General features: G+C 47.4%; 2 protein-coding genes, 37 non-coding genes and 1 pseudogene across 39 annotated transcripts; 39 read left to right on the forward strand and 1 right to left on the reverse strand.

The window, feature by feature from the left end:
* The first annotated feature begins 9,752 nt into the window (after positions 1-9,752).
* Trnal-caa (transfer RNA leucine (anticodon CAA)) lies at positions 9,753-9,872 on the forward strand. Its single transcript has 2 exons — positions 9,753-9,790; positions 9,827-9,872. It is a non-coding gene; the product is annotated as a tRNA-Leu (tRNA).
* Positions 9,873-9,937: 65 nt separating this feature from the next.
* Trnal-caa (transfer RNA leucine (anticodon CAA)) lies at positions 9,938-10,057 on the forward strand. Its single transcript has 2 exons — positions 9,938-9,975; positions 10,012-10,057. It is a non-coding gene; the product is annotated as a tRNA-Leu (tRNA).
* A 252-nt stretch (positions 10,058-10,309) lies between these two features.
* On the forward strand, positions 10,310-10,429 carry Trnal-caa (transfer RNA leucine (anticodon CAA)). The gene is made up of 2 exons: positions 10,310-10,347; positions 10,384-10,429. It is a non-coding gene; the product is annotated as a tRNA-Leu (tRNA).
* A 65-nt stretch (positions 10,430-10,494) lies between these two features.
* Trnal-caa (transfer RNA leucine (anticodon CAA)) lies at positions 10,495-10,614 on the forward strand. The gene is made up of 2 exons: positions 10,495-10,532; positions 10,569-10,614. It is a non-coding gene; the product is annotated as a tRNA-Leu (tRNA).
* A 66-nt stretch (positions 10,615-10,680) lies between these two features.
* On the forward strand, positions 10,681-10,799 carry Trnal-caa (transfer RNA leucine (anticodon CAA)). The gene is made up of 2 exons: positions 10,681-10,718; positions 10,754-10,799. It is a non-coding gene; the product is annotated as a tRNA-Leu (tRNA).
* A 5,468-nt stretch (positions 10,800-16,267) lies between these two features.
* Trnal-caa (transfer RNA leucine (anticodon CAA)) lies at positions 16,268-16,387 on the forward strand. The gene is made up of 2 exons: positions 16,268-16,305; positions 16,342-16,387. It is a non-coding gene; the product is annotated as a tRNA-Leu (tRNA).
* An 11,175-nt stretch (positions 16,388-27,562) lies between these two features.
* On the forward strand, positions 27,563-27,682 carry Trnas-cga (transfer RNA serine (anticodon CGA)). Its single transcript has 2 exons — positions 27,563-27,600; positions 27,637-27,682. It is a non-coding gene; the product is annotated as a tRNA-Ser (tRNA).
* Positions 27,683-27,747: 65 nt separating this feature from the next.
* Trnal-caa (transfer RNA leucine (anticodon CAA)) lies at positions 27,748-27,867 on the forward strand. The gene is made up of 2 exons: positions 27,748-27,785; positions 27,822-27,867. It is a non-coding gene; the product is annotated as a tRNA-Leu (tRNA).
* Positions 27,868-27,932: 65 nt separating this feature from the next.
* On the forward strand, positions 27,933-28,052 carry Trnal-caa (transfer RNA leucine (anticodon CAA)). The gene is made up of 2 exons: positions 27,933-27,970; positions 28,007-28,052. It is a non-coding gene; the product is annotated as a tRNA-Leu (tRNA).
* A 66-nt stretch (positions 28,053-28,118) lies between these two features.
* Positions 28,119-28,238, forward strand: Trnal-caa (transfer RNA leucine (anticodon CAA)). The gene is made up of 2 exons: positions 28,119-28,156; positions 28,193-28,238. It is a non-coding gene; the product is annotated as a tRNA-Leu (tRNA).
* Positions 28,239-28,302: 64 nt separating this feature from the next.
* Trnal-caa (transfer RNA leucine (anticodon CAA)) lies at positions 28,303-28,422 on the forward strand. The gene is made up of 2 exons: positions 28,303-28,340; positions 28,377-28,422. It is a non-coding gene; the product is annotated as a tRNA-Leu (tRNA).
* A 65-nt stretch (positions 28,423-28,487) lies between these two features.
* Positions 28,488-28,607, forward strand: Trnal-caa (transfer RNA leucine (anticodon CAA)). The gene is made up of 2 exons: positions 28,488-28,525; positions 28,562-28,607. It is a non-coding gene; the product is annotated as a tRNA-Leu (tRNA).
* Positions 28,608-36,743: 8,136 nt separating this feature from the next.
* LOC125757234 (uncharacterized) lies at positions 36,744-37,927 on the reverse strand (annotated as a pseudogene).
* Positions 37,928-41,681: 3,754 nt separating this feature from the next.
* Trnal-caa (transfer RNA leucine (anticodon CAA)) lies at positions 41,682-41,801 on the forward strand. The gene is made up of 2 exons: positions 41,682-41,719; positions 41,756-41,801. It is a non-coding gene; the product is annotated as a tRNA-Leu (tRNA).
* Positions 41,802-42,678: 877 nt separating this feature from the next.
* On the forward strand, positions 42,679-43,278 carry LOC119381934 (U1 small nuclear ribonucleoprotein C-like). The gene has a single exon (XM_037649683.1). The coding sequence runs from the start codon at positions 42,679-42,681 to the stop codon at positions 43,276-43,278; it is 600 nt and encodes a 199-aa protein (XP_037505611.1).
* Positions 43,279-46,886: 3,608 nt separating this feature from the next.
* On the forward strand, positions 46,887-47,007 carry Trnal-caa (transfer RNA leucine (anticodon CAA)). Its single transcript has 2 exons — positions 46,887-46,924; positions 46,962-47,007. It is a non-coding gene; the product is annotated as a tRNA-Leu (tRNA).
* A 65-nt stretch (positions 47,008-47,072) lies between these two features.
* On the forward strand, positions 47,073-47,193 carry Trnal-caa (transfer RNA leucine (anticodon CAA)). The gene is made up of 2 exons: positions 47,073-47,110; positions 47,148-47,193. It is a non-coding gene; the product is annotated as a tRNA-Leu (tRNA).
* A 66-nt stretch (positions 47,194-47,259) lies between these two features.
* Positions 47,260-47,380, forward strand: Trnal-caa (transfer RNA leucine (anticodon CAA)). The gene is made up of 2 exons: positions 47,260-47,297; positions 47,335-47,380. It is a non-coding gene; the product is annotated as a tRNA-Leu (tRNA).
* A 64-nt stretch (positions 47,381-47,444) lies between these two features.
* Trnal-caa (transfer RNA leucine (anticodon CAA)) lies at positions 47,445-47,564 on the forward strand. The gene is made up of 2 exons: positions 47,445-47,482; positions 47,519-47,564. It is a non-coding gene; the product is annotated as a tRNA-Leu (tRNA).
* A 5,209-nt stretch (positions 47,565-52,773) lies between these two features.
* Trnal-caa (transfer RNA leucine (anticodon CAA)) lies at positions 52,774-52,893 on the forward strand. Its single transcript has 2 exons — positions 52,774-52,811; positions 52,848-52,893. It is a non-coding gene; the product is annotated as a tRNA-Leu (tRNA).
* Positions 52,894-52,959: 66 nt separating this feature from the next.
* On the forward strand, positions 52,960-53,079 carry Trnal-caa (transfer RNA leucine (anticodon CAA)). Its single transcript has 2 exons — positions 52,960-52,997; positions 53,034-53,079. It is a non-coding gene; the product is annotated as a tRNA-Leu (tRNA).
* Positions 53,080-53,144: 65 nt separating this feature from the next.
* Trnal-caa (transfer RNA leucine (anticodon CAA)) lies at positions 53,145-53,264 on the forward strand. Its single transcript has 2 exons — positions 53,145-53,182; positions 53,219-53,264. It is a non-coding gene; the product is annotated as a tRNA-Leu (tRNA).
* Positions 53,265-53,331: 67 nt separating this feature from the next.
* Trnal-caa (transfer RNA leucine (anticodon CAA)) lies at positions 53,332-53,451 on the forward strand. The gene is made up of 2 exons: positions 53,332-53,369; positions 53,406-53,451. It is a non-coding gene; the product is annotated as a tRNA-Leu (tRNA).
* A 65-nt stretch (positions 53,452-53,516) lies between these two features.
* Positions 53,517-53,636, forward strand: Trnal-caa (transfer RNA leucine (anticodon CAA)). The gene is made up of 2 exons: positions 53,517-53,554; positions 53,591-53,636. It is a non-coding gene; the product is annotated as a tRNA-Leu (tRNA).
* A 66-nt stretch (positions 53,637-53,702) lies between these two features.
* On the forward strand, positions 53,703-53,822 carry Trnal-caa (transfer RNA leucine (anticodon CAA)). The gene is made up of 2 exons: positions 53,703-53,740; positions 53,777-53,822. It is a non-coding gene; the product is annotated as a tRNA-Leu (tRNA).
* Positions 53,823-53,887: 65 nt separating this feature from the next.
* Positions 53,888-54,007, forward strand: Trnal-caa (transfer RNA leucine (anticodon CAA)). The gene is made up of 2 exons: positions 53,888-53,925; positions 53,962-54,007. It is a non-coding gene; the product is annotated as a tRNA-Leu (tRNA).
* Positions 54,008-66,475: 12,468 nt separating this feature from the next.
* Positions 66,476-66,595, forward strand: Trnal-caa (transfer RNA leucine (anticodon CAA)). The gene is made up of 2 exons: positions 66,476-66,513; positions 66,550-66,595. It is a non-coding gene; the product is annotated as a tRNA-Leu (tRNA).
* Positions 66,596-66,658: 63 nt separating this feature from the next.
* On the forward strand, positions 66,659-66,778 carry Trnal-caa (transfer RNA leucine (anticodon CAA)). The gene is made up of 2 exons: positions 66,659-66,696; positions 66,733-66,778. It is a non-coding gene; the product is annotated as a tRNA-Leu (tRNA).
* A 65-nt stretch (positions 66,779-66,843) lies between these two features.
* On the forward strand, positions 66,844-66,963 carry Trnal-caa (transfer RNA leucine (anticodon CAA)). Its single transcript has 2 exons — positions 66,844-66,881; positions 66,918-66,963. It is a non-coding gene; the product is annotated as a tRNA-Leu (tRNA).
* A 2,507-nt stretch (positions 66,964-69,470) lies between these two features.
* On the forward strand, positions 69,471-69,590 carry Trnal-caa (transfer RNA leucine (anticodon CAA)). The gene is made up of 2 exons: positions 69,471-69,508; positions 69,545-69,590. It is a non-coding gene; the product is annotated as a tRNA-Leu (tRNA).
* Positions 69,591-74,653: 5,063 nt separating this feature from the next.
* On the forward strand, positions 74,654-74,773 carry Trnal-caa (transfer RNA leucine (anticodon CAA)). The gene is made up of 2 exons: positions 74,654-74,691; positions 74,728-74,773. It is a non-coding gene; the product is annotated as a tRNA-Leu (tRNA).
* A 58-nt stretch (positions 74,774-74,831) lies between these two features.
* Positions 74,832-74,951, forward strand: Trnal-caa (transfer RNA leucine (anticodon CAA)). Its single transcript has 2 exons — positions 74,832-74,869; positions 74,906-74,951. It is a non-coding gene; the product is annotated as a tRNA-Leu (tRNA).
* A 65-nt stretch (positions 74,952-75,016) lies between these two features.
* On the forward strand, positions 75,017-75,136 carry Trnal-caa (transfer RNA leucine (anticodon CAA)). Its single transcript has 2 exons — positions 75,017-75,054; positions 75,091-75,136. It is a non-coding gene; the product is annotated as a tRNA-Leu (tRNA).
* Positions 75,137-75,235: 99 nt separating this feature from the next.
* On the forward strand, positions 75,236-75,355 carry Trnal-caa (transfer RNA leucine (anticodon CAA)). The gene is made up of 2 exons: positions 75,236-75,273; positions 75,310-75,355. It is a non-coding gene; the product is annotated as a tRNA-Leu (tRNA).
* Positions 75,356-75,421: 66 nt separating this feature from the next.
* Positions 75,422-75,541, forward strand: Trnal-caa (transfer RNA leucine (anticodon CAA)). The gene is made up of 2 exons: positions 75,422-75,459; positions 75,496-75,541. It is a non-coding gene; the product is annotated as a tRNA-Leu (tRNA).
* Positions 75,542-75,606: 65 nt separating this feature from the next.
* Trnal-caa (transfer RNA leucine (anticodon CAA)) lies at positions 75,607-75,726 on the forward strand. Its single transcript has 2 exons — positions 75,607-75,644; positions 75,681-75,726. It is a non-coding gene; the product is annotated as a tRNA-Leu (tRNA).
* A 245-nt stretch (positions 75,727-75,971) lies between these two features.
* Trnal-caa (transfer RNA leucine (anticodon CAA)) lies at positions 75,972-76,091 on the forward strand. The gene is made up of 2 exons: positions 75,972-76,009; positions 76,046-76,091. It is a non-coding gene; the product is annotated as a tRNA-Leu (tRNA).
* Positions 76,092-76,157: 66 nt separating this feature from the next.
* Positions 76,158-76,279, forward strand: Trnal-caa (transfer RNA leucine (anticodon CAA)). Its single transcript has 2 exons — positions 76,158-76,195; positions 76,232-76,279. It is a non-coding gene; the product is annotated as a tRNA-Leu (tRNA).
* Positions 76,280-76,343: 64 nt separating this feature from the next.
* Positions 76,344-76,463, forward strand: Trnal-caa (transfer RNA leucine (anticodon CAA)). Its single transcript has 2 exons — positions 76,344-76,381; positions 76,418-76,463. It is a non-coding gene; the product is annotated as a tRNA-Leu (tRNA).
* Positions 76,464-101,421: 24,958 nt separating this feature from the next.
* LOC119383756 (zinc finger protein OZF-like) lies at positions 101,422-132,887 on the forward strand. The gene is made up of 3 exons (XM_037652056.2): positions 101,422-101,754; positions 110,448-111,002; positions 132,235-132,887. The coding sequence occupies exons 1-3, from the start codon at positions 101,640-101,642 to the stop codon at positions 132,795-132,797; spliced, it is 1,233 nt and encodes a 410-aa protein (XP_037507984.2). The 5' UTR covers positions 101,422-101,639; the 3' UTR covers positions 132,798-132,887.
* Positions 132,888-140,178: the final 7,291 nt, after the last annotated feature.

The raw sequence follows: 140,178 nt of genomic DNA on the forward strand, positions 1-140,178 counted from the left end.
TCAGCGGGCCCTTCGCCACGAAGTTGAAGAAAGTTAAGACCGCTTGGGAAGGCCCCGAAATCCGCACCGCTGGAGGTCATTTAATAACGCCGTCTGCAGTCTGCACAGCAAGAGTCACAATCAATAATCGCACGTATCCTGCGAGTTTCGTGATCTTGCAACACTGCTCCAGGGACGTCATACTTGGCATGTACTTCTTAAACCATCACAGGCACCGTCATCGACTTAAGAACCAAATCGATAACCCTATCGTCGGACAAAACGACACCGCCGGATACGAGTCCATGTCAACATGCCCTGAACGTGCTCGAGGATCAAGTTACCATCCCGCCTCGCTCCCGCGTCATAGTTTCCGTCAGCACCGAAAAAGCTGAAGACATCGAAGGTGTCATCGAGAGCGATCAGCGTTTGCTGCTAGACCGTGACATTTGCGTCGCAAGGGGCATTGCTCGGTTGCATGAAGGAAAAGGAAGCGTGATGCTAACGAACTTCAGCCAGGAATACAGACACCTGAGCAGGGGCACGACGATTGCATAGATCGAAGAAATCTTGGCCGTCAGCGATGCGTTTGCCTTTTCAGATTCTAACGAAGCTACGACGACGATCCATGAGCCACCCTTCGACGTAAACCCAAGTCTTCCCGCTCGCCAACAGCAACAGCTTCGACGCCTTCTGCAGGAATACAGGGACTGTTTCTCGTCGTCATCGCGGGTCCGACAAACGCCCCTTGCTAAGCATCGCATCATAACAGAAGAAAATGCTCGACCACTCCGTCAGAGTCCCTACCGGGTTTCGACGCGGGAACGGGAGGCCGTTAAGAAACAAGTCGATGAAATGCTACGCGACGACATCATCCAGCCGTCCAACAGCCCGTGGGCGTCTCCCGTGGTGTTAGTGAAGAAGAAGGATGGGACCCTACGTTTCTGCGTCGATTATCGTCGCCTGAACAAAATCACAAAGAAGGCCGTATACCCTCTCCCACGGATAGACGATACCCTGGATCGACTCCACAACGCGAATTACTTTTCGTCGATGGACCTCAAGACCGGCTACTGGCAAATTGAAGTCGACGAGAGAGACCGAGAAAAGACCGCCTTTATAACACCGGACGGCCTGTTCGAGTTCAAGGTCATGCCCTTCGGTCTTTGCTCGGTACCTGCGACTTTCCAACGAGTCATGGATACTGTATTAGCTGGTTTGAAGTGGCAGACTTGCCTTGTTTACTTGGACGACGTCGTTGTGTATTCCTCGAACTTCGACGAACACCTCCAGCGACTTCAATCCGTACTTCAAGCAATCAAGAACTCCGGGCTCACCCTGAAGCCAGAAAAGTGCCGCTTCGCGTACGAGGAGCTCTTGTTTCTGGGTCACGTGATCAGCAAGACTGGAGTGCTCCCAGACCTGCAGAAAACAGCTGCCATCGCCGCTTTCCCGCCACCCACCGACAAGAAGGCCGTGCGCCGATTTCTCGGCTTGTGCGCCTATTACAGACGCTTTGTCAAAGACTTTTCACGGATCGCCGAGCCACTAACGCAGCTCACGAAGACCGACGTCGAATTCAGGTGGCAAACAGCGCAAGTCGAAGCATTTCATGAACTGAAACGACGCCTGCAGACACCTCCGATACTTGCGCATTTCGACGAATACGCCGATACGGAGATTCACACCGATGCAAGCAGCATAGGACTCGGCGCCGTCCTTGTGCAGCGGGCGGGCGGACTGGAAAGGGTTATCAGTTATGCTAGCCGGTCGCTGTCTAAAGCAGAGGTCAACTATTCCACAACAGAAAATGAGTGCCTCGCCATCATCTGGGCTACGTCAAAGTTTCGCCCCTACCTCTACGGCAGGCCCTTCAAAGTTGTGAGCGACCATCACGCCTTGTGTTGGCTAGCTAACTTGAAGGACCCTTCAGGTCGCCTTGCACGGTGGAGCCTAAGACTTCAAGAATTTGACATTACTGTCGTGTACAAGTCCGGAAGGAAACACTCCGACGCCGACTGCCTGTCTCGTGCCCCCGTCGACCCACCAACGCCCGACGACCAGGATGATGACAGCTTCTTGGGAGCCATAAGTACCGAAGACTTCGCCGAACGACAGCGAGCCGACCCGGAACTGAAGGGTCTAGTGGAATACCTGGAGGGCAGGACCATCGTTGTCCCAAAAGTATTCAGGCGAGGATTGGCGTCATTTTCTTTGAAAAACAACGTCCTCGTAAAGAAGAACTTCTCTCCGGCCCGAGCCAGCTACCTTATCGTTGTACCTTCGGGACTGCGACTAGAAATTTTGCATGCCCTGCACGACGACACAACGGCTGGACACTTCGGACTTTCCCGAACGCTTGCACGAGTACAGGAAAAGTACTACTGGCCGCGCTTTGCCGCCGACGTCACTCGCTACGTAAGGACGTGCCGAGACTGTCAGCGACGGAAGACACCGCCCACAAGACCAGCAGGCTTCCTTCAGCCGATAGAGCCTCCTCGGCGACCATTCCAGCAGATCGAGATGGACCTCCTGGGGCCGTTCCCAACGTCGACTTGCGGAAATAAATGGATCGTCGACCTCACCCGCTACGTCGAAACAAAAGTCCTGCCCAAAGGCAGTGCCGCTGAGGTAGCCAAGTTCTTCGTTGAGAGCATCGTCCTCCGACACGGCGCCCCAGAGGTTCTCATCACCGACAGAGGTACGGCGTTCACGGCTGACCTAACTCAGGCGATCTTGGAATACAGCCACACAAGCCACCGCCGGACCACCGCGTACCACCCGCAGACCAACGGCCTCACCGAGCGTTTAAATAAGACCATCGCCGACATGCTCGCCATGTACGTCGACGTCGAACACAAGACGTGGGACGCCATCCTTCCGTACGTGACCTTCGCGTACAACACGGCCGTACAGGAAACGACGCAGATGACGCCGTACAAGTTGGTCTACGGACGGAGCCCGGCAACGACGCTTGACGCCATGCTACCAAACGTGACCGACGAGGAAAACATCGACGTGACCACCTACCTACAGCGCGCCGAAGAAGCACGACAGCTCGCCCGCCTACGGATCAAGAACCAGCAGACGACTGACAGCCGCCGCTACAACTTCGACGACGCCACATGGAATACCAACCCGGTGACCGTGTATGGGTATGGAAGCCAATACGCCGACGAGGACTTAGTGAGAAGCTTCTTCGACGATACTTCGGACCGTACAGGGTACTTCGACGCCTCGGCGCACTCGACTATGAGGTTGTGCCTGACGGCATTACGAACTCTCAGCGGCGCCGTGCGCGACCTGAAGTCGTCCATGTCGTGCGCCTTAAGCCGTTTTTTGCGCGTTAGCGAGCCTGGGGACTCTGTTGTTTTTCCTTTGTTTTTTATTTGTGTATGCACTTGTTTTTTTTTTTGTCTCTTCTATGTTCTTTCACAAGCATCGGGACGATGCTTTTTCAGAGGGGGGCAATGCCACGCCCACTTCTTGTCTTGTTTTGATGTATTCAGGTTTGACCGGCAGGGACGGTTATCAACGCTCGACGCTGTCCGCGAAGTAGTGTTCTATAGAAGCGTCGCGATTGTAGTAGATCGGTTTGTTAAGATTGCGCCCCTCACGCGAATGTTCCAGCTTTGTCTAGAGATTACGCCGCCACCAGCGATATTGCTGGAAAGTTCGATAGCGCCTGTATAAAAGCCGACGCGCTTGATCGCTTGTCAGTTGATCGACGGTCGACGTTCTGTCCGCCGCTATCAGTGTATTGCTGTAGTTTGACTATCAGTTTCTCGGCCACAAGTTCGGCCAAATAAACAGTTTCACATCGGACCTGCTGACTGCTGTCTTCGTCGACGTCACGACTACGTGACAATATACACCAAAATTCGAAGGACATGACATGAGTGCGTGACGAACATAAATGACAGGTCATACATTGTATATACCAGAAAATACGTTTGATTATATTCAGGACTGTACAGACAGGCATGACCAAACATCCAAGTTTATAGGTGCTCCATGTTCGCTAATATTATTAATATAATTATTACCATCATCATCGGTGCAAGACAGCAGAATAGAAGAAGAAGAAGAAGAAACGCACGAGCGAAGACACGTATTGATCTGTATTTGTCTCCCGACTTAAAGGCATCCTCGGCGCAGAAGTTGAGAACAATGTGGTCACGCCGACGAAGCGTCGCTGGCCATGCAAACGACGCGCACGGCGGAGCTAACGCCGACGCGCGCCAGGACGCGGTTGCCCGAGCAAATGGGCCGGCAGCCACGCAAGCCGTTGGCTCAGCACCACGGCCGCCCGCGGCAACCATCGTTATCAGGCCTACTGGGACATTTAACAACGCCCGCGAGGTACTCGACTGGCTCGGCGTACATCACCAACTGCCGGAAGCTCAGCGCTACGACTGTTTCGCTGGCGGCCTTTCCGCAGGCATTCCTGCGCGACCGCCGGCACCTGACCACGGTGTACGGCTGCACCAGGGTGCAGACTACCCCCGCCGTCAATCCTACGCAGTCCCGGGTCATCCACCTCGCACTGCCGCCCCGACTGCCGAAGGCCAAGGCGTCCGTCACGACCACAAGCACGTCGGTAGAGCCGCGCCCGTCACTACGGTCACCGGAAAACCAGGTGCGCAAGAGAACGCGGCTCCCGGACCTGCCATCGTGTCGGACGGCAAGGGCACGACTCACGGGGCACCAACAAGCACTGTCGCTCAGAACGTCGTAGCTCTCGTGGCACACGGAGCACCAGCGAGTGCCGGGACGTTGGACGCCCCCCATGGAGAAGCTCACGCCATACAAGAGCCCCACGGAGCGACACACTTGCGTCCTAGCGGCAGCGCGGAGACTTTTCATCCCGACTCTCTGCCCGTTTCAGGCTCCTGCTGGCGGTTTCTTCTCGTGGATACCCAAGATCTTTGCAGCGCCTGACGACCAAGCGCCCGACCAGCATATAGAGGCGCCTCAGCAGACCAAGGCCTCAAGCGCCGCCGGACTTCCCGTCCACGCTGGCGCAGCTGTGCAGACAACCACACAGTCGCCTAGCACCATCATCTACGGGAGTGACGAAGACACCGACTCGACAACCACGTCCGTCGCGGTAGAGGGCCGTCCTTGGGAGGCTCGCTCGTTATGCTGCGTCATTTTTGGGATGCTCCTGATGCCAATCTGCCTCTTTGTTCTGTCGTATTACCTCACGCCGCAGGATGTCGGTGAGCTGCCTCCGTTTACCTCGCCCACTAGTTACACCGGGTCGACATCCTCTATCACAATGGCGACATTGCCATCTATATTTCCGACCCTTGCAACACCATCGACGGCCGATCCATGGGCAGGCGTGTCGCCTCAGTGCTTCAACAGCCGCGCAATTAACGACAATATCAGTGGACTCAACCTGAAGGCCTACAAGGCCTTTGGACGTCAATCCTCGCAGAAAATTTTCTGCCTCTACAACAACTCTCGCTTCCTAAGGGGTCACTTGTACGACTTCGTACCGGAGAACTTACCGCTGGACTACTGCAGCTACATCGTGTACTGGTCCCTGGCAGTGGCGAACGCCAGCGCTTCAAGTCGCGCCCAGCAGTTCGATGCAAAATACGGTCTTTGGAGGCTCCGACAGATGTTGCAAAGGCACAAACTCGCACAGAAAGTAGGCGTTTTGATGGCCCTTGGCGGATACCCCGAGGACAGCGTCCATTTTTCCCGACTGGGTCGGGACCCTCCTGCTATGGGCCGCTTCGTGTCAAGCGTCATTCAAGCTATATACGCGCACAGACTGAGCGGATTAACCATTCATTGGGTCGCTTCGCAAGTCACTTGTCGGAGTGCCGACGATGAAAGGACTATGTCAACTCTCGTCGGCAAATTCCGCGAGGCGTACTGGCTCAACGGCTGGACCAGACCGTCCAAGTTGATCACTGCCATATTACCTGCTGATCGGCAGTTTTTGAGGAGTACGGCAGCTAGGATCGTGCACCACCTCGACTTTGCTTTCTTCGAGACGCATCTTATTCGGCCTCGCGCTGCCACGCTTCGACTTTGCGTCGACGTGGGGTTCGCAGCTCTCAGTTTCCTGCAGGATATCTCACACATCGCCCAAAGCGACGAAAAAATCTGTGCCGGCATAAGCATGACGCCCTGGGTTCTTGACCTTCGAAATGGCTCAAAACTGGCCGACAGTGCTTCGAAATACACCGCTGTTCCTGGCACCGCCTCATTGTTTGAAATTTGCACCGTCACGACACTGTGCCTTGACACTTCCGAGCTATCCTGCAACGTCCTGAGGATACCCCTAACTGTCTCGAGCTTGGCGAGCACTGCTGTTCCCTCGATGGCATCAAGCTCCACGAGCGACATGACCTCCAGTACAACCCCGGACATGAATAACACGGTGGACGTTAACAGTACGATAGACGCGAACACTACCATTGATGTGAACACCACAGTGGAGGATACCACTATGGGCACGAGCAGCACTGTTTCGGTTAGTGCTACGACCGGCGCAAAGAGTTATCAGCCGGGTGCGATAGTGTTCCACAACGAAGCCACCCTCATCGATATGCTTTTTCACGGCCGTTCGGCCAACGGAAACTTCTGCGTACTCCTGTACGATCTAGACATGGACAACTATGATTCAAGGTGTCCGGCCACGGGCACGGAACGCGTGTCTCTGACGCAATTGGACGCTGCCATTAACATTCCGCCGCTTGACTCGCTGCGCGTGGCTTTCCCTCCATGCTGACAAGATAGTCACCTATGACGTTGATGCACCATGCATAACTTTTTTCTGTTATCTCTCGCATGAATATAGTATCTATCCGTACAGCGTCCCTAAGTCACTGTATATAAGATAGAATGAAGGAAGGGCATTTTTTAGGGCTCATTTCTTTTGTTAGACGCGTTTGTTTGACAAACCAGCAGACACTGAAGCCAAGGAAAGTGTAGGGTACGTTAATTGTAATGTTTAGGTGTACTGTAGTAATTGTGACGTAGTTGTGAAAAAAGTTAAATGGGCGAAAAGACAACTTGCCGCCGACAGGCACCGAACCTGCAACCATGGCATTACGCTACCGGTGCTCTCGCCAATTGAGCTACGGCGGCGGTCGTCGCCTCGTCCACTTTTATTGGGTATTTATGTGCATACAAACCTGGGAGTGTTAGTCAGCGCCGCTCGTAGCCATGACGGCGAGTGTGCAACACTCTTTTCTTTGCCGGCTGGCGTCACGTGGCACGTGATCCCTTAACGAGCGGACAGCTGACCAATAGGCCCGCATATACTACCTGAAGGCATCAAGTATGCCGGAACGAGACCCTCGCTAAGAATGAATGAAGGAAGAGAATTTTTAAATGCGAAGCATTTCTTAGCGAACCTCTGGCACTTTGAGCGTTTCTATCTACGTATCTATCTATCTATCTATCTATCTATCTATCTATCTATCTATCTATCTATCTATCTATCTATCTATCTATCTATCTATCTATCTATCTATCTATCTATCTATCTATCTATCTATCTATCTATCTATCTATCTATCTATCTATCTATCTATCTATCTAGCCGCCTACGTCTGGGTGCTTCATGATCGCCTCCTTGACTTGGTGTAGACCAAAATTTGCATGGGAGGGTAAGAGGACTTGACGAATATGATTGCCGGGTCATGACATGAATAACGTTAAAATCCTGTCCCGTACGTCGTCAAACCATTTCCACTAGACACGTGTGGCACATACCCGTTTACCATGGGCCGTGGTGTACGGGTATGCGCCACAGGTGATTGACAGTTTATATCTACCCAGGAACGGCGAGAACAGACATTGGTTACTTAAATGCTAAAGCGTTAAGGAAAACCAACATCGGCAGCGTTGACTTGACGAATGGAAAGAATGAAAATTAGGATCCCAGCAGGAATCGAACATAAGCATTCTGCGTGGCAATCAGGTTTCTGCCACAGAGCCACGCCAGGTCTATAAACTGGTTTGGAAAAACAGCCTACGCAGGCGTAAAATCGGTGCAACGTCAATTGTGGTTGTGGTGCTGGCTATCTAATTTTGCAGGAAAGCAATAAACACTACATAATACTCCTACGATATGTACTTTTACGATACAGGCTTCATACCAGATTAACGTCGGTAGTTCCAGTGTTGGCTCCGCTTTTATAGCAGTCTAATAAACATTACGTTTGTATTCCTATGATTCACCAAGCTATGTTGAAGCATTGCTCGACCCCGGAGGAATACATTAACGAAAGGTGCATATGATATCCACATCACCGCACCGTAAAGTGTACTTTGTCCACCAGAACGGCGCAGTGTCCTCTTCATTTCTTACGAGGCTGGGCGATGGCCTCATGCTGACCGAGGATGATACCAGATTGATTGACAGCCGCTTTGTAGAATAGGCTACGTATGCCACACACGGCCAGGTAGTTTACGAATACGACAAACACCATCCACTGATGTTGGTCTACGTAGCACTATCCAGGCCTGCCAGCCTCGACGGCCTATACCTCACCAACACGACGGATGGATTCAGGTTCCGACATGTCGCCGGCTCTGTCGACAGACAATTTGTTGACGAAATGACCGAGGCGTCCACGAATTCCAACAGCTCTACTATACCACATACTTCACTACACATGGACCCCCTGTCACCAGGGTCACGACCGGATCCTATAACAAGTCATGACCAGCTGCTTGTGCTCACTGATCACGGTGATTATGCCCTTCTTCAAGAACTGTGAAGAACTTCTTGCACACATGTACACGGGTTCGTCAAACGTGCGTGCGTTCTCGGGATGCGTATAAGCACTACATATCAGCTTACCGCTTCTGGTGTTGGTAATACCCACGTTGCATACCCAACCGTAAACAACTGGTTATGTAACACATATGCGGCTCTTCAACACATATATGTGTGCGTATAAAAATTATACAAATCTTTAGCGTCATTTTGTAACGTGTAGCTCAGTAAAAAAAGTTACGCCACAGTCCCCTACCCGCCGCATGCTTCGCATAACATCGACTCCCACGGTACGTGGGATCTGCCGAATTTTTTAGGGTTCATTTTAGGGCACCAAGTAAGTTGGTAAGAGCATCGGGCGCGTAATCTGAAGGTTGCAGGTTCGGTCCGGGCTGCCGGCGGCAAGTTGTCTTTTCGTCCACATTACTTTCTTCACATCTGTATCACAATTACCACAGTAGACTTGATACATTACAGCTAACGTCCCCTATACCCTCCTTGGCTTCATTATCTGCTGGTTTTCATAAAAGTATATATATATATATATATATATATATATGTGTGTGTGTGTGTGTGTGTGTGTGTGTGTGTGTGTGTGTGTGTGTGTGTGTGTGTGTGTGGTGTGTGTGTACATGGTCGACGTCCATAAGTCCATAATTTAAAGTACAGCTTATATAAGAGATGCATAAAATGCACGTGAAGAACAGCCGGAACGGCTCCCTGTACTGAATGAACTTGTAGCACTAAAGCGCTTTTAAACAAAACATGCCAAGCAAAGTGGGATTGGCGGTTTTAATGCATTGTTAAGTACTTCTTGTCAAACTACACCTGCTTTTTTTGTGTGTACACGATGTACCTAGCTATGACTAAAGAAAATAAAAACCTTGCCCAGCGATGCGGGTTGAACGATGCTTCTGGTCCACGTATGTGGGCGTGGGTTCGAATCCCACTTCTGACACACTTTTTTTTCTACTTCACTATATGCAGAAATCAGTGTCCCCTTTTCTTGTGATGGGGTCGCCGTGTCAGAATGGCCGAGTGGTCTAAGGCGCCAGACTCAAGGGAAAACCTTGCCCAGCGATGCGGGTTGAACGAGGCTTCTGGTCCACGTATGTGGGCGTGGGTTCGAATCCCACTTCTGACACACTTTTTTTCTACTTCACTATATGCAGAAATCAGTGTCCCCTGTTCTAGTGATGGGGTCGCCGTGTCAGAATGGCCGAGTGGTCTAAGGCGCCAGACTCAAGGGAAAACCTTGCCCAGCGATGCGGGTTGAACGAGGCTTCTGGTCCACGTATGTGGGCGTGGGTTCGAATCCCACTTCTGACACACTTTTTTTTCTACTTCACTATATGCAGAAATCAGTGTCCCCTTTTCTTGTGATGGGGTCGCCGTGTCAGAATGGCCGAGTGGTCTAAGGCGCCAGACTCAAGGGAAAACCTTGCCCAGCGATGCGGGTTGAACGAGGCTTCTGGTCCACGTATGTGAGCGTGGATTCGAATCCCACTTCTCACACACTTTTTTTTCTACTTCACTATATGCAGAAATCAGTGTCCCCTTTTCTTGTGATGGGGTCGCCGTGTCAGAATGGCCGAGTGGTCTAAGGCGCCAGACTCAAGGGAAAACCTTGCCCAGCGATGCGGGTTGAACGATGCTTCTGGTCCACGTATGTGGGCGTGGGTTCGAATCCCACTTCTGACACACTTTTTTTCTACTTCACTATATGCAGAAATCAGTGTCCCCTGTTCTAGTGATGGGGTCGCCGTGTCAGAATGGCCGAGTGGTCTAAGGCGCCAGACTCAAGGGAAAACCTTGCCCAGCGATGCGGGTTGAACGAGGCTTCTGGTCCACGTATGTGGGCGTGGGTTCGAATCCCACTTCTGACACACTTTTTTTTCTACTTCACTATATGCAGAAATCAGTGTCCCCTTTTCTTGTGATGGGGTCGCCGTGTCAGAATGGCCGAGTGGTCTAAGGCGCCAGACTCAAGGGAAACCTTGCCCAGCGATGCGGGTTGAACGAGGCTTCTGGTCCACGTATGTGGGCGTGGGTTCGAATCCCACTTCTGACACACTTTTTTTCTACTTCACTATATGCAGAAATCAGTGTCCCCTGTTCTTGTGATGGGGTCGCCGTGTCAGAATGGCCGAGCATTCTGCTTCCGGCAGCCGTGCTGAACAGAGCGCAGGGTCATGGGCTCCAGCGGAGCGGCGATAGCGGCCAGTCTTAGCCGCGGAAACAGGAACGGAGATAACGAATACCAGTTTATTTTGCCGCAACTGCCAAAAGGACGACTTGTTATCAACACCGTGTTTTTACACGGTGATGTACAGTGGTCAACTCTCATGTCTATAACACCGGAGCGTCGTGCTCGGAACTGCATGAGCGACATCTGCAGCTTGAAACGGGCCACATCAAAGCATGCGCAGTGTCACTGGTGCGCTCGCCATGTCATTTCCGTCCTTGTTATCGCCGCGGCCGCGACAACTGATTTCTCCGTCAGAAGCGCTGTCAACCGTATAGCGCCTAAAAAAAAGAGAGTGTGCAATCACCAGATCGGCGTGTTTTATACTGCGCACTTATTCTCGGTTCGCAGTATCATATAATACCGACAATGCGCCGGACAATGGATAAACTTATAAGTGGACGCAAATCTGCTGCTGGGACAATGTGACCGCGAACGGCAAATCAACACGCAGCATAGTTTTCATCGCGCGCTGACTATGGTTCACTTCGCTTCGTTTCCTTTTTTTTTCGTTTTTGTTTTTGTGATAAATTGTTGACAGCGCTTCCAACGGCCAAAGCAGTTGTTGCGTTCGCGGTGATAACCAACAATCGAAAATGCAAGGTAGGCGTATCAGTGGGGCTGCGCATGCTCAGAGGTACCCGGTTTTCAACTGTAGATGTCGCTCGTGCTGTTCGGAGCACGACGCTCCGTCGTTACAGATATGAGAGTTGACCACTGTACGAGCGAGGCCATACAAGGTCGAAGATTTCAGGGACGCATTGACGCCAACGGGCCTGCTGCCGGATGTGGTAAGCCTCGGTGCGTACCAGGTTAACCACGTGTGGGCGGTGACATTCAATGACGCCGCTCCCACGAAACGCCTGCTCGCCTTGAAGGAGCTGCAGGTGAAGGGGCGACGCTGCGTCGTCGTCGACCCACAGGACCAGCAGGCGCGGCTGCGAATACACTGGCTGCTTCACGGGGTGAGCGACGAAGAAGTACGGACGGCGCTTTCGGCTTTCGGCAAGGTGGTGGAGGTGAGCCGTGAGCGGTGGCGTGTGCCGGGCATGTCCGACAAGTGTTCGACCTACAAGAACAGCCCTCCTGAAGCTGAAAAGTGGCGTCAAGGTCGAAGACCTTCCGCACCAGATAAGGATCGATGGAGGACTGGCCTTGTTGGTTGTGCCTGGTCGGCCGATGCAATGCTTGTGCGGCCAAGGCACAGGGCACGTCCGCCGAGAGTGCACGGTTCCCCGTTGCTCACGCTGCAAACGCTTCGGACACGTCGAAGCCGACTGCGTTAGAACGTACGCAAGTGCAATGGGGCCAGCGATGAACGAGGCGATGGCTGAGCACGTCATGGACGCGGCCGAGGCAGAGGATGCCGCCAAAGGGGTCGGAAGCCCAGTGGTCCCTGTGACTACTGGAGGGGCGGCGCCGGCAGACACACCCAAGGTTCCGGAGGCTCTCCAGCATTCGACTGTACCGGCCAGCGCCCCGTCAGCGGTCGGGCCTGAGCGGGTCGAGACGGACGTGGTTCCAGTGGGGGCAGCCGACACAACGGATGGTGAGGGAGAGACGGCGCCTGCAAGCGAGGACGAGATGTGCGTGACCAGCGCCACGCTAAAGCGTCCACTCGACGATTCGGGGGAGCTGGACGGGGCGTCGTCCACCAACAGCCAGGAACCGCCTGCAAAGGCGCCGCAAGGGAGGCGGCTTAGTCTCAAACCTAAGCCGAAATTCCCTACCGACAGAAGACTGGCGAACAAGGCGAAAGAAAACAGCGCCGGGAAGCAGGATGGTCCTGGAGGCGGCTAGCCGAGGGCTGGTCGTGAAAGGTAAGCACCATGCTCCGGGCCTACTCCTTTAGCGAATAAGTCACCATGGCATTGACTCCGCCATTCAGCATAGCTACGCTTAACGTCAGAGGGTTGGCGGCTAGGCGTAGGCAAAGTCAGCTCCTGCGGTTGCTCACAGACCAAGACATAGACGTCCTACCCAATGGACAACGATTATCCTGACGACGTCCGCAGAAGAGCCTAACGTCCGCGTCCCAGAACGGCGGTTCACGGGGCGTGCAGCGGCCGTCGCGTTTTGGATGTCCAAAAAAGGTCTTCCGACAGACGTCCAAGAATATATAGCACGTGGACGTTTTCAATAATCCAGGCGTGGATATCAAGAGGACGTCGACAGGAGATGGCCGTGCGGACATTTCAAAGCTGTTTGGATGCAAACCGCTACACGCTAGTTCATCTGACAATGCGTGAAACTGATTTTGCAACATATGGAAACCGCCGCTAATTTTTATCTTTCGGAAAATATGTGATTGAGTGTGTGGTGTGTGTGTATATGGTGTATATAAATAGCTCGCCGTTAGCAGGCTGAGAGACGGTGCTGTCGTGGCCTAACGTCTAACGCGGCGGGCTGCAAAGCGAGAGGTCGCCCGTTCGATTCCGCGCGTCGGAAAGAATTTCTTAATTATTTTTCTTTGTTGCCTTTCTATATATATACATACTTATACATATACGGTGAATGACGGCGACGGGGACGGACATTTTCCAGCCGAGACTGTCCATATAATTGCTATCGCAATAAAAAGCTCTGCGACGCTCACCAGGCTGTCACACTGCTTTCCACGCTCGAACCGTGAGAAATCACGGCCAGATTACAGGGGAGACACGGCGCGCGTCGCGTTTCCCGTCGCGTTTCTAGCCTGGCCATGGTGTGATCTTTCTGTTAACTCTTGAACATTCCGCGGGATGGTGACCTTAGCCCAAGCTCAGTAAAGAAGCTCGGCGATCAATAACCGGCGCTATTCTGGCCTGTCACACCGCTTTATTTGAGTACGCTCTCCCCGTGCGAATGGAATGGCCTGAGGAACACTAGCAACGGCGTGTTGCCGGAGCCAATCTCGGAGACCGCGAGTTATGCATCATGACACTAAGAGCACGGACTGCGAGCGTTTCGGTTGTATCAGCGCGGCGGAAGCTTTCGCTGCAATATTGTGGAAAACTCTACGGTCGGTGAAATGCGGCGCCTACGGTGATTAGATTCTGTGACGACACAGTTACGCGATTCGCCTTTTGGGTCAGCGTATGACGCCTCCTCGCCAGCGGAGGGTCGCTTCCAAATGGACTAACGGTGTTTCTACGCCGCCTACTGCTTCGAGTGCACTGGCACCGACTACTAGGGAGTGCACACCTTACCGTTTCTCTCCTCAAATGACAACGCTTTGAAGAAGTCGAGGTCGATTTAGTGTTTATTATGTGCATGTTGAAGCCATCTTCGCGCGGGATTCATCATATGACATGTGTCCAGGTGTATGTAAATTACTACAGCTACCACAAAGGTTTAATCATGTTCATGGACGTTAGTCGTAGGGATGGAGATGTGCCTCCAGGCGTGAACGTGGGTGCGTCCGCATCAAGTGGTGCTATGTGCCAAACACCAATAGACGTTGTGAAAGCTCTCGTATATCATTGCATAATAGACAATCAACAACTATACTGCGTGGATAAGTTTCACTTTCGAGTTATACCAATTCCTATGGCGGAGGGATCAACCATGTTTTTTTTTAAACCTCCCAAAGAAACTAACTCATTCGTTCAGAAGGTCGCGGCGATCACATTTTGCGAATATCACAGCGCGCGCTACGCAGGCGCCACGTTTTCAAAAACAATTCCCGCGCCCCTCTCCTGCGCCCGACCAGTCCCCTTCTATCGCGAAATTACGTAATCCTGCCCACGGGCAATTTTACGTAAAACTGACCTCGTTGATCGGTCCTCTGCACTACGAAACTTCGCCCTGGCCCATTTGGTGACGCGATTTCGGCGGCGCAGTTCTCGCTCCTGTTGCATTGGTTTAACTCGTCAGTGCCTCGTACCACGCTTCCTGTCCGCGCCGCCTGCGAGCAACTGCAGCGACACGTGCAGGAAGCCTTATTGCTCAGTCGTTGGCTGCGCGCTTATGACGCAATGGCCGACGTCGACTTACGTTGCCGATGTAGGCGTAGTCACGACGACAGGCTATGCCTACCCGTCTGAGCGGCGGAGTTGGGTGGACAGGCTGAGCGATAAACCGAAACCAGCCTAAACAGTTGTCTTATCCCCCGTAACTTCCTTGTTAATGCACTTATTCGAAACATTCTTGCGGCAGCATGTTCACGTCGTACAGCTGCGCAGCCATCTCTTCATCACAAATTTTGGAACGCGGGATTGTTTGCTGGTCCTTTAACGTTGCAAATATAGGCGTGAAGGCTGAGGCACAGGCGTTAGCGAGGCATGGCGAGCAGGAACAGAATACATTTAGTGCAACATTACGAAACGTGACCTCCCACAGCGGAGGCGGGAACGAGAGCGCGTCCCGGCCCTCGCTATTGGGCCTGGCGTTGTGTTGTCGTAACAGCGGTGAAGGTGGCACGATATCGATTAGCTAGGCCGCCATGCTTTGGCACATGCGGGCGCTCACATTACATAATGGTCTCAAAAACGGGTACACGTACATGAAAGGTCATAAGGCGTTGAAATCAAGGTGGAACAATCGTATAGGCACTGAATGTGCAAGGACGGCAGGCAGTCTTGAAGGAGCGACAATAGTAGTGCATTTCTAGAAATAGTGTAGTTCAAAGACAATTTCTACTGCAGTGCTGTTGCCACTACGGTTTCAGCGCTAGCAGTTCCAAAGAAAGAAAGAAAGAAAGAAAGAAAGAAAGAAAGAAAGAAAGAAAGAAAGAAAGAAAGAAAGAAAGAAAGAAAGAAAGAAAGAAAGAAAGAAAGAAAGAAAGAAATGCCAAATCAAGTCTCAGACACGAAAAATTGCTTAATGCTTGATAAGACGTATCGCTCCGAAGAATTCGCTGGAATTACATTATATTGCACGCTTAATCTGTGCGGTTGCATTTATAAAAACTCGGCAGACAATCACTGGAGTGATATTGCAAGAAGACATTCTCGGTGCTATGCCATTACCCAACTTAGGTCTATCTTACGTTTTCTGCATCCGACTTAGGCCTTACCGCTTCATATGATCCTGTCGCTTCCACACGTCGCGTATTCTGATTCATTTTGATGCGAAAGCTACAAGAAGGCCGGGTCTTATGATGACCCTCGGGTCGAGGGTGATGATAAGAATGACGATGAGGATGACGATGCGGATGATGAGGAGGGTGTTGTAGGTTGCCGGCGGATCTAGCCTTGCGAAATTTTTTTCTTCCATCACTACAGGCTCAAATCACTGTTCCATTTTCTCATGCCAAGATATAATAATATCTGCGGTTTAGCATAGTAATATCTGGGGTAATGCCTAGGGCACCTGTCAGAATGGCCGAGTGGTCTAAGGCGCCAGACTCAAGCGAATACCTTGCACAGCGGAACGGGTGCAACGAGTCTTCTGGTCCACATATGTGGGCGTGGGTTCGAATCCCACTTCTGACACGCCCTCTTTCTTTCGCCACTACAGGCTATAGTCACTTCTCTTTTCTCATACCAAGAGCACCTGTCAGAATGGCCGGGTGGTCTGAGGCGAGAGACTCAAGGGAACACCTCGCCCAGCGGAACGGGTGGAACGGGGCTTCTGATCCACGTATGTGGGCGTGGGTTCGAATCCCACTTGTGACACAACTTTTTTTCTTCCGTCACTATAGGCTCAAATCACTGTTCCCTTTTCTCAAGCCAAAAGCACCTGTCAGAATGGCCCAGTGGTCTAGCCAGACTCAAGGCAAAGCCTTGCCCGGGGATACGGGTTGAACGAGGCTTCTGGTACACGCATGTGGGCGTGGGTTCGAATCCCACTTCTGACAAACTTTTCTTTAAGCCACTATACGCACAAAATCACTGGTCACTGTTTATGCGTCCTTCACGCCGTGTCAGAATGTCGAGTGGGATTCCACTTCCGGCCACCACAGTGCACGGACGTGTGCATCATGTGCTCCTTTGGGGTGGATACAGCGGCCCAGATTGGTCGCGGGAACAGGAATTTTGCCGAAGATAAGCAGGATTATGAAGTCGTTTTGCCGCAGTTGCCTACAGGTGCGTGTGTTATGAATACTATTTTTCTACACGGACATATTAAGGCAAGGCCATATGGAGTTGAAGACGTTCGTGACCTTTTGGTTAGTCTGGAAATTTTGCCTGAGGTATTTGCCTTGGGCGCTCTCCAGATGAACCACGTCTGGGCCGTGACTTTCAGTACAGAGCAAGCAACGAAGAATATGCTAGCACTTGGTGACGTAAAGATAAAGAAAGGCGCTGCCTCGTTATCGACCCGAACAAGCAGGATGTCCGGCTAAAGCTTTATTGGCTTCTGCATAATGTACCGGAGGAAGATGTGCGCACCGGACTGGCAATTTATGGACTGAGAGTGACAGGTATCAAAGGAACGTTGGCGCGTCCGAGGTATCAATAAAGGAACCCCGACCCGGACTGTCACCCTGCAATTGAAAGCGGGCTTGACCGTCGAAGACCTACTACACCAGCTCCGATTGGTGGTCAAACAACGCTTTTGGTTGTGCCCGGACGGGCGCCGCTATGTCGACGAACGGGACATGTACGCTGGGACTGTCGCATACCGCAGTGTGGTCGGTGCAGACGATATGGTCACGAAGACAGCGAGTGTGCCCAAACATACGCCAGTGTGGTCGGACCCGTGGCTCGTGGCCATATCTCGGAGCACATAATTGACCATATTAGAGAGTTTGAGAATTGGAGACCCAAGACGCTGGGTCCCCAAGCTGTGTTTGGCAGCCTGCGCTTGCGTTCGGATGATCAGCAGAGTTTGAGAAATGGGCCAACGCAGGCTGCGCGTTGGGTCAAGCGCACGGAGCGCCACACGTGACGAAATTAAAATCATGCGAGACGCGGGCCATACTGCGCCGTGGCCCGCGCTGCGTCTGTGTCTTCTCGCTGGTGACCCAAGAAGCCTTGGGGCCCCACGCTAGTTTTCAATTTTCGCGTCTCGGGTCAACGCGAGCGCAAGAGCCCAAGAGTGGCTTGGGTTCTGCGCATGCGCCCTGGCGGCTCGCAAGCTTCTTGGGTCCCCAAGATCCTTGAGGCCCGAATTCTCAAACTCTCGATTGATGCAGAAGAAGCAGCGGGCAGCAGAAATCGGGGTCCCGTATTCACGCCCCTTTCTAAGGGCCCGAAGAACGAAGGAAGCAAAGCGCCATAGGCTGAACAAACGGGTTGTCTAAGTCAACAGACCAAAAGCGCGAGCTCTGTGCCGCGGGACGAAAGGGACAACGAGGATGAGCAAGGTATTGGGTCGTCGACTGGACAGCCTGAAGACACGGACGTCACAAGTGCGGGGACAAGCGCAAAGCGAACGCTTGAAGATGTCAGCAGCGAGGACGCAGAACCAGAGAGGATAACAGGAGGTGAACCGGCAGTGAAAGCGGCAACGCTCAGGCGACCCAGCTTGAGGTTCAAGCCGAACATCGCTGCGGCCACGCGTCCGCTGCCGAAGCCACCCTCGTAGCCACGGGGGAAGACAGTCAACGAGGGACAATCCGTAGGCGCTCAAGGACATAGCGAATATGGCTTCATTATTAGATGCGAAGTATCTTATAGCGGAGCTCAAACCGGTGGTGGTGGTGGTGTGCGGCGTGACCACCCTTACCGCGCATGCGCAATACCTCTCCTCACACCTCCTCCCCACTCCCCTTTCCAATACCTTCCCCCTGTTCACTTTCGCTCTCCCTCTTTCCCCCTCTAACTCCCCTCTCACCTCGCCCCCTCAGCTCCCCCTCTGAAACGCGGGCTCGACATGCCGAAACGCTGCTTCGCATCGCCTCATGGTCCCCTTTAGCGGGAGAGGGTGCCCCTCTCCTGCGCAACACCGCGATGAGCGCCAGCGCACGCGCGTCCCCTCCACCTCTCTCTCTTCTCCTACGCTCCCCCGCTAGCGCGCCTGACGACCGCGTTCCCCGCTCGCCCTGTGAGAATTAACCGCAAGGCTAGAGGGAAGACACGACGCGCGTAGCGTTCCTCTTCGCGTTCCACGACGCGAGGTCAGTAGCATGCTTAACGAACGCCAACGGAACGCGATCGTGCAAGTTCTCCGGCTTCGCATCGCCTCATGGTCCCCTTTAGCGGGAGATGGTGTGCCCCTCTCCTGCGCAACGCCACGATGAGCGCCAGCGCATGCGCGTTCCCTCCACCTCTCTCTTCTCCTACTGTCCCCCCCTCGCGCGCCTGACGACCGCGTTCCCCGCTCGCCCTGTGAGAATTAACCGCAAAACTAGAGGGAAGACACGACGCGCGTAGCGTTCCTCTTCGCGTTCCATGACGCGAGGTCGGTAGCATGCTTAACGAACGCCAACGGAACGCGATCGTGCAAGTGCTCCGGCTTCGCATCGCCTCATGGTCCCCTTTAGCGGGAGATGGTCTAATTTTATCTGACGCGTGTGGAAGGTGCACGCCTTGTACGTGTCTATCCACAACTTCAACGGTGGAAGCCACGGATGGGTCAATGGGCGAGGTAAGAACCATGCGGTCCGTATCTTGCCCGCTGCCTTCACAGCCCATAACTGCGTTGCGTATCGCTACTTTAAATGTGCGTGGACTACGATCTAAACGAAAGCAATATCAGGTTAGTCGCATTTTCCTAGAGGACGACCTCGATATCATAGCGGTACAGGAAACGAAGGTCGAAAGTCAAGAACAAACGGACCGCATGATCGAACCTTTTCGGTCCCGCTATAATGTTTGCATATGTCATTCTGTTGGCACCTCTGGAGGATGCTCTCTTTCTGGGGAACTCTTTAGGGTTTGTTGAAGAGTAGCGATGACGGCCGTCTCGTTTTGTGCGATTTTGTGGGTTTTGGTAAGAAATGGCGCATCATTTGCGTATATGCACCGAATAGCATAACTGAGCGGTTATCCTTTTTTGCAAGTGTCGAACTGTATTTAAAATGGGAAAGAAACGTGATAATTCTGGGGTATTTTAATTGCGTGTGCTTCAGAGAAGATGGAAGCAAGAGACTATCCGTTCGTGATCAAAGTGCTTTGTTGCTGTCAACGCTTACGCAAGGGCGCTTTGAAGATCTAGGAAACATATTGCAAATTGGAAGTGGCACTAGGTATACGCATTTCCAGCACGCCACAGCACATGCTGGCCCCCCTGGCAACGAGGAGGCTCATTCCCTAGCCCACGGTGTTAGAATAGTTTAGGTGGAGCGACGGCGCATTGGAATGAGGAGAAATCGGGGACCTCTTTCCCTTTCTTGCCGAAAGGAGGCGCGCGCGGGACGGTGGCCACCTGGCTATACCCAGCACAAAACTGACGCTTCTAACGTTCGGTGTTTTAGCGTGTTTAGCAATATCGCAAGGCCCTGTGAGGATTGTGTGGTATTGTAATATCATATACATAAGTTAGATATAAAGACTTAGTAGTATTTTATGCATGACGGTTCGGCATGCGGCGTGAAGCTCAAACACCACCTTCGGCCTCGGCAACACCGTGGCCTAGGCGATCGTGCCCGCATTTGTCTACAGACGTAAATCTGCAGTTGCGTGACGCGTGTTGAATTCACCCTTGATTTGCTCTCGAAAGATTAATTAATGTATTTGCGGTCAGCATCATATAAGGAGCAGGTATCATGTTAAGGGGCATTTCGTATATGAGATCAAGTGAGCCTTCAGAATCCTTTACTACGAACCGCTTATTTGCAAATTCCGTCAACATTTGCGAGAAGACGGATGCTTTGATGTAATGAAATAAAATAACTGTATTTAGGTCTTTCGGGGCGTGCACTAGCAGGTGACGCGCCGCTCCCACGTCGGAAAATACAGGATTGAAAGAGAATGCAATGAAGTGGGCGACAGCTTGTGGCCGATGACTACGAAGCCGCTCTTTGACATATTAAAAATAAATAGACTGCAACATATATACGTTATGGTGCGCCAAGAATTTTATCACAGTATTGGCACGATCTACGAATTTTACATATTTTTGCCTGAAAAAGCTGCTTTAGCTCGAGTATTGTATGGTGCGGCTAAATGATACGAAAGAATGTTTCCTCACAAGAAAGTTTCCTTTGAAATAGCGCTTCCCATGATTTGGTGACAAATCGCGCATCAAAACGTTTTTCACAAACAAAATTTGTTGTTTGCAACTCGCGATTTTTCCGTGGAATAGCAGTGGCCACATTTTCAAGCGGTCACTATCCTTCGGAGCAGCGAAAAAGCAAATTTTCTCCGAGCACGATTTGTAGCCCGAGATGCATCGCGCCAAAGAGCACTTCTTGCCCATCTGGACAATATAAGTTGTGTAAATAAGGACACGATGAACGAGGATAAGCTGTTTCAAATAGGCTAGCATTTAGGCGGCAGGCGTTTCGACTTGCGAACGTATGTGCACGAATGGGGCCTCGTCTGGTTTGGCGTGTTAGTTTTAACGGTTCAGACAGTGACGTCACGGAATATGGTGTCACTCTCAATTCCTGTCATTCCCGAAAGAAGAAACTGGAAAGCAAATGGTTAGGACGCTGAATAGGAAACGGGCACGACCATTTCACGTTTGTGCACCCAGAGCAGGGTACAAAGTTCTACTTCTGCTACTACAACAAACAGCATGTCTGTGACGATTAACGAGAGGCAGAATCAGAATGGCACATGGTGATTCATGATGGATTGGTCGGTAAACGGACGTTAACCTTCACTACCACGCGCCAGCCAGCACGTGTAAACGTTGCAAAGGCGGCTGAACAACTGACACCGTGGGCGGCTGCTTGAATCCATGCGATATGGTGCATGCACAACGACAACCCATGAAAGGAATTTCTAACCTACCATTGTCAAATGTGTTGCTTTCTTCTTACAAGCATCATATAGAGAGACGTCAACCCCCCCTCACCCCCGCTTTCTTTTTCAGGGAATACCTTCTTCTTTTTGACTAACCCAGTTCGAGTCCGCCACGGTGGACCAGTGGCTAAGCTGCTCGGCTGCTGACCCGAAGGTCGCGGGCACGGTGTTCCGTTGTCGCGGGTTCGATTCCGGCCGCGGCGGTCGCATTTCGGTAAAGGCGAAATGGCAGAGACCTGTGCGATGTCAGTGCACGTTAAAGAACACCAGATGGTCGAAATTTCCAGAGCCCTCCACTACGGCGTCTCTCATAATCATGTCGTGGTTTTGTGACGTAAAACACCAGATGTTATTATTAACCCAGTTTGTCGCGGCGGCCTCAACCAATTTACCACGGTGGCCTTATTTGTGCACGAGCTAAAATATTTTTGAAATTCGTGTTCACCTGTAAACGCATTATCGCTGTTCGCAGAAGCTATATTTCCTATGTATCTCCATCTGTTGGCTACCGCCACTGAATTTCTTGATGTTGTGCATTTACTTTCAAATCAGATTGATATGTGCGGTTACCCTGACAAAAAAGGAACGGCCAGCAGTTGACGAGTTGTCGCAAATGCAGCTTTGTAGGCGACGCGGCCCCCGTTGAAGCGACTGACCTGAAGCCTCGATACACCCAGCGCAGCCTGTCGGAAAAAACGCGAAGCGCGTCCCCATGTTCGGCGAGGAGGCTGCGCGGCGGAGGCGGAACGTCGGTACACCTAACCTATTCTAACACCGTGCCCTAGCCCGAGGTCTCACATTCCGGGCAGGAGAAATGGAGCCCCCTCCACAGGCCGAGGAACGCCTGCTCTCCTTTCGAGATATTCCCTCATACTCTCGGGACCAACGAAGAGTATACAGCCCCCAGCCCCATCCCTAACCATAACACAGGCCGCACATTGGCGACGCCTACAAACTCAAACTGCTCCATACCCCATATTACTAAACGCCCGATACCCAGACCAATTCTTCTCTTCATGCAAACTTTGCGGCAAACCAGGAGATTTCCTACACATCCTCCTCACATGCCCCACCTTCCCTCATCCCCCATCACAGGCTGTGGCGGTGTCTTACTGGGAGTCCAGTCATGACCAGCACTTCTGCTTTCGATCAGCGCCGGATCATCTCCTGCGCGATGAAGAGGATTGCGCTTCAGGGGCTTTCCATCGCTTTGTAAGGGTGCCCCCTCACATTGAGGGAGCACCTACGTGCCATGTAGGGGGCTTGGCCCCCACGTTCACACACTGGCAATAAATGTTTCTAACACCACTTCCCGTTTAGACAGAGCATGCGTATCAGATGTGCTCGTGCCGCTATGCAACAGTTACGAGCACAAACCAGTAGCTTGCAGTGATCACAGTGCCGTAATGTTTTCTCTGGGAGTGAAGAAGAAAAGATCAACTTTTTCTTGGAAACTGTGGAAACTGATTCAATAAAACTTGCTACTGGGCGAGTTGGTTCATACTTGGAAGTAAAAAATATTGATGCGCCCGCACGTAAAAAACACGGACTCGGGAGACTCGGACGAGCGCAAACTTTCAACTAACTTTATTTTTGGTCGTGTCAACAATATGTGCCGTCAATCACGTTTCACAACGCTAATCGCATTTTTCACTGTCAGATCACTACAAGCCACGCAAGAATCTCTTTTCACCGTGTAATAAGGAAATAGAAGACTGGCTAACACAGCCAGTCTTCTGTTTCCTTATTGCATGGCGAAAAGATATTCTTGCGTGGCTTGTTGTGATCCGACAGTGAAAAATGCGATTAGCGTCGTGACACGTGATTGATGGCATATATTGTTGATACGACCAAAAATAAAGTTAGTGTAAAGTTTGCGCTCGTCCGAGTCTCCCGAGTCCGTGTTTTTTTTACGTGTGGGCGCATCAATATTTTTTTCTTTCCGAAATGTGGAAACTGAACAATAAATTACTTAGTGATGAAGTCTGCGGACAAGGTAAAAATACGTATTGAAAAAGTGCGCTCGTCTGAGTCGGGGCGAGTGGTCGCTGCATACAGTTCAAGGAAGAAGATAAAATTGCTGCAATTGAAATGTCTTCCATGTTACGCTACAATGAAAAAAGAAAGCGAAAAGAACTACAAGGTCAGCTAGAATTCTTGTTGTCAGTCGAGAGCACGCGACCAGGCACTTTAACTGAAGAGATAAGAGAGGCCAAGAACCAGCTCGAAGTAATGGACACTGAAAGATACAGAGGAGCAGTCATACGCGCACGCGCAGAACACCTTTGGCTGGGGGAAACACCGACGAAACGCTCGCTGAGCGAAGAAAAGCGCTACGCCTCGCGTAAGGAAATAGAACAGATTAAATACGGAGGAGTGACTACCACGGACAAACAGATGATAGAAAGCGCGTTTTTTGGATTATTATAAAGGACTTTTGGGTGCAGCGGTAACAGAGAAGCAGCCTTGGACAGCGAGTTTTTGTCAATAATGCCGACACTAGATAAGGAAACCACCGCACGCCTCGAAGAGCCAATATCAGTTGGGGAAATTGAAAGGGTTATTGATGAATTAAGGGAAGGGAAAACGCCCGGCCCGGATGGACTAGGCACAGCTTTTTACAAGGCATTCAAAGATGAGCTGTCGGAGCTCCTGTTACGCCTCGTAGCGCAGGTAAAGGAAATGCCGCCGTCCTTTCGAAGGTCACATATTGTACTTATACCCAAAAGTGAAGATCCAGTGAAGCTCTTGTCAGTGAGTGCTTATCGTCCTATAAGCCTCACTAACACTGATTATAATTTTTTATGAAAGTACTTGCCAAGAGACTGCAAAATGTAGTACAGTTAATCGTAGGACCGCACCAAACATGCGGAATAAAGAGACTGTCTGCCGCTCGGAAAAAAATTTTCTGGTTGTTGTGAAAATGAGATCGTTCGTCGCATCGGTGGCAACGAGCATGCTTTTGCCCCATACAAAAGGAATTATATTTTTAATTTGATGTTGAAAATCGTGAAAGAATGATCCGCTAGCGTCACCCAACGGCGATGTGGTTCAATGTACTGGTAGGACAAGAACTCCTCGCAAGTAGACTCATTTTGCTGAAAAACAAACATGTATAACTTGAAATTGTATTTTACGCACTTGAGGCGACTTTCGGTTGCGTCAGAGAGTATTTTTTGTTTTGTTTTTCTCACGCGTCCAAAAAAGGCACCCGGTGGCGCTGCTTGCGGCACCGCCTTCGATTTCGTCTGTTTCAACTCATGCGCTATGCCATGCAGCCCTCCGCGCTGGTCGTATCGTGCCGCTGTATGCTGCTGTTAGGACTGTCTCACGTGTGCTGCGTTGTAAAGGCGTGTATTTATGTCTCTTTTTGATGAATCAACTTGGCTTGTATTGCGGCAGCAGTGCTAAAGTAAACGCATAGTCTGCGATTACAGCAAAACAAGTGTTCTGTAATCGTATAACAAGGCTTCATTTAACCGCTAGTACTCTGAAAACGACTGTTACATTCATTACATTAGTGTTCAGCGAAAATTAAGTAATCCTACAGAAATCACGTATGCTTTCGGTTTTAATTTTTACCGGCACTACGATCGTCATCCCGCCCACCAACCAGTGTTGTGGGCATGCGTCACATCAATGGAAGAAGACAAAACACAGATCGAAAAATTCTGTTTTAAAAATTTCTACTCAGTTTCCAGAGAAACCGCTGCAAGTTTGGACACTTCAGACGGAAAGCTTTCTATTGCGGTACAAAACAGAAAAGTGATGGACGGTAGACAGTTCCTTTAAGGGCCGAACAATAGGAACCAATATCCACACTGCGAGGAGCATCCTTGAGTGTTACGATGCATGGGACAGCCAAGTAGCAATGTTGCAAATAGACCTGGAAAAGGCTTTTGACCGTGTTATGCATGATGTACTTTCTTTCAATATTGAAGCATGTAAATGTAGGAGATGTTATTTTAGAAGGGGTTTTGCTAGCATCGCAATTAAAAAGGAAGTCACTGAAAACTCTCAAATTGCAAGGAGTGCCCGACAGGTTTGCCCAATTTCCCCCTTGTTATTTGCTATCTACTTAGAGCCCTTTTGTTTGACCATAATCAATAGCGACAAGATACATGGTTTTAGGTTAATGACGGCTGAGGTCAAAGTACTGTTCTACGCAGATGACATCGCTGTTTTTTGTAAAGACAGAGGGAGCATTAGTGAAGCAGTCAGGTGTAGCAGACAAGTACTGCAAGTGGTCAGGCAGTGCCTTAAACTGGCATAAGAGTGCGCGTTTTTGCCATGGTACCTGGGACGAAAAGCCTGACTTTTTCGAAAAGGTAAAGTGAAGTTCCGTGCCGACCAAGTACCTCGGTGTGTCACTGCAGAGATATGATGATCCCAGTGAATATTAGAACGACGAGACAGAAAAATTAAGGGAGAAAGCGAACAAGTGGGGAGGAAAAAACCTATCAATATTCGCGAGGTCAACAGTTTGCAACTTATTCTTAGCAGCCAAAATTTGGTATGTACTTCAGGTGCTGTGCATGAACCGCTCAAATGTACAGGAGATACACAGAGTTTTTGCCACTTTTGTTTGGGCCTCCAAGTGGGAACGCACGAGCCGTACAAATCTTTTCCGGTCGGGTGGGTTGGAATTAACCCACTTATTTCTAAGACAGATTGTTTCCAGGTTTATGTTTCTGCGAGATCAGAGCCATCCTTTCTTACGTACTATGCTACAAGTTAGATTATGCTGTTATCTACCTGAATTTGTTGTATGCTCTTGTCGTGCTGGGCTTCGCGGCATTCATGGTTATCTCAACGAAGCTGTTTCGGCTTTTAACATACTAAAAGTACGTTTTTCTTTACAGTACCTTGGTGTGGTGACAAAAAGACAATTATATAAAGACCTTATCGATGTAATGCTGCCTGTGCCGATGTATCGCGCGATGTATGAAAAAGGCCAGGGAAAAGACGTTCTTGAAAGGGTTAAAAGAATGGTGGTACGGCCATCAGCGAAGACCTTTTTTTTTCAGCTTCCCGTAAAACGGTACACTTCCCGGTACACTTCCCGGTACACTTCCCGTAAAACGGTACAAACGGTACGGGAAGTGTACCGTAAAACGGTACACTTCCCGTAAAACCATGGCTGCAGGAAAGGGGCTTATTTGTTCCGTGGTCTGTAATTGTCTCCTATGCCGCAAACCAGAGAGTGTCGATCACATTTTTTTGGACTTCCTGGATGCTACGTTTCATTGGGACATCCTTTACAACGAACTTTAAAAAAAGACTTACCTTTGCACCCCATAGAATCCGTTTTCTACCGATTCACAGTGACAGTGGCATCACGTACCACATGTTTATGCTGGTAAGTACGCACACTGTTTGGAAATCGTGCATGGCATTTCGGCATGTTGACGCGAATGCACGTTCTGCCAGAGAATACTTCATTTAAAGTACAGCTTATATAAGAGATGCATAAAATGCACGTGAAGAACAGCCGGAATGGCTCCCTGTACTGAATGAACTTGTAGCACTAAAGCGCTTTTAAACAATTTATGCCAAACTAAGTGTGATTGGCGGTTTTAATGCATTGTTAAGTACTTCTTGTCAAACTACACCTGGTTTTTTTTTGTGTGTTTACACGATGTACCTAGCTATGACTAAAGAAAAAAAAACCTTGCCCAGCGATGCGGGTTGAACGACGCTTCTGGTCCACGTATGTGGGCGTCGGTTCGAATCCCACTTCTGACACACTTTTTTTTCTACTTCACTATATGCAGAAATCAGTGTCCCCTTTTCTTGTGATGGGGTCGCCGTGTCAGAATGGCCGAGTGATCTAAGGCGCCAGACTCGAGGGAAAACCTTGCCCAGCGATGCGGGTTGAACGAGGCTTCTGGTCCACGTATGTGGGCGTGGGTTCGAATCCCACTTCTGACACACTTTTTTTCTACTTCACTATATGCAGAAATCAGTGTCCCCTTTTCTTGTGATGGGGTCGCCGTGTCAGAATGGCCGAGTGGTCTAAGGCGCCAGACTCAAGAGTAAACCTTGCCCAGCGATGTGGGTTGAACGAGGCTTCTGGTCTACGTATGTGGGCGTGGGTTCGAATCCCACTTCTGACACACTTTTTTTCTACTTCACTATATGCAGAAATCAGTGTCCCCTTTTCTTGTGATGGGGTCGCCGTGTCAGAATGGCCGAGTGGTCTAAGGCGCCAGACTCAAGGAAAAACCTTGCCCAGCGATGCGGGTTGAACGAGGCTTCTGGTCCACGTATGTGGGCGTGGGTTCGAATCCCACTTCTGACACACTTTTTTTCTACTTCACTATATGCAGAAATCAGTGTCCCCTTTTCTTGTGATGGGGGTCGCCGTGTCAGAATGGCCGAGTGGTCTAAGGCGCCAGACTCAAGGGAAAACCTTGCCCAGCGATGCGGGTTGAACGAGGCTTCTGGTCCACGTATGTGGGCGTGGGTTCGAATCCCACTTCTGACACACTTTTTTCTACTTCACTATATGCAGAAATCAGTGTCCCCTTTTCTTGTGATGGGGTCGCCGTGTCAGAATGGCCGAGTGGTCTAAGGCGCCAGACTCAAGGGAACACCTTGCTCAGCGATGCGGGTTGAACGAGGCTTCTGGTCCACGTATGTGGGCGTGGGTTCGAATCCCACTTCTGACACACTTTTTTTCTACTTCACCATATGCAGAAATCAGTGTCCTCTTTTCTTGTGATGGGGTCGCCGTGTCAGAATGGCCGAGTGGTCTAAGGCGCCAGACTCAAGGGAAAACCTTGCCCAGCGATGCGGGTTGAACGAGGCTTCTGGTCCACGTATGTGGGCGTGGGTTCGAATCCCACTTCTGACACCTTTTTTTTCTACTTCACTATATGCAGAAATCAGTGTCCCCTTTTCTTGTGATGGGGGTCGCCGTGTCAGAATGGCCGGATTTCTACTTCCGGCCACCGTAGGGTGTGGACGTGTCTGACATGAGCTCCGTAGGAGCGGCTTCAGCGTCCCAGCAGGGCCGCGGTTCAAGGTTTTTTGCCAACGAGGATCCGGATTACCAGGTACTTCTGCCTCAACTACCGACAGGGCGACTCGTTATTAATACGTTATTTTTACACGCCGATGTACGCTGCAAGGCCATACAGGGTGGAACATTTCCGTGATATGCTGTCAAGCATGAAATTGCTGACGGACGTGGTTGCCCTGGGGGCGTATCGAATGAGTCACGTTTGGGCCGTAACGTTCAAAAGCTGTGACGCAATGAAAGGATTGTTACGGGCGAAAGAAGTGAATGTGAAGGACAGCCGGTGCATCGTCATTGACCCCGGCAATCAAGCACTGCACCTGAAGCTACATTGGATGCTGCATACCGTGCTGGATGAAGACATTCGTGAAGCCCTGGCACCTTACGGCCGAGTCACCGACGTGGCGAGGGAAAAGTGGCGTGTGCTCGGCCTTCAGGATAAAGGCTCTTCGACTCGACTGGTCACCCTGGTGCCGAGGAAGGGCCTGGGGGCGGATGACGTACCCTATCTGCTACGCTATAGCAGGATGAGGAAGCCCTAGTAGTTATTCCTGGAAGAGCACCACTCTGCCTTCGGTGCCGCAACACAGGACACATCCGGCGCGACTGCCGCGTCCCGCGCTGCACACGTTGTCGCCGTCACGGCCATGAAGAGTCGCAGTGCGTGAGGACGTACGCAAACGTGGCAGTGCCAACGGCCGCAAACGAAAACGCTGAACTTCTTATGGATGAAGTGGAAGGTGAGGAAGCCTCAGCCGGAAGCGTCAAGGAGGCGAAAGCCTCTGCGACAGAATCGGCGAAACCGCAGGGACAAACGGCCGGAGCAGCGCGTGGGCCAGGAGGACCTTCAAGACATGTGAACAAGGACTCGACCATCGACGCCCCAAAAAAGGACACAGCGACGAAGACAGCGTCGGACATCTCGGAATCAGCTGGCAGCGAACCTATGGACGTAACCAAGGCTGGAGGCTCGATAGGGAAGAGGACGCGAGAAGAGTCAACGAACGACGGCACGAAGACCGACGCAATGAACAGCGAGGAACCACCGCAAAAGGCGGTGGGAATGCGTCGGTTCTCAATACGGCCCTCGCCGAATATCCCGCCGGACAAGAGAACGGCGGAAACGGCACCTAAGTAGACTGAGAGACAATTGTTCCTGCGAAAGCACTCGGGCGCGCCCTCGAGTACTAACCATTACCGAAAGAATGGCGTGGACAGCGGCTCCTCGAGAAAGGTACGCTGTGGACTGCATTTGTTTAGAAAACCAGCTGCTCTGGCCGTAATGAACACTTGTTGACATAACTATGAGTAGAGTTAACGGTGCTACGTGTGATTATGTGCTGTTATGTGTTGTGTTTAATTCTTTCAAGTATTAGCAATGAATTTGGAGAGGGGAATTAGAGTTGCTACTATTAATGTGCGCGGCCTCGCAGCAAGGCGGAGGCAGTACCAGCTGAGCCGTCTATGCGTTGAAAAGGACCTTGATATTATCGCCATACAAGAGACGAAAGTTGAAAGTGAGGAGCAAACAAACAAAATGGTAATGCCCTTTAAAACATATTACAACGTATGCATCTGTCACGCTGTCGGCACGTCTGGTGGCTGCGCTGTCTTGGTTCGAAGAGGCATTGGTATAAGTGAAGAGGCCGTCACTGCGAACGAAAACGGAAGACTGATAGTCCTCGACTTTCATTTTATCGGATCACAATGGAGGCTTATCTGTTTGTATGCGCCAAATGACATAAACGAAAGGGAAGTTTTCTTCACGGATGTCGAACGGTACCTTCAATGCGACAGACAGATCATTTTTCTGGGTGATTTTAACTGTGTGTGTTATGCAGAAGATCGCGCTAAACGTACTACCGCTCGTGACAAGAGTGCAGTGTTCTTAAACACTTTAATAAGCGATTACAACCTAGAAGATGTAGGTCGTCTTATGGCCAGTACATTGCAGCCGCGATTTACGCACTATCAGCGAGATAGCCAGGCAAGACTTGACAGAGCCTATATATCGTTAGATCTAGTGCCTTTTTGCGATAGCTATTTTGTACAGCCGGTGTCTTTTAGCGACCATAGCATAGTATGGTTTACACTGGGTACCAAGCCCAAAAAACTGCGGTTTGGTTGGGCGATGTGGAAGTTTAACGAAAAACACCTGGACGATGAGAAGTTTGTGAATGATGTTACGAGCCATGTTAGAAACTTGTTAAGAAATAAGTTTTTACATTACGCGGAAGCATGGGAAGACTTTAAGGTCCACGTGAAGATGGCTGCGATTGAGATAGGCACCACTAGACGCTATAATGAAAAAATGAGAGAAAACGAGCTCCAGAAGGAACTCAATTTCCTTATTTCAATGGATAGTGCGCAGCCGAGAAAGTATCGCGAAGAAATTAGAAAAATAAAAAGCGAGATGGAAGCCATTGACAGTAGAAAAATATAGAGCAGCGGTTATTAGGGCACGTGCGGAAAGACTATGGGCTGATGGAACGCCGAACAAACGTGCTCTTGCTGATGAAAAGCGGTATGCGAGAAAAAATGAGATAGGACAAATTACTTATCGTGATGGTGTTACTTCTGACAAGAATACGATAGAACAGGCCTTCATAGAACATTACCGCCAATTGTTCGTGGTCCCAATCCATGCGGGAGATGAATATGAAGCACGGTTTTTAAATTTCATGCCACGTGTCGATGACGAGGTCAAAGCTAGTCTGGAGGAACCGATAAGCGTGCGGGAAATAGAACGCGCAATCGAAGAACTTCCTGCAGGCAAGTCGCCAGGTCCCGATGGATTAGGAGCTGCTTTCTACAAGGCATTTGTACCTTGGCTTGCTAAAGTATTGCAGCACGTATACGCGGAGGCATACGAAAAGCAACGGGTGCCGCCGTCTTTCAGGAGTGCGCACATGGTTTTAATACCTAAAACAGATGACCACAAGACGCTCTTATCGGTGGGTGGTTACAGGCCAATCAGCCTTACAAATACCGATTACAAGATATTCATGAAGGTGTTGGCAAAGAGACTTCAAGCAGTCGTAACTGAACTAGTCGGCCCGCACCAAACTTGCGGCATTAAAGGTCGCACGATTGCTACAAACACACACGTAGCACGAAGTGTTCTGGAGTGTTGCGATGCTTTCGCTGGACGCGTTGCTTTGTTGCAGCTTGACCTGGCGAAAGCCTTCGACCGCGTGTCCCACGATGTTCTTTTTCTTATTTTAGAGTACGTGAATGTTGGAAAAATAATTTTAGATGGCGTGAGAATGGCCTATGACCAATGTACTACACAAATTATAATTAACAAGTCTCTCAGCGCAAAGCTTTCAGTGATGTCTTCCCTCAGACAAGGGTGTCCTCTAAGCCCATTGCTTTTCGCGCTATATCTCGAGCCCTTTTGTTTAGCAGTGATGCGCAATGAAAACATCCGAGGTTTCAAATTACAACGTGCTGAAGTTAAAATACTGGCATACGCTGACGACATCGCGGTTTTCTGCGAGGATCGCGACAGCGTTCTTGAAGCTGTAAGCCTCGTAAAGACATACTGTGAGCAATCTGGAGCTCAGATAAATTGGGAGAAGAGCCTCGGGATTTGGCAGGGTCACTGGGACAATACACCGGCTCATTTTGCAAACGTCCAGTGGTCAACAACGCCGGCTAAGTACTTGGGTGTGCCCCTCGAGCACTATAAGGACAGTAAGCAGTATTGGTGTGACGAGGCAGAGAGAATGAGGGAAAAAACAAAAGCTTGGCAGGGGCGCGATTTATCAATGTTTGGACGCGCTACCGTGTGTAATATTTTCCTAATGGCGAAAGTGTGGTACGTCTTGCAAATCCTATCTATGTGTCGCTCAAATGTGCAAAAAATGCACCGTGTTTTTGCCGTATTCATATGGGCTTCAAGTTGGGAGAGGGCAAGCAGAACCAATTTGTTTCGTTCCGTCCGCAGTGGTGGGCTAGGTCTGTCACATTTCTTTATCAGACAAATTGTGTCTCGTTTTCTTTTTTTGCGTGAGCAGACAAACGATTTTCTGCGCACAGTGATTCAAGTTAGATTGGGGAAAGCACTGCCGCAATTTCTTGTAACTTCCACAGATATGGCGGGAGGAAGCGTCACTGGCTATTTGCGTGAAGTGGTTGATTCTTTCCGTTTTTTATACACTCGCTTTTCAATTGAGTATTTGTGTTCTGTGACAAGAAAAACATTGTACAGAGATTTAGTTGATTCAATGTTGCCGATACCTTTGTACAGATCTGTAAACTGGGGAGGCCACGGAGACGATGTATTGAAATGGGTTAAAAAGATGCCAATTAGACCTTCTCAAAAAACGTTTTTCTTCAAGCTACATACAAACACGCTACCCGTAAAAACATGGCTGGATGAAAAAGGCATAGATGTTCCGTGGACTGTAAACTGCTTACTTTGCAACAAACCAGAAACCATCGAACATGCTTTCATCGACTGCTGGGATGCAATCTTCCACTGGGATGTCTTACAGCGGACCCTTAAAAAAGAACTACCGATTACGCCTTTGGGAATTCGTTTTTTACCAACAGATAATGCGGGGGGAGTTCCGTACGATATGTTTATGCTCCTTGGCGTCCACAGTCTGTGGAAAACGAGGATGGCAGTTAGACATGTTGATGTGGATGCCCGTTCGACGAGAGTCAACTTCATCGAAAGTATTGCGTATATTCGGGAAATATATCGTTCGCAGAGTGAACCACCCGTGTGGGTGGAGATTCTTGATGATTTAGTGAAACTTAAGAGATTTTAATAATGTAATGTTAGCCAAAGTGTGGTTGACATGTTTTAGCATGTACATATGTATTCCTTTGTAATGCATGCAGGCAATAAAGAAAAAAAAAGTGTCAGAATGGCCGAGTGGTCTAAGGCGCCAGACTCAAGGGAAAAACCTTGCCCAGCGATGCGGGTTGAACGAGGCTTCTGGTCCACGTATGTGGGCGTTGGTTCGAATTAGAGGTGTGCGCCGCGCCGCCGCCGCATGTTTTTGGTCACGCCGCTCCCGCCGCCGCGCAATAATTGCGGCGCGCCGCCGTTAGTCTTTTCTTTTAATTCGAATGGGGAATCTGGAAAGAAAATACGGCGCTTCGCCGGAGGAGCCCTTCTCGATGTGTCCATGTAATGAACTGTCCATTTCAGCGGCCGTTGAATAGCGGGAGCTTGGCGAGAAGCGCGCCCCCTGTTTCCGGTTCTTGTTCTGCAACGTCATCATGACATCACGAAGCTTTCAAACACTCTTGACACAAATGATAGGGACGGAATGCGCTTCAATGCAACGAACGCAGCCCTCAGAGATCCGATTTTCGGTGCACATGTCTTTTGATCGTGTTAGCCAACGATTTAGGTTTAATGCGGCCGCTCGTCTAACGCAGTTGTAAGGTCGGTACGCATTCCCTGCATCGTTCTCAAACATCTGGGACACATTCATATGCAAATTCAGATTTGAAAAGTTCCTGTTTCTGTGCTTTTCGTCCACTCTCTTCTTGCACTAGGAATGTGCCGGCGGGTTCGGTGCGGCGACGTGGTCGAAGAGCAAGGTGACATCACGGCTCACCGCTTGTTCGAATCACTAAATGCGCTCTTCCGAAAGGGACTGTCGACATCTCCTTTGGAGGAACGCATCGAGAATAGCTCCCCAGAAGTTGTAGTATCTTTTTCTTCTCCAGAAATATCACGAGTATTGCCTGGCCTTAACGCTGCCCCATCCTCCAGCCTTAAAGGGCGACGACCCAGCTCGCTGGATAGCATATTCTTGGAGTATTGGACCTAGTACACTGTGCATAAATAATTAAAATAGATAAGTAATATATATATATATATATATATATATATATATATATATATATATATATATATATATATATCGGTGCGTTAGTAACTTTTTTCCTTTCATTCTTACTCGAGCGAATCGATAAATAAATACAGAAGTAAAGAGAATGGCAAACGAAAAATATAGGTGAGCTAGTTGGTAGGTATTCATGTTAAGAAGACTTGACGTGGAAACACGGACATAATTGAACAGCTATCTCTCACGTAGACCACTACTCGCACTTGATTGATAGGTATGGCCTCTTACGTGGGAATGCGCAGATAAATATTTGTGTCTACCTTCGTTTCCGCCACTGTGTGGTTTTTCAGTTGTTAGCGGCGTTTCTGGTCTCTTGCCTACTTTCCTGTGTCCGTGCTTGCACGCGCTGTTTTTATAAAAGGCCCCTGACAGCCTCTGAAAATACAATAAAAAACAAAAACAATGAGCGCATTATTCTCTCTTGGCATTTCTTTTCTTTTGGTACACTCCGTGATGCCAGAACAGTGATTCACGTGACATCTTAACAGTACGTACTCTCAACTGGTCCATATACCAGGCCCGTAGCCATGGGGGGCCGTAGGCCCGTAGCCCCCCCCACCCGAAAATTTGGTGAAGTAGGTGTTTTGACCAAAAATAAATAATAAAAATAGGTGTTTTTCTCAAATAGTCAATGTTTCCAGCAAGTGTCCCCCCCCCCCCCCCCCCCCCGAAGAAAATTCCTGGCTACGGGCCTGCCACTATACGAGAAATAACAGTTGTGAATTGTCTCCCATACTGCTTTGCTATGCAGCCGCCCACCCGCTCTTGCTTCTCTCGCACGACTATCGTGCGCGATTAACTAATTTCGCTCCATTTTGTGCGTTTGCGACCGCGTATGCAGAGATAACAGGCTGTAGCCGACAAGCGCGAAATAATGATAGGTTCAGCGCTTAGTGCTGACACTGTACGCGTGCTTTATGAAGAAAAAAGTGGCTAGGAGATGTCCCCTGTAAGAAGGGTATTGAAGGGGAGAACGAAACCACTGGAAAAGGCGCCGGGTTATATGATTCTTGCAACCAGACGCACTCTTTACAGCGGAGACGATGCAGCTTTCCAGGGAAAAGACGAGCCCTTCTACCCGCGAGTAAAAGCTCGCGAGCGTTGGCAAGGAACATGACTAAAGCAGAGATGAAACAAGCTGGCCATCTCCGTCACACGGAATAACATCAACCCGCATGCGATGCCTGCCCTCGACTGTTCCTCAAGCAGAAGGAAACGCCCCGCCGGTCTTTTGACGGTCGAAGGAGCAGGAAGGGATGTCTGGGGAGAGGGACTGCGTAACTGTGAACTTTGACTATAGCTGTGAACTTTGACTATAAGGGCGTGGTCGAGAGCGCTGGCACGCGCGGTATTTCGGCAGACATCCCCCAGCGAACGGCTCGTATACCTTCTACGCGCTGTGAGCGCTGTGATCTCACTGCTTCGCGCTCGGGCCACTGATACGACAAACTGACCGAAAACCGCTTCTCTCCCGGGAAGCGGCCGTATTGCCATACACCAGCGTTTTGTGGAGTTAAGTGAGATCGGAGGAAAAAGAGTTAGCTGCTAGCCCTCGTTCATGTAACATTACGGCGTGTACTTATCGCATTCAATGCTTCGCCCCCTCCCCCCCCCCCCCCCCCCCGCGCGCCGCGCCGCCGCCGGTCCGATGAACCCCGCGCCGTTCACGCGCCGCCGCCGGAGGTGGAAACACCGGCGCGCCGCCGCCGGTGATTTTGGGTCCAGCGCACATGTCTAGTTCGAATCCCACTTCTGACACATTTTAACACGAAAGTGTTTTATGCCGGGGTCCACCAAGACTTCCATGATGTATTTCCGTCACGGAAATGCGTCAGCAAAATTAAAGCCATCAAATGGCGAAGAAAAAAAAACTATAAGAAAAAGTTTGATTGGTAAGAGTCGAACCCATGACCTCTCGTTCCGCGATGATGGCTGGTGGGCGTTTAGCCCACTGAGCTACCACCTGAATTTTTCTTCTTTAATGGATGGGAATAATGCCATCGAATCTCGCCAACTATTAGAACATAATTCATCGCTTTAGAATTACTGTCGTGCACATATGCACAAAACACATACTTTCACATAGTCCAAGGAATCTTCAAAAGTCCGGTAAACAGACACAAGCGTCCAGAAGTCCAAGCCACTCCGGAACCGGGTCAACAGTCTCAGCAACACTACGCACGTTAGCTGCTTCTTCCCGAAAGACAGACCTTGTCGAGCGAGGTGGCTCAGCATGTCTGTCAATCATGCGGCTCCTGCATAGCGAATGTAGACCTAACAGCATGATTAAATCATATGGTGCATTATTGTTGATGCTCTTTTTGAACAAGAGGAACCTCACGCCATGCGATATAATTGGAAATTCTTTTCTGAGGGTTCTCTTAAGAATGTCCCAGAAATGAAATGCATCACAGCAATGAATAAAACAATGCTCGATTGTTTCAGGCTCGTTGCATAGCCTGCAATTTAGAGACCAGGGCACGTATATCCCTTTTTCATGAAGCCATGTCTTTACGGGTAAAGTGGATGCGTTCATCATAAAGAAAAACGTTTCCACAGCTGGCGATATACACATTTTACGTACACGACAGAATACATCATGACCAGAATTAGATAAATATTGCTGTCGGTAAACAGATACAGGGAAAAGGGTGTTTACAAGTGCGGCGGTTGGCTTCTTTCTGTCCACGTTGTACAAGTACTCTAACGTGAATCTGGCTTTCAAAAACTGCACAGTGTTGACATCCTCTTTCAAGAAACCCCATAATTGCGATTCTTTCGCCACTCTTGTTGTGACAAAAAGAAAAGGGAGATGGTGAGAAAGACGGTTCCGGATAACAGCCAGAAGAAACGGGTGACAGACATCCTTAAGGTAAAGAAAATCGCAACACCAGTTGTCGCACAAACAAATGCACAAGACTAAGCCCACCCTTCTCAAGCGGAAGAAAAATGTTGTCCCTTCCCATGGCTTCCCATGATGAACTCCAGATAAAGCAGGCAAATATTCTGTGAAATGCCTGAATATGTACTTACATGACAGCAGGGCAATACCTGTAAAATGTAGATAAGCTTTGATGCAAGAAATATGTTGCATGTTTTAGCTTTCGCGAAAACGGAAAGGTCGCGTCCTTGCCAAGTTGACACCTTGCGATGGAAAGTGGTTAACGCGGACGTCCAATGAGGACCACTATTACGGTAGTTATCAAGAGGCACACCTAGATAACGGATCGAAGTGTCATCCCAATGAATATTTGCAAATACCGAGGAAGTTAGAGCCCACATGCCCAGCCAGAATCCTCTGCTTTTATGGAAATTTATACTAGCTCCGGAAATTTCACAAAAACACATAATAGTGTTTACTGCTTCCTGGACACTCGGTTTATTCACGCAAAAGAAGGCAATGTCATATGCGCAAGCTAGAATTTTAATCTCCTCGGCTTCATATCTATATCCTTTAATGTCAGAATTAAACAGCACACGTAAACAAAGTGGTTCCAAATATATTGCAAAAAGCATAGGCGAGAGCGGACACCCCTGACGTACTGATGAATTTGCCTCTGATACCTGAAAGCGTGCGATTCACAATTAATCTCGTGGTGCATCTTTTATAACAAAGTGATACTCCATTGTACAATACATCTCCTAACTGGAGATGTCTTAGCAGTCGGAACAAAAAATCGTGCCGTACCTTATCAAAAGCCTTAGCAAGGCCAATCTGAAGAAGAGGTATACCTGATTCATGCTACCATCAATACACTCAAGGACGGACCGTGCTATATGAATATTCGTTTGTATAGAGCGCCCTCGAATGCCACATGTTTGGTGGGCATCTACACATTTAGTAATTACTGTTTGCAACCTGTTCGTGAGTATTTTCGCAAATATCTTATAATCAACGTTACATAAAGATATCGGCGGCCTATATCCAGTTACTCTATTTAATACTTCACTGTCGGTACTTTTCGGGATGAAAGTTGTATGTCCTTGATAGAAAGAAGGAGGAAGTTCACCACGTTCGTAGGCTTCTTTGAAAAGTGGCTCAAGAAAAGGAATGAGAAGTTCTTGAAATCTCACGTAAAATTCCGCGCTAAGGCCATCTGGACCGCCTGACACATAATGGAGGCTACATGAACGCGTATTTTACCTTTCACACATTCCTCTCAGTGCTCTTGGATGGATGGATAGATGCTATTAGCATCCCCTTTATAATGCATGGAGTGGTGACAAGCGTGCCACCAGGCTCAAAAAAAAAAAAAAAGAAAAGACGCGCCGTGGTCAAATCAGTCAAAGAATTTTATTTCAAAGTACCATTACCTCAGCTTCTTAAAACAATCCTAAAAAATTTTGGCAATCTATCTTACCTTGTGCTACTAATAATATAGTATGTTTTTGTAGTTAATGACGTGCTACGACCTTCCCATTCGGCGCGTTTCCAATAAAGTGTAATTTCGTCAACGCCTTAACACACCGCGATGTGGTTAAGGTGTTGCTTGGGCTTTTAGCCCAAGCCTCGCTCATAGCATCCGTCCATATAGAAAAAATTACTCTCCGACGCTAGCCCTGTGAGAATTAACGGCCAGGCTAGAGGGAAGACACGACACGCCTAGCGTTTCTCTTCGCGTTTCAGGACTCTTTGAAGGAGTGCATATCGAGTATCAGTGTTTACTGTGTGCTTCTTGATGCCATATTTGCGCGGTATCCGCCATATGCGGTGTCCACGTATACGTTAAGAAATTCAGCTACCACAAGGGCTAAATCGTGATCATGGGCGTTAGTCGTCGGTATGGAGATGTGCCACTAGGCGTCAACGTGAGTGCGTCCACATCAAGCGATGCTATATCTGCCAAACAACAGTAGGTATTGTACAAGCTCTCATATACCAAGGCATTATAAACAATCAACTACTTCTGTGACGACACGTTTCACTTTCGTGTTATACCGATTCCTATGACGGAGAGATGAGCCATCTTTTTTTTTAGATGCGAAGCATCTTATGGCGGGGTTCAAACCGGTGGTGTGCGGCGTGACCACCCTTACTGCGCATGCGCGAACTCTCTCCAACCTTCCTCTCCACTCCCCTTCTACCCTCCCCTTTCCACTTCCCTCTTTCTCTCTCTCTCCCTCTCTCCCATCCCCCTTTGAAACGCAGGCTCGACATGCCGAAAGACTGCTTCGCATTGCCTCATGGTTCCGTTTTTAGGGGCGAAGCGCCTTAAAGGGCCCCTCACCGGGTGACCTAGCGAATTTTAGTTAGACATTGCAAGTTGTTGCGAGCCCAATAAAGAGCATTATGCCACAAGAATTTTTCTAATCGGTCGGTTAGAAGCTGAGAAAAACAATAATTTGTAGCGGCGCGAAACCATGATGGGAGGAGGCGAGCTGCAAACCCTTGCCGCTCGCCCCGCGTAGCCTTCGCAAGCCAAATCCCTTCCCTGCCCTCTTCGCCACGCGAGCGGAAGGATCACATAACGCATACGCATGATCACGTCATGCGCACAAAATGTCACGAGCGCATGACGCGCCTGAACCAGCCCGAGCCCCCGAGACGCGAGCGGTGTTGTGGCGGCGTTCTTTGCGCTTCATCTCTGCAAGTTATGCCGAATGCGCCCTCGCCGATCACTTGGCTTTCAACCTATATGCTATTACTGAGCGCGAAAGCTGCAACATTTGTACGGACGCGAGACTAGCGGTGTGCCGCATGAACATCTAGTTAGACGCGGGAGGATAAATGAGCCTAATGAGCGCTGGAACGCGGTAGAAAATTAGTTTCGTTGTAAATGGTGGCGTCTGCACGATGCTCAAAGCGCGAGAACACGAACGCGTGCGAAACGGAGGTAGATTAGTTTCGAATCTCGCTGCGATTCGCAGTAAAAATGTAAAGAGAAAATGCACACATTCCGTTGTGTGTTTTATTATTGCTCTCAAGTTTTATTTCATCCATTCAAGCAGCAAATTACAAAAACTACGCGTCGTGTCAAATAATTATCGCAGTGTCACGTGCTACTGTTGGCGACGTCAGAGCACAGTCGTCTACGTAGAGGAGCGACTTCACAGCACTACTATCTACGCAGGGTCATTCTCTCATGTACGTCATCCACTCATTCTCTGGGCGCGTGGACGCGAGAAGAAGGGCAAGCAGCGTTCAGCTTGAAATTTGACCCATTTACGCGGCGCGTAGCGTTGCAAATTTTGGCAGACGTAATCGTGAACGCCTAGTCCATGCATTGCGCTCGTCGGCACAAAATTGTCAAACCTGGTGAGGGGCCCTTTAAGGCGGCACCCGTTCGTCCCTCGTAGTCGTAGTCGTAGTAGTCGTAGTGCGTAACCAGTCTTACGCTTTGACCTCCACGGTGGTGCCGGTGGGATATTTTTCCTGTGCGTTGTTGAACAATAAAAAATTCGCAGCGTGCGCATTAACTAAAAGCCGAATTCTTCTGTCTCTCATTCCCCATTAGCAGCCATTGGCATGTTCCAGTAGGAAACGTTAGTATAAGTAGAAGTGTAACTGTTAGCTAAAAGCAGACTTCTTCTGTCTCTCATTCCCATTAGCAACCATTGTTTACCTCCAAGGTAGTGCCTGGTGAGATTTCTCCTGTGCGTGATTAAACATAAAATTTTGTTCAAAACGCCGTTGGTTGATGAATAACCAACGAAAGACGCCAGATGTTTTGTAAAAGCAAAACGAAAGAACGCCAGATGTTTCTAAAGCAAAACGAAAAGACGCCAGCTGCTTAACGAAAGACGCCAGATGTTTTCTAAAGCAATGGTTTTCTAAACAATGAAAATTCACAGCGTACATGTAAAACTAAAGTGAGCTGCAAGTCGTCATAACTCATCGAACCTTTAGTATAAACGCGCCCGATCTCACGTCGGTGATGATGTACTGGGCAGAATTCACGGAAGATTCACGGTTTACCGATGAACCTCCGCAGCTTCGCCCACTCATCATCATTCACTCCGTGGATATGCTGTGATTTTTTTCTGCTTCACTATATGCAGAAATCAGTGTCCCCCTTTCTTGCGACGGGGTAGCCATGTCAGAATGGCCGATCGGTCTAAGGCGCCAGACTCAAGGGGAAACCTTGCCCAGCGATGCGGGTTGAACGAGGCTTCTGGCTCACGCATGTGAGCGTGGGTTCGAATCCCACTTCTGACATGTTTTTTTTTTCTGCTTCACTATATGCAGAAATAAGTGTGCCCTTTTCTTGCGACGAGTTAGCCATGTCAGAATGGCCCGATTCTACTTCCGGCCGCGCAAGCGAACGGACGAAGAATGAACGGCTCCGATGGAGCGGCGATAGCGGCCCGTGCCGGCCGCGGTAACAGGATCACCGCCGAAGACGATAAGGACTACGAAATCGTGCTGCCTACTTTGCCTACCGGTCCTATCGTTCAGAACACGTTGTTCTTGCACGGAGACGTGCGTGAGAGGCCTGACCGGGTCGAAGATTTCCGAGAAGCCCTTGCAACTGCTGGTGTTCTACCCGACGTGCTGGCAGTGGGTGCTTACCAGATTAACCATGTCTGGGCGGTCACCCTGAACACCGGCGAAGCCACAAAGAAACTCGCGCCATGAAGGAGCTGAAGGTGAAAGGGCGTCGGTGTGTCATTTTCGACCCCGAAGACCAGCAGGTCAAACTTCGCCTGCATTGGCTGCTGTACGGCGTACTGGACGAAGACATTCGGACAGCTTTCGCGGCGTTCGGGAACGTAACCGAAGTGACGCGCGAGCGTTGGCGTGTCCAAGGCATGCGAGAAAAGGGCTCAACCACGAGGAGCGTGCTACTCAAATTGAAGCCCGGTCTCAAGGTTGACGACCTGCCCCACCAGGTTCGTGTCGCCGGAGTTGGCCCTCGTGGTGGTTCCCGGGCGGCAATGCAGTGCCTGCGCTGCCATGGACGGGGCACGTACGCCGTGACTGCAGGGTGCCTCGGTGTTCAAAGTGCCGGCGCTATGGACACGCGGACGCGGACTGCGTCCGTACGTACGCGTCGGCGACCGGGCTGCCAAAGGCGGATGACCACGAGCATCTGATGGACGTCGCCGAGGCTGAAGAGGCGGCGAGGGGCACGGAGGACGCGAGGAGACAGACGGGGCCACCGGACACGGCGGCGCTTACCGGCGGTGACGCCCCGAAAGGGGTTGTGCCGGGGGGCCTACAAGCTGTAGGTGACTCGTCAGGGTCACCGGGGAACGATCCGCTGACACAGGTCCTGCCTGCAGCTTCGTCAGGAGGAGGCACCGGGGAAGGTGTCGTCCCAGCGCTGCAAAGAGCGGCGGTTGACTCGGCTGCGTCAACCGAGACGCCTGGGACAGCGACGGACAGTGACCCAGCTGCCAAGGTCGGCGACGTTAAGACCTCCAAGGAGCCACCGCCAGAAAAGAGTGGCGTCCCCATGCCTACCAATGCCGTCGCGGCGTCAAAGCGCCCCCACCCCCAGGCCAGCAACGACGGCAGCCAACCGGCTGCCCCTGGCGTCGAGGAGCCCCCTGCCAAGACAGCCCAAGTACGGCGGTCGTCTCTGCGACCGCGCCCGAACGTTTCATCCGACAAGCGCGGCGGCAACGCCGAGCCTGGCGGGCAAGCTCCAGCGATTGCGCCGGATGGCAATGCCGGCGACGGCACCGTCTAGCCCCGTGCTAGACGTGAGAGGTGAGCACAGTGCTGCTGGTCTCCTTTCCGCTCGTTAAAATGGCTCCTGCTTGTTCGTTAAAAGTTGCCAGCATAAACGTGAGAGGACTGGCAGGGAAAAGAAAGCAGGGCCAGCTTTATCGACTTTTAACGGAACGTGACATAGACGTACTATAGCGGTGCAGGAAACTAAAGTGGATGGCGAAAGAGGAGACCGGGGGCAGCATGGTGCAACGTTTCACGTCTCGCTTTTTTGCTTGTAGTCAGCCACGCTGTGGGCACATCGGCCGGCTGCATACATTTTGGTTAAGAAGTTGCCGGGGCTCAGATGAGATGAACGCCCATTTTTTCGAGTGTTGGATCGGCCGATGCGCAAGTATTTGATTTTTTTTCTCTGAACAAACACCGTGTGGCGTGTCGGTGTGTGTGTACGCGCCCAAACAAGGTCGAAGAAAGGGCCGTGTTTTTTCACAGCCTTGACACAACGGCTCAGTGCAGGAAGGCAGTTAATAGTGTTGGGCGACTTTAACTGTGTCCTTAGTGCGCACGACAAAACGAGAACTCGGGGTTTCAGGGATAAGAGCACGGATATATTGACGCGTATTGTCGAAAGCTGGGACCTCGAGGATGTGGCAGAATGTATTCAAGGTACGAGGGCAGTAACTTTACGCGTTTCGAAGGCCCTAGCCACGCAAGACTCGACCGCGTTTACGTATCTGTGGACATCCTTCCGCATTGTACCGGTTACGATGTAGTCCCGGTGTCGTTTTCGCACCACTGCTTATAGTACAGTGCTCCTATCGGAATCACCAAGCGAACCACCTCTTTTCGTGGGAACATGGAAATTAAATAGTAAACTATTGCAGGACGAGGAGTTTAATTTAACTGGTAAATGATCGAATTCTCCAAATTAGACCCTAGTGAAAACCTTGTATTTGGCAGCAGTGGGAACTACGTAAAGAATCTTTAACTTGAAAGCAATTGAAAGGGCTACGTGTATTCGGCACGAAGAGAAAAGGAAAGAGAAGGAATTAAAACTGCTGCTTGATAAGCTACTCGAGCAGGAATGCCGAGCCCTGGAAAATGGATAGAAGACATCAGAAAAGTAAACAACTTAGAGCAACTGGACGAAGAACGGTATCGGGGCGCGCTTGTGAGGGCAAGGGCAGAGGATACGGCTGCGGGTGAAATGCCATCGAAACGCGCCCTATGCTTGGAAAAAGCACGTGCCGAAAGAAACTACATACACGAGATAGAATGGGGCGGGTCGGTAACAACCGATACAGAGGAGATTAAAATGGCTTTCAATGAGCATTATCGGGCATTATTCGCCGCGCACGACGTAGACCTGGAAAAATTCAAAAACGAGTATCTGCCTGTTTTGCCCCGCGTGGACGATGAAAGAAGGAGAGTTGCAAAGGCCAATAACCTCAGCCGAAGTTGAAGTAGCAATAGACAAGTTAAATCCTGGAAAATCACCCGGTCCTGACGGATTCACGCCGCTTTTTATAAACAGTTTAAGCATGAAGTAAGCCCTATCCTCACAGCCATATTTAATGAAGCTTACAAGTTTAATACATTACCACCGTCATACCGGTCTTCCCACACGGTACTTATACCCAAAACCGAAGATCCAGATAAGCTAAAATTTGTTTCAGGGTATAGACCAATAGCCCTTACTAATGTAGAATACAAAATCTATATGAAGGTTCTGGCTAGAAGACTACAGACTGTGATTAAAGACATCGTTGGGCCTCATCAAACGTGCGGTATCAAAGGGCGATCGATTGTGACCAATATTCACATAGCGCGCAGCATACTTGAATGCTGTGATTATTCAGATGAGCGAGCTGCCATCTTACAGATTGATTTTCAAAAGGCGTTCGATTGTGTTGACCATAGAATTTTGTTTGCTCTGTTAAATTATGTTAACCTTGGTTCTGTTATTTGCGAGGGAGTGGCCCTGGCGTACCGAAACTGCACTACGAAGTTGATCGTGAATAAGAGTCTGGGGGCCCCCATTAGTGTGCAGCGTTCGGTTTCGTCAGGGTTGCCCCTCAGCCCTTTGTTATTTTGCATGTATATTGAAACTTTGTGCCCCCAAAAATTGTCAATGAACGTAGAATCAATGGTTTTGAGTTACAGGCAGCACAAGTTAAGCTGCTTGCATATGCGGACGATGTGGCTATTTTTTCAAGGGACAAACGTAGTATCGAACAGGCTGTCGAAACCGTGCGCGATTTCAGCCAAGCTACAGGGAGCGGAGTTAACTGGTCGAAGTCCCTAGGGCTCTGGCACGGATCGTGGCCAACCAAACCTGACCACTTCGCTAACGTGCCTTGGGTGACGACCCCGGGCAGGTATTTGGGCGTCCCGCTCGATGGTTATCGCGACAGCGATCATTATTGGAAAGGTCAGGCGAAAGATATACGGGAGAAAGCCGACAAGTGGAAAGGAGCCGTCTTATCGATCTTTGCCAGAGCCACTGTTTGTAACTTGTTTTTTATCAGCAAGTTGTGGTACGTAATGCAGGTGCTGCATTGCTCCCGGACTAATGTGCAGAAGTTTCACAGAATATTTGCCATATTTGTCTGGGCATCTGAGTGGGAGCGATGCAGCCGTACCAACTTGTTTCGACGGGTCAAAGATGGGGGGCTGGGACTTGGTCACCTCTTTTTGCGGCAGCTTGTTAGCCGTTTTTTTTGGTTTTTAGAGACGTTACTAATCCCTTCCTGCGCACACTGAGTCAAATGCTACTTGGTAGATGTCTCCCTGAGTACGTTGTTACTACCGAAGATTGTGTGGGAGGGATTGGCGGTTTCTATAAAGAAATAGTGTCTAGTGTCAGGTTTCTTTCTGTAAGATTTTCAAGAGAGTACCTTTGGAATGTAAAAAGAAAAGAACTTTATTTTTGCCTTGTGCGACATTGTCTTCCCAGTGCCGTTGTACAGGTCCTTGTACAGTGGAGGCCCAGGTAGCAATGTTTTAAAGAGAGCAAAAAAAATGCAGGTGCCGCCGGGAACAAAGACTTTTTTCTTTAAACTTCATACCGGAACGTTGCCTGTTAAAGCCTTTTTGGAGACAAGGGGTTGCTTTTTGCCATGGGGTAGTCATTGTTTGATTTGCAAATTGCCAGAAACGATAGACCATGTTTTTTTACATTGTTGGGAGGAGGTTTATTTTTGGGACGTACTACAGAGAACAGTCAAAAAAGAATTCCCACTGCACCCGTATGGCATTCGGTTCTTGTGCGTAAAGAATGAAGACGGCGTTCCGTTTGACGCAGTTATGCTCCTGGGCCTCCACTCTTTGTGGAGATCGCGAATGGCTGGGTACCACTTTGACAAAGATGCGCGGCCTGCACGAGCGTACTTTAGAGAGAGCATTCATTGGTTATTAGAATGATATAAAGTGGAACCGGAACCACCCGAGTGGCTCTCAAGACTACAGCCGCTGGTGACATTGCCCGAATTTTAACTAGACGATACCAGCTCCATGCTGGTTGACTACACAGTCACCACGTGTACTTTGTACATCGGGTGGTTTTAATTCTATTGTTGTTTGTTTCATGTGTTTTGTACCAAAGCCAGGTAATAAAGGAAAAAAAAAGTCAGAATGACCGAGTGGTCTAAGGCGCCAGGCTCAAGGGAAAACCTTGTCCATGCGATGCGGGTTGAACGAGGCTTCTGGTCCACGTATGTGGGCGTGGGTTCGAATCCCACTTCTGACACACTTTTTTTCTACTTCACTATATGCAGAAATCAGTGTCCCCTTTTCTTGCAACGGGGTAACCATGTCAGAATGGCCGAGTGGTCTAAGGCGCCAGACTCAAGGGAAAACCTTGCCCATGCGATGCGGGTTGAACGAGGCTTCTGGTCCACGTATGCGGGCGTGGGTTCGAATCCCACTTCTGACACGTTCTTTTTTCTACTTCACTATATGCAGAAATCAGTGTCCCCTTTTCTTGCGACGGGGTAGCCATGTCAGAATGGCCGCGCGGTCTAAGGCGCCAGACTCAAGGGAAAACCTTGTCCATGCGATGCGGGTTGAACGAGGGTTCTGGTCCACGTATGTGAGCGTGGGTTCGAATCCCACTTCTGACACACTTTTTTCTACTTCACTATATGCAGAAATCAGTGTCCCCTTTTCTTGCGATGGGGTCGCCGTGTCAGAATGGCCGAGTGGTCTAAGGCGCCAGACTCAAGGGAAAACCTTGCCCAGCGATGCGGGTTGAACGAGGCTTCTGGTCCACGTATGTGGGCGTGGGTTCGAATCCCACTTCTGACACACTTTTTTCTACTTCACTATATGCAGAAATCAGTGTCCCCTTTTCTTGCAACGGGGTAACCATGTCAGAATGGCCGGGATTCCACTTCCGGCCAATACAGTGAACGGACGTGTAAAGATGAGCTCCCTCGGAGCGGCTACAGCGGCCCAAGGCCGCGGAATCAGGACTGTTGAAAAGCCAGCTGAAGATTATCAGGTTGTTTTGCCGCATCTGCCCACAGGTGAATCAGTTTTGATTGCCGTTTTTTTTGCACGGTTGCCTAAAGGCACGGCCTTATCGTGTAGAACATTTCCGAGACGCCCTTGACAAGATGTCGCTCCTGCCCGAGGTGATTGCCCTAGGGGCGTACCAGATGAATCACCTGTGAGCAGTAACGTTTAAAGACGAGGAAGGGAAAAAGAAGATGCTTGCAACAGAGGCCATTGCTGTCAAGGATGAGCGCTGCATGGTCATTGACCCTTGTGACCGAGGCGTTCGACTGAAGCTTTACTGGTTACTGCATGGTGTGCCCGACGACGACGTGCGAACGGCATTGGCACCCTTCGGAAAGGTGACAGAAATTTCACGAGACAAATGGAAGGTGAAAGGCTGCATGGATAAAGGGTCAACCACACGCTCAGTAACCTTGAAACTGAAAGTGGGCGTTACCGTTGATGATTTGCCTCATCAGCTGCGAGTCGCTGAAGATGTCGCACTCGTTCACGTCCCTAGGCAGAGCCCCGCTCTGCCTCCGATACCGCGGCATCGGTCACATACGTCGCGAGTGCCGTGTTCCACGTTGCGGGCTCTGTCGTCGCTACGGCCACGACGAGACCCAGTGCGTGCGCTCCTATGCAAGCGTAGCAGGCCCGGCCCGGGGAGACGCATTGTCCGAGCACATGATGGATGCAGCTGATTCAGAAGAAGCCACGCGAGGACATAGCGAAGAAAGGAAAATGACGGCACTGGCTAGGTTGGCACACTCCGTGCGAAGACGTTAGTAAATCGGAGCCGCAGAAAGTCACCGAACCCGACGCTACGGCTGAGAAGCCAATAACATCACAGAATGAGGAAAAGCACGTCGAGAACCCCCCAGAAGTCTCATCGCCCGACGGGGAAGAGAACTCGAAAATCACCGATGTGACATGCAGCAGCCAGCGGACCTGGAAAGCGGATTCGAGAAGAGAGCGAGGAAATCTTCGACTATGCGCCCGGGGGCAGTGGGGAACCTCCCACAAAGACTGCAGCCTCCCGACGACAGTCTTTGAAACCTGCGCCCAATCTGAACGTTGCCCGACGGACTACTTCAATACCGCCGGCTACATAGCGGCGGGCTCTTCCCACCTCCCCCCCTTTTTTTTCTTTTGCTTTTCTGTCACTCAGATAAGTGTAGTACATGCGTGGGGTGCACTAGAATCATCATGATCATCAAACGTGTCACTGTGACCATCGATAAGCCTGTGTTGCACTGCTCGACATACAGACGTGAGTAAATTTATTTTCTTTTGTGTTAATCACAACCTAGGATGGCTATGAACATTACAAATCCCCTGCGTATCGCAACACTCAACACAAGAGGTCTTTCTGCGCGAAGGCGGCAGTGTCAACTAAGTCGTATTATGTTAGAAAATGAAATCGATTTGTTAGCGGTCCAGGAGACCAAAATTGAAAGCGAAGAGTTAACTGATCGAATGATTCAAGTATTTCGTGAAAGATATAATGTATGTGTAAGTCACGCAGTTGGAAGGTCTGGAGGCTGTGCTATATTTATCCGCAAAAGCGTTGGCATTGTCGAGTCAGTGTTATCTTGTGAAAGCGGCCGCATTGATTGTTTGTGATATTAATACTTTTGGAAATCCTGTGCGTGTAGTTTGCATTTATGCACCGAATAGAGTGAGTGAGCGAGTTTTTTTAATAGCATTCGCCCTTTACTAGAATGTGGAAGAAATGTGTTTTTACTTGGGGATTTCAATTGTGTCTGTAGACCTGAAGACAGAACGAACACCCACAACCAGAGAGATAAGAGCGCGGATGTGTTACGAGAAATGACAGATAAAAATGAACTCAAAGATATAGGTTCAGTGCTGGCACATGTCCAGAAAGCAAAATACACTCACTTTCAAGGCAACACTCATGCTAGATTGGATAGAATATATGTTCCTTTAAACCTGGTGCATCTCTGCTCCCATTATGCTACACAATATGTTAGTTTCACTGATCATTCAGTAATGGTTACCTTAGGAACTAAGAAAAAGGTGTCGAGGTTTAGCTGGGAGCTGTGGAAATTCAATAGCAAATTACTAGAGGATGAAATTTTTGTTGAAAAGATAAAGAAGTATATCGAGGATATGCTGTCGAATCAAACCAGTAATTTCATTGGACTTTGGGAACAATTTAAATGCGAATTCAAGATCGCCGCCTTGGAAAGAGCGAGCGTGTTAAGGCAAAAAGAAAAGCAGCAAGAAAAGCAACTGCTTAGCACGCTAGAGTACATGCTCGATGCAGAAAGCAGCAAACCTGGCTTGTTCATGAAAGAAATAAAAGAAGTAAAGGCGAAGCTTGAGGCGATAGATACGGAAAGGTACCGCGGAGCGATGATAAGGGCTAGGTGTGAGCGGCTTTGGTTGGGTGAGACGCCCACTAAGCGAGCACTCAGTGAAGAGAAAAGACATGCCTTGTCGAAGGAAATTAGCGAAATTCGTTTTCGGGACAGCAGACCCGAAAGACTGAACACTTACCCGCGAGACTGAACAAATAGAGCTTGCTTTCACCGAATACTACAGAAACCTTTTCAGCCTTAAAACATGTGACACCGAAAGATTTAGGAATGTGTTTTAGGCACTTATGCCTAAACTAGATGATGAAATAAGGCAATCACTTGAAAGGCCGATAACGGTCTCAGAAGTTGAGCAAGCCATAGAAGAACTGAGCTCCGGAAAATCTCCTGGGCCAGATGGTCTTGGAGCCGCGGCGTACAAGTTTTTTAAAAGCGAATTGGCAGAAGCGCTGCATCGAGTTATACTTGAATGCTATGATAAGAAACTTACACCTTCGTCTTTTCGAACATCTCACGTTATACTGATTCCCAAAACTCAAGAACCATCGAAACTGCGTTCAGTAGAAGCATATAGACCGATAAGCTTAACAAACACCGATTACAAGGTCTACATGAAAGTTTTAGCTCGCCGCTTACAAAGTGTGATAAAGTCCCTTGTTGGTCCTCACCAAACCTGTGGAATTAAAGGCAGATCCATTTTTACAAATATTCACATAGCAAGAACAGTTCTCGAATGTTGTGATGCCATGGAAGGCCGAAGTGCAATGATTCAACTAGACTTAAATAAGACTTTTGATAGAGTGATACACGAGATACTGTTTTTAATACTGGAACATGTGAATGTGGGATCAGTAATTCTGGATGGTGTTAGAATGGTATATGACAAATGCACAGCGCGGTTAGTGATAAACAGAAAATTGAGTGAATGTATTGCAATTGAAGCCTCTGTTAAACAGGGATGCTGTCTGTCGTCCCTCCTTTTTGATCTGTATTTAGAACCCTTTTGTTTAAAAGTTCTTGGGAATCCAAGTATTCATGGCTACACTTTTTTCAATAGTGAAGTCAAAGTACTCGCTTATGCGGATGATGTAGCTGTCTTTTGCACTGATGAGCAGAGTGTTCAAGGAATCATTGAAGATGCTAAAGATTTCTGTAATGCAACTGGAAGCATGATTAGCTGGACAAAATGTCTCTGCTTCTGGCACGGAAACTGGGAGCATACTCCAGATATGGTAGGCAGTATACCTTTCAGCACAATCACTGGAAACTATTTAGGAGCGCCTCTCGATCAATACAATGGAAGTAAAGACTACTGGACAGACGAAGCAAAAAGAGTAAAACTGCAAACAGAAAAGTGGGGTGGACATAATTTTTCCATGTTTGCAAGAGCAGCTGTTTGTAACGTCTTTCTGATCGCTAAAGTCTATTATGTGCTACACGTTTTAAGCATGGCTAGAGTATCAGTTCAAAAGCTGCACAGGGTTTTTGCAGTGTTTATCTGGGGATCAGCTTGGGAGCGCACGAGCCGATCCAATCTTTTTCTTCGGGTTAAAAACGGTGGTCTCGCGTTATCTCATTTATTTTTCAAGCAGATTGTAACAAGATTTCTTTTCTTACGGGACCAGAGTCACCCTTTTCTTCGCTCGGTAATCCAAGTGCGATTACGAGATTCATTGCAATACTACGTGATTTCAACGCATTCCTTGGGAACACCGAAATTGTCTGCCTTCTTACGTGAAGTTGTAGCCTCAATGGAGATTCTTAAGGCAAGATTTTCCTTACAGTACTTAGCAGTTGTAGCGCGTAAACGTTTGTATAGAGATCTACTAGATGTTTTTTTGCCGGTTCCAATGTATCGGGGATTATACCACTTGGGCCCTGAACGTGATGTGCTCAAACGGGTAAAACGAATGCCAGTGAAACCGTCAATGAAATCTTTCTTTTTTCAACTGCACACGGGAACCCTCCCTACAAAGCCATGGTTGCAGAGCAAAGGCCTCTTTGTTCCATGGTCGGTTGACTGTCTTATTTGCAGAAAAGCGGAAACCATCGACCACATATTTCTGGACTGTCATGACTCGATTTTCCTTTGGGATGTGCTTGAACGGACTTTAAAAAAAGACTTGCCTTTAAGCCCTTTCGGAATTCGCTACCTGCCATGCGCGGTAGGTGATGAAGCGCCATGCGATATGTTTATGCTTATGTGTATGCATAGTGTCTGGCGTACGAGAATGGACGTCAGACATGCGCATTTGAAAGTGTTTCCGGCAAATCATTACTTTTTGGAAGAAGTAATCTATATGCGCGATGTGTTTAAGGCACTAAGTGATCCCCCAGAGTGGATAACAGTTCTAGATGAACTTGTTAAAGCTAAGTACTTTTCAATATAAACAATCTAGCCGAGTGCTAGAGATCTGACCTTTTGCATTGTTGTACACCTCATTTTTTATGTACTGTTTGAGTCAAGGCAATAAAGAAAAAAAAAAAGTCAGAATGGCCGAGTGGTCTAAGGAGCCAGGCTCAAGGGAAAACCTTGTCCATGCGATGCGGGTTGAACGAGGCTTCTAGTCCACGTATGTGGGCGTGGGTTCGAATCCCACTTCTGACACACTTTTTTCTACTTCACTATATGCAGAAATCAGTGTCCCCTTTTCTTGCGTTGGGGTCGCCGTGTCAGAATGGCCGAGTGGTCTAAGGCGCCAGACTCAAGGGAAAACCTTGCCCAGCGATGCGGGTTGAACGAGGCTTCTGGTCCACGTATGTGGGCGTGGGTTCGAATCCCACTTCTGACACACTTTTTTTTCTACTTCACTATATGCAGAAATCAGTGTCCCCTTTTCTTGTGATGGGGCCGCCGTGTCAGAATGGCCGAGTGGTCTAAGGCGCCAGACTCAAGGGAAAGCCTTGCCCAGCGATGAGGGCTGAACGAGGCTTCTGGTCCACGTATGTGGGCGTGGGTTCGAATCCCACTTCTGACAAACTTTTTTTTTACTTCACTATATGCAGAAATCAGTGTCCCCTTTTCTTGTGATGGGGCCGCCGTGTCAGAATGGTCTAGTGGTCTAAGGCGCCAGACTCAAGGGAAAGCCTTGCCCAGCGATGAGGGCTGAACGAGGCTTCTGGTCCACGTATGTGGGCGTGGGTTCGAATCCCACTTCTGACACACTTTTTTTTCTACTTCACTATATGCAGAAATCAGTGTCCCCTTTTCTTGTGATGGGGGTCGCCGTGTCAGGATGGCCGAGTGGTCTAAGGCGCCAGACTCAAGGGAAAACCTTGCCCAGCGATGAGGGCTGAACGAGGCTTCTGGTCCACGTATGTGGGCGTGGGTTCGAATCCCACTTCTGACAAAGTTTTTTTCTACTTCACTATATGCAGAAATCAGTGTCCCCTTTTCTTGTGATGGGGCCGCCGTGTCAGAATGGTCGAGTGGTCTAAGGCGCCAGACTCAAGGGAAAGCCTTGCCCAGCGATGAGGGCTGAACGAGGCTTCTGGTCCACGTATGTGGGCGTGGGTTCGAATCCCACTTCTGACACACTTTTTTTTCTACTTCACTATATGCAGAAATCAGTGTCCCCTTTTCTTGTGCTGGGGCCGCCGTGTCAGAATGGCCGAGTGGTCTAAGGCGCCAGACTCAAGGGAAAACCTTGCCCAGCGATGCGGGTTGAACGAGGCTTCTGGTCCACGTATGTGGGCGTGGGTCCGAATCCCACTTCTGACAAACTTTTTTTCTACTTCACTATATGCAGAAATCAGTGTCCCCTTTTCTTGTGATGGGGCCGCCGTGTCAGAATGGTCGAGTGGTCTAAGGCGCCAGACTCAAGGGAAAGCCTTGCCCAGCGATGAGGGCTGAACGAGGCTTCTGGTCCACGTATGTGGGCGTGGGTTCGAATCCCACTTCTGACGCACTTTTTTTTCTACTTCACTATATGCAGAAATCAGTGTCCCCTTTTCTTGTGATGGGGTCGCCGTGTCAGAATGGCCGGATTTCTACTTCCGGCCACCGTAGGGTGCGGACGTGTCTGACATGAGCTCCGTAGGAGCGGCTTCAGTGGCCCAGCAGGGCCGCGGTTCAAGGTTTTTTGCCAACGAGGATCCGGATTACCAGGTACTTCTGCCTCAACTACCGACAGGGCGACTCGTTATTAATACGTTATTTTTACACGCCGATGTACGTGCAAGGCCATACAGGGTGGAACATTTCCGTGATATGCTGTCAAGCATGAAATTGCTGACGGACGTGGTTGACCTGGGGGCGTATCGAATGAGTCACGTTTGGGCCGTAACGTTCAAAAGCTGTGACGCAATGAAAGAATTGTTACGGGCGAAAGAAGTGAATGTGAAGGACAGCCGGTGCATCGTCATTAACCCCGGCAATCAAGCACTGCACCTGAGGCTACATTGGATGCTGCATACCATGCCGGAGGAAGACATTCGTGAAGCCCTGGCACCCTACGGCCGAGTCACCGACGTGGCGAGGGAAAAGTGGCGTGTGCTCGGCCTTCAGGATAAAGGCTCTTCGACTCGACTGGTCACCCTGGTGCCGAGGAAGGGCCTGGGGGCGGATGACGTACCCCATCTGCTACGCATAGCAGGTGAGGAAGCCCTAGTAGTTATTCCTGGAAGAGCACCACTCTGCCTTCGGTGCCGCAACACAGGACACATCCGGCGCGACTGCCGCGTCCCGCGCTGCACACGTTGTCGCCGTCACGGCCATGAAGAGTCACAGTGCGTGAGGACGTACGCAAACGTGGCAGTGTCAACGGCCGCAGACGAAAACGCTGAACTTCTTATGGATGAAGTGGAAGCTGAGGAAGCCTCAGCTGGAAGCGTCAAGGAGGCGAAAGCCTCTGCGACGGAATCGGCGAAACCGCAGGGACAAACGGCCGGAGCAGCGCGTGGGCCAGGAGGACCTTCAAGACATGTGAACAAGGACTCGACCATCGACGCCCCAAAAAAGGACACAGCGACGAAGACAGCGTCGGACATCTCGGAATCAGCTGGCAGCGAACCTATCGACGTAACCAAGGCTGGAGGCTCGATAAGGAAGAGGACGCGAGAGGAGTCAACGAACGACGGCACGAAGACCGGCGCAATGAACAGCGAGGAACCACCGCAAAAGGCGGCGGGAATGCGTCGGTTCTCAATACGGCCCTCGCCGAATATCCCGCCGGACAAGAGAACGGCGGAAATGGCACCTAAGTAGATTGAGAGACTTGTTCCTGCGAAAGCACTCGGGCGCGCCCTCGAGTGCTAACCATAACCGAAAGAATGGCGTGGACAGCGGCTCCTCGAGAAAGGTACGCTGTGGACTGCATTTGTTTAAAAAACCAGCTGCTCTGGCCGTAATGAACACTTGTTGACATAACTATGAGTAGAGTTAACGGTGCTACGTGTGATTATGTGCTGTTATGTGTTGTGTTTAATTCTTTCAAGTATTAGCAATGAATTTGGAGAGGGGAATTAGAGTTGCTACTATTAATGTGCGCGGCCTCGCAGCAAGGCGGAGGCAGTACCAGCTGAGCCGTCTATGCGTTGAAAAGGACCTTGATATTATCGCCATACAAGAGACGAAAGTTGAAAGTGAGGAGCAAACAAACAAAATGGTCATGCCCTTTAAAACATATTACAACGCATGCATCTGTCACGCTGTCGGCACGTCTGGTGGCTGCGCTGTCTTGGTTCGAAGAGGCATTGGTATAAGTGAAGAGGCCGTCACTGTGAACGAAAACGGAAGACTGATAGTCCTCGACTTTCATTTTAGCGGATCACAGTGGAAGCTTATCTGTTTGTATGCGCCAAATGACATAAACGAAAGGGAAGTTTTCTTCACGGATGTCGAACGGTACCTTCAATGCGACAGACAGATCATTTTTCTGGGTGATTTTAACTGTGTGTGTGTTATGCAGAAGGTCGCGTTAAACGTACTACCGCTCGTGACAAGAGTGCAGTGTTCTTAAACACTTTAATAAGCGATTACAACCTAGAAGATGTAGGTCGCCTTATGGCCAGTACATTGCAGCCGCGATTTACGCACTATCAGCGAGATAGCCAGGCAAGACTTGACAGAGCCTATATATCGTTAGATCTAGTGCCTTTTTGCGATAGCTATGTTGTACAGCCGGTGTCTTTTAGCGACCATAGCATAGTATGGTTTACACTGGGTACCAAGCCCAAAAAACTGCGGTTTGATTGGGCGATGTGGAAGTTTAACGAAAAACACCTGGACGATGAGAAGTTTGTGAATGATGTTACCAGCCAGGTTAGAAACTTGTTAAGAAATAAGTTTTTACATTACGCGGAAGCATGGGAAGACTTTAAGGTCCACGTGAAGATGGCTGCGATTGAGATAGGCACCACTAGACGCTATAATGAAAAAATGAGAGAAAACGAGCTCCAGAAGGAACTCAATTTCCTTATTTCAATGGATAGTGCGCAGCCGGGAAAGTATCGCGAAGAAATTAGAAAAATAAAAAGCGAGATGGAAGCCATTGACAGAGAAAAATATAGAGCAGCGGTTATTAGGGCACGTGCGGAAAGACTATGGGCTGATGGAACGCCGAACAAACGCGCTCTTGCTGATGAAAAGCGGTATGCGAGAAAAAATGAGATAGGACAAATTACTTATCGTGATGGTGTTACTTCTGACAAGAATATGATAGAACAGGCCTTCATAGAACATTACCGCCAATTGTTCGTGGTCCCAATCTATGCGGGAGATGAATATGAAGCACGGTTTTAGGGGCGAAGCTCCTTAAGGCGGCACCCGTTCGTCCCTCGTAGTCGTCGTCATCGTAGTAGTCCGTAACAAGTCTTACGCTTTGACCTCCAAGGTGGTGCCGGTGGGAGATTTCTCCTGTGCGTTGTTGAACAATAAAAAATTCGCAGCCTGCGCGTTAACTAAAAGCCGAATTCTTCTGTCTCTCATTCCCCATTAGCAGCCATTGGCATGTTCCAGTAGGAAACGTTAGTAGAAGTGTAAGTGTTAGCTAAAAGCCGACTTCTTCTGTCTCTCATTCCCATTAGCAGCCATTGTTTACCTCCAAGGTAGTGCCTGGTGAGATTTCTCCTGTGCGTGATTAAACAATAAAAATTTTGTTCAAAACGCCGTTGATTGATGAAATAAACCAACGAAAGACGCCAGATGTTTTGTAAAAGCAGAACGAAAGAACGCCAGATGTTTTTCTTAAAGTGTAGTAGTAGTAGTTGTATGTAGCCACCTCGCCCGATCGTCAACGGGCGAGGTGGACCGGCAACGGCGCGAGGACCCTGCCGTACGAGAGTTAAATCACACTAAAAGACATACTTTGCGGGCGATACACTCTAGTGAGCTTTCAACTTTTCGTCTTAATGTACATGATAAAGAAATTATTTCTACGAAAAACGCAAGGCACACCTTGAGCAATATATTTGGTTTTGGGACGCTAAATGGAACCATGAGGCGATGCGAAGCCGGAGCACTTGCACGATCGCGTTCCGTTGGCTTTCGTTGGGCATGCTACCGACCTCGCGTCGTGGAACGCGCGTCCTGTCTTCCCTCTAGCCTTGCCTTTAATTCGCACAGGGCGAGCGGGGAATGCGGTCGCTCTTGGCGCTCTTTCGCTCGGGAGCGGACTTCTTCCTTGCATTTCACCGATCACAAGTGATAATGAAGGGACCACGTAAACCAACAGTACAATAAAAGTTTGATGTTTAATATATACACGATGTTTCACACTCTTTATATTATGTACTGGGCGCATTTCACGGAAGAGTTTCACGGTTTACAGATGATTCCCTCCGTAGCTTCGCCCCACTCATCATCATTCACCCCGTGGATATGCTGTGATTTTTTAAATTTCATGCCACGTGTCGATGATGAGGTCAAAGCTAGTCTGGAGGAACCGATAAGCGTGCGGGAAATAGAACGCGCAATCGAAGAACTTCCTGCAGGCAAGTCGCCAGGTCCCGATGGATTAGGAGCTGCTTTCTACAAGGCATTTGCACCTTGGCTTGCTAAATTATTGCAGCACGTATACGCGGAGGCATACGAAAAGCAACGGGTGCCGCCGTCTTTCAGGAGTGCGCACATGGTTTTAATACCTAAAACAGATGACCACAAGACGCTCTTATCGGTGGGTGGTAACAGGCCAATCAGCCTTACAAATACCGATTACAAGATATTCGTGAAGGTGTTGGCAAAGAGACTTCAAGCAGTCGTAACTGAACTAGTCGGCCCGCACCAAACTTGCGGCATTAAAGGTCGCACGATTGCTACAAACACACACGTAGCACGAAGTGTTCTGGAGTGTTGCGATGCTTTCGCTGGACGCGTTGCTTTGTTGCAGCTTGACCTGGCGAAAGCCTTCGACCGCGTGTCCCACGATGTTCTTTTTCTTATTTTAGAGTACGTGAATGTTGGAAAAATAATTTTAGATGGCGTGAGAATGGCCTATGACCAATGTACTACACAGATTATAATTAACAAGTCTCTCAGCGCAAAGCTTTCAGTGATGTCTTCCCTCAGACAAGGGTGTCCTCTAAGCCCATTGCTTTTCGCGCTATATCTCGAGCCCTTTTGTTTAGCAGTGATGCGCAATGAAAACATCCGAGGTTTCAAATTACAACGTAAGCAGTATTGGTGTGACGAGGCAGAGAGAATGAGGGAAAAAACAAAAGCTTGGCAGGGGCGCGATTTATCAATGTTTGGACGCGCTACCGTGTGTAATATTTTCTTAATGGCGAAAGTGTGGTACGTCTTGCAAATCCTATCTATGTGTCGCTCAAATGTGCAAAAAATGCACCGTGTTTTTGCCGTATTCATATGGGCTTCAAGTTGGGAGAGGGCAAGCAGAACCAATTTGTTTCGTTCCGTCCGCAGTGGTGGGCTAGGTCTGTCACATTTCTTTATCAGACAAATTGTGTCTCGTTTTCTTTTTTTGCGTGAGCAGACAAACGATTTTCTGCGCACAGTGATTCAAGTTAGATTGGGGAAAGCACTGCCGCAATTTCTTGTAACTTCCACAGATATGGCGGGAGGAAGCGTCACTGGCTATTTGCGTGAAGTGGTTGATTCTTTCCGTTTTTTATACACTCGCTTTTCATAGCGTTTCATAGCGTTTCATAGGCCGGGCTGTGAAGGAGATCACACACTTTGTCGCTGTACGCCTCCCTATCGAGCACGACCATTGCGTTGCCCTTGTCGGCTGGGAGGATGACAATGTTCTCATCATTCCGGAGTGAACGGATCGCATTATTCTCCTCCCTCGACATGTTGTGCTCACGGCGCTTTCCTATTTTTGATAGTACACCGATGGCCTTGAGACGGACATTTTCTCGAATGCCATTGTCGAGTCGTCTTATGCCTTCCTCCGTAGCCGCAATGATCCTTGGTTGTGACGGATGCGCCGTGTTCACGTTGAAGTTGTGTCCCTTGGCCAGCACGCTATGCTCGGTAGGGGAGAGTTGTCTGGAGGACAGGTTGACGACGAAATTATCGTTGTCATGTCCGCGGTGGGGTTTTTCTCCTTGAAGTGTCGTGAGCTTGCTTTTGTGGGCCGCTTGCTGCTTCCGAGCTGTTGTTGAAGCTACATTTCGAGCGAATTCCTCCAAAGACGGAAAGACGTCGGGCAGTCGATGTTGAAGCTGCCGTCGGAGGAAAAACAGGTCTAATTCCTTCTTCCTGATCACGCTGTGGCATTCATGGATTCGGGCGTTTAGCAGGCGCTGTTCTGCTTTTTTGATGATATTGTGGCCCTCCGCCGTGTGCACCAAGCGTTTAAGCTGAAGGCTTCGTGGCACTACGTTCATCTCCCGGCAGGTCTTCGTGAAGTCGAGATGAGTCTGGTAGGTCGTGATGCCTCTTGCTACGCTCACGTACCGCTTTGCGAGGAGTGCCGCTTCCTGACCGAAGTCAATGCGTAATGACCTAAATGTAAACATTTCGACAGAAATCTGTCTGGCTGGGTGGAACAATTTAGGAGGTTAATATGGCTCCAGCCAAGTTTAAGAGAGCCCGACGTTTCGGGACCGATTCGGCCCCTTCCACAGGGGGTGGCTGGTTTGGTCATGGAAGCTACTCCCCGACTTTTTCCACCGCGGCTCCGGATTTCCCTTTCCTTCCCGTTTCAGAGGCCGTGTACGTAAACCGAGGGCATTGTTCCCAGGGACCGGTTCACATTTGCCGGCGTGTTTTGAATGTGCCACGACTCGAGCAAGAGCCAGGGTTACCAGATTGGGCTATTAATAGCCAAATTGGGCTACTTTTTGTTCGAGTTGGCGTCCAATTTTTCTCCTTGGCTATGTGGCTATTTTTGGGCTACATTGCTATCGACTAGGCAAGAATTCCAAAAAGCTACAAAATGTAGATAATTTTAGTATCGGGGACCCCAAACGGCTTACGCACGCACGCTCTTGCGTTCGTTTGTACCTCCAGCCTTACAAGTGCCGGGGACCCCTTAGCAGCTGCACCCGCGGGGAATACAAAGGAAAGCAGGAGCGTGCGTACGCGAGCGTCTGGGGGTCCCCGGCACTAAAACTATGCTAAAACTCTCTATAGAAGCTCTAATGCACCTATGAGCTGTTGTTAACATGCGTGACCCCCCAAAAATGCAGTACCGAGGCGCGAGGTCAGCTTTTGTACACCCATGCAGAAGCCAAAGAAAGTGGTGATCGTTCGCCAAGGCCGGCTTACATGCGCATGCCGCTAATAGGTCCCGCCATCAAAACATTCCATTGTGTTGAACGATCCCTGTACCTGCAGACGTAGCCCAAGAAAAGGCTTCACTAGAGTTACTGTATATGCTACCTTTAGGTAGCAGAGTTGCGCCTCTGATAGAACTCGCCGCTCGCGCCACCATTCGCCCAGCGCGCTCACGTGCACAAAAAGCATCCGTTTTAGGGAAAGCCAACTTCACGGCCGCGCGGGTGCTGGCGATCGCCGCGCCACCATCGCTGTATCAAGCCAAATCAAGCCGTCCGGCGAAGCGAAGGACGGTCCAGCTGAGTTCGGATTGTTTGTCGTTGTTGTGGTGGTGTCTTCTGCAGTGCGTTTTTGGGAACGTCTGCGCGGCGCAACGCCCTGACTCAGTGTTGCGAAGTTGCGACAATGACAGGATGCTGCGCTCCCCACTGCACGAACTGACAAGAGCACGAAAAGGCCTTCTTCTCGATTCCATGTGGCAAATCTGTCTCCGTCGTCCGTCGCCGTCTCAAGTGGCTGCTGCGCATGAGACGTCAGGAGCCGGCGATAACGAACAGGATATATATCGCTTCTCTCTCACTGGTCAAAGGTTGACTAAAAATCGAGCGGGACAAAACGGTAAAAGTATGCGCGAGTGACTGTGTGAAGGAGGCGACGTGTGTGAATATGAACCTTACAGGTCTATCGAAACAGCATGATTCATTCCGAGCACTGTGCGGCATGAAAGTTTGAAGCATGACCAAGTGTTTATTATATGCCACATCTACCTAGGCGTACGCGAAATTCTCGTTAGCTTGCGCTATTTGTAAACACAGTGATAATTTTAGCACTTGTTTTCTCGAGCTATTCACTTAATCCTTTGAAGCGCTGTATCAAAAACTACGTGAAACGAATAATTAGGCTGAATTTAGTTGGTCCAGAATCGTGACTGTCGCACTTTTTCTAATTGCCATTTAAAACAAATTATTACTTGCGATAGTGTTCCATCTCCACTTAATCCATCTCAAATTATTGTTTCTCCGAGCTTTCCATTCTTTTTTTTTTCTTCGAGTCGAAAGTCATTGCGCCAGCGACACGTTATGAACGAACGAGAAAGTATACGGAGCCGCTGGGCCGAGAGGACAGCAGCAACAACGGCAGCCGCGTCGGCTCTTACATTCCAGAGAGGTGGCTTTCCTGCTTAGCGTGGATGCCACGGCGGGCAAGATGGCGGACCTATGCGCAACTCTGCTACCTAAAGGTAGCATATACAGTAACTCTAGGCTTCACGTGTCGTCAGTTTGAAACCGTGTTGATGGCTCACGTTTTCTCTAGACTTTCTTGACTTCTACTACCGTAAAATGCCGAGCAAGCAACCCCCCCCCCTTCCCCCCACCACACAGTGAAACAAAATAAGAAACACGTGCAGGGGGCCCTCTTGCTCAGCATTAAGAAATAGTATTTCGATTTCGTGCATCGTTCATTCAGTACTTTTGTAAAGCCAAGATGTATTTCAACAATGTAATCTGAGTGTCGCCTTCTCCAAACCAGAGTCGACGATCTGGCAGAGGGTACCCACTCCGTAACCGAATTCTGGGTAAGCGTACAAAATGCAAAAAATGTTGCCGGGAACTCGATGTTTCATCTGATGTCTAAGCTGGCGCTCTCTTTGCTGTCACTACCAGTGTCAAACGCTGCTGTTGAACGAGTGTTCAGCCAGGTCTCACTTACTAAAACCGACATTCGAAACAGGATGTCTAACGAGACCTTAGAAGCGCTGCTCCACGTAAAATTTGGTCTAGCTACGAACGCTGGCTGCTGCAAAGATTTCAAACCGGGAAAAGAATTTTTGTCGCGTTTCAACTCCTCCGTTTTGTATGGGCCGAGCAGTGCCTCGGCGCCTCGGCCTAGATGTTCTCTGCCTCGGCCTCCAAATCAAGTGATCATGTCTAAATTGTTCTTTCGCTTCTCCACTTTCATCTCTTTTGTCGTATTCTCTATTTCATGAGTTTTTGTATATCTCTACTTTTTGTAAATCCTACCTATTTCTACTTTTTGTAAATATGCTTCTATATTTCTTTGTGATTGCATTCATTTGTATGTTATCAAGTGGCAATAATCTTTTTTTCTAGATTCTGCAGCCATCGCTCAATCATTGTGGATTGAATAGCAAAAAAAAAATTACGCGATACAATGGATTCACGCATACATTTGCTGACTATGGCTATTTTTGGGCTACTTCAAATTTTCGCTTTGGGCTATGTTTGGGCTACCTCGGAGTCCAATTTGGCGGTTTGAGGCTCGCACCATCTGGTAACCCTGGCAAGAGCCTCCTTCCCAGATTCCTTTCTGTTTCCAGAACAGAAGCGCCGTCGAAGTCGGTCTCATGGGCTTTTCACAGTGCTCTGCAAGAGCGCTGCGTTGCATTTCCATCTTCCTGACGTCGTTCTTATGTTGGCGCATTCTTTCTGGGAAGCACTTGCTCTGGCCTTTGTAGATAGCTGGGCATTGCGAACAAGGCACCTTGTAAACTACGCCCTGGTGTTGTTCCCTCGGGGGTCTATCCTTCGGCCGCGGTAGCAGCCAGCCAGACAGATTTCTGTCGAAATGTTTACATTTATGGGAATAATGCCATCAAATCTCGCCAACTATTACAAAATAATTCATCGCTTTAGAATTACTATCATGCACATATGCACAAAACACATAATTTCACATAGTCTAGGGAATCTTCAAAAGTCCGTTAAACAGACACAAGCGTCCAGAAGTCCAAGCCACTCCGGAACCGGGTCAAAGGTCTCAGCAACACTACGCTCGTTAGCTGCCTGTTCTCGAAAGACAGACCTTGTCGAGCGAGGTGGCTCAGCATGTCTGTCAATCATGCGGCTCCTGCATAGCGAATGTAGACCTAACAGCATGATTAAATCATATGGTGCATTATTGTTGATGCTCTTTTTGAACGAGAGGAACCTCACACCATGCGATATAATTGGAAATTCTTTTCTGATGGTTCTCTTCAGAATGTCCCAGAAATGAAATGCATCACGGCAATGAATAAAACAATGCTCGATTCTTTCAGGCTCGTTGCATAGCCTGCAATTTACAGACCAGGGCACGTATATCCCTTTTTCACAAAGTCATGTCTTTACGGGTAAAGTGGATGTGTGCATCTTAAAGAAAAACTTTCACAGCTGGCGATATACATATTTTACGTACACGACAGAATACATCATGACCAGAATTAGGTAAATATTGCTGTCGGTAAACAGATACAGGGAAAAGGGTGTTTATAACTGCGGCGGTTGGCTTCTTTCTGTCCACGTTGTAAAAGTACTCTAACGTGAATCTGGCTTTCAAAAACTGCACAGTGTCGACAATCTCTTTCAAGAAACCCCATAATTGCGATTCTTCCGCCACTCTTGTTGTGACAAAATGAAAAGGGAGATGGTGAGAAAGACGGTTCCGGATAACAGCCAGAAGAAACGGGTGACAGAAGACATCCTTAAGGTAAAAAAATAGCAGCACCAGTTGTCGCACAAACAAATGCACAAGACTAAGCCCACCCTTCTCAAGCGGAAGAAAAAGATTGTCCTTTCTCATGGCTTCCCATGATGAACTCCAGATAAAGCAGGCAAATATTCTGTGAAATGCCTGAATATGTACTCGAGAGCAGTGCAATACCTGTAAAATGTAGATAAGCTTTGATGCAAGAAATATGTTGCATGTTTTAGCTTTCGCGAAAACGGAAAGGTCGCGTCCTTGCCAAGTTGACACCTTGCGATGGAAAGTGGTTAACGCGGACGTCCAATGAGGACCACTATTACGGTAGTTATCAAGAGGCACACCTAGATAACGGATCGTTGTGTCATCCCAATGAATATTTGCAAATACCGAGGAAGTTAGAGCCCACATGCCCAGCCAGAATCCTCTGCTTTTATGGAAATTTATACTAGCTCCGGAAATTTCACAAAAACACATAATAGTGTTTACTGCTTCCTGGACACTCGGTTTATTCACGCAAAAGAAGGCAATGTCACATGCGCAAGCTAGAATTTCAATCTCCTCGGCTTCATATCTATATCCTTTAATGTCAGAATTAAACAGCACACGTAAACAAAGCGGTTCCAAATATATTGCAAAAAGCAAAGGCGAGAGCGGACACCCCTGACGTACTGATGAATTTGCCTCTGATACCTGAAAGCGTGCGATTCACAATTAATATCGTGGTGCATCTTTTATAACAAAGTGATACTCCATTGTACAATACATCTCCTAACTGGAGATGTCTTAGCAGTCGGAACAAAAAATCGTGCCGTACCTTATCAAAAGCCTTAGCAAGGCCAATCTGAAGAAGAGGTATACCTGATTCATGCTACCATCAATACACTCAAGGACGGACCGTGCTATATGAATATTCGTTTGTATAGAGCGCCCTCGAATGCCACATGTTTGGTGGGCATCTACACATTTAGTAATTACTGTTTGCAACCTGTTCGTGAGTATTTTCGCAAATATCTTATAATCAACGTTACATAAAGATATCGGCGGCCTATATCCAGTTACTCTATTTAATACTTCACTGTCGGTACTTTTCGGGATGAAAGTTGTATGTCCTTGATAGAAAGAAGGAGGAAGTTCACCACGTTCGTAGGCTTCTTTGAAAAGTGGCTCAAGGAAAGGAATGAGAAGTTCTTGAAATCTCACGTAAAATTCCGCGCTAAGGCCATCTGGACCGCCTGACACATAATGGAGGCTACATGAACGCGTATTTTACCTTTCACACATTCCTCTCAGTGCTCATGGATGGATGGATAGATGCTATGAGCGTCCCCTTTATAATGCATGGAGTGATGACAAGCGTGCCACCAGGCTCGATAAAAAAGAAAAAAAGAAAAGACGCGCCGTTGCTACGACCTTCCCATTCGCCGTGTTTCCAATAAAGTGTAATTTCGTCAACGCCTTAACACACCGCGAGGTGGATGCTATGAGGACGGATGCTCGATATGGACGGATGCTATGAGCGAGGCTTGGGCTTTTAGTCCAAGCCTCGCTGATAGCATCCGTCCGTATCGAAAAATAGCTCTCCGACGCTCGCCCTGTAAGAATCAACGGCCAGGCTAGATGGAAGACACGACACGCGTAGCGTTTCTCTTCGCGTTTCACGACGCTTTGAAGGAGTGCATATCGAGTATCAGTGTTTACTGTGTGCTTGTTGATGCCATATTCGCGCGGTATTCGCCATATGCGGTGTCCACGTATACGCTAAGAAACTGAGCTACCACAAGGGTTAAATCATGTTCATGGGCGTTAGTCGTCGGTATGGAGATGTGCCACTAGGCGTCAACGTGAGTGCGTCCACATCAAGCGATGCTATATCTGCCAAACAACAGTAGATACTGTACAAGCTCTCATATACCAAGGCATTATAAACAATCAACTACTTCTGTGACGACACGTTTCACTTTCGTGTTATACCGATTCCTATGACGGAGGGATCAGCCATCTTTTTTTCAGATGCGAAGCATCTTTTGGCGGGGATAAACCGGCGGTGTGCGGCGTGACCACCCTCTTTCTCTCTCCCTCTCTCCCCTCCCCCTCTGAAACGCGGGCTCGACATGCTGAAACACTGCTTCGCATCGCCTCATGGTTCCTTTTTTTTCTGCTTCACTATATGCAGAAATCAGTGTCCCCTTTTCATGCGACGGGGTAGCCATGTCAGAATGGCCGAGTGGTCTAAGGCGCCAGACTCAAGGGAATACCTTCCCATGCGATGCGGGTTGAACGAGGCTTCTGGTCCACGTATGTGGGCGTGGGTTCGAATACCACTTCTGACACGTTTTTTCTACTTCACTATATACAGAAATCAGTGTCCCCTTTTCTTGCGACGGGGTAGCCATGTCAGAATGGCCGAGCGGTCTAAGGCGCCAGACTCAAAGGAAAACCTTGCCCAGCGATGCGGGTTGAACGAGGCTTCTGGTCCACGTATGTGGGCGTGGGTTCGAATCCCACTTCTGACAGGCTTTTTTTTCTACTTCACTATATGCAGAAATCATTGTCCCCTTTCTTGCGACGGTGTAGCCCTGTCAGAATGGCGGAGTGGTCTAAGGCGCCAGACTCAAGAGAAAGCCTTGCCCATACGATGAGGTTGAACGAGGCTTCTGGTCCACGTATGTGGGCGTGGGTTCGAATCCCACTTCTGACACGTTTTTTTTTCTACTTCACTATATGCAGAAATCAGTGTCCCCTTTTCTTGCGACGGGGTAGCCATGTCAGAATGGCCGATCATTCTGCTTCCGGCAGCCGTGCTGAACGGATCGCAGGGTCATGGGTTCCAGCGGAGCGGTGATAGCGGCCAGTCTTAGCCGCGGAAACAGGAACGGGGATAATGAGTACCCGTTTATTTTGCCGCAACTGCCAAAAGGAAGACTTGTTATCAACACCGTGTTTTTACACGGTGATGTACGTACGAGCGAGCCCATACAAGGTTGAAGATTTCAGGGACGCATTGACGCCAAGGGGCCTCCTGCCGGATGTGGTAAGCCTCGGTGCGTACCAGGTTAGCCACGTGTGGGCGGTGACATTCAACGATGCCGATCCCACGAAACGCCTGCTCGCCTTGAAGGAGCTGCAGGTGAAGGGGCGGCGCTGCGCCGTCGTCGACCTACAGGACCAGCAGGTGCGGCTGCGAATACACTGGCTGCTTCACGGGGTGAGCCACGAAGAAGTACGGACGGCGCTTTCGGCTTTCGACAAGATGGTGGAGGTGAGCCGTGATCGGTGGCGTGTCCCGGGCATGTCCGACAAGTGTTTGACCACATGAACAGCCGTCCTGAAGCTGAAAAGCGGCGTCAAGGTCGAAGACCTCCCGCACCACATCAGGATCGAAGGAGAACTGGCCTTGCTGGTTGTGCCAGGTCGGCCGATGCAATGCTTGCGCTGCATCGCTGCTGGACGTGTCCTGTGCCTTGCACAGGACACGTCCGCCGAGAGTGCAAGGTTGCTCACGCTGCAAACGCTTCGGACACGTCGAAGCCGACTGCGTTAGAACCTACGCCAGTGCAACGGGGCCAGCGATGAACGAGGCGATGGCTGAGCACGTAATGGACGCGGCCGAGGCAGAGGACGCCGCCAAAGGGGTCGGAAGCCCAGTGGTCCCTGTGACTACTGGAGGTGCGGCGCCGGGACACACACCCAAGGACCCGGAGGCTCTCCAGCATCTGACTACACCGCCAGCGCCCCGTCAGCGGTCGGGCCCAAGCGGGTTGAGAGGGACGTGGCCCCAGTGGGGGCAGCCGACACAACAGAGGGTCAGGGAGAGACGGCGGCGGACAGCGAGGACGAGATGTGCGCGACCAGCGCCACGCTAAAGCGTCCACTCGACGACTCGGGGGAGCTGGACGGGGCGTCGTCCACCAACAGCCAGGAGGCGCCTGCGAAGGCGCCGCAAGGGAGGCGGCTTAGTCTCAAACCTAAGCCGAAAGTCCCTACCGACAGGAGACTGGCGGACAAGGCAAAAGAAAACAGCGCCGGGAAGCAGGATGGTCCTGGAGGCGGCTAGCCGAGGGCTGGTCGTGAAAGGTAAGCACCATGCTCCGGGCCTACTCCTTTAGTGAATAAGTCACCATGGCACTGACTCCGCCATTCAGCATAGCTACGCTTAAAGTCAGAGGGTTGGCGGCTAGGCGTAGGCAAAGTCAGCTCTTGCGGTTGCTCACAGACCAAGACATAGACGTCCTAGCCGTCCAGGAAACCAAGGTAGACGGAGAGGAGGAGACCGGGAGCATGGTGCGCCGTTTCACTGACCGATATTACGCGGTTGTAAGCCATGTGATAGGAACGTCCGTGGGTTGTGTTCTTTTTGTGAAAAAACTGCAGAGCCTTCTTGTGCAAAGTGTTTTTTCATGCCAGTCAGGCAGAATTGTTTATTGTGACTTTGTTTATTGTGCCACTGAATTCAGAGCAATATGCGTATACGCACCGAATTGTGTAGAAGAGCGTGCTCAGTTTTTTTCTAACCTGTTTCAGTGGACAAAGTGTAATAAGATGGTGGTTTTGTTAGGGGATTTTAACTGTATTTTAAGTGCTCGCGATAGAGTGAATAGCACTGGCGTTCGTGACAAAACCAGTGACGTGCTAGGCTAATTAATAAACGAAAATGACTTAGATGACGTGTATGAATGTGTCGTAGCAAATCGCGAAGTGATGTACACGCGATTTCAAGGCAATAGCCATGCGCGTTTAGACCGCATATACCTATCTCTAGATATTTTGCCTATGTGTCACGATTTTTCGGTTGAGCCGGTGTCGTTTTCAGATCACTGTTTGGTTGTGTGTCGCATAGGCACGAAGAAACAGCGTAAGGCTTTCAACTGGGATTTATGGAAACTGAACGCATTGTTATTAAAAGATGAACCATTTTTAGAAGCAGTGCACGAGACCATTAATGTGGTCTCGTGCGCGAGACCACATTAATGGTCTCGTGCACCACCCTTACTGCGCATGCGCGAACTCTCTCCAACCTTCCTCTCCACTCCCCCTCTACCCCCCTTTCCACTTCCCTCTTTCTCTCTCTCCCTCTCTCCACTCCCCCTCTGAAACGCGGGCTCGACATGCCGAAACACTGCTTCGCATCGCCTCATGGTTCCGTTTTTTTTCTGCTTAACTATATGCAGAAATCAGTGTCCCCTTTTCTTGCGACGGGGTAGCCATGTCAGAATGGCCGAGCGGTCTAAGGCGCCAGACTCAAGGGGAAACCTTGCCCAGCGATGCGGGTTGAACGAGGCTTCTGGTTCACGTATGTGGGCGTGGGTTCGAATCCCTCTTCTGACACGTTTCTTTTTCTACTTCACTATATGCAGAAATCAGTGTCCCCTTTTCTTGCGACGGTTTAGCCATGTCAGAATGGCCCGATTCTACTTCCGGCCGCGCAAGCGAACGGACGAAGGATGAACGGCTCCGATGGAGCGGCGATAGCGGGCCGTGCCGGCCGCGGTAACAGGATCACCGCCGAAGACGATAAGGACTACGAAATCGTGCTGCCTACTTTGCCTACCAGTCGTATCGTTCAGAACACGTTGTTCTTGCACGGAGACGTGCGTGAGAGGCCTTACCGGGTCGAAGATTTCCGAGGAGCCCTTGCAACTGCTGGTGTTCTACCCGACGTACTGGCAGTGGGTGCTTACCAGATTAACCATGTCTGGGCGGTCACCCTGAACACCGGCGAAGCCACAAAGAAACTCGCTGCCATGAAGGAGCTGAAGATGAAAGGGCGTCGGTGTGTCATTTTCGACCCCGAAGACCAGCAGGTCAAACTTCGCCTGCATTGGCTGCTGTACGGCGTGCTGGACGAAGACATTCGGACAGCTTTCGCGGCGTTCGGGAACGTAACCGAAGTGACGCCCGAGCGTTGGGGTGTCCAAGGCATGCGAGAAAAGGGCTCAACCACGAGGAGCATGCTACTCAAATTGAAGCCCGGTCTCAAGGTTGACGACCTGCCCCACCAGGTTCGTGTCGCCGGTGAGTTGGCCCTCGTGGTGGTGCCCGGGCGGGCAATGCAGTGCCTGCGATGCCACGGCACGGGACACGTACGCCGTGACTGCAGGGTGCCTCGGTGTTCAAAGTGCCGGCGCTATGGACACGCGGACGCGGACTGCGTCCGTACGTACGCGTCGGCGACCGGGCTGCCAAAGGCGGATGACCACGAGCATCTGATGGACGTCGCCGAGGCTGAAGAGGCGGCGAGGGGCACGGAGGACGCGAGGAGGCAGACGGGGCCACCGGACACGTCGGCGCTTACCGGCGGTGACGCCCCGAAAGGGGTTGTGCCGGGGGGCCTACAAGCTGTAGGTGACTCGTCAGGGTCACCGGGGAACGATCCGCTGACACAGGTCCTGCCTGCAGCTTCGTCAGGAGGACGCACCGGGAAAGGTGTCGTCCCAGCGCTGAAAAGAGCGGCGGTTGACTCGGCTGCGTCAACCGAGACGCCTGGGACAGCGACGGACAGTGACCCAGCCGCCAAGGTCGGCGACGTTAAGACCTCCAAGGAGCCACCGCCAGAAAAGAGTGGCGTCCCCATGCCTACCAATGCCGTCGCGGCGTCGAAGCGCCCCCACCCCCAGGCCAGCAACGACGGCAGCCATCCGGCTGCCCCTGGCGTCGAGGAGCCCCCTGCCAAGACAGCCCAAGTACGGCGGTCGTCTCTGCGACCGCGCCCGAACGTTTCATCCGACAAGCGCGGCGGCAACGCCGTGCCTGGCGGGCAAACTCCAGCGGTTGCGCCGGATGGCAATGCCGGCGACGGCACCGTCTAGCCCCGTGCTAGACGTGAGAGGTAAGCACAGTGCTGCTGGTCTCCTTTACGCTCGTTAAAATGGCTCCTGCTTGTTCGTTAAAAGTTGCCAGCATAAACGTGAGAGGACTGGCAGGGAAAAGAAAGCAGGGCCAGCTTTATCGACTTTTAACGGAACGTGACATAGACGTACTAGCGGTGCAGGAAACTAAAGTGGATGGCGAAGAGGAGACCGGCAGCATGGTGCAACGTTTCACGTCTCGCTTTTTTGCTGTAGTCAGCCACGCTGTGGGCACATCGGCCGGCTGCATACTTTTCGTTAAGAAGTTGCCGGGGCTCCAGATGAACGCCCATTTTTCGAGTGTTGATGGCCGATGCGCAGTATTTGATTTTTCCCTGAACAACACCGTGTGGCGTGTCGTGTGTGTGTGTACGCGCCCAACAAGGTCGAAGAAAGGGCCGTGTTTTTTCACAGCCTTGAACAACGGCTCAGTGTAGGAAGGCAATTAATAGTGTTGGGCGACTTTAACTGTGTCCTTATTGCGCACTACAAAACGAGCACTCGGGGTTTCAGGGATAAGAGCACGGATATATTGACGCGTATTGTCGAAAGCTGGGACCTCGAGGCTGTGGCGGAATGTATTGAAGGTACGGGGGCAGTAAAGTTTACGCGTTTCGAAGGCCCTAGCCACGCAAGACTCGACCGCGTTTACGTATCTGTGGACATCCTTCCGCATTGTACCGGTTACGATGTAGTCCCGGTGTCGTTTTCGGACCACTGCTTAGTACAGTGCTCTATCGGAATCACCAAGCGAACCACCTCTTTCTCATGGGAAACATGGAAATTAAATAGTAAACTATTGCAGGACGAGGAGTTTAACTGTAAATGATCGAATCTCCAAATTAGACCCTAGTGAAAACCTTTGTATTTGGCAGCAGTGGGAACTACGTAAAGAATCTTTAAACTTGAAAGCAATTGAAAGGGCTACGTGTATTCGGCACGAAGAGAAAAGGAAAGAGAAGGAATTAAAACTGCTGCTTGATAAGCTACTCGAGCAGGAATGCCGAGCCCTTGGAAAATGGATAGAAGACATCAGAAAAGTAAAACAAGGCTTAGAGCAACTGGACGAAGAACGGTATCGGGGCGCGCTTGTGAGGGCAAGGGCAGAGGATACGGCTGCGGGTGAAATGCCATCGAAACGCGCCCTATGCTTGGAAAAAGCACGTGCCGAAAGAAACTAAATACACGAGATAGAATGGGGCGGGTCGGTAACAACCGATACAGAGGAGATTAAAATGGCTTTCAATGAGCATTATCGGGCATTATTCGCCGCGCACGACATAGACCTGGAAAAATTCAAAAACGAGTATCTGCCTGTTTTGCCCCGCGTGGACGATGAAAGAAAGGAGAGTTTGCAAAGGCCAATAACCTCAGCCGAAGTTGAAGTAGCAATAGACAAGTTAAATCCTGGAAAATCACCCGGTCCTGACGGATTCACCGCCGCTTTTTATAAACAGTTTAAACACGAAGTAAGCCCTATCTTCACAGTCATATATAATTAAGCGTACAAATTAAATACATTGCCACCGTCATACCGGTCTTCCCACATGGTACTTATACCCAAAACCGAGGACCCAGATAAGCTAAAATTTGTTTCAGGGTATACACCAATAGCCCTTACTAACGTAGAATACAAAATCTATATGAAGGTTTTGGCTCGCAGACTGCAGTCTGTGATTGAGGACATCGTTGGGCCTCATCAAACGTGCGGTATCAAAGGGCGATCCATTGTTACCAATATTCATATAGCGCGCAGCATACTTGAATGTTGTGATTATTCAGATGAGCGAGTTGCCATCTTACAGATTGATTTTGAAAAGGCATTTGATTGTGTTGACAATAGAATTTTGTTTGTTCTGTTAAATTATGTTAACCTTGGTTCTGTTATCTGCGAGGGAGTGGCCCTGGCGTACCGAAACTGCACTACGAGGTTGATCGTGAATAAGAGTGTGGGGGCCCCCATTAGTGTGCAACGTTCGGTTCGTCAGGGTTGCCCCCTCACCCCCTGTTATTTTGCATGTACATAGAAACTCTCTGCATGAAAATTGTCAATGAACATAGCATCAATGGTTTTCAGTTACAAGCAGCAGAAGTTAAGCTGCTTGCGTACGCGGACGATGTGGCTATTTTTTCAAGGGACAAACGTAGTATAACCCAGGCTGTCGAAACCGTGCGTGCATTCAGCCAAGCTACAGGGAGCGGAGTCAACTGGTCGAAGTCTCTAGGGCCCTGGCACGGATCGTGGCCAACCAAACCTGACCACTTCGCTAACGTGCCTTGGGTGACCACCCCGGGCAAGTATTTGGGCGTCCCTCTCGGTGGTTATCGCGACAGCGATCATTATTGGAAAGGTCAGGCGAAAGATATACGGGAGAAAGCCGACAAGTGTAAAGGAGCCGTCTTATCGATCTTTGCCAGAGCCACAGTTTGTAACTTGTTTTTTATCAGCAAGTTGTGGTACGTAATGCAGGTGCTGCATTGCTCCCGGACTAATGTGCAGAAGTTTCACAGAATATTTGCCATATTTGTCTGGGCTTCTGAGTGGGAGCGATGCAGCCGTACCAACTTGTTGCGACGGGTCAAAGATGGGGGACTGGGACTTGGTCACCTCTTTTTGCGGCAGCTTGTTAACCGTTTTTTTTGTTTTTTAGAGACGTCACAGACCCTTTCCTGCGCACACTGTGTCAATTGCGACTTGGTAGATGTCTCCCTAAGTATGTCGTTACTACCGAAGATTGTGTGGGAGGGATCGGCGGTTTCTACAAAGAAATAGTGTCTAGTGTCAGGTTTCTTTCTGTAAGATTTTCAAGAGAGTACCTTTGGAGTGTAAAACGAAAAGAACTTTATTTTGCCTTATGCGACATCGTCTTTCCAGTGCCGTTGTACAGGTCCTTGTACAGTGGAGGCCCAGGAAGCAATGTTTTAAAGAGAGTAAAAAAAATGCGTGTGCAGCCGGGAACAAAGACATTTTTCTTTAAACTGCATACCGGAACGTTGCCTGTTAAATCCTTTTTGGAGAAAAGGGGTTGTTTTTTGCCATGGGGTGCCCATTGTTTAATTTGCAAGTTGCCGGAAACCGGCAATTTGCAAATGGGGGTTTACAAGGGGGTTTATTTTTGGGACGTTTTGCAGAGATCAGTCAAGAAAGAGTTCCCGCTGCACCCGTACGGCATTCGGTTTTTGTGCGTAAACGATGAAGATCGGGTTCCTTTCGATGCAATTATGCTCCTGGGCCTCCACTCCTTGTGGAGATCGCGAATGGCAGGCTACCACTTCGACAAAGATGCGCGGCCTGCACGAGCGTACTTCAGGTAGAGTATTCACTGGTTTATAGAATTATATAAAGCGGAACCGGAACCACCCGAGTGGCTCTCAAGATTACAGCCGCTGGTGATATTGCCCGAATTTTAACTTGACGATACCGGCACCATGCTGGTTGACTACACAGTCACAATATGTTCTTGGTACATCGGATGGTTTTAACACCGGTGTTGTTTGTATTATGTGTTGTGTACCAAAGCCAGGTAATAAAGAAAAAAAAATGTCAGAATGGCCGACCGGTCTAAGGCGCCAGACTCAAGGGAAAACCTTGCCCAGCGATGCGGGTTGAACGAGGCTTCTGGTCCACGTATGTGGGCGTGGGTTCGAATCCCACTTCTGACACACTTTTTTTCTACTTCACTATATACAGTGTCCCCTTTTCTTGTGATGGGGTCGCCGTGTCAGAATGGCCGAGTGGTCTAAGGCGCCAGACTCAAGGGAAAACCTTGCCCAGCGATGCGGGTTGAACGAAGCTTCTGGTCCACGTATGTGGGCGTTGGTTCGAATCCCACTTCTGACACACTTTTTTTCTACTTCACTATATGCAGAAATCAGTGTCCCCTTTTCTTGCGATTGGGTAGCCATGTCAGAATGGCCGAGTGGTCTAAGGCGCCAGACTCAAGGGAAAACCTTGCCCAGCGATGAGGGTTGAACGAGGCTTCTGGTCCACGTATGTGGGCGTGGGTTCGAATCCCACTTCTGACACGTTTTTTTTTCTACTTCACTATATGCAGAAATCAGTGTCCACTTTTCTTGCGATTGGGTAGCCATGTCAGAATGGCCGAGCAATAAAGAAAAAAAAAAGTCAGAATGGCCGAGTGGTCTAAGGCGCCAGACTCAAGGGAAAACCTTGCCCAGCGATGCGGGTTGAACGAGGCTTCTGGTCCACGTATGTGGGCGTGGGTTCGAGTCCCACTTCTGACACGTTTTTTTTTCTACTTCACTATATGCAGAAATCAGTGTCCCCTTTTCTTGCGATTGGGTAGCCATGTCAGAATGGCCGAGTGGTCTAAGGCGCCAGACTCAAGGGAAAACCTTGCCCAGCGATGCGGGTTGAACGAGGCTTCTGGTCCACGTATGTGGGCGTGGGTTCGAATCCCACTTCTGACACGTTTTTTTTCTACTTCACTATATGCAGAAATCAGTGTCCACTTTTCTTGCGATTGGGTAGCCATGTCAGAATGGCCGAGTGGTCTAAGGCGCCAGACTCAAGGTAAAACCTTGCCCAGCGATGCGGGTTGAACGAGGCTTCTGGTGCACGTATGTGGGCGTGGGTTCGAATCCCACTTCTGACACGTTTTCTTTTCTACTTCACTATATGCAGAAATCAGAGTCCCCTTTTCTTGCGATTGGGTAGCCATGTCAGAATGGCCGAGTGGTCTAAGGCGCCAGACTCAAGGGAAAACCTTACCCAGCGATGCGGGTTGAACGAGGCTTCATGTGGGCGTGGTTCCGAATCCCACTTCTGACACGTTTTTTTTTTTTCTACTTCACTATATGCAGAAATCAGTGTCCCCTTTTCTTGCGACGGGGTAGCCATGTCAGAATGGCCGAGTGGTCTAAGGCGCCAGACTCAAGGGAAAACCTTTCCCAGCGATGCGGGTTGAACGAGGCTTCTGGTCCACGTATGTGGGCGTGGGTTCGAATCCCACTTCTGACACGTTTTTTTTTCTACTTCACTATATGCAGAAATCAGTGTCCCCTTTTCTTGCGACGGGGTAGCTATGTCAGAATGGCCGAGTGGTCTAAGGCGCCAGACTCAAGGGAAAACCTTGCCCAGCGATGAGGGTTGAACGAGGCTTCTGGTCCACGTATGTGGGCGTGGGTTCGAATCCCACTTCTGAGACGTTTTTTTTTCTACTTCACTATATGCAGAAATCAGTGTCCCCTTTTCTTGCGATTGGGTAGCCATGTCAGAATGGCCGAGTGGTCTAAGGCGCCAGATTCAAGGGAAAACCTTGCCCAGCGATGCGGGTTGAACGAGGCTTCTGGTCCACGTATGTGGGCGTGGGTTCGAATCCCACTTCCGACACGTTTTTTTTCTACTTCACTATATGCAGAAATCACTGTCCCATTTTCTTGCGACTGAGTAGCCATGTCAGAATGGCCGATCATTCTGCTTCCGGCAGCCGTGCTGAACGGATCGCAGGGTCATGGGTTCCAGCGGAGCGGCGATAGCGGCCAGTCTTAGCCGCGGAAACAGGAACGGGGATAACGAGTACCGGTTTATTTTGCCGCAACTGCCAAAAGGACGACTTGTTATCAACACCGTGTTTATACACGGTGATGTACGAGCGAGGCCATACAAGGTTGAAGATTTCAGGGACGCATTGACGCCAACGGGTGCCGGATGTGGTAAGCCTCGGTGCGTACCAGTTTAACCACGTGTGGGCGGTGACATTCAACGATGCCGCTCCCACGAAACGCCTGCTCGCCTTGAAGGAGCTGCAGGTGAAGGGGCGGCGCTGCGTCGGCGTCCACTCAAAGGACCAGCAGGTGCGGCTGCGAATACACTGGCTGCTTCACGGGGTGAGCGACGTAGAAGTACGGACGGCGCTTTCGGCTTTCAGCAAGGTGGTGGAGGTGAGCCGTGAGCGGTGGCATGTCCCGGGCATGTCCGACAAGTGTTCGACCACAAGAACAGCCCTCCTGAAGCTGAAAAACGGCGTCAAGGTCGAAGACCTTCCGCACCAGATCAGGATCGATGGAGAACTGGCCTTGCTGGTTGTGCCTGGTCGGCCGATGCAATGCTTACGCTGCCAAGGCACAGGGCACGTCCGCCGAGAGTGCACGGTCCCCCGTTGCTCACGCTGCAAACGCTTCGGACACGTCGAAGCCGACTGCGTTAGAACCTACGCCAGTGCAACGGGGCCAGCGATGAACGAGGCGATGGCTGAGCACGTAATGGACGCGGCCGAGGCAGAGGACGCCGCCAAAGGGGTCGGAAGCCCAGTGGTCCCTGTGACTACTGGAGGGGCGGCGCCGGCAGACACACCCAAGGTTCCAGAGGCTCTCCAGCATTTGACTACACCGGCCAGTGCCCCGTCAGTGGTCAAGCCTGAGCGGGTTGAGAGGGACGTGGCCCCAGTGGGGGCAGCCGACACAACAGAGGGTCAGGGAGAGACGGCGGCGGACAGCGAGGACGAGATGTGCGCGACCAGCGCCACGCTAAAGCGTCCACTCGACGACTCGGGGGAGCTGGACGGGGCGTCGTCCACCAACAGCCAGGAGGCGCCTGCGAAGGCGCCGCAAGGGAGGCGGCTTAGTCTCAAACCTAAGCCGAAAGTCCCTACCGACAGGAGACTGGCGGACAAGGCAAAAGAAAACAGCGCCGGGAAGCAGGATGGTCCTGGAGGCGGCTAGCCGAGGGCTGGTCGTGAAAGGTAAGCACCATGCTCCGGGCCTACTCCTTTAGCGAATAAGTCACCATGGCACTGACTCCGCCATTCAGCATAGCTACGCTTAACGTGAGAGGGTTGGCGGCTAGGCGTAGGCAAAGTCAGCTCTTGTGGTTGGTCACAGACCAAGACATAGACGTCCTAGCCGTCCAGGAAACCAAGGTAGACGGAGAGGAGGAGACCGGGAGCATGGTGCGCCGTTTCACTGACCGATGTTCGCGGTCGTAAGCCATGCGATAGGAACGTCCGTGGGTTGTGTTCTTTTTGTGCAACGTGTTTTGTCATGCCAGTCAGGCAGAATTGTTTATTGTGACTTTGTTTATTGTGCCACTGAATTCAGAGTAATATGCGCATACGCACCGAATAGTGTAGAAGAGCGTGCTCAGTTTTTTCTAACCTGTTTCAGTGGACAAAGTGTGATAAGAGGGTGGTTTTGTTAGGGGATTTCAACTGTGTTTTAAGTGCTCGTGATAGAGTCAATAGCACTGGCGTTCGTGACAAAAGCAGTGACGTGCTGGGCAAATTAATAAACGAAAATGACTTGGATGACGTGTGTGAATGTGTCGTAGCAAATCGCGAAGTGATGTACACGCGATTTCAAGACAATAGCCATGCGCGTTTAGACCGCATATACCTATTTCTAGATATTTTGCCTATGTGTCACGATTTTACGGTTGAGCCAGCGTCGTTTTAAGATCACTGTTTCGTTGTGTGTCGCTTAGGCATGAAGAAACAGCGTAAGGCTTTCAATTGGGATTTATGGAAACTGAACGCATTGTTATTAAAAGATGAGCCATTTTTAGAAGCAGTGCACGAGACCATTAATGAAGTGCTTATGGAAAAAACGGAAACTGTAGCAGAGAAATGGGAGTGTTTAAAGCAGAGGGTGAAAATGAAAGCGCTAGACAGATCGAGCACGCTAAAATTCGAAGCGCAAATAAAAGAAAGAAGTCTGAAGAAAATACTGCAGCAGCTGATAGCCCTAGAAAGTCGGGAGCCTGGGACTTGTAAAGACGAGGTGCGCAGTGTCAAGGAAAAGTTAGAACAGTATGACAGAGAGCGTTATCAAGGCGCCTGGGTTCGCGCTCGAGCAAATGATCTTGTCGCGGGGGAGACGCCCGCTAAAAGGGCGCTTGGTCTCGAAAAAGCGCAAGGACGCCGAAACCACATCTATAAGGTCTATTTCAACGGCAACAGCCCCTTTTTCACACGAGGATGGTAAAACCAGCAAAAGTGGTTATTGTCCCACAATAGCTTGAGATCTAAGAATTGTAGACAGGTCTCCGTGAGGCCCTCGGTCGCCGAGCTGCGCATCTCAGTGGTAGTTTCGGTATCGCGTACTGCTGCGTGCGCTTGGATCTCGCTATTTTCGCACTGTATATACTCTATACTGCTGCTGCTGGCCAAGCTAAGCTCCGTTACAGTGAACTACACAGTTTCGGAGTGGCCCGTGGCTGCGCCTTGGCAAGGTTCATGGCGGCTGTTGCGCAAGAAACTGTAGAGTCGGCAGCCGGGCAGTAAAGGCGGGCAAAATTGGGCACGGCAACTGCTTCGTCAAAAGGTCCGTTCAGGCGGGTGGTTTGAAGTGCGCTAACGCCGTGCGGACCACTAAAAGGTGATTTTATTTCAAAATAAGCATTTTCTTGGCTCGAAACAAGCACTACGAGGTTTCTGGAACGCTATTTCAACAATCAACGTCGCCTTAATATTTGCCATCACTGTCCTAATAATAATGAATCCGTACCAACTCGCCCAATTGTCAGTCCTGCTTTCGCTCTCTTACTCTCTAAGTCTGCTGGTCCAGAAGTTATTAGACACGGAGACTGCACGGTGAAGGCACGCGGCGAGCTCGAACTTGGCACGTTTTCATGTGCATTACGAGACAAAATTTCTCTCTCTGAGCAGCAATCACTCAGGGTGCTCATGATGACACGTGCGTGCATGCTAAACACTCAGGACGACAAATTTTGATTTCCTCCATGGATATATAACAACTTTATTTCGTCAGAAAGCAGCTGCGATTCCGTGTTAGATGGCCACCAACCCAAGGTTGACGGCTACCTGGGTGGCCCACTCCGCGACCCTTCACTCGCCTTCACTCGGCCCAGCAAAACACCAAAGCTTTCTTAAATAAAAAGCAGCAAATAGCGAAAATTATCGATTTTTGTAGTCTTCCTGGTTGAAAAAGCGTGACTACTATGTAACGCTTCATCATGAGTACACTGTATGATGAGGCTGCGTACTGTAGCATTTCCAGAGCCTTTGAAATATCCCTAGATTCGACGAAAAGACGCCAAATCCCTGAAAGAGGTCGGAAACCCACAGATCCAGGCACGTAGGCAAGGGGGGCCAGCCCCCCCCCCCCCTTTCCGAAATTCGTCCAGCCTTATATATTACCGGGCAACTTTGTTTTTTCTTTTTGCCATGGAGTGTGAATATGTCGTCTAGCAGATCGTGCACAGTCAAGTACCACATGCCGTTTGTCCCTTGCAAAAACAATTTCATTTATTCTGTTACGTTTTCATGCGGTAAGATTTATGTGGGGAAAACGGGGCGCTGCGTCAATTACATTCGCCTGCGGGAGCACCATAGCTCTTTAAAGGGTGCGCCGTTGTCTCATTTGTCTGCCCCCTGTGCGGCCTGTGGTAGCACACCAGAATTCTGCCGCATGACCAGGGCTGGGCAAAGATACTGTGAAATTGTATCGCGATACAATACAAGATACTCTGGCAAGGAGTATTTGAGATACAGATACAAGATACTTCCGGAATAGTTGTATCCCATACGATACTTTCCAATTGTATCTTAAGATACTTCAATACATTTGCAAATTTGCTATTATAGATCTATATAATGAAGCAGCAAAGGTCTGTGTAAAAATGTGTTTACATGAAAATCTCTTAACTGCGACCAACTTTGTTTAATTTTTAATAGAATAGCTGTTTGTATCGCAAGATACAAACTTTCTTGCTCAAGGTATATTAGTTTGATTCCTAAACCACTTATTGAGATTTATTTGGCTGCTTAACATCACAGCTCTTTAACCGCTGCGCTGTTAGTGGCTTTTGCTTGACACTTGTGTAATTTATGGGTGTCGCTGCTCTACTTGGCGACCAGCTAGCTGGTTGCCATCTACTTGCAAGAATGTCATTAAGAAGCATCTGCACGATGGCGCAAATAGCGCTGTGCAGTCTTACCTTGTCCGCAAGCGTTTTATTGTTTTCGTAATACCGCATGCACCGACAGATGTACAGCAGCCACAACACGTTGGTAGCGATATTGTTTGTGACGCATCGTGTCAAGACGATGAACTACATAGTCGGCCCTCACGATAATTGAGGACATAAAACTCCAGTGATTTTTCATATTTTACTTATCTGCTGGAATAGAAAGCGTTCGTTAGGAACACATTCACTAACGTGCAATATTTTACCATTTCTCCTCCGACAGAACCTGATCTGCCAGGAAACGTCCCAGACGTATTCTAGCTGCTCAAAACGCCGCAGGTTGTCACTGCTATTCACACTATTGCCACTTCTAGCTCTGCTTACTTGCAGATTTGCAGCAATAGGAATACTGTAAGTTGACCTAAAAAAAGGAAAACGAATATACTTAAGTCAAATAGCAAGGTGGTTCCGTAATAAACAATCAAAGTGAATAAGTATACAGGGTGTTTCACGTAAGTACAACCAAATATTAAAAAAAAAGTGGTTAACCACCGCTGAATCAAATCAAAGGTATTTGGTTTACCGTCATGCTTAACTAAGCTGGTTAATTAAATAAGGTCAATTATGCGACATTTTTAATATTCACATTAGGACCAACTGCGCTTCGACACATAGTCGAGCGCATTTAAAAACGACCTATCCAATTTTTTTTGACAGCGTACATGCTGCGTGGTGAATATTTTCGAGCTTTTAAAGAAAGCCCGCGAAATATGAAATAAAACCACGTTCGCAGCCAGTTAAAATACAAGAATAAAGCAGAGAACGTATTTTAGCAGCAGTTTACAAAAGACATATTACAATAAAAAACCGGCGAAAAACTATGCGGAGCACTAGGTAATGTATGGGATGCAAACGGAGGACAGCAAGGAAAGTACTTGTGCTAACAATAAACTTATCATTAAAAGAACTTCTAGAATAATTTAGCAGGAAGAACAAAGACGCAGTACGTCAAAATATTTCCTGTTACCTAACTGATTGTTCTATTGCATCTAAAGTCGGCACCGATAGTGGTACGGTTGTTAGAATCTCCTTTGCATGTAATTTCAATTAATCGTACTATGTAAATGAAGCTTACATCCAAATGATCTTTCAAATCGCTGATGTGTGAAAACCGCGAGACGCAAAGCAGCCCCATTCTTGCATTCTTGACTTTGCAACGAAGCTCCACGCAATACAAACTTCGAAAGCGACGGTATTCGCAATGCCCACGAACTATAGGTGGCGCGCCGTGCTTTTCAAGATGGCGCCAGGAGGAGGGTCACCCCGTTTGTTAGCATAGGAACAGATAGGACGTACGTGCGGACGTACGGCCTGTGCCGCTTTCACCGGATGAAGTCATGAGCTGTGCTGAAATTGATATGACTAAAATACTTTCCCAAACCATGGAAAGTGCTAAGTACTCGCCACCTAATTATTTGCTGCGGTGTGAAAGGTTATATTTCAGCTCTGTTACCGTGCATAACGATGCTTTGCGAAATCCTGTGCGTGCTACATAAAACTGCATGAACTAAAATTGACGCATGAGCAGAACGGCAGCAATCCGAGGTAGTACGTACCGAGCCAACGTTTATAGATACGTTGTACCGAGCCTGCCTTACGGATTTGCCGCAGTAGTAGGCCGCCAGCGAGTAGCGCCATCGCTGGTGCACGGGACCGCACGTTTAACGTGGTGATGGTTTGCAAACATAACATGCCGTCATCATTACTTGTGCAGTCGGGAACGCGGAGTTACGTCTTCAACGGAACACAAGCATTTATAACTTCCCATTCAGTAGCGCTTGTGTCACAGCCATGCTGAGACTCTAGCCGTGTGCAATTCACTTCACTCGAATGTTGCAGGCTCGATCAGCACAATCGAAACACGAATGTCGAAAAGAATGCACACGTATCCTTTTCGCAACGTCGACGAAGTTAGCCGAGAGGCGTGGATCGTGACTGTGACTGCACGTTCCAACACTCTAACCATTTCGCTTCTCTGGTCGAGCTCGAGCGTGTTGGCGGCATGCGCCGCTCCATAATATCCACAATAATTGATACATGCAATGCATAAGAGGAACTATGCTTTTATTTTGATCTCGCTCAAGGATATTATACAATAAATACAATCAAAGTGACTTACGAGCGTGAAAGAACGTTAACGCACGAGGGGACGTGAAGTGCAACTCGCTCCTCGTGAGTTTTCGCTGTCACTCTCGGTGCCTTCACAGTCTTCTACGTCCAGTGAAAAATCCTCGTCGTCAAGATGGTTTCTTTCAACATCACTGCTGATAGCAATCTGAAGAATTTCCTCCGCCGAACAACTTCGACCACTCCGCGTCACCACGTTTACAATTACAGAGACGTCTGGGCGCGGAGAACATTTCGCTCTCAGATCGGTCAACGAGCAAATCGCTTGCAGTGTGCTGCCACCTATCAACAAACGTACAAAAACAAGCGGCGCAGCGCTGGCTATGAGACCTATGAAACACTGGCGATCGGACGGCGTGGAAAGCGTTCGCTCCACGAAAGGCGCGGAGCAGACGCGTCCTCGAATGATTGAAACGTCGCTCGCACGATTAGTAACAGCGCTTTGCTGACAAAGGATAGAGGCATATTTTAATGTATCGACAACTTGAGATCGCTCAGTTTTACAAGAGCACATCGCGAGCCGGCGCGACCTCCCGCGTACAGTGTTATGGGATTCATGCACTACAAGAAACACTGACCAATGCTATATACAAGTAAAACAGGATGAGCTTCAACTGAATATGTCAGACGATAACATTTAACTAACCTACGTGGCTACAGAGAGCCTCGCGAAGCTGATAGTATGCGTACGCTGTGGGCTAGCATTGAAAGCGCGAGTCGCCATGCATTTTCACGAAAACTTCGCGCCTCGCAAGAACGAATCAGATTTCTCGTGTCACGGAGGGCCCGGTTTGTTCACCGATGCAGGGAACATGCCAAGTCGTAGTGTTCCTTCCTTGCCAACGCGTTAACACTGAGGTTAGCACAGCCGAACAAGGGAGCGACTGCGTAGTGCTGCCATTTGTCGTCTACTAACCCTCCTCCAGAGGACGCTCCTGAATTCCGCTTGGCGGCGCGACAGTCTATGGGCATTGCGAATATAGCGGCATCAGAATTCGTGCGAAAGACGCCGCACGCATTGGAGTACGCAGCAAAGTGCAGTGGCTATGAACAAGTGTCATGGCATCATCACTACTAAAAGGAAAGAAAAACATTTAGAAAAAAAAAAGCTAGGCTGCGCGCAGACGTCCGCGTGCTTGTTTTTGTCGAGATGGCTCGAGCGCCATCACGTGACTCTGCTCCACCAATAGGGACGACTAAACCTCACCGCCTGTGCTTGCTGGAGCGCTCTGGCGGAAATATACAAGAATTTCACTGTCGTTAGTTTAATTCAGGTGGCTTAGTGGCAGAAATATCAGCTTGAGAACCGGAATTCCGGTTGACGTTTATTGTTTCGCACGGTGGTGTTTCTATCATCATCATCATCATCAGCCTGTCTACGCCCACTGCAGGGCAAAGGCCTCTCCCATGTTCCGCCAATCAACCCGGTCCTGTGCTTTCTGCTGCCACGTAATACAATACCTGCAAACTTCTTAATCTCATCTACCCACCTAATTTTCTGTCTCCCCCTCACGCGTTTGCCATCTCTTGGAAACCAGTCAGTTACCCTTAATGACCACCGGTTATCCTGCCGACGTGCTACGTGCCCGGCCCATATCCATTTCTTCTTCTTGATTTCAACTATGATGTCATTAACCCCCGTTTGTTCCCTGACCCACTCTGCTCTCTTCCTGTCTCTTAAGGTTACACCTATCATTTTCCTTTCCATTGCTCGCTGCGTCGTCCTCAATTTAGGTTGAACCCTCTTTGTAACTCTCCAGGTTTCTGCTCCGTAGGTAAGTACCGGTAAGATGCAGCTGTTATATACCTTCCTCTTGAGGGATAGTGGTAGATTACCATTCATGATTTGATAATGCTTGCCGAATGAGCCCCAACCCATCCTTATTCTTATAGTTATTTCACTCTCATGGTTCGGCTTATATCTTAGCAGTATCTTATATCTTAATTGAGATACACGATACATTATTGAATGTATCGGAAATACAGATACAGATACTCATTTTACGAGACGTACCGCGATACAGATACAAGATACCCAGAGAGTATCTAAGATAGTATCTAAGATACATGTATCTTCGATACTGCCCAGCAATGCGCATGACCACCATTTTTAGACACACGATTCTCGCATATAGAGAGATAGCTGAAGCCTTCGCTATCTGCAAAAACGGTGACACGTGTGTCAGCGCACCGTCGATTGCGTTACTTGATTGCGAGTTGACGTACTTGGAGAAGACATAATGAGGTTACAAGTGTAGTCCTTTGTCATGCACAGCTTGCGTGCGCATTTTTTGTTCTTTCTTGTTCTCTCTTTCTATGTTTCGCTTGAATAAAGCATTCAGTTGTCAGTTCAGCGCTTGTGTTGTCAAGTCATTCTGTGTCCTACGTCTTTTGCGCTGTTTCGATATGAACGCAAACCAACTATAGCACAAATCTCCCTTTGGCTGCCATGGAAAGACTTTCTTTCGAACCCCCTTTCCCCACTCCCGGTGTAGAGTAGCAGGCTAGAGCATACTATCGCTCAGGCCGACCTCTCTGCCTTTCTATAAATAAACCTCTCTCTCTCTTTCGAACAATTAGGCCTTCCCCCCCCCCCCCCCCCCCGAAAAAAAATCCTGGCTACGTGCTTGCTCAGATCTAGGGATAAATCCCTACACTCACAGAAAAGATTGAGCAAAAGGGTGTCCTTTTATCCCACAACAATAATCGTCATTTATTTTGCCTTCCTTTCCTTGCATTATCACCGCGCGCCCGGCACTTTCTGGTCACGAACGGCATGTGCGCTATCAGCGTGACATACCATTCTTGGTAAGAAAGTGGCCAGCGCCGAGTTTTCAAGAAAGTAAACGCAAGCAAGCCACATGACTATTATAGTTGTGGGACAAAAAGACGCCCTTTTTACTCGACCTTTTCTGTGAGTGTATATAGAGTTGGCATCACTGCGCGCAGGACTTGGAGCCAGAGTGTCGGAACGGAACGAAAACCGAGAACGAAAAACGAAAAAAAAGGATATTTTTGAGCGGAACGAAAACATAACCGAAACTTTATGTATTATTTCGTTCCGGAGTCAAACCGAAATTTCTTCAATCGTTTTTCGGTTCACGAGAAAACTTCGCAATCCGGAACAACTGAGCTCATGCAATGTGAGCATATATCTCAGGGTACAGTATTAGAGATGTTCTCTGGTATTAGCGCGTACCTCAGGCAGGAATTCCAAAGCAAAGATATGTTGCTTGCAAAGATAAATTCCAAAGCAAAGATAAATTGTGCGGAAAACGAGAAGAGCGGCAACCATAGCTGTTTATATTAACGCAAGTGGACTTTCGGGCGCCTGTCACGCAGGCCAAAGTGGAGAGGGCATTGTCGGCGCTGAAGTTTGTTACAGCGAAAGCAGTTAAGCGACCACAACAGCTGATTTTGGCGCCATAGTTTTCCGCCGCCGCCGGCGTCCGTGATCGCTATCGCATGAAATGTGAAACAAATTTCTAGGATCCGATGGGATTTCAACCCGCGCCCTCTGCGTTGCAGTCGGATCTTCTACCACAGTGCCACGATGGTGCTTGTAACTCATTCGCCAAAAATACTCTTTACGGGCATCATGTCGGGCAAGGAATCGTGCTAACATATGCGATATAGCTTGGCAGAAGAGTAAAATAACAACCAGTCATCACACAATGCTAATTGTGCAAAGAGTGTGTGGTTTAATTAATGCTTCTCACCAGTGTAGCGGAGTTGCCACTCCAGAATTGGAATGACTCCGGAATCATTCCACATTTTCGCGACTCCGGAATGAAATGGGGACAACGCTTGGAGGAATGGAATGGAAATGGAATTAAGCGCTCGAGATATAAGCTAGTGTACAAACAAATGCATTATCCTAGCACAGTGGTTCTCAAATGGGGGTCCGCGGACCCTAGGGGGTCCGCGAAGCCATTTCTATGATCCGCGAAACCCTCACCCGCTTTTTTTTACATTTTTTGGAGTTTAGTCCGGCCGTGACTCATTTTGAGTTCCGGGACCTGCTCCCGGAACTGCCGCAGCGATCCGCAATCCGCACAAGGTCGTCTCGATCACCTCCTTTCCCTCTTCCCCACACCTTCCCAGGTAGCACAAAATGGATAATTGACGTTTTATAAACGTTTATCCGAGACGATAAAAACGTTTAGAAAACGTCACGGAATAGAAGCTAAAGGTCTAAAAAACGTTTTATATCTCGTCTAATGTCCGGCTAGAATCCGTTTTTAAGACCATCTAGAAAACGTTTTAAAAACGTTTAAAAACGTCGCCAAAATTATAGAACACTTTACCAAAATCCCATTTTTAAAACAGATAAAAATATCCCATTGCGTCGTCTTTGAAAAGACGTTTTCTAAACGTTTTTAAGACGATCTAGAAAACGTTTTAAAAACGTCACAAAATATCCCATTTTTAAAATAAAAATATCCCATTGCATCGTCTTTGAAAAGACGTTTTTTAAACGTTTTTAAGACGCCATGCAGGATCTCTTTTCTTTTAGCTGTTTTGTTTTTGCGCATGCAATTATAATAGTGTACGTTTTTAGGAAGCCCTCTCTGTTATAGTAATTACAGTTACTTTATTCTGTAATTACTATTGCAGAGTGAGAGCTCAGTCGATTCATAGACAAAAGTGGTCATGTCATAATTTATTATGTAAAACAGCAACGATTCCTGTACAGCATAGAAACGTAAAAACCACGAAATAAGATATAGCATGCGACTATATAACATTATTCAGAAGCGACAAAAGAACGCAAAATACCGCGGGAATTAAAGTGCAGCTATATAGTATCCAACCTTCAAGAACACTTTTTGTTGCACGATTCATCATTCGCAAAATTGTTGTCAAACAACTAACAGTGCAATATGACAAAATTTAGGATCTGGCACAGCTATTCTGCAATATGTAAGCGTAGTCTCATTAGCTTTACTTAATCAAACGCAAGGATGATGTGAAGAGAAATTGTCGAAAAGGGAATGCCGCTGAAGCCAACGACTTGACAAGGGGTCTAGTTTCCGTCAGGCAGGGGCGTAGCCAGAAATTTTTTTCGGGGGGGTTCAACCATACTTTATGTATGTTCGTGCGTGCGTTTGTATGTGTGCGTGTGTATAAACGCGAGCAAAATTAAAATTTTTCGGGGGGGGGGAGGGGTTGAACCCCCCTAACCCCCCCCCCCCCCCCCCCCTTGGCTACGCCCCTGTCGTCAGGGCCCTGACGAAGACAAGCATTCATGATGAAACGTTTCCTCAACGCTTCATCTTCCGCTGAACTTTTTTCTTGTAGGAAGGAGAGAGAGGGAGAAGGAACAGAGGATAGGTAGGGAGGTTAACTAGCGTCCAGTTTGCTACCCTACTCTTGGGAGGAGAGTGAGGGAGTAAAAATAGAGAGAAAGAGACACATTTCACAACACATACACAGAGGAGTGTATCACAGGTGGTCACTCAATTTTGTTGCCTTGAAGTACTGCAGGAGGGCCCGTACGGTTTTCTGGCCTGATGTCCTATGAAGACAGACTCCCAAGGTCCTTCCTTCGGGAAAAGGCCAACCGTCAAGTCTCCTGAAGGCACACTGGCACACTGGAGAGTCCGGCGATGTGTTTGAAATAGTATACAGCGGCACAAATGATGATCGATAGTCTCTATACACAGTTGCAGTTATCGCACATTGATGAATCTGCCCTACCAATCTGATAGGTGAATGAGTTAGGAGACGCTACACCGAGCCACAGCCAACACAGCAACACAACAAAAAGACGTGGACAGTAGAAGTGGACAGGACAGCGCTTACTCCTGTCCACTTCTACTGCCCACGTTTTTTTTTTTTTTTCAGTGTGCTTCAACCTAATTTTCCAAACATGAACGTAAACCAACAGGCCCAACTCGCCATCTTGCTCCAACACAGCATTCTAAGCAGGAAAGGAGGCATCCATCAAGCACCTGGTGTGTGTCTCCCTTCGTTTCAAAACACTCGTTCAGTAGCGCTAATTAAGACCCCAGTTAGTGGAAATCGACTCCAATGTGTTGAAATCACTAATAACAAAACAAAACTGCAAAATAATATTTGGCCCACCCAGCCAAGAATGCCCAATGAAAGAAGAACGTAAATTGCTTGCAAAATCACTGTTGCTGAAGTGTATTGCTCACAAAATGCAACTTTTAGGAACGTTCTTACAACATGCCTCTGTTCGAATATTTCTCACTGAAAAAATGTTGGCAAAAACTCTGGCATCATTACAGAAGTAAGACTAGACGTTGGGAACAAAAGGCGCCATTTTAGACGTTCGCTAAAAATATTTGTGGATGCAGCATCCGTGTCTCAAACGGCGCCCACTAAAGAAGTAACGGTTTCAGGCTTCGAAATGCAGCGTACAAAACTTATCACAGAAATCATGGTCTGACATCCCTAGAGAGCACACAGTTAAGCTTAAATGTGCCATGGCTAGCAGAAAATATCAACACTGTAAATTACAGCGACATATAACAAAAAGTTCAACTAAACCAATTGTAGCGCGAAAACAAAATGTATGAACAGAAAACTAATCGAAACGACCACAAAAATTACAATGAATAAGCCACTTACTAAAATGAATAAATAAAAATTAGGAATATGAAAATACCAGCCTGATAAAAATTATCTTTCTTTTATGATGCCCAGTATCAGAAAATGTCAGGCTAAAAAAACAAATTGATATATTGATAAGACACATCAGCTAAAGAAATCGGGACTCTTCCCCATTTTTTACTCAAAAAGCACGCAGCTATAAACTCAGGATTGTCAGAGGCAGATCAGGGTATTGCACTTAGTACATCACATTGCTCAGTGTCAAAATATCACAATGTGTGGCAAGTCACTCTGAACACATGGCTTCATGGCAGGTACTTGATGGAAATCACTAGGCACATCCGGAACTCTGCAAAGAACACTACAAATAGCATACACACGAAAGTTGTGCCATTAGAAGCATGAGGCAGCGTTCCACGTCAAAGATATTTTAGCACAGTAGCCCTAGTGCAGTTTCTTGAAGATGCCGACAAACACAGACGCTCAAAAAGGTTAACTGCTTTACAAACTGTGACCTTTTGTTTTTGAAAGTTTCCAAGAAAAGGAGAAAAATGTCAATCTCTTGACATCCATCTTTTTTCATACTAAAACCTGTCAGTCAGCCCATCAAAAAGAAGAAAGTAATAATTTAGTTGGTGTAGCCTTTGTTTCTAAACATTTAGGGCAAGCACCATCTGCAATAAATAGGAGAAAAAATCATTTCAGTATTTGTTATTATACCTATAGGACGGTGTGAAAAGATGAAAACTCGATAACACCATACGGCGACAGAGAGCGAGCCTGCTATATTTAACCAGGCACAAGAGAGGCGCAAGAGAACCTCTTGGTTCTGCTAAGAGCTGCAGGCTTTACCGAGAAAGGAGGAGGTTAACAGAGTAGGGGAAACAAATCACAAGTCCGAAAGCGCATCGAGATAGTCAAGGTAGCACGGAGAAAAAATGCCGAACTCCTCCCCGTGAAACGCGTCTTTGACTCTCATGCCCTCAGAAATTCGCAACTAACTGAAAAGCGTGCCCAGCCTACATGCAGCTAGTACTGTGGAAGAAACCATGAACCAGTACGCTGTCGCCGCAAAGATTCTCTCATCCACAAACTTCAGTGACACAATAAAACAGATGACACATGCCGTAACTTCCAACAATGCAGTTTTAAAATTGGATGCGCGAAGCTCTGCGTTCGCTCATCGCCATTGCGCATGCATTATGCGCAACGTACGCAACAAACGCTATCTGCGTATCCCATTGTAAAAACTGGCTACTCCGCATGCGTCGTACGCCATCCTCTTGCGTACTCACGTTAAGTGGCGGAAATGACATATGCGCCCAACGAACGCTATCTTTGCGTACCCTATTCTAAAACTGCTTCTTACGCGGCACACGTAGCTTAAGCTAATGTGTATCTTGAAACTACCTCATCAAGCGGCCAAGAAAAAGACAGTCATTTTACTGAAAGTAGGCTAACAAATATAAATATGGTTTTCGCTCATGTTTGTTCGAGCATGAACGGAAACCACGACGTGCGTTTACGTTTAGACAGCTTTATCATGTATGCTGAATAAATTCCGCAGTGTCGCACATGCATGCAGCCCGTGATGCAATAGAACACGCTTTTTCATTTGCCATAGTTCTCAAATACTGAGCGCAAATGCAGTAAAAATGAACTTACCTTCAAAAATGACAGAAGCCCGTGGTTTAAAGTATCCGCAAATCCACAGAAAACTGATCGCACATCAAAATAACCACGCCCGTCCCTCGAGCACAGAAGAAAGGAAGTTGCGATAGCGTCCCGCGAGCAAGCTGATGAGTGAATTTTTCCGCGGAGATTCTTACGGGACTCTATCCGTCAGTCAGCGTAACAGTCGCTCCACAGAGACATACTTGCATTCGGTTCCACAAGTTTAACACGCAGCGAAGTAGTTTCTTCAAAGCTGCATTTATAACATCCACGAACCACGACACAAGCACGAAATATAGCAAAAGAGTGCATGACCGGTGAGCTCGACCGCCCATGCGAAATCGGCGAGCTTAACTGACATTGCAGAAGCAACGGCCGCGCGGATGGATACAGTCAGCGCTAAGGCCTTCGTGCGGAAGTTAGACGGTTATCGCTGCGAGTAAATTACAGTAAATGACGTAAAGATTACTGGTTAACGAACTTTGAAGTGTTCATTATTGCTGATGCAATGTAGACACCATACGCCTTTATCCTTTGTGCGTTACTTTCTTTATCGCAATGAGAGATGCCGTGCGCAGGCTCGAGTTCAAATTTCAATTCGCAGTGGTTCATGCATGCCCATGCATGCATGGGCCAAGTGGCGCGCGGTCCGCTGCTGGGCGACAAAACGTCTTATAAAGTGCGTCTTCTAGACGTCACGAACAAGACGTTTTTAAAACGTCGAAATTGGTTTAATATCGAACAAACATATTGAAATATACGTTCCAGACCAAAATGGTCTTAAAAAATACGTTTTCTAGACGTTATCAAAAACGGATGTTACATGGATTTTCTGTGACGTTTTTAAAACGTCGAGATTGGTTTAGAATCGAACAAACGTCTTCAAATATACGTTGCAGACCAAAATGGTCTTAAAGGGGTACTGACACGAATATTTTCAATTGTCGTTTTTTTGCGTCAAATGAAAGGTCAAGCCCTCAAGAGCCTAGAAAAGGTAGTGCTAAGCGTGAGTGTGCCCTGAAAAAGTAATTACAGTATGTTTTTAAAAGCTAGTTTCGGTTCCTACTGTACCCTGACGTCACAACACGGTATGAGCTTCTCGTCACGTGCTCGCACAATATACAGTGACGTTTCCACGGCCGCTCCGCAACGTGGCTCCGTTGGTGACGTAGAAGCGGCCATTTTGAATGTTTTGGTGATGCACAAGCGGCCATCTTGGAAGTTTTGGTACCTAACGTCATCACAACAAGCCAGACTGCTGCGTGAAGTCACCAGAATTTGTACTGTAGCCTGACGTCAAGCTAGTGTCGATGTCAGTATGTGCGCCATGGAAAAATTGACTTTAATATCAGATTAAAATATCTTATCAGCATTTGCTGAGCTTCACACTTGCTCAGAGCCGTCTCTGCATACAGGAGATTTGTATGGCAGAGCAAACTCTCCTTCGAAAAAAAGGTGTCAGTACCCCTTTAACAAATGCGTTTTCTAGACGTTATCAAAAACGGATATAATACGGATTTTCTGTGACCTTTTTAAAACGTCGAAATTGGTTTAGAATCCGTTTTATCCGTTTCATCCCTAAAAAAACGTTTTATAGACCATGTGTGCTACCTGGGTTCCCGAACCACGTGTCTCGGTGCCCCGCAGCCGCATTATCATATCGCCATTTTTGCCTGGCATCAGTGGCTGTGCCGTGCAGTCTCACCCGGTTGGCCTAGGTCGCGAAGCTACGTGTTCGTCTGAGTCGCGTAGCCATGTCCAAGTTACGTGGCTACAAAGAAAGTTATGTGAAGTTTGGCTTTGTCAATATCGGCGGCAAACCGCAATGCGTTTTGTGCGGTGAATACTCGCTCTAAGCTCCATGGTGCCGACGAAGTTGACACGCCATCTCCGGACAAAGCATCCAAGCTACCAAGACAAGGACATAGAGTTCTTCGAAACCAAGAAACGACAGTTGGAATCCCAATAGCTGGATAATCCAAACAAGGTGAGGTCGAAATTATCATAAGACAGTTTTACGTTAGTTGCGCTGTTCACTGTGGCAGCGAGCCTCGATCGGTCGCCGAATGCTTGTTCGACGTGCTTTACGTTAGTTGCGCATACGAGGTTCGCGGCAGCCGCGACCCTCGATATGCGTTATGTTCGCTGTGCGTACGCTGATCGGCAAGGCTCCGCGGCCTCACGGTTAGCTGGCAGATTTTGTTGGTTCGCTTTAGTGCATGTGCCATCTCGACTTTCCACATGTATACAACGCGTCGCGGGGTGGGGAAGGCGACCGGTTAACGCACCAGTTTTAGACTGTCGATGCATGTGTTTGTAGGTTCGGTTCAGCGTACAAAGTTAGACTTTCGTTTCAGCTGGCAAGCTCTGCAGATGCTATCAAGGCAAGCTATGCTCAGCTACCACGTGGCCAAACAGATGAAGCCTCACACCATCTGCGAGACTCTGCTTATGCCCTGCATGAAGGACGTCGTCGGTGCTGTCATAGGGAAAGAGCATGATTAACGCGACCTTCATAAGTATGCCCTTAATTAACACTGCTTTAATTATCAATATACTAATTAGCATGCTCCTAATTAGCATACCCTTAGTTAGCAACGCCGTAATTACAATGACCATAATTAGCATGGCATAAATTAGCTTGATCTTAGCATGGCATACTGACCAAGACCATGAAGAAGAGGACGAAACAGGGGCGATTCCAGGGACCTTCTTTGGGGGGGGGGGGGGGGGGGCTGTTGCACAGCTCGCAGTAACTGAAGGGAAGGGGACGAGAAGGCTAAGTCTTCCTCGCATTAGGTCCTGCATTTTTCAAGTTATTGCAGCCTCCTTCTCTCATATTGCATGCGGCGCGATGAAGTGAACCAGTGTTCTCTCAAAAAGGAACTGCGGGGAAAAGTATTTGCGCGTGCAGTAAATGTTCGGAAATGGGAAATACTACACTAAACATTTTGCTGCGATCGCCGGTTTCAAGTACCTGACCCAATACGAGCGAGCTAGAACGATCGCGCTTTCACTGTTATCAAAACCGTCCGAGAAAACGGAGCCGCTAATGTCACGTTGATTTTTGTTTCGTTGAACTTAAACACCTCTATCAAGTAGTATCAAGCCTCAGCTTAATCTAAAAGACTTCGGAAATCATGTGCACCAGGCCCGTAGCCAGGGGGGGGGGGGGGCGCCCCCCCCCCCAAAAAAATAATGGTGTTTTACCGAAAATAAATAATGAAAATAGGTGTCTTTCTCTTCAGCAAGTGTGCCCCCCCCCACCCCCGAAAAAAATTCCTGGCTACGGGCCTGATGTGCACACGAAACCAATTCACGAATGACCGACTTACGTTGCAAAGCCGCCCTCGGTGGCAAAGTTCTTCCTCCTGATACAACGCAGCCATCTCCCTCACCGTTTGATGTTTTATTTTCCTCGTGGAACGACCAAGAGACTTCTCTCCCTTTTCAACGTCGTTTGAGCAGCCTACAGCACCGCAAGTCGGCATCGCGCTGAAGCTGATGCCACCTTGCGCAAATGTTGGCCTGTGTTTCCACGCTCCCCCATGGTGTCGTTTTTCGGCGAATGAAATTCACGGCGGCCATCGGACAGAGGGGAGGATGGTCACGCATATTTACAACAGCCCAGAGGGGACTGTGGACGGTGCCCAAGAAGCCTTTCATAAACACTGTTTGCAGTGGCGCCCTGTGTGTGCGTGTCTCTATCTTCTTGTCTGTCGTCTTCGCGCCTATTACCTTGGATAATCCAAGAAGCCTTCGTTGGAAATGTGCATAGGGAAGCAGAAAAGGGCAAATATATGTGGAGAGAGAGCACGGGGAGGGGATTATCCTTTTCGATCCCCTTTTGAAAAAAATACAGACCTTACTTCGCAGCTCGTGAGGAGAGCGTGATGACAATCAATTTGGGCTTTTATCGTCACACTGAACAAGGCAATGCTCACTTCCAAGAACGTCCTTCCAACGTCACTTAACCCCAACTGCGCCATTGGATGCACCGAGTGGGACGATCGAGTGCCAAGCTTTGCTGAAAGGCCTCATTGGGCACTCTCAGGAGTCGCCTTCCGGCCATGAGCCAATTCGAGGCAGCAGTGAGGAAGACGTACGGCGATGTTGGGAGATCAAAAGTAAGGAGATATTTACTTGATTACATAATGATAGCGGATGCCTCTTCCAGCGAGCCGAAGCCCGGCTTAAACGTCTCGGACGATTGCTAGGGAAAATATTGTTCACTTCATTTCTCCAATAAGACAACAGTCTCCACACGACGCCCCGAAGGGGAAGAACCTGTGGGACCATCTCCGTTCCACACCAGGGAAAACGCGAGGCGAGCCCGTCAGATTTGGTCAGATCCTCCAAACAACCACCACATAGCTGCACGAAGAAGTTCCAGGCGAATAACTCGATGGAGCGGATCATTAATCTTCGTAGTAGCGGGGGGGGGGGGGGGGGGGGGCGACAATGCGACATCGCCGAGGTCATCCCAGACGGATGGATGGATGGATGCTATGAGCGTCCCCTTTATAACGGGGCGGTGACATGTCTGCCACCAGGCTCGAAGGCGAAAAAAAAAAGAGAAAGAAGAAAAAAAAGCTTCCTTGTTTCATGTTGTCCTAATGCCTTATCTACATTGATTAAATCTATGTTATTATACCAAAAAATATAAATTCACGGTCCATCTCTCTGCCTCTTAAGGCAGAATGACCTTATTTTCCCCATTATTTATTTTTGTACTTTATCTCTACTTTTCTGCCACCAATACTCTAACCGTCTCTTACTTATTTCTATCGCGGACGTGTTTAGCTTTCCATTGTTGTCCCTAAAACCCAAGGCTTTCAATCAGTACATGTTCCATCGTTTCCTTAGTTCCCCCGCAGCATGTACAATGTTCTTCTTCGTTACTGAATCTCGCTTTATAACTACGCGTTCTAAGGCAGCCCGACCTTGCTTCAAACAGTAAAGCGCTTCCCCTTGAATTATCATAAAACCTTTCCCTCCTTATTCGTTGTTTTCCTTTTCGGTAGTTACTCAGAGCCGGCCTTCTTTTCCATCGCTGTCATCCAATAAGTCCTCTCCGCCTCTCTGACCTTCCGCTTAATGCTCCTTGTTGCCATATCGCCCGCACTGCCAGCCGTATATTTACTGGTGAGCCTCCTAGTTCTTTTTCTCCACTGCGTGTCAACGCTTTTTCTATACAAATACCTGAAAACCTTCTCTGCCCATCTACTCTCCTTCATTTTCCTCAGCCTCTCTTCGAATCTCATTTTGCTCTGCGCTTCCCTCACTTCAAAGCCTGTCCATCCCATATCACCCTTTACCGCCTCATTTGTCGTCACCGATCCCTCCACCTGGAGACGTATTCCAAGAAAGGAAATCGACAAGTACTGCAGAATGGGCAAGTTGGTGCATTACGATATCGTATTGGTATAGCGCAGCTCATGTTTGAGCATAAAGAAAAGAGGCTACAGCGAAGAAGGAAACACATCCTGTTGCCTGTGTTTCCTTCTTCGCTGCAGCCTCTTTTCTTTATGCTCAAACTGAGCTATCCAAGAAAGGGCTGAGCGTGTCATCAGTGCGAGCCCCCTCCTCTGACTCGCTTCAGCTCAGTCACAAAGCTTTTCTGTTAGTATTTTGGAAGAATTTTTGTTTTATATAGCCACTGGTGGTGATCCGTGTTGCCCTCTTGGACCACGTGTCTCTGACAAAAAAAGAAAGAAGGGAAGGCTCCTTTCTTGCTGCCGCTGTAATGGCCACGCTTATTTCTAATGGTTTGGCCTTGTTGATTCTCCAGCTTTGCTAAAGTGACATAGCACGAAGCAGTATGGGGAACACATCAACAACAAAGACGAGCGCTTACTTCCAAATGAAGATTTAGTGTTTCCTACAGACATAGGAAAAGCAGAAAGAAGAATGAACAAAACAAGGGATGCGAAATGCAACACAAAAAGACCCCCCTCCGTTCGCCGTGTGGCCGCGCTGGCGTCTACCAGAAATGCGAACTCCCTTATGAGACAAGCGTATAATACCCCTGACTGACATATGGGAAAAAATATTTTGCAGTAAACCCGTTTTGTTGCTCTGAAGGACCCTTTGGAGAGAGTTTGCGCTGATGACACACGGCACCACACTAGTCCTCTAGGTGGTTTGTGGCCTCCATGATTAGCGTCGGTTTCACAGATGAGCGCCGCAAGAAAAAAGAAAGAAGAGAAAAAAAAGCACTGTTCCTTAAAGTGGCGGTGGAGAACACATTTTTAAAACCACTCTGTCGGTTGGCACCCATTGTGCAGACTACAATGCACCACGCTATCTACAGTGCAAACGACATTGCTGGAATTCAACATGGTGGCGCTAGCGACATCATGCGGGCGTACCAAGGAAGGCATCACTGCCACGGCAGTGCATTTATTTGTTTTGTTTTTTTTTTTTTGGGGGGGGGGGGGCGGGGCACGCATATTTACAACGTCACACAGGGGATTAGTTGACACCTGGTGAGCCTTCACTGAAAGGCCGCATTCTTGAGTTCTGCACACTGTATGCGAAAGAATAACTTTCACGTTCGAAATGTGAATGCGGAATCCGCTCTTCCGTACAGAAACATTGCCGGGAGGGAGATACTTGGCTTGGGACGGAGCTGGTCCCATGATCGACTTTCCGGAAGATGCCCCCTCGCATAAAGGACTCTACAGTACCCGTTGTTGGCATGCTCAAGCAAGCGATCATTCAAACACATTCCAGTTCTGTCTGAAGGTGCAGAATGGGGTGATGGTGCATTTCTCGCCGCAGCGGCCTAAAAAATTCCGCGTGCTGAAAAATGGTGGCGGGGGGGAGGGGGAGTGGTTGATGGCAGCGTTCGGAAAAGAAAAAAAAAACGATGACGGTAGTTAAGCTTCGCCTTTAAGAGTTGAACGCGATAGCAATATCCTGCCCCTAGTGCGCACTTCGAACACTGCGAGTGTTTAACAGAATGCGCGCAATAAGGTGTGCGCCTTATGTAATGGGTAGCATGCTTTAAACCCGGAGCAATTATGCGCGAGAAACTTTTTCGAAGCTGCGATGCACCCACTACGTGGTCTTAAGGGAATACGCGCAGTAATTTGTGTGCCTTTTGTAATGGGTCGTTATGATATTGACGTGGTGTGACGCCCGATGGCAATGTACGCTTGTACCACGCAATATTACTGCCATATTACATCTCGTACTGTGACACCTGTATACAGGGCGCGTATTTTTGGGAAGCATGAAAGTTACTTTCAATGCAGCTGCCAGCAGAGGCGTGGCTGTGTGGTAGAACACCTGCTTGCCACGCAGACGGCTTGGGTTCGATTCTCACTCGGGCCCAACATTTTTATTATTTACTTTATTTGCAGCTTTTTCGATTTTTCGGTCACGTATAAGATGATGATTTTTCGCTCACAACCAACGGCGCCGACGTCGACGCCGACGGCGAAATTTCTGTGATACGAGCTCTTTAACGCTATCGCGTTAAAAAGCGGGGAGGGGGGGGGGTGTCCGATTTTCGGAAAAGCCTGACCTGCCCACGACTGCTCATAGCGCGCATGCGCGTATCCTCGCTGCGCTCCGTTGTACGGCGCTTATCAACTCGGCGGTCGACCCTCGAGCGTTCAGGTTTAAAAAATGGGCAACTGTACAGTGTGTATTGCTGTAGTTAGACTTTCTGTTTCCCGGCCACAAGCTCGCCCAAATAAAGTTTCATCTTGGACATGCACGCCGACTGCTGCCTTCGTCGATGTCACGACCCCGTGACAATATTCGCAACTTTGTCGCCTATAGGTGGCGCGACTGTACATCCAACATGGCGGTCGTTGAGATTATCGGCCCGCTGCAGACGATTTAGGAACGTACTTGCTTGGCGAAGAGTTCAGTTCTTCGCACTTCGGCTGCACTCCGATTTATGTTTTAGTGAAAGCAGGGTTGCGGTTACATATAATAAGTAAAGGACTGTCGGGTACGTGATTGGAACCTCATTAGGAAGATAATATGCACACAACTTGTAAATAAAGCAAACACACTAGTCGCTTGCTTGCGGCGCTTAGTCGCGCGTTGCAACCCCCGCTGTGTTGTTAGCACGATATGGTAGTAGGAGACTCAGTAAAGATGTCTCAGTAATATCAGAGACATTCTCGGAGACATGCTTTATCTCATTTCTGCTTGCATTGCATTCTGCCGCGTAGCTTGCTCAGCTCCCTTCAAAGCACGAAGTAATGTAGTAAACGAAAAAAAAAAAAAAAAAAAAGATATTGTTGCCCTTCGAGACCGAAGCACAAGAACCACTTGAGGCATGTGCGATTATCGGAAATACGATTTTATTGCGCTTTCTTGGTAAAAAAGAGAAAAAATAAACAGCGGAATGCCACAATAGGTCGACAAGCAGCGAATGAAACCAGCGCAAGACGCAATTTTCACGTTTAAGATGTGTGCGTTCCTGTTATCATCCTACGCTTTCGGTGTTTATGAGAGGTACAATACGTAACATCGTACGTGACAGGGACGAAAAAAAAAAGCGCCATCAGCAAGTAATACGTACCGAACAAAAAGAGCTGGGGATGTGAAGGTCACGGAGGCACTTTACAGCCACTTCAGATGTGGAATGGTGCGATGGACGCTTTGAAAGCGGACTTTTCATTATATTCTAGAGGCGGAACGCATTCCTTATCAGTTCTGGTACTGTCTGCACAGCGACTGTGTCGAGCGGAGGAACCAAGCGCGAGAAAGGTGATATGAGGTAGTAGACATATACTCGAACACAAAATGGGATTCTACATTCATTCATGGGCCTTGGTTGCTTGCGAAGTTTAACCCGCTTAACCACTCACGGGTTTTCGAGGCGCTAATCCGAAGGGGAGGCTTTTGCTTTGCCTCGCTCTGTACGCTGTGAGCACCGAGGCCCGCAGTAAAATCAGTTGCCTTTTTCTTTTATTTTCCGTTCACATTGAGGAACCGAAAGTCACGTATCGAGACCGTGCACACCGTCGCAAAACGACCCCAAACGAGACAAAACAAGTGGCAACATTCGCTGACTCAAGCGGGTCCAACATTTCAATAGTCTCAACAGAGCTTCCGGCAGCCACCACTCGGCGGCGCCACGGTACCTGGAAGTTGCGAATAATGCAATGTCGGCTTGTCGCTGGCTCGTGGTAGGCAGCAAAGTATGGCCCTACAGAGGACCACGTTTGGTCGCCCGAACATTGGGTGCCGACTCTTTCCCTATCATTTGCCGACCGTTGGCTCAACGTCTTCGGCCAACTAATAACCAGCGTAATTTGTTGCCGATCAGGGCCCCACTTTGGGCAGCCATTGGTCGGCCGACAATGGCGGTTGCCGAGCGCTGCCCAGTTGTTTACCAACCATCGGCCATCAGCCAATTCAGTTGGGTCGGCAGTGCATTTTTGGAGGGTCACGCCTATTTAGCAGAGCCCAAAGGACCCTGGTGGCGCCCAGGAAGCCTTCTGTGAAAATGAATCTATGCTCTGCTAGCGTGCCTTGATAGCCGAACGGCTATCCAGGCATCGTAACCACTCGAGTGGTTACGCTGCTCGCCTTCGGAGCGAGGGTACGCGGGTTCGCATTCCGCCTCGTCAAAAATCTTTTTTCGCCAAATTTTCTTCCCCTTTTCTGTCTTTCTATCTCTCTGTTTTGGGAGTGAAGTAGAAGATGAAGAGGACAAATAAGAAGAGGAGGACGTAGATAGCGCGTGCCAGTTTATGATGATGATAGTTTTCTGTGGACGGAATGCAACCAACGGCTGACATAAACAGCTCCGCTGTTAAATGGCACGCGCTGGTCGCACTGAGAAAAGACGTCTGAGGCGGCTTTGCTCCATGTGACGCATCATGTGGCGCAGCGAGAACAGTTAGCGGCAATGCACCAACGTCACGGCGCATGCCAGTTTGTGTGTCTGGCAACAAATGCTTTTTCAGCCGAGTCGAGCTGTAGTCGCAACCACAGCCAGAACGCTTTTGAGAGATGGCGGAGTTAGTAGGAGTCGGCTCGAACGCTGCTGCGTTTCTACGTTATCTGCTTGGAGCGCTTTGTTGGGGCACGAGACTGAGTGAACTGCTTTTAATGTGGATACAGGAATTTGGAACCTGATGTGATACCCAGATCGAAGTTGCGGATTCAGAAAAGCGTCGTTTTTGCCGGCCTCGGCATGCGTCCTCTGGCAACGAAAACGAATCGTCCTAGATGAGCCTGACAGCCAGCCAAGCGTCTACCACCAGCACAGCGTCTTCAAAGCTCTCGCATTTTGCAGCGTGTGTAAATGTGACATTTGTGCTTGCCCAGAAGAGCGCCCTTTTTGGTATTGTGCTGCCGATACTAGATGTTTCATATTTGTGGTAGTGTACGTACCTTCTCTAATGTTGCTATTGCACTGTGGCATAGACCTTAGTGAATGTCACTAAACTGTGTGAACCAAATATGAAAGCCAGTTCCACCCCCAGTACGAACTGCAGAGCATTGATTTGCCTGCGTTTCCCCTGTGTTTATCTGCTCTTTTCTGTTCTTGCGTTTATCTGCACTTAATGTTTTATGCTTTATGGGATGTTTTATATCATTTCCTGTTCTTGTGATTATTTGATTTGTTTTGCGATTATCTATATTCTGTTCAGTGGTCTCCTTCCTACTGTTTTTCTACCGTTTGCTGCTCCGAGCGCGGTGCTTCTAATTCCCGGCGCTGGCGTTTCGCTGCCTCGGACAGACGAATTGGCCCTTCGCCCTTCGGAGACGCTGGCGTTCACGGGGAGCGCACGATGGCGTTCCAAACGTGCAGCCTGCTTTGCTTATGTGTATCAAAAGTGGAACCTGCTTGATGCCATTGTGAGACAGGGTTATCCCTTCTGAGTTATCCCTTAAACTCAGAAGTGATAACGTGGGCAAAGGGAACACTTTAGGTATGTTGGCACATGTACGACGTTAAAAGTTTCTGTGCTTGTGTTATGCAACTGGTCATAACACAAATTCCTTTCTTCTAATCTGCATCCCACGCATAATTTTTGTTCAAAAAATATATAGAATGTCATTCAAATCTTGCCAAACGCATGGGCTATCGTGCTTGGCTGTAGTGGCAGTGCGCAGTAACACTACACACTGCCTCCACTCACTTACCGATTTTTTCACAACTTAAATGACGTTCCTTCTACAAATAAGAGTGTATATTTCCACAGGCATGTGCAGGGTCCCCATTAGAGGGGGGAGGGGGCATCGTTTTAATCTTGTGCCGTCCCCCTCCCGTTGGTCAAGCCCAGAAGACGTGCTTCACAACGGATGAAAAAAAAAATGAAACAAGCAGTGATGCCCTTCTCACAGTTGCCTGCCTCTAATCCCTGGCTTCCCGGAAGTAAACAGTCCTTGGAGTGTAACATTAGGGCCTGCACCCACCATTATCGTCAAAAATCTGCGTGGCCTGCTCTTTAAACATGACTGGACAGGTCTAACTTAGTAAACTGATGTAGAATTAACATACAGGAAAGCCAAGGAAAGTATAGGGGATTGTACTTGTAGTAATTGTGATGTAAATCTGAAAAAAGTAAAGTGGACAAAAAGATGACTTGCTGTCTTGGCTCTGATAGCTCTAATTAATGTTGTGTCTAGCAAAGAAAAACAATCCCTTAAATTCCCCTTCTTTCGTTCATTAGTAAACTTATGGGGCACCCCCCTCCCCATTTATGTGATCAACGGGGGCGAGTTATGTTTTATGTCAAATTATGTTTCGAGACGTAACCTAAACATAACAGCTGAACATGAATGTATAAATTCCAATGTTTTTGAAAGCAAAATGACATTGATAATTTATGTATTCTGCTCTCCCCGTGTACAAAACCATATGTACTGTGTCTTCTGGAAAGCTGAGAATGTAGAACAACCACTTTGGAAAGGAAATTGTCCCATTGTATTTTCAAACCATAAAAACACCTCTGTTTCAAAGCTTCTCTCCCATGAGCTAAAAATGTGTGCAAATGTGGGATTTGCTTTCTCATAGCTTCATACTGTTCACCTTTCAAACAATTGCTGGTTATTGTACAATATTATAGCACCATCACTTACACTTCACTAACACCACACTCATCATGACAAATACAAGTGCACAAACAAACAAAAGTTTTGCACTACACACTGAAAAAACCTTCATTCCTCATCTATGCAAAGTGACGTTTGGCCTTGGCTGTTATTGAAGAACTGTACCATTGCCATGGTACTCATCTTAGACAAATGAACACAGCTATTGATAATCACTCCCGCTGCTACTCTTCAGTAATCCAACAGGGGTGAGTTAAGGTTAAATTCTCAAAATATTCACAATCAATAATCTTAAAACATAGCCATAGTAGAAATGCATACCTTTTGTACTGGAGCATATGGTGCAAAAATCTGCCTTTGCCTTGCCATTCTTCAACTTCAAAGTAATGAACATGATTGACAATGTTATGTTCAGCTGTTGCAGCAAGAACATTAACATGGGCAGATTTTCCGACTATTGGTTGAATATTAAGGTTGTCCCTTTGTACTTTAAAAATACTGTCATGGTACAGTTAGCCAAGCGGGCTCACAAGAATGCAAGAAAATCAACACAATGGAGGTGTGGATTTGCCACGTTGCGTTTAGTTGTAGATGCTGCTGTAAATATATATTTCACCTCATCCCTTCCTCATTACTGTATTTACACGAATCTAGGCCGGCCCAAATTCTAAGCTGACCCCTGAAATTTGCAAGGCCAGAAAAAAAAAACTTAAATCATTGTACTCGAATGTAAGCCGACGCCCCCCGCTTTTGCACATCGTTTTTTCGAAAAAAACATCACCTCAGATTCGACTAAATACGGTATGTCTTGCTGGACGTTTTGAGTGTCAATCCGCATGCGTTTTTCCTTTCAATCACAACGCCACTTCCACTTGAGCATCCAGTTGTGGTCCCCTAACAGGGTGGCACAGTGGTTCTCCTTACCATTTACTCAGTTACTTGGGTGTCCCTCAACACCTCCAGTGATCTGTGTGCTCCGGTTCTGGTTCTCCTTGCCACAGGCTGTTGCAGTATTAACAGCATAATAGCAGCATGAGATAGCAACTTGCTATTATTCATTGCCATATGATTCTCAGTATCCAGCTCCCGTACAGGGACAAAGTTGATCTTCATAAGAGAAAGAACTTTCATAACATTCTTCTTGTCACCACAAAAGGATGACAGTAACCCTGTTGAATGAAAGCGTTTACCCTGTTCTCATGAAACTTCATGTGAAAATACAAAATACCACATTTGCACGATTATAATGCGACCACGATTGTAACATGAGAGGTGACTTTTCACTGTGTCCGGGAAGAAAAAATAGTTATTTCGGTATGCGATTGGAAGCGTTTACCTTGTTCTCTCGAGAGCATCTCTTTAAACTTGATGTGCAATTACAAAATACCGCATTTACTTGATTGTACGCAACCACTATTGTAACATGAGGGGTGACTTTTCATTGCGTCCGGGAAGAAAAAATAGTTATTTCAGTATTCGATTGGAAGCGTTTACCCTGTTCTCATAAGAGAATCTCTTTAAACTTGATGTGCAATTACAAAAGACCGCATTTAGTCGATTGTAACACGGCCACTATTGTAACATGAGGGGTGACCTTTCATTGCGTCCGGGAGGAAATAGTAGTTATTTCAGTATTTGACTGCAATGCAATGGTCAACTTTAGGTAGCAAAAATCTGGAAAAAATCTTGCGTTACATTCAAGTCAATACGGTATGCTGTGTTCTCTCTTTAATCTCTCGGATGTATAGTACTCAGCGACTGAACCATGATACTCGGTGTGTAGCAGCTGGTGGTGAGGATGACTGTAAGGGCAAGAGCGTCCGCGACACATGATTGTATTCGGTAGACAGCTGTTCAGTATGTGGCGCCTTAAGGTGCTGGCGGAGGGCTGCTCACGTGCTGCGCCGCGCAGTGTGGCTGGGGCTGGCAAGCACGCGCTACGAAGGATTGCATCTTCTATGCTTGGAACAGCAAAATGAGTCACTGTGAGATGGCTCTATATTGGAATATGTAGATGAACAATTCTACAGCAGCAGCTTACCACTGAGCTTTGCAGTGTGTTCTAGGTTTTAGGCATGCATCTCATTTCAGGAGATAGCTTTGTAAAAGGTGCAATGTTAAGGCAACTATGATATGCACAGAAATATTAGCTGAGATTTTACGCACTAAATGTATGAAAACAAATAAGCACCATTAAAGCACAAAATATAGTTGTGATGACATAGCTCGCTCAAAAATGGAACACAATCCAGTACTGCATTGCATATTGTAACAATACTTGTAGACCTGATTTTGCTTGTTGTGTTCACTGTCAGTAATATTTTGTTTTCCACTTTCTCCCCCTAGGTGTATGTCGCTAAACATAAAAGACTCTGCTGTTACTGCTTGATGGAGAACATTATATTGTGAACCCTTGTTTTCTTATTTAACATGTGATGTTACTTTTTCTTAATGACTGGATCTTGTAATTATCTTACATTTTTGCTACCGATATCCTCAGCACATTGCTTTGATATGTTGACGTTTTTGTTCTCTCAAGGTCCTACTATATAGTCATGGTATATACTAGAACCATGAGCGATAAAATTGTTGGTCACTTAATGTGTGCCTCTGCTTACTCACCAGGATTTCCATGCCTAATGTTGCAGCTTGCACCATTTTGGCGAAGGGAGAGGCAATGCTACGTGTTTGCTCAAAATAATAATAGTCATAATTTTCAAAACTTCACAGATCGTTGCCACATGTTAGTGTGCTAAGCATAATTCCCAAGAGTGAAGTCAAATGCTAACCAATAATGCTTAAAGGGATATTAAGCAAAACTTTTGCGGCCGAGATTTTCAGCACATTTGAAAGCTTGGGTACTGAAACCACTTGGCGCAACCTTGTTTCCAGGCAGAAACTAGCCAAAAATAATGAATTTTGTAGGCTTTTCACAAACTGCCACATCTAGCAGCTGCGTCGTCCGCCTCTTTGTTACGGTGGTTATGGTGCTCAGCTGCTGACACTAAAGTCGTGGGTTCGATTCTAGCCACCGCAGTCGCATTTCAATGGAGCCGAAATGCTAGAGCCCAGTGTACTGTACAATGTCAATGCGTGTTAAGGAACACCAAATGGTCATAATTTCCGCATTCTGGTTTCACAAGATAGCTGTGTAAGAGGTGTGACGTTGGACAACTACGATATGTGCAGAAGTATTGCCTACCGGAGACTTATGCACTAAATGCTATGAAACCAAATAGTGACCACCAAACAAAAACCTGGTTGTGATGACATAGCTAGCCCAGAAATCCCAATCGAATACTGCATTTCATTGAGTCGCAATGCTCGCAGGCCTGCTGATTTTGCTTGTGGTTCTGTGCATTCTTAATAATATTTTCTTCTATTTCTCTTCCTAGGTTCAAGACACGAAACATCTAGGGAGTCTGAGGTCACTTTTTGGATACAGAACATTAAGTTGTGAACTCCTGTTGTCTGCAGTTTTTTTATATCTGAGGTCATTTTTTGTTAATGGCTGCAGTTTGTAATTATCTTGCATCTTTGGAACCTATTCTGTCAGTGGTCTGCTTGCTGCACAAATTAATTTTTTCTGGTATGCTCATGCATTTTTTCTTTCACATCTGCAGTATATTCAATTCTAGGAGCCTCTGTGTTATTAGTCTTGTCTGTGTGATTCTAGAGCACAGAGTTTAGGTATTGCACTTGAAGGTTTAGATATTACGATTTTTATTTATTTTTTGTACAACTGCTTTAAAGAAAAACACGTTGCTGAAAAATCTTCTTTGATTTTGCTAGGTCTTTTTAAAATGACAGCAGCATTTTGGGCTAGTTGGTGATCCCTGACATCAAAGAAATTGCACGACGAAAACAGAGACAGAAGAAGACAATTACAAGCACAGCGCAATGCAATTGGCTGTGTTTGTACTTTTCTTCTCTCTGTGTTTTCATCACGCAATTTCTTTGATGTCTTTTTTAGATCTTGTATTTCTTGAAACACGTAAGAATAGAATCCAAATTGCATGTTTCTTCCTCCTCTGTATCTGTATATTTATTTGTGCTCTTATTTGACACATGGTGGTCCTAGGAATGTTTTTTTTTTTTTTTCAAGGAAGGAATCTGCACTGTGTGTACAAAATTTAGGTAACACTCTGTTTGCCCATTTCTTGCCTGTTTTGCTATGCAGTGTTTTTTTTCTTAACATGAAATCATTTGTGTGTGACTATGTTGCGTTGAACTGCCTTTCGCTGTCGCCTTGTATTTAGGGGATGCAGCTTGGTCAAGCTGTCTGTAACAGCTTTTTCTGCAGCTCCCCTGTCGTATTTCTTGAGGCAGAAATAAAGTTGTTATTATTATTATTATTATTATTATTATTATTATTATTATTATTATATTATTATTATTATTATTATTATTATTGTTAATGAAGTTGTTGATTGTGATACGTGGCGAGACTTGTGGCTCACTATGAAGGACATGGACGAAGAAAGTGAAGACAGGAAGATATGCTTTGTTTTGTGTGCTTATTCTTTTTCATCACTTTGATGTATTTGGTGCGCTTTCTAATAGGCATCTCCTTGCTCTTTTAGCATTAGCGCTGGATAGATAATAGGAAGTTTTTCTTGTGTTGTTCTACTCTATGCTGTTGAGAGTATTTATTTATTCATGCATCCTAAAGTGCCAATTAACATGCATTCTGGTATAATATGATTTTTAGGGCATACTTATATGCATAATGAGATGTCAAAAATATTACGTACCGTTGCACAACAGCGGAGGACTAGATATGTCAAATCTATTTTCTTGGTAACACAGTGATGTGATCGGCAGACACCACTTTGGTGCAGCTTCTAGAGCCGCTGAAATCTCACTTTGGAGCAGGAAATCAGCCTTTTGGAGCAGTTGTCAGCCTTTTGGAGCAGTTGTCTGTCACAGATTTATGAACACAATTTTTAAAGTCACTAAGCGGGAATAGTTTTACCATGTCTAACGAAATAACTGCATGTGCACACGAATGTGCGAATTTTATACAATATCATTAAAGGTGAAATTAACTCACAGGTCCTCGCTTTCCTGTGGATAGCCCTAAGTTTATATGTATCCGTGACATCAGGCTGCCTGACATTTCTTCGCGATACACTTCTCATTTGTTATTCAGTGCGGCTTTCTCTGATGCTTCAAGCTGCGTAAATTTTTCTTGAATATTCTTTTTACAACCGAAAATAATTACTGCGATGACGTGTGTGCTTTCAATGTAACATTGGCGTTAGAGCTGTGTGGTGAAGTATACACTGTCGCCCTTTATGGACAGACTTGTTAGGCGTATGGTTCTTCAACGGTTAATAATATAGAAGGTTTAATAAATAAGTGGTATATTGTGTCCTAATTCCAATGTCGCGCTGAAAGAAATTTGCGAGAATGAAAGTCTTCGCATTTTATTTACACATGTTCTTTAACTGGTGCTTTTGCCTAAGTCGAGAAGCAGCACCGATACACTGGGATAGTGTGTCACCGTGCTTTCCCAGCAAAATTCCACAGGCCACTGCAGCGGCTGCAATTGCTGATAAATCCCGACTGTTGTATGGTATTAAAACTTAAGTGCCCTCTTGTAATCTTTAGGAAGTCAGAACAAATAGCACCATAATATTTTTGTAACATAACGTAACTAAAGCAAAACGTTCTAAGTACATACACGTATTGCTTACACGTATTGATGCAATCAATCTTCATATAAGAGACTGGTGTCTCACAAAAACTTGTAATTTCAACAATTATTAGATATTTTCTGACTCCACAACATTCAGTAACTATGTTTACTTGACGATGGCATAATTTCACAGTACTATAGGGTAGTTGGTACTGTTTGGCAGGGTCCCCCTCCTGGCCAGAAAACTCAACATGCATAATTAATGGCTGAATTGAGTCTAGACATGCAGTATAGTTGTGTATATAAAATTCACATTTTCATCAATACAATTATTTATACTGCAAGCCTACCACAATACATGAAAACTTCAGTTCCCGCCCTCCCTGGCGTCTCTGTCTGGGTCAGTACATCAAGCTCTCATACAAACTGCTAGTTGACACGATATCGTATGCCGCAATCTATTTGCACTAAGCAGCTTCGGTGCTAAAGTCGCCATTTACAAGACACTGTGTGCATGTCCTTGCAGCTGGGCCAGACCGGCCGCAATGGGCAAAGTTGTAACACGAATTGTAGATAGGCATAACAATCTTGTAAGCTCAACCAAGAGCTAGATCGCAACTGCAAGTTACTTGCTCATTACCATTAGCTCAATCGAATAATCTGTTGAGTATGTAATTATTGGCCTAGAGAAATATTAAGACTACACGGCTGTCACCTGCCTGCTCCAATGACCACTAAAATTTACAACAGTAACTGTAGTATATATTTCGAGTGCCTGCAACCTTTCTTTTTTTTCTCCAAAAGACCGCAAAAATGGTGTCTTGGCAGACGCTCGGCACGAATCATGCGATTTCTGTCGAAATGTAGCAGCATGTAGCAAGTTTCACCTCTTGGCGCAGTTTGTCACAATTGGCGCAGCAGTCGCATCACTGGGAACAGTACCGGTCTATTTCATTTACTTGATCCTTTAGCAGCCGCATGTGTAGATACCAAGCTAATATAAACAGTGGGCCACTGTCCTTTTATGTTATACTGCTGTCAAGACTTTTCCAATCGAGTGTCAATCAGCATTAGATTCAATTCAGCTCTTTGGCATTTGATAATCATGCCTACAGTTGCTTCATTTCGATAGGAGTGGAATTCAGAAACACTTGTGTACTTGGCTTTGAGCGCACGTCAGAGAACGCTAGGTGGTTTTAAATTAATATTAATTCGCCCACCACAGCATTACTCATAATTACAGGGGTATGGTTGCCGTGTGAAACTCGAGAATTTTGATTCATTTTCTTTTTAAATGGGAAGCGGCACTTGATTAACCTGTCTTCATCGTGCAGAATTTGGGCCTCCCAGCAGTCCTGCAACAGAACATGGTGAGAAGCCACGCCAAGGAAGCGCCCACTACTGTAACTTTTGCGACTATAAGACTGAGCGCTTGTGGGATATGAAAAGGCACACCACGTCTCACACAGGAGAGCGACCGTATAAATGTCACCTATGCCCCCAGAGCTTCCCATATAGCGAGAGACTGAAGCAGCACCTGCGAACCCACACTGGTGAAAGACCATACAAATGCCACCTATGCTCCGACAGCTTCTCACGAAGGAACACGTTGACGAAACACCTGCGCATTCACTCAGGTGAGCGGCCATACAAATGTGACATATGCCTCAAGAGCTTCTCGCAGAAGCCAACACTGGAGTGCCACATGTACATCCATACAGGCGAGCGCCCATATCAATGCCACGTGTGCCGCAAGAGCTTCAAAAAAAAGAGCACACTTAACAACCACATGCACATCCATACGGGCGAGCGGCCGTATCAATGTCCTTCATGCGCCGAGGCATTTGTGCAGAGAGTGCACCTGACAAGACACCTCCAGCGGCATGAATGCGAGTGAGGATATCAATGAAAGTTCTGCTGTTCAAACTTTCCGTGAAGACTGGTTGTTCCAGAACACTGTGGCAGTGCCGAGTTATTTATGTAGGATCACATAAAAGCTGTGGGTCTAGTTGTGATAGCTCGGCCTCATTATTGTGAGCAGAGCATTGTTATGCACGCAGTTAAATGTCACATCATTATTTTTATAGCGCTTGATTGCCATGCTTTTCATTCACCATTTCATTATTCAGCATGTAATAAACTCTCTGAAAATGTGTATTTGCCTCAGCTCTGCTTTGTCAACTCAATATTCTTTGTGCGTTCACTTGAACACACATGTAAACATGGCTCCATTATACCACTTAGGAGGCTATCAGCTTTGCACACATATATCATGTAGTATTTATTTGTTAAGTTATTTTCAATACTGCCACTCTCAGCTGGCACCGTGGCAGATACTGTACATGGGCAAAACAAAGTGATACAGCATGTGAATGATCCAAGAAAGACAAAACTCAAAATTTGGTTGGAAATGAAAAACTTGTATTCTTACAGATAGACGAAAGAAAGAACAAGAAATAACACAGCGTAAAGATGCACGTCTGCTCTTTACAGGATCTTCCGAGCGTCTGCTTAAACATGCGGTCCGTCCCCTCCTGTTGACGTAACCGTACACCACTTTCATAAGCACAACACAAACGGAGCAATGCACTGCTGTTCTGTGAACGCCGCGGTGGGGTGCGGTCTCACAATCTCAGACTTGATGCCGGCAGACGAGGAGTTGGTTTCGCTTTCTTAGAAAAGCATCTGGACTGCGCACGTAACGTTCAACAAGTGCAGTACAAATACAAATCAAAACAAAACAGAAATAGAACACAACATGTTACAGGTGTTATTGGGTCATTGAGAATTCAAACACAGCATCCAAGATGTAAGTAAGCATTAAAACGGGAAGATAACTTGCAAGAAGAAAAAATGGCGACATTTTCAATACATGCTCACAAAATATTGACATCGTAATGCAAATTGAACCTTGTACAATAAGTAGCATGTAATGGGAAGTATACCTAGTAATAAAACTAACAACAACAACAAGCAAAAATCGTGACTCAAGAAAAGAACAGAAAAATACTTTCAGTATGGCATCGTGCCTTACCTCCCCCTTATATGAGAATACTGCTCACTGCTCATAAAAAAAATGAAGCACAAAAACCGAAGCACTATTAGAATGTGTATATGTCACGCACTTGGAAATGAAAAGCGCAGTTTAAAATCTTGCACACTGTGGACACTGAAATGAACACAAGAAAGGTAATGAGACATGTCCATATGCAGTATTGCAATCAATTACATACGTGAAAAATACACAGTAAAGCTGACAAATGAAAGTTCAAGAACGAGGCAATGTGTGGTTGCATGACGCATGACCTTCACCTACTATACCTGTAAACACTAGAGCACTAGGTATTGTGATAAAGAATTGGGTGAGTGCAACAAATTAACAGAACGGGAATATTGTTTAAAAATCAGTACATGAAACAATGACGTACTAGTATAGGTTATGCCTAGTTCCTAACATTGCGCTGAATGCAGGTAATGTGTCGGCGTTACTAACACTTGGATTTAATTTGTTCCATTTGCATATTGTTGGTGGAAAAAACGATTTCCCAAGCACGTCACTGTTTGAGGAATATTGTTTCAGTGTGCTTGTGCTTATGACAAGTAGGGCGCGAATGTGAAAGTACGACATGCTTAGACACATCTACCTTGTAGTAGCCATGCAGCAGCTGGTACAAGAAGTTTAGCTGCTCCTATTTTTCCCAGGTAGTTAGTGTATCAATGCCAGATGGTTTGTGGGAGAGCCTGTGCGTTTGAACTTGTTATGTACAAATCTTATGGCTTTGCGCTCTACTGCCTTTAATTTATGAATACTGGCATAGTCCCTCATACTGGTTTGCGAATAAGGAAACCGAAATATGTTAGCATATTCTGATACAGGTCTTATGAATGTGGTGTATGCCAAGAGTTTTTCGAGCACAGGTGGAATCCTCAGATGCCTTTTTGGATAGAAACGTTTGCGCTGTGTGGCCGCAATGACATTAAAAATGTGTATACCCCATCTGAGGCCACACGTTAATGTTATACTTAAGTAGTTACACTGCACAACATTAGTTAGTGGTGAACAGTCATGGGCACAGTACCAGGAAAGAGTAACAGTGTTACAATTACCTAAGCCAAAAAAGTAACTAGGTTACAGTTACAGAGTTCCCAAAAGTAACCTGTTACAGTTACTGTGAAAAAATGTCGTTACTTTTACATTGCTGTATAAAATAAGAAATAGATCACAAAACGAATGATACAATTTATGTAATAAAAACACACGCAAGCATGCAGGTAGTCAGAATTGCACATGGTAAAACCCTAGACAATAGAAACCTAAATGGGGGCCCAACACGAGCAATAGTTGTGTACGCCTCATTTTGTTGCATCTGTAAATGTCCTAATATACTAGAAGTGGAAAACTTGCTTTATGCACTGGAACGACGGCAGTATCTCGGACGTTTATAAATTGTACCCAGAAATGCATGTGAAGTGGAACGAGGAGTGCATCACGAGTGAAGACGACGTCCATTGTGTCTATTCCCTATATTCAAGGTGTACCAGACCCTCTTTGAAGAGCTTTGCATTCGCTGGGCATACAAACCACTTTTAAGCCCCATTATTCCTTGGGATATGTGTTCACGAAACCCAAAAACTGCACACCTGTGGATGGTCAGAGCAGGGTCATCTACAAGAGTGATGTGGGGATTGCGACGAGATTTACATCGGCGAAATGGGCAGGAAAGGATAAACGAGGCCTAAAGAGCACAAACGGGATGTTGCTAAAGCAACCCATGCAAGACATTCTAAGACATGGCTTGTTGAACACTGCTGGACAGCAGCACATAGCTTTGACACCTAGACAGTGGGATGATGCTGGCTCGTGAACAAAAATGGGGGGGGGGGGGGGGGGAGAAAACTCCTGGAATCGTGGTCGATTCGCCGTGATGCATTGGCTTGCAACAACCTGAGGATGCCACCTGCATAGGAGGCTTAATGTCTATGTCATTTTGTTGCTAAAAGTTGGAGTAAACCTTTTAGACTCAGTTCCAAAGGCGTTTTAAAAAATTGCTTCACTAGTTCACGGTATATATATGTGGCTCTCAGCCATTTCGCACCCTGCTGCTTTCTAGCCGCCTGTCAAACACAATTAGCTCGGGGCCTCAGACGAAGGTGACTGCAAACTTGTCGTCTTAATGCTCCATCGGTACATCAAGAACAGCTAGAAGATCAAGTGACAAAAAGGATATATATGCTGAACAAAAAATGTACGAGACCTTAGCAAGTTGTTCAGTTGCAACATGATTGATTTACATGTAGTTTACAAGTAAACTTGAAGTTGCATTAAAGACCAACCTCTGACCTCGGTCTTCTGCAGGAGAGATAATCCTCTTAGCGACCTCCTCTCGTAAACCGCGAGGGGAGCCCTATTGTGGAAAGTTGTAAGGTGGAGAGAATATGGCAAAGAAGAAAGTTCGAAAAGGTGGAAAGCGTTTAACGTAGGCCTTTAATGAGTGCTGCTGTTGAATAATTGTTTATAAAAACAAAAGTAACTGTAACGGTATTTCCAGTTACAGTTACTGGGTAAAAAAGTAACAGTGTTAGCTTATGTTGTGAGGCGCCGCTGCCTTCAGATGCCTGTTTCCAAGATACGGCCAATACGGCCAGAAGTCAAGCCGAGACCTGTCACGATTCGCACCTTGTGACATTTTCCACGGCAGTGCACGAATCTGCGGGCGCGGATAACGGAGGCGCAGCAACGGTGACTGTGAATGAGCTCGACGTAGTGGCGTGCTTGTGGATTCTGCAGTGTATTTAGTGTTTCTATGGTCTAGATGGTGCCATATGCGATTGCGTTAGCATTAGCGAGAATGCCTTCCGCTGTACTAAAAGACGACCAATTGGCATGCAGCGTGTTCTGTCTTAGCGTTAGCATTGAGATGCACGCTAATGCTAACGTAAGCGTTTTCCGCTATACTGAAACTCCCTAATACCATGCATGCCGGCAGCAAAACTGTGCTACATGGCCAGCACATCCACATGAGAAACAGATGGGCCGGTTGTGCCGGGTGTGCCACGGGTTGAAAATAGGGGCCGGTAATCGAGCGAAATATTGCTGAGCAGGGCGAAGGGGCTGCGATGGCGGACAATAGTCTCTTGGAGTATAATTCGCAGCTGTGGGTAAAGGTGAAAGAAAGGTGGTCGTAGGCATGTATGGCACAGTCGCGAAGGGTGGCCTTGGCTTGGCGACGGCGGCAGCATAAGTAAGCGGAACTGTCACGGGAGTCGGTTGTTGAGCAAATTATAGAATGTCTGCCACTTGCTCTTGTATGACTTGACAGATCTCAGGAATTGAGAGCGACTCGGACGCTTGGGCATGCTGGCAGGAGAGAAAGTTGGCGTGCGACTTCTTCTCGAACAAACTGCTTGAGTTGGTCGAGGAACAATGGGGCGGAAGGAACAGCACAGGAACTGTTGATAAGGGCTGAAAGCGCGCCATGTCATATGAGATCTCAGCGTGTAGAAAGTCGTTGCTTGCGCAGCTCTTTGTAGCTCTTGCAAAGAGTGATTACTTCGGTAACCGTCTGAGGGTTCTTCACCAAGAACATTTGGAAGGCGTCGTCCTCTATGCCTTTTGATGATGCTCTTTATCTTCTTGCCTTCGGTCATGTGAGTGTTAATGTGCCAGCAAAGGTCAACTACATTTTCAATTTAACTGGTGAAGTTTTCACCTTTCTGTTGCACATGGGTTCACAGCTGCTGCTCTGCATGAAGCTTGCGGACAGCAGGGCGACTGGATACATCTTGGAGTCTAGCTCTGAGTACCGTCCATGTAGGAAACTGTTTCATGGTTGTGGAGTCAGATATTGGCGACTCCAGAGAGGTAGAAACTGACATAGCTGAGCTTATCGGCATCATTCCATCTTTTAGCTACACTAACTTTGTCGCACAACAACCAATTGTCGACGTCTTGATCTTCAGCTCCACTGAAGATGGGAGGATCTCGTTGGCATGCCGTACCTCAACAGATGACAGCAAGCGATGCCTGGGGAAGGCTGCTCAGCCCAGCGTTCTCAGGCATGACGGGCACGGGAGGGAGCGTCCGGTTTCGGAGTTCCAGGTCTGGAAATACCCCGCACCTCAAGAGGCATTCTAGGTAACCAAGTTCTGAGATGGTAGAGCCCAGCAGTGAGAAGTTACGCACAGGACAGCACCGGAACAAAGGTCTATGCCCAAGCCATTGCCCTCTTCTTCCTAAGTCACATCCCCACTGCCCATCGCTCTCCAGTAGAATATATGTGTGTGTGTGTGTATATATATATATATATATATATATATATATATATATATATATATATATATATATATATATATAAAAGAAAGTCAGTGAAAAACATCACATTTATTCTGAGCTTTCGACAGGGGACCGCAGCCTTTATAAAAGATAATATTTTTACATTGGGACGTTAAACCCCAACAATTAAAAAAATTATTACGTGTGTGGTTCGAGAAAAAAGAAACACGAACAAGTGACACAGATAAGAACGCGATTACCACGCTAATAGGGGAGATCCATACACTTCGGGATGAAATGGGAATGTGGAGACGGACGCCGGATGTAAATGCACAGCGCATGTTTCTTTGTTCAGCGTGTTATCTCGTAGAAGCGTGGGGAAAGTCAAGTGCTTGCCCACCCGTGTGCCTGAGGGGATGGGGTTCGGTGTGGCTATTGAAGTCGACCGCTTACCTCGGAGGCCTTGCAGGCGCTGGCGGCAATCATCAAGGACCACCCGCAATGTCAAGGATGCAGCTCTCTGTCCGCCGCGGTGGTATAGCGGTTACGGTGCTCGGCTGCTGACCCAAAGCTCGCAGGTTCGATCCCGGCCGCGGCGGTCGCATTTCGATGGATGTGAAATGGTAGAGGCCCGTGTACATAGATTTAGGTCACGTTAAAGAACAACAGATGGTCGAAATTTCCGGAGCCCTCCACTACGGCGTCTCTCATAATCATATCGTGGTTTTGGGACATCAAACCCCAGATATTAGTCCACAACATTGAGAACAGATGCAGGATAGGCGGAATGCGTGAGTACATGAGACATTCTTTCAACCAATGAGCCCTTATACACACACACACACACACACCTGACAGTCACCTTGTGCACTACAAACAATTTTTTGCTTTGTAATTAATACATTTGTTAATTAGGATTATTTAACTAAATTGCCAAATATTGACTTTAGGCGAGAAATGCAACTTGCAAAGTTCGAGAGCATCTTCAGAAACCCCCATTGCATTACTTTCCATAAAGAAAGTCTCACGTATACCATTTTTTTTCCAAACTGTAAAGAAAGCCCGTGAAGTACAAAAAGAACCACGTGACTAGCACATTCGCGCTGCAGCCTACGTGCCGCTCTCAGCCATGGTTTGAGCGAACGAAATCAGCTGCAGCCGCGACTTGCCGGCTCCGCTGCAGCGGTAGGCCGATAAATTAACGGTAGTGTCTTGGGCCGCGCTCACTACAACTTGCACCGTCACGCGCGCCAACTAGCTGACGCGGACCAAGAAACCACCACCATGGAAAACAACACATAGAAATTCACACAGAAAACAACCGATGTTTGAGCGAACTCCAAAAGCCTACAAGGTTACCATCTGTACACGGAGGAAGGAGCACGCATGCAGATTCACACGTACGGGAATCGTAATAACAGGAATGATATGACGAAAATAATATTAACGAAGGAAATATGTGGCTTCCGACAGCCATACCCACACTACAGAAATGAAAGGAATATATATGCATATATATAGAGAGAGGGAGATTTCTTTCTATTTCTCGCTCCTTATATATCTTTTTCTTCCTTCCCTTTATTTCTTTCTTTATATGCACTATGTTTTACTCTCTCCCTTCCTCCTTTCCCTCACCCTCGCATATCTCCTCCTTACCGCCACTTCCCTTTCCCACATACTGCAGACCTTTCGACAGGAGAGAAGAAACACCTCCTTTCTGGACTGTGGCACGGGAGTAAAGCTGACGTCAGAGCCTCGGCAGTGCATTTTTGGCGGGTCACGCCTATTTAGCACAGCGCAAAGAGTACCCTGGCGGCGCCCAGGGAACCTTCTGTGAAAAAATGTCTATATACATACGTATCTATATATGTCATGCCACGTAGTTATGCTCTGCTAGCATGCCTTCATATCCGATCGGTTATCCAGGCATCGTAACCACTCGAGTGGTTACGACGATCGCCCTCGGAGAGCGTGGGTATGCAGGTTCACATCCCGCCTCATTAAGACTCTTTTGTAGCGTTAGCTACACTTGCCTAGCCGGAGCCGATTTTGCGTGGAGCGTCATGAGCCGTGCTGCGCATGTGCGAGGATCAGTGATGTCACACGGCTGGGTCAGGCTGGGTATCACCGGAACTGGCATCACGCGCTCTCCGACACCGCCGCGCGCGGCTCGACGCTGCTGGTCTGCGCGTTCGGGAGGAGTGGCGTCGTAGGCGCGGCAGACAGGCTGGCGCCGGCGCGCGCGCAGACCCCGCAGACTCCGCCACCGCCGCGCGCGGCTCGCCGCTGCTAGTCTGCGCCGCATTCGAGAGGAGTGACGTCATACATACAGTGACGTTGGCGCGCGCGCAGCTGTTCGCCTTCGCTGTGCAGTCGCTGTCTGACGCTGCGCTGGGGCCGCTTGATAGCTCCTCTGACTGGCGTTTGCAGGTGGGTAACGCCATGGAGAAGGAGAGCGCAAATGCTGCTCGACGGCCGGCGCAGAAGAGCCGAGAAGCTTATCTCATCGGATCCCGAAGTAGTTGCCTGTACGAAGAATGAACAGAAGAAGGCTAATAATCCTAGACAATCTGGAAAGTTAAGAATTATCAGCTGAACCTTTGCTAACGCTGGCATAACCGAGCTAAGCCACTACAATTTTTTTTTTCGCTAATAATTTATCCCCTTCTCTGTCTTCTCTCTCTGTTTTGGGAGCTGGTGCCAGTTTATGATAATGATAGTTTTCTGTTGACGGAATACAACCAACGGCTGACGTAAACAGCTCCACTGTTAAATGGCACGCTCTGGTCGCACTGAGAAAAGACGTCGGAGGCAGCTTAGCCACAGAACACTTGCTTAGCTCCATGTGACGCAGCATGTGGCGCAGCGAGAACAGTTAGCGGCAATGCACCTACGTCACGGTGCATACCAGTTTGCTTGTCTGGCAACAAACGCTTTTCCAGCCGAGCCGAGCTGTAGCCGCAACCACAGCCAGCAATGCTTTTGAGAGATCGAGCAGGCTCGAACGTTCTGTGGTTCTACTAGTTCTACTTGGAGCGCGTTGTTGAAGCACGAGACTGAGTGAACTGCTTTTCATGTGGATACAGCAATTTGGAACCTGATGTGATGCCCAGATCGAAGCTGCGAGCCCGGAAAGGGTCGCTTGTGCGGCCCTCAGCATGCGTCCATTGGTAACGAAAACGAATCGTCCCAGATGAGCATGACAGACAGCCATGCGTCTACCACCTGCACAACGCCTTCAAAGCTCTCGCATTTTGTAGCGTGTGTAAATGTGACATTTGTGCTTGTCCAGCAGAGCGCCCTTTTTGGTAATGTACTGCCGGTACTAGATGTTTCCATATTTATGATAGGGTACCTTCTCTAATGTTGCTACTCCACTTGAGTGATGCTATTCGCACGACGGAGTGCACTCCCGCCGGAAATGGCTGGGTGCACTAGAGTTGCTGTATATGCTACCTTTAGGTAGCAGAGTTGCGCATCTGTTTTCCAAACGCCGCTAGCAACTATGCATTGCGGAGAAGCTGACGCTCGGGCCAATTTTTGTATTTCTCGACGCCACCGCTGCAGCTCACTCAATTAACACTAGTCATCGACAGCCAATGTTTATGGCCGGCCTTCGACACGCCAGACATGTTTATCGGCGACGCGGTAGGCATGTCTCCTGCAAAAATGGAGTGCGACTTCACCGCATAGCTGTGGTTGCTAGCCGGATCTATGCGCTACTCTGCTACCTAAAGGTAGCATATACAGTTACTCTAGGGTGCACTAGAGTCACTAGAAAAAGTTCAGAGTATCGCATCTGTTTTCCGCGCGCCGCCGCCGACGCGATTGGCTTACTCGCATCACGTGACCTCTCGCCGCCATATCCCTTCCAAGCGCTTTGGGTGCAGGCGCGTTGAATGCAGAGCGCGGCCGGACATTTAGCAGTACCACGGTCCCTACAAGTACTTCGTCGCTGTTTTAAACGCGTCATGCAGATGCCAGAATCGCTCACCAGTAACCGAACGTTGCTCGTGAGCTACTCTGGGAATTTCGTATATTTTTGCATTCCGTGTGGAAAACATTAACGTCAAAGAGCGTCGTTGTACGTGGCTGCATAGTTGGCCGCGGAATGAATTCGCCTCCCTCGAAGAACACTCCTTTCTGTGCTGAACTACACAAACTCTGCTGGAAAAGCTCTCATGCAAAAGGATACTTCACCTTTTCTGTTCGCTATGTTCAGCGATGTTGAAAACTACATACTACATACCTTTCTATTTGCTCGGCTGTATATATATCTCGATCTGTTGAACAGATTGTGCATGCATTTCGAGTTATAAGCGTGTCGCGCACGAGAGCGAAATCGAAGACTTATTAAAATAATAACTGTTTACTGTATACCTTGAAGACAATCGTCGCATGATCATTTGCCACTGCGCAAAACTGAAGCGTGGAACTCTGTTGATAAAGTTGGTACAAGGTAATGTTATTAAGCGTACTTTATTTAAAAAAAAAAATGTTGATAATGCTGCATTGCGCCGAGCGTACCCTTACAATACTGTTTAGTGGGTGAGAAATGGTCACAGCAAAAAAAAAAAAAAAATCGGCTTCCACGCATTGAGGGAATCGATTTCATGCGAGCCCCAGATCTATATACATACTGTGTTGCAGTAGCATGCGCGTTAAAAGGTTTCGGGATGTGCTATTTCTGATCAAAATAACATAAAGCACTGCGCCGAGAAAGTTTTAACAAGAGTGCATTACGAAAAAAAAAAGTTGAAATTAAAAGCAGTGCAGAAGCCGAACCCCAGCTGTTTACGCACTGGCAACGCAAAAAAAAAACTTTGTCGGAACACAGCAAAATATTTGCAAATGCACTGCAACGTTGGGAATATTAAGAAGACACAAAATAGGAAATTAAACAATTGAGTAGTGAAATCAATCATTTTCGATGGCCTATTTTGTACCTGTCTGTTAGGAAATGACAACGTATTCGCAAAATAAGATGCACCTTACCTACCGCACGCCGATTAGCCAGTGCGTTCGGCTGCTGGCGTTCCGAACCGAGACAAATACCTCACGCACAACTTCCACTTACCGTACATACACTACTTCTATTACCGATAACACCCAGCTGAACAGCAAGCATGGTGCGCAAGTAAGGTATGCGTCAGCGATCAGTCGAAGGACGCAATGCTGAATGTTCGCGATGTTCGATAATGTTGTGGAATTCGCTATGAAGTGAACCTGAACACCGACTGCAAAGCTTTCGCAAACAGTCAACATTCACCAAGTGTCGAAGTAAATGGCATCTCGCACGGTCATTACGCTGATGCAACTATACAGCTCTGGACCTTGCGAACACACCCGGCCGTGAAACGAAAAGAGACCTATGAAGCCACGAAGAGAGTTCGCGAGCACATGGCAACATTCGCCACACGTTTCATTAGCTACACCGCTTACCGAGCACTCGATTCATGACTGTCGATGACTCGAAATCACTTCTGATATCCTTTTGAAGAAACACACACACATATATTGAAGTTACGCCACCGTAACACGGCATCGAGGCGAAAAGATCGGTCACTTCTCAACACACGCTACCAACGCGCTGGACGGTCCGGAAGGGAAATGGCCGCCGCCGCCCAATGTTGCCCGCGTGCAGCCTACCTTTGCGGTACTCTGAAATTTTCGAGTGACTCTAGGGTGCACGACGATGCGGCGCCATCTGTGAAGAGAGAGTCGTAACGGTGTCGGCTTGAAGCAGTGTGCGTTATTTTAGTGGTTGTATATGTGCACTGCATGTGTGATCGACATAACAGATTTTATTCAAATTATGTAGTCGAGAGAACGTCATCTTCTGCTTGATGTGAGCCCGAAACAAGTGCGTTAAAACTTTTCCACGTGGTTGTTACCTGCAAAGTCAATCCAAACAAAGACATGCAATTATACGGCGTGTTAAATATGCTGTATCGAATAACATTAGTAAGGGAATGTGGAATTGGGTTTATTCTGGATTTTCTTAGTGCAGATGTCGCTACACCAAAGGCGTTAGGTCTTTTGCAACAGTCGCAGTTCACTCATGACGGCCAGCACAAACAAGACAAGAGAGCACGCGACACAGGTTCAACTGGTAGACAGCGCCTGTGTCGTGTATTTTCTTGTCTTGTTTGTGCTGGCCGTCATGAGTATGTTCCAAGTAGCACAATTTGCTACGATGTTTCACAGTGTAACAGTTCAACTAACGTCTTCACGAACCCAACCTCTGGCACGGACTTTTTTTAAAGAATAACAGTTCAATTACTGCCTTAATGAACTACGTACGCGTTGACAACAGCTAAGCCAACACCAATCCCTAGATCTAGGGATCTACTTGAGCCAGCATCATTCCCTTGAAAGAATGTCGTCGTGCACCCAGCCATTCCCGGCGGGAGTGCACTCTGTCGTGCGCATAGCATCACTGATTGCACTGTGGCATAGACCTTAGTGAATGTCCCTAAACTGTGTGAACAAAATATGAAAGCCAGTTCCACCCCCATTACAATCTGCAGAGCATTGATTAGCCTGCGTTTTCCGTGTGTTTGTCTGCTCTTTTCTGTTCTTTCCTTGCGTTTATCTGCACTTTATGTTTTATGTTTATGCGATGTTTTATATCGTTTTCTGTTCTTGTGACTCTCTGATTTGTTTTGCGATTATCTATATTCTGTTTTATGGTATCCTTTCTACTGTTTTTCTATCGTTTGCTGCTCCAAGTGTGGTGCGTCTAATTCTCGGCACTGGTGTTTCACTGCCTCGGACAGACGAATTGGCCCTTCGCCCTTCGGAGACGCTGGCGTTCACGGGAGAGCGCACGATGGCGTTCGGAACGTGCAGCCTGCTTGGCTTATGTGTATCAAAAGTGGAACCTGCTTGATGCCATTGTGAGACAGGGCAGTGCCTCTATTTTTTTGTGCCTGGGCGAAGGAGCGGAGCGCAATGGGAACCGACTGTCGGCGTTAGTGCGGTGTTTAGCCGCCGGGCGCAGCCACCGTAGTAGACAAGCTGTCGCGTCGTCGCTCACGGAAACGAATGCCGTGGCTGCATTCGAAGCTGCTGTATGGTTCAGTTTTCGGCTGTATTCACGTTGTTTAAAGTATAATGAAAACTTGTAAACTGGAATCATGAAGCACTTGTCGTTCTGGGCAACCAGCCAATTTTGAAGGCACGTGTCTTTCGCGGCTATTTGATCGAGACGCTCGCGCATCGTCTGCTAGCCCTATACCAGAGAGCGCATGCCAGTGATGCGCGGAAAATTGTTTTGTCACCGTTACGTTCGCTTGACTGAGAGTCGGTTTCTGACTGTCTGAAAATAGATTTTCGAAAGCAGCATTTGTCAAGAGCTTATACTGAAAGGTTGGACGCTTAAAATTCCCCGATGCGTGCTACCATCTACTGGTGTAGTACACTATATGCAAGCCTGGAGTTCATGCGCTAAATAGCATGAAATGTCACTAGACTGCTTCCAGGGATATACGTGATCGCCCGTTCCCTTCGTAAAGCTTTTGAGAATTACATTTGTTGCCACCGGGAGAAAGCAACAAATGATGCCAGAAAAAGAGGAGCTATGCCAAGTGATTCTACCATTTGAGAGCTTAAGCCAGTTAAATCGTGGTGGTACGAAAAACAAACAAAAACAGCTACATACAGCTACAGACCAATTATCCCACCTAATTACTGCAAGCCACCTCTACCGAAGACCAGCGGCAACTGGAATTTCATGGAACGACGGCCAAACAGTGTATTAAGGCGCAAGCCTTAGATGCCTCATCAAACGCGAAAATTGACCGTCGCCGGCGTCAGCACGAGTGATGCAAAAAATAATTACATGATGACGTCATCATATGACGTCATAGATCATAATATTTTGACATCATGACGTCACCTCACGTGACGTCGTCATATTACATCTTCGCTTGGTCAAAATGGGCCGATCACGGAGGCAGTGCATGACTCCGCTGATGTGCAGAAAGCTTGCACTGCCTCTGATCCTTGCGGCTGTAAGAAAACCACGTTAGGCGCAGAAATATCTCGCAGGGAGGCAGGGAATGTTCAATACATTGACTGGAAGAAAAAGAAGGAGATTGCTTTCGCCCTTCAGTCGTCTTAGATGAATGTATAAAGTACTCTGTGAGATTGTTTTTTCTTTATCAATAAAGGGAAATAAAAAAAACATCATGATTTCTTTCAGTTCCATTTGCAGAGTTGAACACAACAGTATGACATACTAAGGCACTGGGAATGTTGCAATAGCCTTAAATAGAAAATAAAACGTGAATACTATCAAACTCGAGTGCAAGTATCAAACCGGCAGCACGGACTAGCCGACTGCCTGCGGAATACGCACAGCAGGGATGGAAAGACACTCAAACATGCGGCATCTGCATTCTTTGCTGTTTCGCATTTATTTTCAAGTGGTTATAGCCTGGATGATTGACGAAAAGACGACATCATCTATGACACAAAAAAAGCCCATCTAGCATTTTTTTATTGCCACCACGGTTAGAGCGTGATTAAAACAGCGCACCGCTATGTTCGCGTTTCTTTCCATCCCCCTGTACCTGTGAAAGCTTGCAAGAAGCACAAATGCAATTAAACTCGGATGCAAACACGACTTCGTGAGCTTCATGATACGCGCGGCCGTTCAGCGCCAGCTTCCCGTAGTCTACTTGCACAGCGCCACCACGCGGCTGCGGCGAGCGGACGCGGAGCGCGCGCGCGACGGCCCGAGGAGAGCATTCGCCCAGGCACTGAAAAATAGAGGAGGCGCTGGACAGGGTTATCCCTTCTGAGTTATCCCTTAAACTCAGAAGTGATAACGTGGGCAAAGGGAACACTTTAGGTACGTTGGAACAAGAACGACGTTAAAAGGTTCTGTGTTTGTGTTATGCAACTGGTTATAACAGAAATTCCTTTCTTCTAATCTGCATCCCACGCATAATTTTTGTTCAAGAAATATATAGAATGTCATTCGAATCTTGCCAAACGCATGGGCTATCGTGCTTGGCTGTAGTGGCAGTGCGCAGTAACACTACACACTGCTTCCACTCACTTACCGATTTTTTCACAACTTGAATGGCGTTCCTTCTACAAATATGAGTGTATATTTCCACAGGCATGTGCAGGGTCCCCATTAGAGGGGGGAGGGGGCATCGTTTTAATCTTGTGCCGTCCCCCTCGCGTTGGTCAAGCCCAGAAGGCGTGCTTCACAACGGATGAAAAAAAAAAAAGAAACAAGCAGTGATGCGCTTCTCACAACTGCCTGCCTCTAATCCCTGGCTTCCCGGAAGTAAACAGTCCTTGAAGTGTAACATCAGGGCCTGCACCCACCATTATCATCAAAAACCTGCTTGGCCATAACCCTGCTCTTTTAAACAATGGCCGGACAGGTCTAACTTGGTAAACGTATGGGGCAGACCTTGCAGCCCCCCATTTTATGTGATTAATGGGGGCGAGTTGTTTTATATCCAATTATGCTTCAAGACATAACCTAAACATAATAGCCGAACATGAATGTATAAATTCCAATGTTGAAAGCAAAATGACACTGATAATTTATGTATTCTGCTCTTCCCCGTGTACAAAACCATATGTACTGTGTCTTCTGGAAAGCTGAGAATGTAGAACAACCACTTTGGAAAGGAAATTGTCCCATTGTACTTCCCAACCATAAAAACACCTCTGTTTCAAAGCTTCTCTCCCATGAGCTAAAAATGTGTGCAAATGTGCGAGTTGCTTTCTCATAGCTTCATACTATTCACCTTTCAAACAATTGCTGGTTATTGTACAATATTATAGCACCATCACTTACTGCACTTCACTAACACCACACTCATCATGACAAATACAAGTGCACAAACAAACAAAAGTTTTGCACTATGCACTGAAAAAACCTTCATTCCTCATCTATGCAAAGTGATGATTGGCCTTAGCTATTATCGAAGAACTGAACCATTGCCACAGTACTCATCTTAGACAAATGAACACAGGTATTCCTAATCGCTCCCGCTGTTACTCTTCAATAGGCCGACAGGGGACAGTTAAGGTTCAGATCAATATATTAACAATCAATAATCTGGGAACATAGTCATAGTAGACGTGCATACCCTTTGTACTGAAGCACACGGTGCAGAAATCTGCCATGCCTCGTCATTCCTATGAACATAATTGACCATGTTATTATGTTCAGCTGTAGCAGCAAGAACATTAACCTGGGCAGATTTTCCTACTATCGTTTGAATATTAAGGTTGTCCCTTTGTACTTTAGGAATACTGTCATGGTACAGTTAGCCAAGCGGGCTCACAAGAATGCAAGAAAATGAACACAGTGGAGGTGTGGATTTGCCACGTTGCGTTTAGTTGTAGATGCTACTGTAAATATATATATATATTTAACCCCAACCCTTCCTCATTATGTTTTGCTGGACGTTTTGAATGTAAATCCGTGTGCATTTTTCCTTTCAATCACAACACCACTTCCACTTTAGCATCCAGTTGGTGACATTCGGTTCCTTAACAGGGTGGCGCAGTGGTTCTCATCATTTCTCAGTTACTTGGGTGTGTCCCTGAACACCTCCAGAGATCTGTGTGCTCCGGTTTTGGTTCTCTTTACCACAAGCTGTTACAGTATTAACAGCATTATAGCAGCATGAGATAACAACTTGCTATTATTCATTGCCATATGACGCTCAGTATCCAGCTCCCGTACGGGGATAAAGTTCATCTTCATAAGAGAAAGAACTTCTATAACATTCTTGTCACCACAAAAGGATTGTAGTAACGCTGTTGAATGAAAGTGTTTACCCTATTCTCATGAGGGCCTCTCTTTAAGCTTGATGTGCAAATAAAAAATACCGCATTTACTCTATTGTAACGCGACCACGATTGTAACACGAGGGGTGACTTTTCATTGTGTCCTGGAAGAAAAGATAGTTATTTCGGTATTCAATTATAACGCGAGGGTAACCTATAGGTAGCAGAAATCTGCAAAAAAACTTACGTTACATTCAAGTAAATACGGTATGCTGTGTTCTCTCTTTACTCTCTCCCATGTACAGTTCCCGGCTACCGAACCATGATACTCAGTGTGTGGCAGCTGGCAGTGAGGGTGACGGTAATCGCGAGTGCGTTCGTAACACTTTCTGACTGCATTCGGTAGACAGCAGTTCAGTATGCAGCTCCTGATGGTACCGGTGGAGCTCCAGATGCCATGGCTTCAAAACACTGCACTCACATGCTGCGCCGCGCAATGTAGCTGGCACTGGTGTGCGCGTGCCATGAAGGGCTGCATCTTCTATGCATGAAACAGTAAAATGAGCCAGTGAGATGGCTCTGTATTGAAATATGTAGATGAACAATTCTACAGCTGCAGCTTACCATTGAGCTTTGCAGTGTGTTTTAGGTTTTAGGCATACATCTCTATTCAACGCAGAAATTTGGGCTAGTTGGTGGGAGATCTCATTTCAGGAGATAGCTCTGTAAAAGGTGCAATGTTAAGGCAACTATGATATGCGCAGAAATATTACCCAAGATTTTACACATTAAGTGTTATGAAAACAAATAAGCACCATTAAAGCATAACCTAGTTGTGGTAACATAGCTAGCTCAAAAATAGAACGCAATGCAGTACCGCATTTCATTTTGTAACAATACTTTAGGCCTGATGATTTTGCTTCTTGTTGTGTTCACTGTTAGTAATATTGTGTTTTCCTCTTTCTCCCCGTAGGTGTATGTCGCCAAACATCAAAGGACCCTGGTGTTGGGTGGAGAACTTTATATTGTGAACCCTTGTTTTCGTATTTAACATGTGATGTTACTTTTTCCTGATCACTGAATCTTGTAATTATCTTACATTTTTGCTACCAATACCCTCAGCACATTGCTTTGACATGTTGACGTTTTTGTTCTCTCAAGGTCCTATTATATAGTCATGGTATATACTAGAACCATGAGCGATAAAACTGTTGGTCACCTAATGTGTTCCTCTGCTTACTCACCAGGATTTCCAAGCCTAATGTTGCAGTTTGCACCATTTTGGCGAAGGGAAAGGCAATCCTACATGTTTGCTTATAATAATAATAATAGTCATAATCTTCAAAACATCACAGATCGTTGCCACATGTTAGTATGCTAAGCATAATTGCCAAGAGTGAAGTTAAAATGCTAATCAATAATGCTGAAAGGGATATTAAGCAAAACTTTTGCGGCCGAGAATTTCAGCACATTTGAAAGCTTGGGTGCTGAAACCACTTGGCGCAACCTTGTTTCCAGGCAAAAACTAGCCAAAAATAATGAAGTTTGTGGACTTTTCACAAACTGCCACATCTAGCAGCTGCGTCGTCCGCCTTTTTGGTACAGTGATTATGGTGCTCAGCTGCTGACACTAAAGTCATGGGTTCGATTCTAGCCACTGCAGTCACATTTCAATGGAGCCGAAATGCTAGAGCCCAGTGTACTGTACAATGTCAATGCGTGTTAAGGAACACCAGATGGTCATAATTTCCGCATTCTGGTTTCACGAGATAGCTGTGTAAGAGGTGTGACGTTGGACAACTACGATATGTGCAGAAGTATTGCCTACCGGAGACTTATGCACTAAATTCTATGAAACCAAATAGTGACCACCAAACAAAAACCTGGTTGTGATGACATAGCTAGCCCAGAAATCCCAATCGAATACTGCATTTCATTGAGTCGCAATGCTCGCAGGCCTGCTGATTTTGCTTGTGGTTCTGTGCATTCTTAATAATATTTTCTTCTATTTCTCTTCCTAGGTTCAAGACACGAAACATCTAGGGAGTCTGAGGTCACTTTTTGGATACAGAACATGAAGTTGTGAACTCCTGTTGTCTGCATTTTTTTTATATCTGAGGTCATTTTTTGTTAATGGCTGTAGTTTGTAATTATCTTGCATCTTTGGAACCTATTCTGTCAGTGGTCTGCTTGCTGCACAAATTTTTTCTTTTTCTGTTTTGCTCATGCATTTTTTTTCTTTCACTTCTGCAGTATATTCACTTATAGGAGCCTCTGTGTTATTAGTCTTGTCTGTGTGATTCTAGAGCACAGAGTTTAGGTATTGCACTTGAAGGTTTAGGTATTACGATTTTTATTTATTTTTTCTACAACTGCTTTAAAGAAAAACACGTTGCTGAAAAATCTTCTTTGATTTTGCTAGGTCTTTTTAAAATGACAGCAGCATTTTGGGCTAGTTGGTGATCCATGACATCAAAGAAATTGCTCGACGAAAACACAGACAGAAAAAAGACAAGTACAAGCAGAGCGCAATGCAATGGGCTGTGTTTGTACATGTCTTCTTCTTTCGGTGTTTTCGTCATGCAATTTCTTTGATGTCTTTTTAAAATCTTGTATTTCTTGAAACACGTAAGAATAGAATCAAAATTGCATGTTTCTTCCTCCTCTGTATCTGTATATTTATTTGTGCTCTTATTTGACACATGATGGTCCTAGGAATGTTTTTTTTTTTTTTTTTTTCAAGGAAGGAATCTGCGCTGTGTGTACAAAATTTAGGTAACACTCTGTTCGCCCATTTCTTGCCTGTTTTGCTATACAGTGTTTTTTTTTAACATGAAATCGTTTGTGTGTTACTAACAGCGCAAAAAAGGACGAAGGACCAGGAAGAAACACAGACAGGCGCTGACTTACAACTGAAATTTATTTGCGAAACGAGACAGAATATAAGGAAACGGCACGTGGACAAAAAAGATTGCAAAGCACTTATTTGCAAAAAAAAAAAACCAAAACAGTGTTAACAGCCCACATCACTTGCGGTGGTCATGCGCACGGGACATGTACCGAACTTCTTTTTCCATCAAGGCAATGGACAGGACACTCACGCACTTATCGCCGAGTTTCGCGATTTCTGCAGCCTCAATTATTTCCCGCGTTAATTGAGAAGCAGATCGCCCCACCACACGGCACCTCTCGAATAGGGGTTTACACTCAGCAGAGTCACACGTGCTGCACTGAAGGGCTAAGTGCCCACTGTTCATTCGCCGAACATTGTTGCTATGTTCGCGCAACCGGTCGTTCACACATCGGCCAGTTTGTCCGACGTACTGCTTTCCGCACGTTAGCGGGATGCTATAGATCACGCCCGCTTCACATTCCGTGTAACGGTTTCTGATGCTTCACCTGGCAACCAGGTTCCTTCTTTTCTAGAGAAGTAGTTTTTGCAGCCAACCTGGAAAGCTTCTGGGGAGCACTAAATGCCACGCGAACATTAACGCGTTTGGCTATCTTTTTAGACCGTGGGAAACACCGTAGACAAAGGCATAACGGCCGTCTTCATTTTGGTACAGTCAGAAGTACCAGATCCCCGCTCACTGAGGTTATGGTGAGACTTGTGACTTTTTAGTATAGTCTCAGCCACCGAAATGACCACATGCCTTGGAACGAACTATGAAGGGCATGCACGCATGACTTCTCTAGAGCATTCTTGATGCACATCTTAACAATGCCTCGTTTCACTAATTTGGAATGTGCCGACTGGTAAGGCAACAGTGGCTTCCGAGCACGTGGCTCATAGCTCCAGCAAGTATGGTTAGGGTGGCCATGCAGAGCGATGTCGAGAAACCGCATGTTCCCATCTTCTGGCTTTTCGTGCGTAATGTCCAAGGGATCCAAGCACTTTTGGAAAATGTCTAAAATAGCCCCTACGCTTTGATCAAACGCCTTCTCATCACATTCAAGGAACACCAAGAAATCGTCCACGTAACGGAAAATGCGCACACAAAGAGACGGTACATGCTCCAAAATATTCTTATCACACTGCGCCATGACCAGGTTACTAAGCGCTGGAGCAATACATGCCCCGATACAGATGCCCGTTCTTTGAAGAAAAACTTTTTCATTCCACGCAACAAACGTAAAACGTAAGTAGAATAAAAGCATCTCCAGAAAGCCACTTACGCTAACACCTGCCTTGTTTTGAAAGGGAACTGCTCCCTTCCCCATGACTTGATATTAGAATGTGTCGAGAGGCAAATTGATCAGTTTGGAGCAGTTCCCAGCAGCTCGTCAAACGGGTGGTATAAGCCACCAGAGTAGTCTAGTAACACTGGTCTCCCCCTCCGTTCGCCTCGTCCGTGTGAGTGGGGGACATTTGTGGAGACTTCTCCTCGCGAGCTGGCGCCACTAGGCTCCGCCTTTATCCCCCGAGCATTTGTCCCCCGTCTGAATACCCCTTAATAGGCATCCCCCTCCTCTTTGAGCATTAGTGCTGAATAGATAATAGGAAGTTCTACTTGTGTTGTTCTGCTCTATGCTGTTGAGAGTATTTATTTGTTCACGTATGCTAAAGGCCCAATTAGCATACATTCTGGTATTTATGATTTTAGTGCATGCTTATATGCATAATGAGAGGTCAAAAAAATAAGGTATCGTTGCACAACAGTGGAGGACAAGATATTATGTCGAGTCTATTTTCTTAGTTACAGTACTGGTCTATTTCATTAACTTGATCCTTTAGCAGTCGCATGTGTGGATATCAAGCAAATTTAAAAAGTTGGCCTCTGTCCTTTTTTTTTTGGTTATACTGCTGTCAAGATCTTTTCCAATCATTGAGCGTCAATCAGCATTTCATTAATTTCAGTTCTTTGATAATTGCGGCTACATCGGCTGCATTTTCATAGAAGTGGAATGCAAAAACACTTGTGTATTTGGCTACACTAGGTGGTTTTAAATTAATACTGATTCCACTACTACAAGATTACTCATGAGTGCGGGGTATAGTTGCCGTCTGAAAAAGATCAATAATTTAAATTTAATGTCTTAAATGGGAAGCAGCACTTGACTAACCTGTCTTCATCGTGCAGCATTCGAGCCATCCAGCAGTCCTGCAAAAGAACATGGTGAGAAGCCACACCAAGAAAGTGCCCACTACTGTAACTTTTGCGACTATAAGACAGAGCGCTTGTGGGATATGAAAAAGCACACCATGTTTCACACAGGAGAGCGACCGCATAAGTGTCACCTATGCACCCAGAGCTTCTCAAATAGCGACAGTCTGAAGAAGCACCTGCGAACCCACACTGGTGAACGGCCATACAAATGCCACCTATGCTCCGACAGCTTCTCGCAAAGGAACACATTGACGAAACACCTGCGCATTCACTCAGGTGAGCGGCCATACAAATGTGACATATGCCTCAAGAGCTTCTCGCAGAAGTCCACACTGGAGTGCCACATGCGCATCCATACGGGCGAGCGCCCATATCAATGCCACGTATGCCTCAAGAGCTTCACAAAAAAGAACACACTTAACGACCACATGCACATCCATACAGGCGAGCGGCCGTATCTGTGTCCTTCATGCGCCGAGGCATTTGTGCAGAGAGTGCACCTGAGAAGACACCTCCAGCGGCATGAATGCGAGTGATTATATCGGTAAAAGTTCTACTGTGCAAACTTTCTGTGAAGACTGGTTGTTCCACAACACTACGGCAGTGCCAAGTTATGTAGGATCACATAAAAGCTGTGGGTCTATAGTTGTGACACCTCGGCCTCATTATTGTGAGCAGAGCGTTGTTATGCACGCAGTTAAGTGTCACATCATAATTTTTATAGCGCTTAATTGCCATGCTCTTCATTCACCAGTTCATTATTCAGCATGTAATAAGCTCTCTGAAAATGTGTATTTGTACTGATGGGCTGCCTCAGCTCTGCTTTGTCAACTCAATATTCTTTGTGCATTCACTCGAACACACATGTAAAATTGGCTCCATTATACCTCTAAGGAGACCATCAGCTTTGCACACATATATCATGCAGTATTTATTTGTTAATTTATTTTAAATACTACCATTCTCAGCTGGCACCATGACAGATACATGGGCAGAACAGAGATACAGCATGTATCTCTGTTCTGTGTTATCTACAAGATGCATGCAATGTGTAGTAATTAATGGCTCCCAATCTGAATATGTTACTGTTACCTTGGGAGTCCCTCAGGGATCTGTTTTGGGGCCCCTGTTGTTTCTAGTGTACATCAATGATATTGCTCGAGATGTTTCATGCAAAGTGCGCCTGTATGCAGATGATTGTGTGATTTACCATTGCATTAGATCTGTCTCTGACCATGAGTACTTGCAACACAATTTAGATAGTATCATGCACTGGTGTGTTAGGTGGCGTATGTCTCTGAACACTAGTAAGTGTCAATGCATCTCCTTCACTCGTAAACACGATCCATACCTGTTTGATTGCACATTAGACTCTGTCCAGCTAACGCGAGCAACTGATTATAAATACCTTGGTGTTCATTTTTCATCAAATCTTACTTGGACTAAACATGTTGAGTATGTTACAGCGAAATCCCGTAGAATGTTAAATTTTGTTAAACGAAACTTCCGCTTAGCTCCTCCCAAAATCAGAGAATTACTTTATTTTTCAAACGTCAGACCTATATTAGAGTACCCCTGTGTGACTTGGGACCCGCAGAGTAAAACCCTATCTAATATGCTCGAGCTGGTACAAAACCGTGCAGCCCGTTTTGTCAGTTCTAACTATGACTTCACGTTTAGTGTTACTGCTATAAAGGATAGGTTGGGGTGGGAATTACTTAGTACACGTAGAAAAAACATTAGATTAGAAATGCTTTTCAAAATCTTTCATGGCTTGGTCAAAATAGATAAAGAACCTTACATTTTACCTCCCCATTTCTTGTCTCACAGAAGTGACCACCTTCTAAAAATAAAAGAAAGTTTTTGCAGAACAAACGTATACCTATACTCATTTTTTCCACACACAACCTCCCAGTGGAATCAGCTTCCACAGGAGATTGTTGACTGTCGCACTGAAACTTCGTTCAGAGACATACTGTTACGCTCAAAGTTTTTTTTTTTTTTTCCTTTTTGGTGGTGGTTGTTTTTGTTGTTGTTGATCTTGTTTTCATAGTTATCCATTTATGTAAGCATATGTTACCCTGTGTATTCCCCCCTGCAATAATGCTTTCGGGCGCTGCAGGTACTTTAAATAAATAAATAAATGTGAATGATCCAAGAAAGACAAAACTCAAATTAGGTTAGAACTAAAAAACTTATATTCTTACAGATAGACGAAAGAAAGAACAAGATACACCGCGGCGTAAGGATGCACGTCCGCTCTTTACAGGACTTCTGAGCGTCTGCTTAAGGCCAACTCCGGCGATTTTTTGGCCATGTCAAAGTAATGGTTCTTTTGTTCCTTGCGCTCCTGTTATGGGCCCGATAGCAGAAATACTCGGCAAATTGGAGAATAATTTTAAATAAGCAAAAAAGCGCAACACCGAAACCGAAACCCACCGTGTGTGCTGTCTATGTATGACGTAGATGTTGTTACGAACGAACCGGAAGTCGTGCAAGGCATGCCTGTCACGCCGGCGCGGAGTATGAAACTGTGACAGCCGGGACGACCAGCGAAGCGCCGGCCAAACCAACGCTGTCTGTCGCCTTGTGCACAGCAGACGCTCGCTGTAGCGGCCGAAGCGCCGAAGTTAGCGGTGCCCTCGGCTGCGTCACTTCCGCTGCCTTGCCAATACTGACGTCACAGACGCAATGTTGCCAGTAATTGTGGGAAGCCAGGAGGGCGTTTGCAGACAATCTAAAATTCATTTGCAAACAATCTGCGCATGTCTCAAGCCTGTAATTTGGCATAAATGATGGAAACGTGCAAAGGAACGTACCCGGCGAATTTCATTGAGATCCATCGACCTCGAAAAATCGCCGAGTTGGCCTTTAAACACCGCAGGCACGCAGTCCGTCCTTTCCTGTCGACGTAACTGTACACCACTTTCACAAGCACAACACAAACGGAGCGACGCACTGCTGTTCTTCCGTCAATGCTGCGGTGGGACGTGGTCTCATGGTCTCGGACTCTCGATGCCGGAATACGGGCAGTTGGTTTCGCTTTCTTAGAAAAGCATCTGGACTGCGCACGTAACGTTCAACAAGTGCAGTACAAATACAATTGAAACAAACAGAAATAGAACACAGCATGTTACAGGTGTTGTTGGGTCATTGAGAATTCAAACAGCATCCATGATGTAAGTAAACATTAAAACAGGAAGATAACTTGCAAGAAACAAAATAAAAAAGGCGACACGACATTTTCAATACATGCTCATAAAATATCGACATCATAATCCAAAGTAACCTTATACAATCAGTAGCGTGTAATGCAAAGTGTAGTAATAAAATTAATAACAACAAGCAAAGGTCGTGACTCAAAAAAAAGGAAAGAAAAAACGTTCAGTATGGCATCGTGCCTTACCTCCCCCTTATATGAACTGCTCATAAAAAAAATGAAGCACAAAAACCGAAGCACTATTAGAATGTGTATATGTCACACACTTTATCTTGGAAATGAAAAGCGCAGTTTAAAATCTTGCACACTGTGGACACTGAAATGAACACAAGAAAGGTAATGAGACATGTCCAGATGCAGTATTGCAATCGGTTACATACGTGAAAAATACACAGTAAAGCTGACAAATGAAAGTTCAAGAACGAGGCAATGTGTAGTTGTGGTAGTTGCATGACGCATGACCTTCACCTACTATACCTGTAAACACTAGAGCACTAGGTATTGTGATAAAGAATTGGGTGAGTGCAACAAATTAACAGAACGGGGATATTGTTTAAAAATGAGTACGTGAAACAATGACGTACTAGTATAGGTTATGCCTAGTTCCTAACATTGCGCTGAATGCAGATAATGTGTCGGCGTTAGTAACACTTAGATTTAACTTGTTCCATTTGCATATTGTTAGTGGAAAAAATTATTTCCCAAACACGTCACTGTTTGAGGAATATTGTTTCAGTGTGCTTCTGCTTATGACAAGTGGGGCGCGACTGTGAAAGTGCAACATGCTTAGACACATCTACCTTGAAGTAGCCATGCAGCAGCTGGTACAAGAAGTTCAGGTGCTCCTGTTTTTCTCAAGTAATTAGTGTATCAATGCCAGAAGAAGCCAGACGGCTTGTGGGAGAGCCTGTGCGTTTGAACTTGTGTACAAATCTTGTGGCTTTGCACTGTGCTGCCTTTAATTTATGAATACTGGTTAGCGAATAAGGAAACCAAAATATGTTAGCATATTCTGACACTGGTCTTATGAACGTGGTGTATGCCAAGAGTTTTTTGGGCACAGGTGCAATCCTCTGATGCCCATTCGGATAGAAAAGTTTGTGCAGTGTGGCCACAATGACATTAGCATGTGTATACCCCATCTGAGGCCGCACGTTAATGTTATACCTAAGTAGTTATGCTGCACAACATTAGTGGTGAACAGTCATGGGCACATTACCAGTAAAAAGTAACAGTGTTACAGTTACAGAGTTTCCAAAAGTAACCTGTTACGGCTACAGTTACTGGGAAAGAATGTCATTACTTTTACGTTACTGTATGAAATAAGTAATAGATCACAAAACGAATTATAGAATTTATGTAATAAAACACACGCAAGCATGCAGGTAGTCAGAATTGCACATGGTAAAACCCTAAACAAAAGAAACCTAAATGGGGCCCAACACAGGCAATAGTTGTGTACACCTCATTTTGTTGCATCCATAAATGTCCTAATATACTAGAGTGGAAAATATGGTTGATGCACTGGAACGATGGCAGTATCCTCGGACATTTATAAATTGTACCGAGAAATGCATGTGAAGTGGAACGAGGAGTGCATCACGAGTGAAGACGACGTCCATTGTGTCTATTCTCCATATTCAAGGTGTACCAGACCCTCTTTGAAGAGCTTTGCATCCGCTGGGCATACAAACCACTTTAAGCCCCGTTATTCCTTGGGATATGTGTTCACGAAACCCAAAGACTGCACATATGTGGATGGTCAGAGCAGGCTCATCTACAAGGGTGATGTGGGATTGCGACGAGACTTGCATTGTCAATGGGCAGGAAAGGATAAACGAGGCCTAAAGAGCACAAACAGATGTTGCTAAAGCAACCCATGCAGACATTCTAAGACGTGGCTTGTTGACACTGCTGACAACAGCACATATCTTTAACACCTAGACATGGGACGACATTGCTCGGGAACAAGGTGTGTGTGGGGGAGGGGGAGAGGGGGGGCAAGATAACTCCTTGAACTGTGGCTCATTCGCCGTGACACACTGGCTTGCAATACCTGGGGAGGATGCCACATGCATAGGAGGTGTAATGTCTATGTAATTTTGTTGTACAATCAAGTTCCAAAGAGGTTTTAAAAAAATTACTTCGCAATTTCACTGATGGTATTTCTGACTCTCGACCATTTCGTGCGCTACTGCTGGCTAGCTTCCTGTCCAAACACATTAGCTCGGGGGCCTCAGACAAGGTGGCTGTTAACTTGTCGTCTTACTGCTCCACCGGTACATCCAGAACAGAGCTTGAAGCTCAAGTGACAAAAAGGATATATATATGCTGAAAAAACAAATGGACGAGACCTTAGAAAGCTGTTCAGTTGCAACACAATTGATTTACGACTAGTTTACAAGTAAACTTGAAGTTGCATTAAAGACCAACCTCCGACCTCGGTCCTCTGCAGGAAAGGTAATCCTCTTAGCAAACTCCTCTTCTAAACTGCGAGGGGAGTCCTATTATGGAAAGTTGAAAGGTGGAGAGGATATGGCAAAGAAGAAAGTTCGAAAGAGTGGAAAGCGTTTAGCGTTGGCCTTTAACGAGTGCTGCTGGTGGATAATTATTTATAAAAACAGAAGTAACTATAACGTATTTGCAGTTACAGTTACTGGGTAAAAAAAGTAGAGTGTTTCAGTTACAACTTACAAGTTCCTATAACTTAATTGAAAAAAACTAGTTACTGTTACAATTAGTTACTGAGAAAAGTAACTAGTTACTGGTACACGTTACCACTACTAGTTACTGCCAAGACTGGTGGTGAACTATGAATGCGTAAATGATTGTGAAGGATTCTGTTTACGATTTTTATTTGTTTTTTTCTACAACTGCTTTAAAAGAAAAAAAACATGTTGCTGAAAATCTTCTTTGATTCTGCTAGGTATTTTAAAATCTTGTATTTCTTAAAACACGTAAGAATAGAATGTAAATTGCATGTTTCTCCCTCCTCTGTGTATTTTTATTTGTGCTATTATTTTGACACATGATGCTCCTAGGAATATTTTTTTTTAAGGAAGCAATCTACACTGTGTGTAGGTAACACTCTGTTTGCTCATTTCTTGTCTGTTTTCCTATGCAGTGTTTTTTTTAAATATGAAATCGTATGCGTGTGACTATGTTGCTTTGAACTGCCTTTCGCTGTCGCCTTGTATTTAGGGGCTGCGGCTCGGTCAAGCTGTCTATAACTGCTTTTTTCTGCAGCTTCCCTGTCATTGCATTTCTTGAGGAAGAATAAAGTTGTTATTATTATTATTATTATTATTATTATTATTATTAATGGGTTTGTTGATTGTGGTGCGTGGCTTGTGGTGAGACTTGTGGCTCACCATGAAGGACATGGACGAAGAAAATGAAGACAGAAAGATGTGCTTGCGTTGTGTTCTATTTCTTTGTCATCACTTGATGTAGTTGGTGCGCTTTCCTAATAGGCATCCTCTTGCTCTTTTAGCATTAGGTGTTGAATAGATAATAGGAAGTTTGCTTGTGTTGTTCTACTCTATGCTGTTGAGAGTATTTATTTGTTCATGTACCTAAAGGCCCAATTAGCATACATTGTGGTATTTATAATTTTTAGGGCATGCTTATATGCATAATGAGAGGTCAAAAAAATTAAGGTATCGTTGCACAGCAGTGGAGGACAAGTATTATGTCGAGTCTATTTTCTTATGACGGTAACAGTAGTACAGGTCTATTTCATTAACTGGATCATTTAACAGTCGCATGTGTGGATATCAAGCAAATATAAAAAGTGGGCCTCTGTCTTTTTTTGTTATACTGCTGTCAAGACCTTTTCCAATCAGTGAGCGTCAGTCAGCATTTGATTAATTTCAGTTCTTTGATATTTGATAATCACGGCTACATTGGCTGCATTTACTTAGAAGTGGAATGCAAAAACACTTGCGTATTGGCTACTCTAGGCGGTTTTAAATTAATACTGATTCCACTACTACAGCATTACTCATAAATACGGGGTATAGTTGCCGTGTGAAAAAGCCAAGAATTTAAATTTATTGTCTTTTTAAATGGGAAGCAGCACTTGACTAAACTGTCTTCATCGTGCAGCATTCGGTGCCATCCAGCAGTCCTGCACAGAACATGGTGAGAAGCCACACCAAGGAAGTGCCCACTACTGTAATTTTGCGACTATAAGACGGACCGTTTGTGGGATATGAAAAAGCACACCAGGTTTCACACAGGAGAGCGACTGCATAAATGTCACTATGCCCCCAGAGCTGCTCACAAAGCCACCATCTGAAAGAGCACCTGCGCACATCACACTGGTGAACGCCATACAAATGCCACCTATGCTCTGACAGCTTCTCGCAAAGGAACACATTGACGAAACACCTGCGCATTCACTCAGGTGAGGCGGCCATACAAATGCGACATATGCCTCAAGAGCTTCCTCGCAGAAAGTCCACCACTGGAGTGCCACATGCGCATCCATACGGGCGAGCGCCCATATCAATGCCACGTATGCCTCAAGAGCTTCAGAAGAAAGAACACACTTAACGTCCACATGCACATCCATACGGGCGAGCGGCCGTATCAATGTCCTTGAGTGCCGAGGAATTTGGTGCAGAGAGTGCACCTGAGAAGACACCTCCAGCGGCATGAATGCGAGTCTGATAGTGGGGAAAGTTGTGCTGTGT

Source organism: Rhipicephalus sanguineus, chromosome 2 (assembly GCF_013339695.2).
Source record: "Rhipicephalus sanguineus isolate Rsan-2018 chromosome 2, BIME_Rsan_1.4, whole genome shotgun sequence".
Taxonomy (NCBI): domain Eukaryota; kingdom Metazoa; phylum Arthropoda; class Arachnida; order Ixodida; family Ixodidae; genus Rhipicephalus; species Rhipicephalus sanguineus.

Excerpts from the sequence above, each read along its gene's own strand:
- LOC119383756 (XM_037652056.2), top strand. The coding sequence starts at position 101,640 with ATGAGCCTGACAGCCAGCCAAGCGTCTACCACCAGCACAGCGTCTTCA. Across the intron at positions 101,755-110,447 it reads CCAGAAGAGCGCCCTTTTTG|AATTTGGGCCTCCCAGCAGT; the intron begins GTATTGTGCTGC and ends TTCATCGTGCAG. Across the intron at positions 111,003-132,234 it reads ACACCTCCAGCGGCATGAAT|CATTCGAGCCATCCAGCAGT; the intron begins GCGAGTGAGGAT and ends TTCATCGTGCAG.
- LOC119381934 (XM_037649683.1), top strand. The coding sequence starts at position 42,679 with ATGGACGTCGCCGAGGCTGAAGAGGCGGCGAGGGGCACGGAGGACGCG.